Raw genomic sequence first — 144,179 nt, 5'->3', positions numbered from 1 at the left:
ACTGACATGCAAATGTGCTCTTCAACATTGAAATGAACCCTCCGGTGGATTCTTAAAAAATGCCGAGCCATTTTGAAAAAGCGGCATTGGCTTTTGGCGGCTAAAACAAGCGACTGGTCCAGGGGTGCCGGTCAGTGTCAAGGTTGCTAGAAACCTCACCGTGGCTGACCTGACACCCCCCCCCCCCCGCAGCGGGAGAGATGCCCACACTCTCCCGCTGCACTAAAACCTTGTCACCACTAACCTGACCCCCTCCTGTAGCAGGAGAGATGCCCACTCTCTCCCGCTGGCAAGTAAACTCCCCTGCCGCCACCTCCCCCCTTACCCCAATGTTGAAGAGCAGGAGGGACAGGAACCCCCTCCTGCCAGCTGCCTGCATTGTTTAAGGTAATTTCTCTCCCCGGTGCATCTTGGGATGCACCGGGGAGGGGCCTGAGGCTCTGATTGGCTCAGGTTGTATAAGGACCTTCCCATGGGAGGGGCCTTAAACAACTTGGGCCAATCAGATCCTCAGGCCCCTCCCCAGATGCATTGTGAAGGGGCCTAAGGCTGTGATTGGCCTGGATGCCCCATAGGAGGGGCTTTAGGAATCCAGGCTAATCAGATCCTTAGGCCCCTTCACGATGCATCCAGGGAAAGGGGGTCGGGTTAGTGACGGCAAGGTTTTAGTGCAGCGGGAGAATGTTGGTATCTCTCCTGCTGCGGTATGTGTGTGTGTGGAAGGGGGAGGGGTTTTTGGTTCAGTCGTGGTGAGATTTTTGTATTACTGCGTTTTTGTTTTTTATGGCAGCATGACAGTATTTTTTTTGTGCGTGTGTCCATCAGCAATGAGCGCATGCAAATTAGGAAATCTTCACTGCAGTATGCCGACCTCAAATCCATGTGCGATTTTTTAAAGAATGTCTCGGATTTTGGGATTCAGTATCTAAATGGCTGCGTTAGCAGACTGTCACATTTTAACGTGGTTTTCTGAGAATTTGTTCTTCAGTAGTACAGCAATCTCTGTACTCAAGTGATCTGCTGCAGCATATCGATATAAAACCCAAGTCATCGCTCCTGATGCTATATGAAGCTGTCTAGCACATGTTCCCAGAAACTCTCTGTTATTTCAAGCATTAGGCACACACAGAATACACACCAGCAGGATCTCCAGACGTCTGTAAGACACATTAACCAGGTCTGACGCTGCCGCAGCGTCTCCAGCTTTCTGTATTTGTAACTGATAATGAATGAAAAAAACCCTCAGTGTTTACATTGAAATAATGCAGGGCATGATTAATTATGTTTGGGGGACTGTGAGTAATAATGAAAAATATTACATGCCTCAGCCATGTCAGAGCTGCTTTCTTTTCAGTTTTTTGTAATCTCACAAAAGCAAATATCTCAGGGCGTTGTCTCTGAAACCAGTTCTCACACAGTCAGAGCTCACGGAAGGCCACTTTACCACTTTCTCAGAATTAAGCAGCTCGACCTCTTTTTCACCAAAGTATGTGAGAAAATATAAGGTGTTAGATGGAAGCCCGGGTTCAACAACTATATCTTCCTTCACTCAAAAAGTCAAGCATCCTGTCGAGTTAAAATTAATTTTGTGTTATTTGGAAAGATAAAGCAAAAGTACAATAGTCCAATACCTCAGCTCTGCCTGTGGTGCCGCCAACGTACTTCAACCTGCAGCTGGCACTTGGCATGCAAATGGCTTTTCAGGGAAAGGTTGCTGAGAACAGCTGAGGAGCTCCTGACCTGTAAATGACTCACCTTAAGTTGCACAAAAAGGGCATTTGAAGGGCACCTATGTTGCACTTATTGTGTAAAGGCAACTGATGTACCTACATGCCTTTATGAAATAGTCTACCCAACAGGTTCTGCACAAGGTTTCCTTTGCTCCAAGGCAGGATTAACTTTGTGTACTGGTAGGAATCTGTGCTTAGGTGCATTTTCTAGATCAGGGCTGCTCAAGTCCGGTCCTTGAGATCTACTGGCAGGCCAGGTTTTCAGGATATCCACAATGAACATGCATGAGAGAGATTTGCATACCAAGAAGGCAGTGCAGGCAAATCTTTCACATGCATATTCATTGTGATATCCTGAAAACCTGGCCCGCCAGTAGATCTCGAGGACCGGACTTGGACAGCCCTGTTCTAGATGATTCCCATAATGCAACTCCTTGGACAAAGCAAAGAGCCAATAATGACTTACTTGTTCTTGTAACTATATAATTGAAACTATGACCTAATATATTCATAGTTATACTTTGCTACTTGTACTATTTATTTATTTATTTGTTTATTTATTTAATTAATTTGTTTTCTATCCCATCATTCCCAAAGAGCTCAGGATGGGTTACAGGCTAACATACATAACATAAAGTTAACAGGTTAAAATTATCACAGTTACAGTACAAGATTAAGCAATACAAGTTTTATCCTAACGTACATGTGTCAAACACAAGGCCTGCGGGGCCTATCCGGCCCACCTGGCCTATTTATGTGGCCCACGGCAATGCTCCCGAACTGCCCCTTCTCACAGCCCAGCGTTTCCTCCCTCCCGCTTCGGTCTGATGTCGCCGTCACGCCGGAAAGTCTGCTGGCTTCGGCAGCGATTCGGCAGTGTTGTCTGTGGCTCCCCCTCCTGTCTTCCATCTGCTGTGGTCTACCCAGGCGGAAACAGGAAGTTGCACATCATTGAAGACAGACACGGCAGGCGAAAAGCAGGAGGAGGAGCCACGAACAACACTGCCAAATCACTGAGTCTGGCAGACTCCTCGGCTTGGCGGCGTCATCAGACCGGTGCTGAAGGGAAAGACATGCCAAACTGTGAGGAGAGAGGGACTGGCGCTGGAGGGAAAGGCAAGCTGGACTGTAAGGATAGAGGGACCAGCGCTGGAGGGAAAAACATGCTGGGCTGTGAAGAGAGCGAGATGAAGGGAGAGAGGTTGGACCTGGGGTAGTGTGGAGAAAGAGGGAAAAAGATACTTGAAAGGAGAACCGTTCAGAAGAGAAAGGGAGAAATTGTGGACCTGGTGGGAGGGAGGGAGGCAGGCAGACAGGGGGGAGAGATGGGATGGGGGGCAGTTGAGAAGAGAAAGGGAGAGAAGTTAGATCTGGAGATGGAAAATTGATAGGTAGCTGAAAATTTAAAAAGGAGAAGGATGAGAAAGAGGGTGAGATTTGAGTGGACAGAGGCAGAAAAGAAAAAGGAGAAACGTTGAAAGGGAAAAATCAATATGTTGGAGACAGGGACTGGAGCAAGAGAGAAGAGGAGAAAAAAATGGACAGCAGACACTGGAAAGAGAATTAGAAGATAGACAAAATTAAAAAGAGAAACTGGGACATAGCAAAATGACCAGACAACAAAAGGTACAAAAATAATTTTATTTTCTATTTTGTGATTATAATATGTCAGAAATGTGTATCCTGCCAGAGCTGGTGTTAGACAGCAAGCGTGAACTAGGACCTAAAAGAGAGGAAAAGTCTTTTTTATTTATTTTGAAGCCGGCGTGGGGTTGGAGAGGTTGTATCCCTATACTTCTACTAAAACTAACCCCCTCCTTTGTTGGCGTGCAGCATGGGTTTTTGCGGCGGCGATTGATCTGACGCTCACAGAGGTCTTGTGAGCGTCGGAGCAGCCATCGCCGCCGGCGCTGGGGCCCTCGCTGTGCATCAGTAAAGGAGGGGGTAAGTATCAATAAAAAAATCCGGCCGGCGACTTTGCCTGTGTTTTAGATTTTGACTCCTTAAGTGATTTGAGTATGACACCCCTGTCCTATCGTCGTTAAAGCTGTGAAAACAGGTTTAGCGACGATCACTGTCTTTGGTGCATCTAGCCCTTAATCCTTAATGAACAAATTAGTGCATATTAACTGTTACCGCACAAGTGTGGCAAGTGATACCACATTGATTTAGGGAATATAGGAGAGCGAAAAGGGAATACGAAGAGAGGCTAGCCAGGGAGGCAAAAAACTTCAAATCGTTCTTCAGATATGTTAAAGGGAAGCAACCGGCGAGGGAGGAAGTAGGACCATTGGATGATGGAGACAGAAAGGGAGTGATAAAGGAGGAAAAAGAGGTAGCCGACAGGTTAAACAAATTCTTCTCGTCAGCCTTCACAAGCGAGGACACATCCAGTGTACCAGAACCCGACGTGATCTTCCATGGAGACCAAGAAGAAAAACTGTCAACAATAGAGGTGAGTCATGAGGATGTCCTCCAACAGATAGATAGATTGAAAAGCGACAAATCACCTGGCCCGGACGGAATCCACCCTAGGGTACTAAAAGAACTAAGAAATGAGATAGCGGGAATACTCCAACGAGTTTGCAACCTATCCTTGAAAACTGGCGAGATCCCGGAGGACTGGAAGATAGCAAATGTTACACCTATCTTTAAAAAGGGGTCAAGAGGAGACCCAGGAAACTACAGGCCGGTAAGTTTGACATCGGTTCCGGGCAAGATGGTAGAAGCACTGATAAAGGACAGCATCTGTGAGCACATCGAAAAAAATAGGCTGATGAAAGCGAGCCAACATGGCTTCTGCAAGGGAAGATCGTGCCAAACAAATTTACTGCACTTCTTTGAGGGGGTAAACAGCCAGTTGAACAAAGGGGAATCCGTAGACATCATTTACCTCGACTTCCAAAAGGCCTTTGACAAGGTACCCATGAGCGGCTACTTAGGAAGCTGTGGAACCACAGGGTGGAAGGGGACGTACACAGATGGGTCAAACACTGGATGGCAGGCAGAAGGCAGAGGGTTGGAGTGAAGGGTCACTACTCAGGCTGGAGGAGGGTCACGAGCGGAGTTCCGCAGGGGTCGGTGCTCGGACCGCTGCTGTTCAATGTATTTATTAATGACCTGGAAACGGGGATGAAGTGTGAAGTTATAAAATTTGTGGATGACACTAAACTCTGTAGAAGGGTTAGAACTGCGGAAGAGTGTGAGGACCTACAAAGGGACCTGAACAAACTGGAGGAGTGGGCGAATAAATGGCAGATGAGCTTCAATGTAGGGAAATGCAAGGTCATGCATATAGGGAAAAAGAACCTGATGTTCAGCTACCAAATGGGGGGATTAGTATTAGAGGGAAGTAACCTTGAAAGAGACTTGGGTGTACTGGTGGACACAACAATGAAGTCAACAGCACAATGCGCAGCAGCCGCAAAGAAGGCAAACAGAATGTTGGGTATTATTAAGAAGGGTATCACAACCAGAACGAAAGAAGTCATCTTGCTGTTGTATCGGGCAATGGTGCGCCCGCACCTGGAGTACTGTGTTCATTATTGGTCACCATACCTTAAGAAGGATATGGCAATGCTTGAGAGGGTCCAGAGGAGAGCGACACGAATGATTAAGTTCATGGAAAACCTTTCATACACTGAAAGATTGGAGAGACTGGGGTTCTTCTCCCTGGAAAAGCGGAGACTCAGAGGAGACATGATAGAGACCTACAAGATCATGAAGGGCATAGAGAGAGTAGAGAGGGACAGATTCTTCAAACTTTCATAACATAAAAGAACAAGAGGGCATTCGGAAAAGTTGAAAGGGGACAGATTCAAAATGAATGCTAGGAAGTTTGTCTTTACCTAGTGTGTGGTGGACACCTGGAATGCGCTTCCAGAAGGCGTAATAGGACAGAGTACAGTACTGGGGTTCAAGAAAGGATTGGACAATTTCCTGCTGGAAAAAGGGATAGAGGGGTATAGATAGAGGGCTACTGCACAGGTCCTGGACCTGTTGGGCCACTGCATGAGCGGACTGCTAGGCATGATGGACCTCAGGTCTGACCCAGTGGAGGCATTGCTTATGTTCTTATGTTAATTAGAATAACCTTATTCATGAATAAACAGCAATTTGGGCCTGATTCTATAAATGGTCCCTAAATCATAGGTGCCTAAGAGTATCGCACTTAGAGCATGTCAATCTTAAATTAGATGCCATTTATAGAATCACGTCTAGTGCCACCTAAAGTGGACTTAGGTGAACCCTATTTATGCTAGGATTTTCTTGAGCTAAAAACCAGCTTCTAAGTCCACTTTAGATGCCTAAATGCAAAGCATGCTCAAGATCTAACCACAATCCGTCTCCAACCACCTCTACATTATGTTAGGCAACTACCGAGTGAGATCCCTACCACCCAATTAATTTTAAGCCAATTATAAAATGCTAATTGCTTGTTATTAGTGCTAATTAAGCTTTTTAAATAATTTAGGGCTAGATTCACTAATCTGCCTGATCGAGACCGATCCGTGGCTGATCCGGGCAGGTCCGATGGATTCTTCAACCTGTAATATTCAAATGGGGGTGATCAGAGGAACGCCCCCATCTGCCGGCACGGATCACTAGTGTGCGATCCCAACGCATGCACAGACCATATGTAGATGGTTAAAACCACGGGCTTGCTGTGCGGGGAAGGGCAGGAGAGATTCAGGCGACAATTCAGAGGACATCAAGGTGGCAGGCAGGAGAGATTCGGGGCAGCAGAGAGCAGGGCTTCAATGGAGCTGGAGAGTCGGAAAGGACGTTTGCGACTGGTCCCCAGCAGTCGCTTTTTGGGTTGATCGGCCAGCCCAGTCGGATCGGGACATTTGTTTTGTGAATCGCATCCCTGCCTACTTTCCATGCCATTTCCCTCATTTGCACGTGGTAAGTGAATCGGACCGGAGTAAAATCGGGTCGCAAACCGATCAGTACACGATCGGTTTACTTAGTGCACCTAGATTGGCACCTTAGGCACCTAGATTGGCTAGCCACGCTGATCTAAGCTCCTAACTTTAGGCCTCTTTTATAGAATAAGGGCCTTTGTGTTCAGGGGTGGTAACTAGGTAGGATGTGGGTAGAGAATGGGTGTGGAGAGCCAGCTGAGGCAGCACTCGGTACATGCTTCACCCTAACTGGCACTTGTGCATTTAGCACGGGTCCATTTAATGCCTACTAAATAGTGAGCAGAGTACTGCAAGCTAATGGACGTTTTAATGTGGGATCTGCAAGTGAAATGCTGGGCACAACCCCAATAGATCTGCACTTAAGCCATGTTAGTTTCTTGTATTAAAATGTGTTAACTGCAAAACAATGCATTTTAGTATAAGGGCTACAAAGTGTTGTGTGGCAGAGATAAACTATCTGTAAGGTGGTGGACAGGATCAGAGTCAGAGAAAAGCACAGATGGTTCTGTGAAGGGGAAAGGACATTAATCGTGGGTGGATGGGATGGGTCTATGGTCTTTATCTACTAGCATGTTCTATGTTAGTTTCCATTTTTAAATTCACCTTTCTCCTAGGCAGTTTTTAAAGGGGAAGTACCTGCAGGGGACAGTGTGGGGAAGTCAAATTGGAGACTAAAATTAAACAAATACAAAACTAATAATAAAGAAGCGCACTAACTTTTACTAATTGGATCGCTGAACACCAACAGTAGAAATCTCTTTGAATTAGTCAACAATCTCTATGACATACAGGCCCTCTCATGTTCTACCCTAGATTCCCCACTTTCTGCAGATGATCTGGCTGAATTTTTCAACAACAAAATCATCAATTTGAGATCCAAACTAGCTGGCTCCTCAACCAACCATTTGAACTACCCGGTTGCCCAACACAAAGATGACCCTAGGGTAGATATGGCCTGGAATAATTTCACTACCCCATTCTGGCAACAATTCTCCAAATATTACACGAAATACGCCGTTTCCTACTGCAGATTAGACTGCTGTCCCCCAAACATTATGAAAGTTGCTCCAGTCTCATTTAAAGCCAAGTTATACAACTGGCTCTCATCTCTCTTACTAACCGGTACTTTCCCTGAGGATTTTGATCACCCCAATCTAGGGTAAAAAACCCTAGAGAATCTACCAAACTGACATCTAATTACAGACCAATTGCGAGCACTCCCTTATTCGTTAAGCTAATGGAAGGACTGGTCAACCAGGAACTAGTAATGTATTTGGACAAATTTAGCATACTGCAAGACAATCAGTCTGGTTTTCATTCTGGATTCAGCACTGAAACTGTCATGGCATCACTACTGGACTTCCTCCATACCTTATTCAGTCAGGGTACCAGTGCTCTTGTTCTGTAACTAGACCTAAGTAGTGCCTTTGATCTGGTTGACCATGCTATTCTGATCAACTGTCTGGAGTCAATTGGTCTTTCAGGTTAAAATGGGTTCGGGATTTTTTGAGCAAACGGTTATATCAGGTCTATAGTGACAATAAAAAATCCTTTAGTTGGGTAAACTCATGCGGAGTCCCGCAAGGCTCTCCTCTTTCCCCTACATTGTTCAACATCTACCTTGCCTCATTGGGGAACTTACTACAAAGCTTAAAAGTTAAATTTTATATCTATGCTGATGATATCACCATTGTTATTCCCCTTCCTACTCTGACCTCCAAGACTAAGATTCATCTATCATCCATTCTAAAGCAAATTGAACTATGGATGACCGAATTCAAATTGAAGCTCAACACTAACAAAAACTAAATTTTTCCTTGTGAGCCCTAACGACAAAATCAAAGACTCGTTGATCTCCTTGAATGGTCAGGACTTCCCTATTGACCACTCCATTAAAATCCTGGGAGTCACCCTGGACCGTCACCTCACTCTAAATGCTCACACAGATTTATTGGTTAAAAAATGCTTTTCGGTACTATGGAAACTCAGAACCATCAGAAAATACTTTGATGCAGCATCCTTCCGCTTAATGATTCTGTTTTTCAATTTTTTCTTCCAGTTTATAAATTATTTTAAATTTTATTACATTGTTTTTACCCCTATTGTTTTTATTTTATTAACTGAATGCTATTTAATGGTTCCTCTCTTCTATTCCTTTTTACATATTATTTTAATTCATTTAGATATCATTTACATAGAAGGTGCTCCTATCTGTAAAGTTAGGAATTTCTATGAAATCACCATTTACATGCTACTATTTAAATGTGAAGATACTTGTAAAATAAGGGCCTGTATGCAAAAAAAAAAATAAATTAAAATTAACAAACTACAGATATAAACAGAAACGAAACAATATAAACCATCTATAGCTTTAGCATAAGCTATAATGTACTTTCCGCATTTGATCACTTTTAATCAACAGAAATGTATGCACAGCTTAGGCAACGATTTCATAAGTTTAATTATTACTTAGCACTCCTCATTGACCCAATGTTATACATTTTATTTGTTTGTTTTATTCATATGCTTTATTTTTGCGCTTTATATATATGCTTTTCATCATATACTTTATTATTAAATATTATCAAAAATTCTCATTTTAATAGATTTATTTATTTTATTTCTTCCATTTGTGCATCACACATACTTATACAAGCTCTAGGCGACATTACAGAGGAAGGGGTAGGGAGGACTATGGCAGGGGTAGGAAGGACTATGGCAGGAAGGAGTGGAGAGGAGAGAAGTATGTAGAATATTTCATAGAAATTCCTAACTTTACAGATAGGAGCACCTTCTATGTAAATGATATCTAAATGAATTAAAGTAATATGTAAAAAGGAATAGAAGAGAGGAACCATTAAATAGCATTCAGTTAATAAAATAAAAACAATAGGGGTAAAAACAATGTAATAAAATTTAAAATAATTTATAAACTGGAAGAAAAAATTGAAAAACAGAATCAAATAAGTCTGGCAGAAGTCCAATTTCCTGAAGCAGCTCTGTTGCCTCAGCATATTTTAAATAATCCCAACGGCAAAAGTCCAGACTAGAGAGTTGCGCGGGGACAGAAATCCCACCCGTCCCCACCCGTCCCCGCCAAAGTCCCACCCGTCCCCACCCGTCCCCGTGAGGACTCCCACCCGTCCCCACCCGTCCCCGCGAGGAATCCCTCCGTCCCCACCCGTCCCCGCGAGGAATCCCTCCGTCCCCGCCCGTCCCCGCGAGGAATCCCCTACGTCCCCGCGAGGAATCCCCTACGTCCCCGCCCGTCCCTATAAACTACAGAAATAGTTATTTCATTTAATTATGCTACTGAATTAAAGGCTCTGGTAGAAACCCATTTAAAAATAAGCAAAAAGACTTTATTAATTTGGAAATATTAATTGGGAAGAATACATACTTTGTAAACGGGTTTCTACCAGAGCCTCTAATGTTTATAAATTTTTATCAACACAACTAATATACTACTTTATCCTTAAGCAAAAAAAAAAAAAAAAGAATTTTTTTCCTACCTTTGTTGCCTGGTTTCTGCTTTCTTCATATTCTCATTCAATTCCTTCCATCCACTGCCTCTCTTCTCTCTGTGTCTTCCATTTGCTCTGTTACTGTGCCTCTCCCTTTCTCCCAAATTGGTCTGGCACCCATCTTTTTCCTTCCACTCCCCCCATAGTCTGGCACCTCTGTCTTCTTCCCTGCCAAGGTCTTCTCCCCATTCCCTCTTCCCCATTTCCTTCCAGTGTCCTTCTCCCCCACCATCTTCCCCATGTCCTGTCAGGCAGCATCCTTCTCCCCCCTCTGCCTTCCCCATGTCCTTTCAGCGTCCTTCTCCCCCCTCTGTCTTCCCCATGTCCTTTCAGCGGCCTTCTCCCCCCTCTGTCTTCCCCATATCCTTTCATCGGCCTTCTCCCCCCCTGTTTTCCCCATTTCCTTTCAGTGGCCTTCTCCATCCCTGTTTTCCCCATGTCCTTTCAGTGGCCTTCTCCCCCCTCTGTCTTCCCCATATCCTTTCAGCGGCCTTCTCCCCCCCTGTTTTCCCCATTTCCTTTCAGTGGCATTCTCCACCCCTTTGTCTTCCCCAGTGCTTTCAGGGTCCTTCCCCCCCCTCTGCCTTCCCCATGTCCTTTCAGGGTCCTTCTCCCCCCTCTGTCTTCCCCATGTCCTTTCATCGGCCTTCTCCCCCCCCCCCCTGTTTTCCCCATTTCCTTTCAGTGGCCTTCTCCACCCCTGTTTTCCCCATGTCCTTTCAGTGGCATTCTCCACCCCTTTGTCTTCCCCAGTGCTTTCAGGGTCCTTCACCCCCCTCTGTCTTCAACATGTGCTTTCAGCATCCTTCCCCCCCTCCTCCCGTTTACCCCATGTCCTTTCAGCGTCCTTCTCCACTCCTTTGTCTTCCCCAGTGCTTTCAGCGGCCTTCTCCCCCCTTAAGCGTCTTTTCTTCTCCACTCCACCTTTCCTCCCTCCCTGCCCCTTACCTTTGTGGCGTTTCCGCACCCGACCGACAACAGAACAGGCCCGGTCGGACAAATCTCCCTGTCTTGTAGCCGCGAATCTAAATTACCTTCTTACAGCAGCTGGAGTATTGAAGCTGCTGTAAGAGGTAATTTAGATTCGCGGCTACAGGGCAGGGAGGTTTGTCGGCCGGGCCTGTTGTCGGTCGATCGGGGGACCTGACCGGCTGTGCACATTCTTCGGGCGGACCGCCCCCCTCCCCCCTCTTTCGTTCGCCATTGCCTTCTTCCTACCTGCCCTGCCGCTCACAGCCGACCGGAAGTCTTCCTGATGTCAGCGCTGACGTCGGAGGAAGGGAGGGCTTTGCTTAAGCCCTCCCTCCGACGTCAGCGCTGACATCGGGAAGACTTCCGTTCGGCTGTGTGCTGCGACAGTGCAGGTAATGAGGAGGAGACTACCCTCGCGGCTCAAATGCAGTGTACTGCGATCCAACCCCGCAGGAACCCCGCGACCCTCGGAGGCGTCCCCACGGGATCCCCGCGACCCTAGGGGGCGTCCCCATGGGATCCCCGCGACCCTAGGGGGCGTCCCCACGGGATCCCCGTGACCCAAAGGGGGAACCCGCGGGATCCCCGCGGGTCCCGCGGGATTCCCGTCATCCCCGTTCCCGTGCAGCTCTCTAGTCCAGACGGGACAGATATCAGCTCGGGCTTTCCAGCTGCTGCAGCTCTGACTTATCGCTTCCAGGCAGAAGATGCACAGAGATAGAACAATCCAGAGCCGGGCCGCACTGCTCTCGTTGGGTGGAAGATGCTCTTGGGCAGTTCCTGAAGAATACAGCACTCTGCCTCCATCGGACAACCTGGAAGAGGAGTCCTTGGCAAGGTCCCACTCCACAGATCCGGAGACACCATCAGCTCCTCTCCAATGAGAGAGCAGATGCCGCCCCATCCTAGGCAACAACCAGCAGCGATCAACCATGCCTCCAGCAACGATCTCCCCGCAGCGATCTTCAGTCACCACACGCAGGTAGGAAGAGCCTCTGCTGAAAATTAACCATTCCAGGCCTTTAGGTTAGTAGACAGTTAGGCTGTGATTCTATAACTGTCAAACTCCTCCTATCCAAGATATTTTCTGACTCGCCCAAGTGAAAATTAAAAGAAAGAAGTACAGAACCCTGTAAAACTATGAATAAGGTAGATGAAAGGAACAAAATAAAGTAGAAACCAACAAAATAAAACTAAATAGAACTAAAAACTAGATGCACTATCAAAGCACTTATCTTGTGTACTCTGGTCTAAAATGTCTGCTGGGGACTATTTTCTTCTGACATGTTTCGCCCAGTGGTTTTTTCAAGGTTGACCTGTTGATTAAAAGTGATCAAATGAGGAAAGCACATCTGACGACCTATTAAAAGGACTTATGCTAAAGCTATAGATGGTTTATATTGTCTCACTTCTATTTCTGTCTGTAGTTTGTTGACACTGATAAGTGAGAAAGTTATTAATACTATTTAAGAGCTGAATATTGAAAAATATATGTTAAACTCATCTTTCACAGATCTAGTCAGCAGATTGGGAAATCTGACTGGTATTAGGAAGTGACCTTTTTTAGTTTGACATAATACATAATTGTTATATAGCCTCCTTCTAAACTCAGTTGGCGAGCCTTTGCCCAGTGGAATCAAGAATTTTGCCTCCCTCATCTGAATATAGTCAACCCTGCCTACTAAGAAATAATCTGATTAATTATTTTGGATGGAGCTTGGATAGCGGTCAACCTCCACAGTGGAATTCTTCTGGATCGTGTTCCTAAAGAGACTTCTCATATAATCCACTTAGGGGATGTGTGGCTTTGCTGATGAACACATGGACGTCTCCAGCTTCACCCAAAAGCTACAAGCAGTCTTCGACATCTGAGTTACATGAAATGCCAAAAACAACAGCAGTAATAGCGCCAATGGCAATGAATCTCCTTTCGATTTAGTACCATTCCCTATTTATAACTTGCCTGTTTACCAAACAGATAAATGACACGGGCCAGTTCCTGTCTGTAATATATTTTTAGTTACCATTGTGTACTCTACAATGTTCTTTTTAGCATACCTATTACTTTGTCTCTAGTCAACAAGTAAATCTTCAGATGCAGCAAACTTGGAATTAACTTAGGGAGTCCTAATTCTGGTACTGGAAATCATCCTTCCTCTTCCTTGGAGGGTTTTTCTCCCCCCCCCCCCATTAGAGTATAGAAACATAGTAAATCAAGGCCTGTTATAGTTCCAACAACACCCAAGATATCAAATTTGTCAGGATTTGTCAAATTTATCTGAATAGAAGAAACAGAAGAAAGAAAAACTGTGGAACAAGGTTCTGGATAAATCAGTTTAAAACAATTTAATAAAAATCCTAAGAAAGCTAAAAATAGTGACAATACAATGTAGTTCACAATAGACTTGATGAATACAACAATAAAAATCATAAAAATTCAAAGAAAGCTATACAACAAGCTTTAGAACCATAGAACTCTGGAATAACCTCACATCCCCGCTCAGAGTTTCAAGTTCCCTCCAATCCTTCCGCAAACACCTGAAAACTTTGCTCTTTTCAAAAATCTAACACTTCCCTCTTTTTGGTTCCCTGTCCCTCTTTATCTTCCTAGCTCCTTTCCTATAACCCTTCATTGTAGTTCCTTTTCAATCTAACCCTGTAAACCGTGCCGAGCTCTACGCTTGTGGAGATGGTGCGGTATACAAACCTAAGGTTTAGTTTAGTTTAGTTTAGTTTAGTTTAACAAAGACCTTCTTCTGTTTTATACATATATATATATATATATTTTTTTTTTTTTATATATATATATTTTTTGAGATGCTTCATCTAAAATTATACACAATATTTGAGATGCAGTTGCACCATGGAGTGATACAAATACATTATAATGAGATGATGGGAAATAGTTTATTTATACTTGTTATACCGCCCAAACTAAGTAGCACACTAGAGCAGTTTACAATCCAACAAAATTTAAAATATAGGAAGAAAGGAACTGCAATAAATGATAGGATAGATTAGATTATAATCCCATAAACACTAAATCAGCATTTAGAATCAGGCTAATAAGGTGGACAGGGGATTAAAGGACAGTGGGTTCAGAGTCAAGATGTAATAATTTATGGGGGGGAGGAGACAAAGAAGAGGATCATTGAGCGAAGAGAAAGAAGGTAATTGCACCATCACTTTCGTGGATACTTTGCATGGAGCTTAGCTTTTGTCTACTCTCTTTTTACACTCTTTCCACTAACCCAAGATCAGATCCATAGTAACATAGTCAATGACAGCAGATAAAGACCCCGAGTGGTCCATCCAGTCTGCCAAACCATACATGCTCCATAAATTAATCATTTTAATTTAAATGGTCCTTTTCTTAGATATTTCTGGGCCAGAAACCCAGAGTCCTGCCCAGTAGTGTGCTTAGGTTCTATCTACTGGAGTCTCACTCCAGCCCATCTTAACCATCCCAATTATCGAAGCCCCCCCCTAGCCCATCATCAACTGAATGTCCATATACAGGACACAGACTGTGCAAGTCTGCCCAGTACTGGCCTTAGTTCCTTCAATATATACCCATTATTTTCTGATTAGAAATCCTCTGTGTTCATCCCACACTTGTTTGAACTCATGTCAGCATTTTCTTCTCCACCACCTCCCTCGGGAGCGCATTTAAGTTTCCATTGTATAGAAAATGTAAAGTCATTATTGGATAAATAAGATAATCAGATAAACTGTTACCATGAAGTGCAATAAGGACAAACAACAAAAATATGTGAAGTTTTAGAACTCGTCTTTCTCCTTATCCGAGAACTCCTTCTAGCTTCTAGTCCAGAATTCTTCCTCTTTCTACTGCCAGGAATCCTCTTCTCTATTCCAAGCGCTTCTGAACTGCAATACACTCAAAGCTTTTTTGCCATCTCACACCCAGAGATGTGCAAATCCAGCCTGCAACACACCTCACTGAACCTCGACACTCTTAGGGTTCCTTCAACCAAAGTGGAAACTCCCATCTTCTTCCAGTCACATCACTCTAAGCTCCTTGAACCGAGATTAAATGGGTTATTACCCCAAATTGTGACTTGTTAATTTAGTTTCTTCAGTGCTACTGAATTCGTGTCCGCCTTCATACTGCTCTAGTGGTCTAGCCACTAGAGCCCCGAGCAGACAGATTTTCAGAACTATTAAGCTCTCCTTCCAAGTCCTGGATCTTTGTCCCTGCTTTGAATAAAGGAATAGCTTTCTCCTTCCAGTCTAGAGTGTCTTTCCTCTTTGACCCCTAGACTGGAATGGTACTTCAGAGCCTAGTCCCTCAAGGTCTGGAGTTCAGTGTTCATAGAGTTCATTATAAGAGACCTGAGAGCTCAGTATAGAAAGCCTAATTATCAGGTACGTGTGCAAATTCCCTAAATTGGGATTCTGTAAATTGTGTGTGCAAAATCCATTATGTGTACAGTAATTGCAAGGGGGTGTGGACCTGAGAGGGGCAAAACTAGCCCTTATATGCTTGGTTACTAGAATTCTAGCAATTATGTACCTAATTGTCCACATTTAGACACAAGCATTTACTTCACCCTTTCAGCTAGCATTAGTGGTCACCCATAATGTTAAACATGCAACTATATACTTATGCTAATATTCTATAATGGCAAATGTGCTTGCATCACCCTGGCACTCAACTTTAGGTGAGCTATAGGGAATTACACCTTACAGAGGATGGCAATTTCCAGACAATTTACTCTGCTCAATGCCTTTTCAAATTTCCTTCTAAAATGTCTCGTCATACACTGAATGTCCCCGACTTCTCCTGAAGTGGCTGTAATCTCATTAAGTGCTTTCTTTCTAAAGGATCTTGACCTAGGAAAACATTAACGTTTTGTTTCTACCCATTCAGGAAATGCTTTTGTTGGAAAAGGCTAAAATGTTTGTGCTGGGTTATATTAAATCTTTCAGCAGTAAATCCTGTAGGAAGACGAATATCTGAAGGAGTTCTCTCACTCTACAGCGTCTTTGGGGCAGACTCCTGTACTCTCAGAGGAAGACGCCTATTCATCATGCTGGACAAGTGCGGTCTAATGGAAGCTGACGTCAAAGCAGCAATGCTACTAGGAGTAAATATTCTGTTTATTTCTAGAAGCAAAAGAAGAGGAGAATATTTGAGAAGCCCCTAATTTACTACTGTAGACCCACTGTAAGATGGGCTGCTAGTCTCTCCTTGCCACAACCACAGAATGAAAGCAGCATGACCAGCAAACAGGGAAAAAGGGGTGAAAATTATATGAAAAAATTATGTGAAAAAAATAAAGGACAGCTAATGATGCAGTGAGATCAGAGACTGGGATTCAGAGCAAGCATTTACACAGGGAGGTGGAATACTTGCTGTACCAATTCTGTTACTTATCATGAAGATTCACAGTTCTGGTACTGCTTCAAGCCCAAGATTGGATAGAGAAGCTTGAGGCAGGGAGGTTCAATGCATGGGTACAAATCACTGCTGGGATTTCACATGGAGTATCGTATTTGGCTTACATAGTAGTTATAAAGCAAGAAATATATTAAGCGAAGATCATCTAAATACAATGTAGTTGGCTGTTTTCTCTATTCATTGTAACAGCCTGTCTTGATAGACAGAGCAGTGGATTAATATACAATCTATTAGTGCTAGATAGGGCATACAGGGGAGGGTCAGCTTTGTGAGAGTAAAGGAGGGCCATGTGATAAGTGGTTAAGTAATGTGGAATCTTCATTGTTGTTATGTCTAATGTTATTTGTCATATGGAGTATATTTCCTCAAAGAGATGAGTTTTTAGTTTCCTCCGAAGTCAGAGGTACCGTAGTTGGGTTCGGTCTTGATGGTTGTTGGAAGTCCATTCCAGGTTTTTGTGTCGTGAGTGAGTAGTGTGCAATAACATAAACTGGGCAATATAATCTATATACTTCAAACTTTGCCTACCCTTCACCCAAAGTCTGCCTCTGTACACACAGACTGCCAAAGTACATACCATCATGTCATGGTACATGCTATAATGCTAGTCTGTATTTCATAAGAGGCTATTGTATACATGTGACCTGGTTAAAAAATTATATAGGTGTCTTTAGAATGTTTAAATATTAATTTATTTTTGTGTATGTACTGTAGATGATACAAAGAACATTTCCAAAAGCTATTACATTTGTGGGTGGAATTTTTTAATTTGTAATTGGGGTAACTTCATAGAACTATTAGATCCTACAACCTGGCTGCCCTGGGTAGGCCCACTCTTACAACTGGAAGCTAAGCACAGTCAGGTCTGAATGGGAGACCATCTGGGAATACCAGGTGCTGTAGGCTGAGTATGTTGGGTAGCAGCAACATAGTGGAACCACACACTGCATGGGAGAAGGCAATGGCAAAACCACTCCCGCACTCTTGCCATGAAACATCACAGGGTGGATTCCTCACTGTGTGTTGCCAGGGGCCAGTAGCCAACTCAGTGGCATAATCCATTCATCCATCATGACCTACTGCTCTGACTGCACAGCTGTTTTCCACCCTGCCTCTCCACCCAGGAGCTGCCAATCTAGGTGACAGCCTAGTCTGCTCAACATATTTAAAACTAGCTGTTCTAAGTGTGCAATTATTTATAATAATTATATAAAGACAGTTTATCTCCAGGTCTGTGCATAGGGTTTAGCCCTTATCAATTAAAACTGATGTCTTGCAAAGAAAGATATTTACAGTTTCAAATATTGAACAAACCACAAATGATATTAAGTCAGACAACAGGAAGAAAACCACCTCAGAACTTAATCCAAGGGGCCCGCAGGCACCACAACCTCTGTAGCTTCGTCCTAGGTTTGTCATTGACTCAGGCTGGCAAACACACCTGTGGTTTCTTGTCTTCCTGCTTGTCTGTGTGCATAAAACTCTGCCTGTGCTGTTCTCTACTGTATCTCTAAACTCCTAATACTGCCACACCTCGTGGTCCACCTTCTTCTGTGGAAATTCCCTCTTCTGAAGATTCTAAAGCGCCATTAATCAAATTGAAAAGATCTGAAGGTCAGGAGAAGCTCTAGGATTAGAGTGTAAAATATAGACTGTATTTTCTGGACAGGTAATAGAGAAGTGAAAGGTTATGCGACTCCATTAATAAGTCTAAAGCCCATGACAATGTCATTCTTACTGGTGTATTGCTGGGATGTGGCTATTGAACAACAGCTTTCTTGTATGGAAAAAAGTGAAACATTGCTCTTCCACCTCCAAGCAGTTTTATGGCAGTCATTTGAAAGATTATCCTCTAAATTTACAGGGAAGACAGATCAATAAACAGGTGGTAAGTGATATATATATATATATATACTGTGTGTGTGTATATATATATATATATATATATACTGTATATAGATAGATATATAATTTTTTTTTACTGGATTAGCTTGATAAAGTTGTGATGAAGTGTTTGAGAGCTCTGTTCCCTTCCTCATGTGAGTGCAAAGCTAGTCACAGGCCAAAGTTCCCTTGGTTCTCCATCTTTTACTTGCCACAGTTTTTTGCTCTGGTGTTTACCTAGCATCAGATTTCTGCCAAGGCTCACCCCTGTGGCATTTGAGACCTGCGCAGGTGAGGAAGTTGTGACATGTTTGTGCACAGTTTTGCACAAGTACCTAAAACGCAGTCATCATAGGGAGGTATGTTTGTAGTTGGGCCTGGGGAGGGCAAAGATAAATATATACTTGGACTATTTTTTTCTACTTGCTGTAAGCTTCTTACCGTTATAAGCTTCTACGACATTAGAGTTGCACTTGAGCTAGAACTGAACAAACTAGAAAAGACTTTTATTTATTTATTTAGCCTGTCCTTCCAAAAGAGCCCAGAATGGGTTACAGGAATACACACACAATATAGGCAAGACAAATATGGACAAGACGTATTTGGAAAGCGAGTGGTACAATGACCGAGTTATGGTAAATAGAGAACATCTGAGATACACTAGGTAACTATACATGCTATAGTAGAAATAAACAGCCAAGATACATTAATTAACTATACATGATTTGGTGAGGAACTTAACGTTATGGCCTAGTTCAGGGGTAGGCAATTCTGGTCCTCGAGAGCCGGAGCCAGGTCAGGTTTTCAGGATATCCACTGTATGAGATGGATTTGCATGCACTGCCTCCTTGAGATGCAAATCTATTTCATGCATATTTATTGTGGATATCCTGAAAACCTGACCTGGCTCCGGCTCTCGAGGACCGGAAATGCCTACCCCTGGCCTAGTTGATGAGTTTATCTGAGATCATTTAGGCATGGACTTTTTCATAGAGCTGGATTTGTGAAGATGCCAGACAGACTTCTCCAGTCTGTGTCCTACCAGAGGCATAGCCAGACCTCAAATTATGGGTGGGTCACTGGGCAAACTGGGTGGATACATGTGGTCTCCACCTCCCCTACCCCTTCCAGATGAACTCAAACCATTAACAATACCTGAGATGATGGGGATCCCCCAAGCCCCACCAGTTGCAAGGGTCCTCTAGAGGTAAGAACTTCTGTTTTTCTCACTTGCTCCAGTCAGCAGCTTTGTCCATGCCACAGCCGCTGCCCCCCCTCCCTGCACATACTCAGTTTGTACACATGCATGAAACTGAGTGTGTACAGTAGAGGGGAAGCCAGTGCAATGCCAGTGCTTGGACAGTGCCACAGGCTGGAGCAAATGTGAGAGGAAGAAGTTTTTGCTACAGGATGCAGCTGGTGAGTCTTGAAAATCACCACCAGCCATAATAAGGGGGCAAAAATTGGAGGGGGGGGGCTGAGCCTAAAGGGGGTAGGAGTGGTCCCATGCCCATCCCTGGCTATGCCACTATGTCTTGCAAATGGCAAAAGACAGGTGAACCTTCAGCAACTCTAGTGTTGTAGATTGGAGTTTCTCAACTTCTTCAAGCCAAGTACCCCCTAAGTCTAACAAATATCAACCGAGTACCCCCGTGGAAGCTCCGCCCCAGAACTGCCCAAGCTCAACCCCTGACCCCATTCCCATAATAATAGTACTAATTGTTATGCAATTTCTTCCATACATTTTTTATATACACATAATATAATCTTATTAATACATAATGGTAACCACAAAATTTTTTTTAAAAACACAAAGCAAACTATATGCAGATAAAATATTAATTGTCATTTATATTCATTTTTTCCCCCAAGAGGACAAGGCAGATGACTTTGAAATATGCAATGTCACCTCAGTGACAACTATAGAAAAAATAGAAAAATATAGTGCAAAATATAGACAGCAAATATAAAGTCTCAAAACCGACACATTTCGATCACTAAATTGAAAATAAAATAATTTTTCCTACCTTTGTTGTCAGGTGATTTCATGAGTCTCTGGTTGCTCTTCCTTCTGACTGTGCATCCTATATTTCTTTCTTTCTGCCTCCGGCATGCTTCTTCTCCTCCAGACCTCATTCCCTTCACCCAACCAACATCTCTCTCTGTCCCTCCATGAGTTCAACTTTTCTTCCTCTCTCCTCTACCCCCATTAGCAACATGTCTCTCATGGTCCTTCTCTCATTCCCTCCCTTGCTGTAAATGGAGTAGGAAGAGAGAGAGAGAGAGAGAGAGAGAGAGATCCAGGGTTCATGTCTCCCACTCCCTCTACTATTACATCCAACATTTCTCCCTCTCTCATCTTCCGGATCGTGAAGCATTTTTCACCACTTCCCATCAGCCCCATGCCCATTTCTCCTTCTATCACCCCTCTCCAACACATGCCACATCTCTCCCTCCATCACTAAGTCCAACATTCCTCCCCTAGCATCCCCTTCAATCTGTCTCTCTATTGCCTCTCCACCACCATATCCAACATTTCTCCCTCTCATCCTTCTATTCCCCATGCATCTCTACCTCACTCATCTCTCTCTATGCCCAATTTTCCTCTTTCTTCCTTTCCCCATGTGCACCATCTCTTTCCCTCTCACTCACACACTCATGCCTAACAATTCTCCCTTTCTATTCACTCCCTCCTATGTCCCATGTTAGTTCCCCCATTCCTCCCTTCTGTGTCTTAAGTTCATGCCCCCCTTCCTTTTGTGTCCCAAGTTCATGCCCCCCTACATGCTTCAAACTTTGTCCCAAAATCGTGCCCTCCCATGTCCCAATGCACTCCTTCCCCCTTTCTCCTTTTGTCCCAGATCATGTCCCTTCTCTACCTTACTTGCTCGCTCCAGGGCCACACTCACTTCCTTCAGGGACGTCCAGTTGAGCTGCTCCTTCTGCCTTCAGCGGCACTTGATGCAGGGATGCGTGGGCAGTGGTTCACACGGTACACATGGCTGACTCACAAGCCTTCTTTCTGATGTCAGCTCTGACGTCGGAGAGAAGGTTTCCGGATCAGTCATGTGAAGCGTGAAAGAGCCGCTGATGTGTCCTTGCACCAAGTGCCGCTGAAAGCAGAAAGTAACTGTCTACTTGGAAGGAGATAACTGTGTCCCCCTGCTGACCTGGAAGGCTTTCCTCTGATATCAGCTCTGACATCGAAGGGAAGCCTTCTGGGTCGGCTTCGGTGGAGGGTGGGTGGGCATGAAGGAGGGCATGAGATTCCTAGTGGCAGCAACAGCTTAGGCGGGCAGGCAATAAGGAGGGCATGGGATACTTAGCAGTGGCGGCCAAAGGAGGAAGGGGGCAGAGTGCTGCATACCTCCAATAAGCGGCTCGCATACCCCTAAGGACATGCGTACTGCGTGTTGAGAAACACTGTTGTAGATCACTTGCTGCAAGTGAAGCTCAGGTGGGGAGAAGACATCTTGCCTGGTAAGTTGAATACCATCAGCAGTACTTGGTTTGATATCTAGTTTTAATCAAGACTCCATCATATTTGGCCCTATATGTAGTTGGCATGGTGGAAACTTGCCAACCAATATTTAAGCTTGGGTGGCTGTGACCTACACAGAGTGGCTGGTGTGGCTACTGTGCACCAGGAAAGAACTAGGGAAGATTCAGGTGGTGTGGAGGGTGGGATTCCAGGTCTTATCAGCCACCACATTTAACCCTTTTCAGCTTCTTCAAGTAAGGTGTTAAGGGGTCAATTCAATGCAGATCTATAGCAAACAAATCAGGAATCCTGAAGACTCCACCCCTAACTTCAAACAGCTTCAGGTAACCTCTATTGTTTCACTGTATTTAAAAAAAACCCCAAAAAACCAACAACCAAAACAAATCTTATTTGCCCTTGTCACTAAAAAATATTGAGCAACGTATAACAGTTCCAAGGTTAGGCTACAGAGACATGTTGGATAAGGTATGGGGAATGTGTAGCTAGTGGGGTTTGGGGATCTCTACCAACTACCTTATTGATTTGCTGCCACTGGTCCTGGCCTCCTATGGTTATTCCACTGGTGTTGAGTCCTGTTTTAGATTTTAGGTGAGCTGTTTTATTAATAAAAGAGTCCTGGATAGTTGCACCTCGTCAACTGTTTTTATTTGGTCATTTCTGTTCTTGCATTGTGGTGTGGTATGGAGGTTGGTCTTACCCCCCCCCCCCCCCCCACACACACACCTTTTATTAAAAACGTGTTCTATCTATTTATGCCATAGTCATATTTCAAGGTCTTTCCCATATCTCTCCTCTCTCAGTTTTCTTTCAAAGCATACATATTTAGATCTTTAAGATAGAAAAGCACCAAAATCCCCAAATAATAGGATACAAGTTAGGGCAACGAATGTGTGACTAAGAAGAATGTAGTGTCAGTATTGTGCTAGCTGAAGAAGTTGAGGAAGGAATTCCAACACTAGGACCCCAACTGAGAAACCTTTTATGTGAGCAGAAAGATTTTTAGGATCAAAATGGCAGTGAAGAGGTGAGTTTTTAGGTTGCACTTAAACATGAGCAAAGAGGGACCTAGCACACGTGTTTCGAAAGGCTATTTCAAGCATTCAGTGTAGAAAGCAGATAACAGGGAACCCAGATTTTGTAATGGGGAAAGGGGCACAGGTAAGCTATGGATTGGACACCCAAATAGGCGAGTATAAGAAGTCTGAATTTTATGCAATAATGGACAGGGATATCACTTTTTGGTGGGCCACTGTGATAATGATACACAAATATGAATGTAAAGTAAATTCTTTTACTAACAAAAGTCTCAAATCAAAAAAGTATGGTCTTCTTTAATGAATATCACTTCTCATCCCTAGTCGTTCCAACTACCTAGGTATTATTGTATCCTTCATTTATGCGCTATAATAAAACTCTTAGTGCGCATGTGCAGTTGAAACTTCGTGTGACCGTGATCCCTGATCCGTGGCTCCGTGTCACTGCATGCGCAGTAGGAGCCTTCGGCGGTTTGCGACATGTGCAGCGGTTTCCCCAGCAATGTTCCTGCCCCGATCTCCGACGCTGGCTGACTTCTGACGACACCTCTCCTTCTTACCCCTGGACCAGTAGCAGCAGCAGCCCACTTCGATAATGTGAAGTGGGCCGGCCTAGCAAAAGCCCCGAGGCTGCCCGGCCTAGCGGATGCTGGACAGTGAGCAGGTAACGGAGAAGGGGTACTACTGGACAGGAGGGAGGTAAAAGGAACGGAAAAGGGCTACTGCTGGACAGGGGGAGCAGGGAAGGGGTGATGTTGGACATGGGGGAGGTAAAAGTAAGAGAGAAGGGAAGACAGATGGGGCAGAGAGAAAGAAAGAAAAAAACCCAAAAAAACCAGACAGACAGACAGACAGGGGGCAGAAAGAAAGAAAGAAATGCCTAAGTCTAGTACCCGTTAATGTAACAGGCTAAAAAACTAGTCTCAATATATTATCTTAATTGATTATAATAAGTTCTGGTTGATGAGTCTCTTTGGGTATTTACTATTATTGCTATTATACTTACTCTTATGGCTTCATATAATTATTTTCTGCCTTGTATACATAGGTGCTGGTTGCTTCCGTGCTGCACCTATGGCTTTGTTTGTATCATATGTACCATACCATGTTCTTATGCTTTTATTGTGAAAAATTCTCAATTAAAAAGATTTTTAAAATGAAAATGACAGGGAGTTAATATACTTTTTGAGAAGAGGGGTTACACAGTTTGTAGATAAGTTGTGCTGAATTTTGGACAGAGGGTTGTGGTAAAAGATCCTATGGGAAACAAATGGAACTATAAGTGTTCCACGTACATTTTTAGGCAGGTGGGGGGGAGGGGTGGAATTAGGAGGGATTGAGAAATAACATGTGTGCTTTGCATTTTCAAATGTCTGCCTTCCAGTTCCCAGCCAAGCTGAGTCTGCATACAAAGCAGGTGCAAAGTGCCTGCCCGGCTGTGTTTGTGGATAATTTTCAAAGGAAAAATGCACCTGGACTTTGCACTTGCAAGGCCTGTTTTGTTAATTGCTTCCATGAAATTATTTTCTATTAAATCTTTACTATTTCAGTGATCTTTAGAATTACGGGCAAAGCAACTTTAATTTGGAATTTGAAACATCACCTGGTCTGACCATTGCCTAAGACTGAAAGGATCCCGAGAACAGACTTGGTCCCACGTTCTATTTTTCACAAACAAGCGTAAAACTGCTTGATTCTGAAGTAATTTTATTGTACCATTAATATGACCATAAACAAGAAAAACATGTTTATGGGGTTCTGGAGCTTCACTGCTGACAATGTGCAAAATCGCTGTCATCGGGAGAAAGGGCAGAATGAAATACTCTGCTCTTGTCGTGTTGTAAAATCATCTGGGGAGCGTCGACCTTTGAACCAGAGCAATTTATTGCATAGGAACAGCTGTATAATAGAAACGGGAACAGTTTCAAAGGCTGAAGTGTACACAGTAGCACAAACATTATGGATTAGGTTATGGCAAAATTGTCTTGGTCGATAAAACTCTATAAAGCCTGGATATGGCACCAACAGGGAAACGAGTGAAGAAGAGGGAAATTTACCACCAGAGGTGTGCAGATTATGACAAATACATAGCTTTGGGTGAATCTCTTCATATATGTACTTAATAAATCTTAATAAAGAAGTACATTTCATTGCGGTGTTTTGTTTCTTTTTGGTTGCTGCTTTTGCATGGAGGAGCAGCCTAGTGATTAGAGCAGCTGCCTCAGCATCCTAAGGTTGTGAGTTCAATTCCGACTGCAGCTTCTTGCGACTCTGTGCAAGTCACTTAAAACTTCATTGCCCTGGATACAACATAAGGACCTGTCTAAAATACGAGTGCAAGCCACTTTGATTGTAGCCACGCAGAAAAAGTGGTACAGTACTCCCCTGTAAATTTGCGGTTCAGAATTTGCTCCCCCAGTCATTCGCGGGTTTTATTTCTTCTTCGTCCTGCTGCTTTCGAGAAGGGCCGGCGCTCAGGTGAACACGGAGGACATGGTTCCCAGCGCCCGGTTCTGATGCTCACCTGCTTTCCCTACCACCACCCCACGCGCCATGGAATCTTGCCTGCCAGCTGCTGCAGCGGCACCTACTATTTCTGGTGCCTGCGTGGCCGCTGCAAGGGAGATTGGGGGCGGGAGAGAGAGGAGATCGGTGGCAGTTGTAGTGGTAGAGCGTACACGCGCGATGGAGCCTTCCAGCTGACGGCGACCAATGGCAACTGCCATAAATGGAGTGGGGAGGGTATTTTTGTACCACAAACATTTTTCACGGTTTTTCACTTTTCGCAGTCACTCCGAGAACATAACCCCCGTGAATTTCAAGGAAGTACTGTATATCTAGTCCCATCCCCCTTTACCTTTACTGCATTATAAGGGCTTAATGATACAAAGGGCATTTTTATGCAAACATGCCAATATGTGAGTGTACAATTGCCCCAGGTGACAATAATGCACGTACAGTCGACTCCACCTAGTGCACGTCGATTAAGCGCATGCTTCAGTTATTCGCAGCCTACCACCATGGTCCCGTTATTTTTACATTAAAGTCAATGGACGTAAACTCCAGATATTTGCAATTCGGATAAGCACACAATCTGCTTATGCGCACTGATGTCATAGGTCCAACCTCTATTCTTTCATGTTACGTTCACTCCGGTTAAATGCAATCACGTTCTGACTGGGAATGGCTAGGCTTCACACAGCAGCTTAAGCGCTGGGACAGCTGGGAAAGTGAGTGCTCCGCTTCCACTCAAGCTGTAGGGCATAGCTTTCCTGTACTTTAGGTTCCAGCGGCCCACACACCATATTTAAACTGAGCTGGATTGACTACAGCCTCCCCTCCCCCCCTTCCTACTAAACGCACACTCCGTTTAAGCGCGCTTGGAGACCCGGTCCGAAGGGCATGCACTTAAGCGGAGTCGACTGTACATGTAAGTGACTCATGGTAAATGTGTTCTGGGCAAGATTTGGGAAAAATGTAGACAGAGTTGTAATTTTCTTGTACACAAAATGCATGTATTTGATAAAATATACTTTACATATGAGCATTTATAATAATAATAGCTTTATTTATATCCAGTCATACCTTTTCATTTCAAAACGGTAAAGTAGAAATACAGTGTGGATACCACCATACAAGTGAAGAGAACAGGCAGATTACAGCATAGGATTAGATATAGAGGGGGAAGGGGAGAGAGTGGGTTGCACAGGTGGGAGGGGATGTGTGTTGGGATTGTAGGTAGGCTGGATGGGTTCCGTAGGATCAGATAAACTTGTCAAATAAGTGGGTTTTCAGAGATTTTCTGAAGGATTGGTATGATGGGGAGTTCAGGAGGAGTGCGCTTAGGGTGTTGTTCCAGATACCTGCCTGAAAGGATAGTGTCCTATCAAGAAATATTTTGTATCCCTTGGGAGTGGGGAATGCAAAGTGTTCTGCGGGAGGGGCGGGGGTAGTCCTGTAGTACGAAGTGTTTCATGAGGTAGGTGTGCGAGGTTCTGAATAGCGTCTTGTAACAAAGGCAGCCAAATTTGAAGATGATTCTGGCTTCGAGTGGTAGCCAGTGCAGTTTTTTGAAGTATGGGGAGATGTGGTCGGATTTTTTCAGGCCGAAGATTAGTCTTACTGCCATGTTTTGTACCGCTCTTAGTCTCCTAATGTTTTTTTTGTGTGACCCTAAGTAGATTATGTTGCAGTAGTCCAATGAGCTTAGAATTAGAGATTGAACTAGCAGCCTAAACGCGGCAAAGTCAAAGTAAGGTTTTAGCGTGCGTAATTTCCATAATAGGCAAAAGCATTTGTTGATCAGGATGTTGGTATCAAGGGTGAGTTGTTGGTCAATGGTAACCCCTAAGATTTTTATGGTAGGGTTAATTGGGAAGATGCTTTCGTATAGATTGATTGAAGAGTCGATGGTTTTGTTTGATGGGGTTTAGTTTAAGTTTGAAGTTTTTTGTCCATTGTGATTCCTGGTTGATGACTGACGAGATGAAGAATCTGGTTTCGGTCGAAAGGGTGGAGATGGGGATGATGATTGTGATGTCATCTGTGTATATGTAAGATTTGATGTTTAGTTTAGAATAGATAATGTTGGACCTAGGGAGGACATGTATATGTTGAAAAGGGTGGGAGAGAGAGGGGAACCTTGTGAAACGCCACAGGGGTTGACCCAGATGTAAGAGTAGGATTGTTCACTGATGACTTGATAATATCAGTTTTTCAGGAAGCCCTTGTACCAGTTTAAGACTTTGCCCGTGATTCCAATGGCATCTAGACAGTTAAGTAGAATTTTGTGGTCCACCAAGTCGAAGGCACTGCTCAGGTCAAATTGGAGTATTAGTGCTTGGTTTCCTGCACTAAGTGTGTGAGAAATGTGATTCATGATGGAGGCTAGCTGTGGTGTTTGCGGAATCCCGATTGGAATTCATGAAGTATAAAAAATTTATCCAGATAGTTTGATAGGGCAGTGTTGATCAGTCCTTCCATCAGTTTGGTGAAGAATGGGATGTTGGCTACTGGTCTGTAATTGGAGGTTGAAGAAATAGGTTCCTTAAGATACTTTAAGATGCGGGTGATGAGGATGTGGCCGAGATCAGTTGGGAATTCGCCGTTGGTCATCCTTTGTGAGATCCAGTTGTAGAGTAGTGCTTTGAAGAGCGTGGGAGCCGATTTCATAATGATGAGTGGGCAATTGTTGAGGTAGTTGGCGTATTTGTTGTAGAGTTGGAGAAATTGGAACCAGTTGGGTTTTTCAAAGTGATCCCAGTACATGTCGGCTTGGACGGAGTCTGAATGGGGGTTAGTGGTGGGGAAGGGGAGGTTGGGGGGGAGTTTTGGAAGTGGGAGCTTAGTATGAGGATTTTTGTCTTGAAGTGAGATGCAAGGGACTCAGCAGATGGTAGTTGGGTGAAGGTGGATCTTTTATGGTGATTAAATTCGAACAGCGAGTTGATTAGTTTGAAGAGTTCCTTACTGTTGGCTGTGGGGGAGCCTATTTTGGTCGAATAATATGCGCGTCGTTTTTCTTTTGAAGTTCTTTTGTATTCGTGTATCTTGGATCTTTCTCATTTTTTGTTTTGGTCCAGATTCTTTCCAGTTGTCGTGCCTTTCATTTTAGTGTTGTTAGTTCCATGTCGTACCATCCGTCAATTATGTATTGTCTTTTTTTCCCTTTCTTTAGTGGTACAATTTTATCAAGGATCATGGTACTGGCGCTTTTCTAGTATCGGTGAAGTCATTATTAGTGTCAAGCGTGGGTAGTAGTGGGAAGTGGGAACAGAATTTGATGGGGTTGAGGGAGGGTTTGAAGGTTGTGGTTGGGGCATCCTTTCTGTGGTTGACTGTTGGGTTAGACTTTGTGTTGGTCCAAAGTAGTTGGAAGTTGGCAAGAAGGTAGTCAGTCCAGGTTTTGTTTGAAAGGGAGATGGGGGAGGAGAAGGAGAAGAAGATTTAATCTAGGTAGTGGCTTTTCTGGTGGGTGGCGGTAGGGGAGGAAATGGAGAATCCTAGGGAGGTTTCTTCATCGTTAGCTTCGGTTTGCCAAGGTGGATGATAGTACAGGCCCATCTTTATCTCAGGCCCTTTTCTTCCCAGTATTTTAAGCCATAGTGATTCCAATTTGTTGGTCAGCGCTACTGTGTCCACTCTGGTCGAGTGTATGCTTTCTTTTATGTATAGGGCTATTCCTCCTCCTTTCTGACCTGACCTGTCTTCGCGATAGAGTTTGTACCCCGGCAGTGCTATGTCCCATTTGTTTTCTTCATTCCACCATGTTTCAGAGATCCCAATGATGTCTAGGTTCTCATTTTTGGCCATTTTGTTCCTTAGGCTCCTTGCATTGGTATACATGCAATTTAAGTCCTGGTATTTTTTTGTCTTCATTTCCTTTCCCTGTGCTACGATCTTTATTTTCTTCTTCTGTGCTATGATCTTTTTATCCTCCTCTTCTGGATCCGTCAACTCTTGTGTTTTGCCCGTTGTGTCTTCCCAGCATTTTTCCCACTCAGTATCCTCACGGGATACCTTCTTCCGAATCGTTAACACTTGGTCGACTGTCGGCTTTCCCCTTCTTCTTAGTTTAAAGCCTGCTCTATTCCTCTCTTGACATTGTTTGCTAGAAGTCTAGTTCCCGCCGCGCTCAGGTGAAGTCCATCTCTCCTGAAGAGCTTGCTCTTGCCCAAAAACGTTGTCCAGTTCCTCACAAAGTGGAACCCCTCTTCCTTACACCATCTCCTCATCCATGCATTTATTGATTGTAGTTCCGGCTGCCTCTTCACATCTGTCGTCAGTACTGGTAGGATCTCTGAAAACACTATCTTCTGAGTCCTCATCTTCAACTTTCTTCCCAGAATCTTGAACTGTTCTATCAGTGCATTTCTGCTTTAGTCTCTCCTGCTGACATCATTTCTTCCGATGTGGATCATCACTGCAGTCTCTTCCATCTCTGCTCCTTCTAGGATCTTTTCAATTTTGTCGACGATGTCTTTTGTTCTCGCTCCTGGGAGGCAGGTCACTAGTCGATCCTCTCTCCCACCTGCTATGTGGCTATCTACTTGCCTTAGGATTGAGTCTCCCACTAGGATCGCAGACTTTCCCTTCTTCAGTTTTCGCTCTGGTCGCAGGTCTATGTCCTCGGTGTACTTCGCTGCTTCTTCTTCTATGTCCTCGGTGTGCTTCGCTGCTTCTTCTTCTGGGCATCGGTAAGACCTTTCTTCTCCTTCCTGCGGGATTCCTCTGTGGGTTTCTTCCTTGGAGTCATCTTCCACTTGTTCTCCATTCCATGTTGGTATATCTTCATCTTTCCACTGATATTCGTGTTCTTCCACCCTTCTACTGTAGGCCTCCTCAATGAACTCCTCGAGCTCCCTGACTTCTTCCGCAATGTGTCTCTCTTTCACAAAGTCTTCAGCTGTCCTGATTGGATCTGCGATGTAAAGCCCTTCCAGTTCCTATATCCTGTCCTTCAGCTGCCTAACTTCCTTCTTCAAGCTTTTCAGCTCTCGACACCGTCCGCATACATATGACTGCCTCCCCGAGGGGAGGTAGTCATACATATGACAGACTGTGCAGAACACTGGAAAGCTCATCTTCTGGATTCCCTCCGATTCCATTGCTGTCCGTCTTTCTGGAGTACTCTCTTTTATTTCCCTGATACATTTTGGCTTGTGTGAGTGTGTGCTCTCTTTTGGGGTACTCTCTTTTTATTTCACTGGTACCTTTTTGCTTGTGTGAGTGTGTGTTCTCTTATGTGCCTGCTGCTTGCTACTTTCCTATTCTCTAGTTATATGTTTTTCACTGTATGCAATCCTAATGTGCCGCGTTTGTCTAGTGTTGACTAGTGTTGCGGTGTTCTGTGTTGGTGTTCCTAACTTTAAGTTAGCAGTTTGCGTGCGTCCTGCTGTTGTTTCGTATGTATGTGCCCTCTGTGTCTGCTGTGTTTTTGCTTTTATGTACTTGTTTGGCTGGCATTGTTCCATTTGTTAGGGGGAATGTAGAACAGTGTGGTGGTCAGTTGATTCAAGAGGTCATGATTTGAGAGGGTGCAGGTGATGATTTCAAGGTTTTCAGTGGATTTGGAATCAATCATCTGGAAGTTGAAGTGATCTTTTAGGATGATGGCGATTCCACCCCCTCTTTTGGAGCTTCAGGAGATGGGGATGATTTTGTAGCCATTGGGTTGTATGTCATTGATGATTATGTCATTCTCTGAGATGAGCCACCTCTCGGTTAGGAATACTAAGTCTATATTGGAGGTAGTTAGCCAGTCTTTCACGAGTTGAGCTTTGTTTCTGATGGAGCGAATGTTGAGGTAGGCACTGGAGAAGGTGCAGGAGGTAGGGGTGAAGTGGGATTATTGAGGGTGATGTTCCTAAGTTCTCGTTGTTTTTTGGGATGGGATTTAGTATGGCGGTGAGTGGTATGAAGTACTTGGATTTGGAAAGTACCTGGTCCTGTTCAGTCGGGGTAGGTGAGGGATGAGAGGTGGTCGTAGATGAGTCAAGATTGTTTGTAGGCAGGGTAGGTAGAGGGAGGGACTACTTCAAAGGAGGCAGCCATATGGGACCAGAATCTGAGGCAGATAAGGTATAAGATAGCGTAGGGGAGGAGGATATTTTTCGTTGGTTTCATGATTCCTTTGGAGAGAAGATTGTAAGGGATGTCGGGGGGGGGGGGGGGAGGAGGGAATTGAAGGTGATTAGACGATGCTGACAAGAATAGGAACAATAACTTACAGGTCATTAAATAGTAATTTCAAAATTAGGAACTTTAACTTAAAGTAAGTTTGTTAGACAGTGAGACGTTGCTTGTTGTGACAGTGATGTGATAACTCAGAGCAAGCAAGGGTGGAGGTAATGACCGTAAATCAAATAGATTTCAATGGCATAGAGTAGCGACAATGTTTCGGTTAGCCAGTTGTGTCTTAATGACTAAGATTAAGCAGCTGGCCGATGGAAGTGGCACGATTGTTTGGCCCTAGCAGGGTAAAAGTTGTGCCTTATGATGGTAACAGCAGAAGTGAGAGAGATTTGTGGGGTCACTTCTCAGTCGCTTCGCAAAGGCGTGAGCTAAGGGGTGCACCTTTGACGTGTGCCTTAGACGGTGCACCGAACAGCTACATTTTCAATATAACAGCGCACATAATTGGCTAGTAAATGTGGGTGCCCAGGTACAGAACTGCCCTTTACTGGTGCTGTCATGCCACCTTCTTTCGCTTCCCCTATTAACTTCCAGTTTTCTATATGCCCCCTTCCCTCATATACTGGCAGACCTATAATTATTCCAAACTGACCCAACCTCAGCTCCTTGGGCAGCCATGTGGAAATCAAAACGTGGAGATCCGCAGCATTGAGAGACTCTGGCATGCCAATAAGCCGAACATTATTCCTTCGGCTGCGGTTTTCCAGGTCGATCTTCCAGGTGACGGCATGAAGCCTCAGAGACTGGATCCCCGCTTCCAGAGCCACCGTGCGGTCCTCCTGCATGGACACCCGGTCCTCCACATGCTGGATGCATGTAGCCTGCCGCTCAACCGTGTCTTTTATCCCATCCACCGTTGTCTGCAGCCGGGTGAGCTTATCATCTAGAAATGCGGTAAGATGCTTTTTTAGTTCCTCAATCACATTCGCCTGCAGCTTAACCGTCGGGCTAGTTGCTCCTGAGCAGGTGATGGTGCCGCCGCCATTTTTACTGGAGTGAAGGGGCCGTGCAGAGCTTTGGTAGCCTTTGAGGCTCTTGCCGGCATAACTCAAGACCCCTAAAAATTTAGTACCAGTGGACAGCCTGGAGCGAGTCCCGACCAATAGGATGAATTTTGAGCCGGCTGAATCAAAAATATGCAGTATAGAACCGATGAAACACTGCCAGGGTTGGGAGAGAGGTATAGAGACGTCCGTTCAGGTTGAGTGTATCACGTGACCCCCCAATAGTACTGCATTATAACCAGTCAAGTCAAGTTAAAAATTTATCAAACAAATAGGTCTTTACTAATTTCCTGAAAGAACAGTAAGATAAGGCTTGAGAGAATTTCACCTAACCCAGTTTGCAATTTGCCTGCCTGAAACGCAAGTAATAATAATAATAACTTAATTTTTCTATACCGCCAACACCCAAAAGAGTTCTAGGCAGTTTACAGATAAGAAGAACTGGACAATCAGTGATAAAAAATACAGTGAGCATAAGACAAATATAATTGAATAGTTCTTAAACAGATAAAAATTTCTTAAGCAAGTCTTTACTAGTTTTCTGAAAGAACCGTATGATTTAGTTTGATGAATCAAATTACCTAACCAAGATAGAGCTTTACCCGCTTGAAAGGCAAATTTGAACAGAACTCTTGCCTCAACCGATAAGTGATAGCAAAGCCACTAAGCACTATTCTGTAAGAGAACATATAAATTGCATAGTACAAGGGGATGGTCACATAGGTAGAGCATGGGGGGAACAGATGGTGCTACCACCTATGTGTACAATTTACAGAATACTCTACGTGATTTATTTATTGTACTCAGTTTTCTATACTGTTCTCCCAAGGGAGCTCAGAACAGTTTACATCAGGGACCTCAAAGTCCCTCCTTGAGGGCCACAATCCAGTCGGGTTTTCAGGATTTCCCCAATGAATATGCATTGAAAGCAGAGCATGCACATAGATCTCATGCATATTCATTGGGGAAATCTTGAAAACCCGACTGGATTGCGGCCCTCAAGGAGGGACTTTGAGACCCCTGGTTTACATGAATTTATTCAGGTACTCAAAACATTTTTTCCCTGTCTGTTCCACTGGGCTCACAATCTATCTATCGGTCCTGATACCTGGAATAAAATTCCATTATATATTAGACAACAGAGTGATTTGAATACTTAAAAAATATATATATATATCATTAAAGCGATATCTGTTTTGTAAAATAAAATATGAGTGTTGGGCACTTATAGTTTTTAGTTTGGCACTGGATGAGGTGCATAAGGACAGGGTTTTGCAATTGTTTGTTACTCTATGGATGTTTGTAACTAATATTATGTGTGTACTTTTGTGACCCACTTTGATAAGTACATAAACTATAAACTATCTAATGTACCTGGGGCATTAAGTGACTTGCTCAGGGTCACAAGGAGCAGTGTAGGTTTGAACCCACAACCTCAGGCTGTAGCTTTAACCACTGTGTCACACTGTTAGGTACCCACTGTTATGTCTGGTCTATGGCTGATGTAAGCTCGGACTAAAAAATGCCGAGCACACCAATACTAGGTTACATTTGTATTCTATACAGAATCCGGGGGTCCAAATGCCATTATAGAATAGATTCTCATTGCATGGCACTGGACTGCTTAAAAGGAGATAAACCAGCTGTAGAATTGCCCTCAAAGTGCCCATCAATGGCCATTTTGTGGAGGAGTAGCCTAATGCCTAGCCATGAAAGACCAGGTGGACTCTCTGGTTAAAAAAGGTTTCTTCACTCTCTGGAAGCTTTGGTCCATCAGAGCATACTTTGATGCTTCATCATTCAGAATTCTAGTTCAATCCCTTATATTGAGTCATCTTGACTACTGTAACATCGCCTATCTAGCAATTTCCCAGAAGAACTTGCAACGATTACAACTGGTGCAAAATGCAGCAGTCAGACTGATTTTTGGGTTGAAGAAGTTTGACCATGTATCTCCTTCTTACCGACTCCTGCATTGATTGCCGATGGAGGCACGTGTGAAGTTTAAGTTTGGATGTTTCTGCTTTAAGGCTTAGCCCCTAAATATATAGCTGACCTTTTCTCCTTCCCAACCAACAAACATAAGAGAAGCTAATACTTGAATTTTGAATCTCCACCAGTTAAAGGATGTAAATTCAAAAATCACCACCAGCATCTTCTCTCATATCAATCAGCATTATGGGGTAAGGACCTGGAACAATTACTTATGCTAGCTAATACTTACAGGGAATTTAGGAAACACCTAAAAACATATCTGTTCCTGAACTACTTCACAACTGATTTGTACAATCTTTCCCACTTAACTGATTCCTAGAGCCACGATTCACTAGTATTAACTTGTCAATTCCACTCAATTTGTACTATTTTTAATCATTGTAAACCGCATAGAACTTCACGGTCTTGCGGTATATAAACTGTTATTATTATTAGTAGTACAGTGGCCTCAGAATCAGGTTCAATTCCCACCCCAGCTCCTTGTGACTCAGAGCAAGTCATGTAATAGAGAATGACACAGTGAAAGAATTTGTCACTGTCCCCGTGGATAACTGCGGGAAACTATCCCCATGTCATTCTTTAAGGAGAGAGGGAAGAATCAGAGTATGAATGGCCACAGCCTTGCATTGAAGAATGCTGGTGTAGAAGGACTGAGGTTGAGACAGACACTAAAGAATGACTTGGGATGGTTTCCCCCAGTTATCTACGGGGACGGTGACAAATTCTGTAACCACAGAAAGCTGTATATCAAATCCCATCCCCATTTCAGTCTAAGCATCCTGGTAACTTCAAGGATTTTGCTTTCTTCACTGTGGATTCTGTAAGGCATTGAATGTATCCTGTTGTTTCTAATAATGTGTAAGTGGAGTTTCTTCCCTGACAAGGGGAAGAGTCACTGCAGGAAATCCTCTGCCAGCTGAATGCTAAATTAAGGCCCATCTCTGAAAGACTTCCTGCCCATAAATAGCTATTCCAAATGCAATAATTCTTATTGAGAAACACAACATTTATTTAAAGCTAGTTATTTTCTTGGCGTGTGTGTGTGTGTGAGGAGGGGAGGGGGGACGGGACAATATGACCACAGAGATTACCCTGATCCTCCATATTACAGGGAGACTCAAGTTTGCCTAGAACAGAAGGAGATACAGTTTCTCTCAGATTTTTGGCCTGGGCCTAATCATGCCTAATGCCTCAGATTTTATCTCAGATTTCTGATGTGTTGAAAGATATGAAGAAAGTAGAGTTCAGCCCATAATTTACAGGGATCTAGTTGGTTTGTTTAGACTCAGTTCCAGCTTTTCCAAAACAACTATGGAATAAATTAGTGTAGCTGCAATCTCTCTCTAGAGAGTTCTTGGGACACACCCACTCAGATTTTCAAGATATTCACAATGAATATGCATGAGATAAATTTACATGCACTGCCTCCAGTGTATGCAAATTATCTCATGTATATTCCTTGTGGTATCCTGAAAAACCTGATTGGCTGGGTGTGTTCTAAGGAACAGATTGAGAACCACTCTAGAGCAGGGATGCAGGGATTCAGGTCTTGAGTGCCACAAACAGGCCAGGTTTTCAGGATATCCCTAATGAATGTATACAATAATATTTTAGAAAAAGAAATATATTTTAAAATATGATGTGCTCAGAGCCATAACCAAAATGCCACAGGATAGGCAAGGAATACCATGGGAGTCCTTGAGTCTGTGTGTTGCATGTTAATTAGGGTGTTCGGTCCAGATTCTGTATAGGACGCCCGGTCTCAGAAGCCGCCTAAGCAGCTTTTGAGAATCACAGATGGGCATCATATATAGGGGGTAGCCTAAGGAAGCTTACCATTTGGAATCTTAGGCCACTCCCAGTGCATCCCAGAATGCACTGAGAGAGAGGCCTAAGATTCCAATTGGCCCTAACTTTTCTACACCTATTTCATGTCAAGTCCCGTGGTCCGATCATTCTTTTATTTCTACTTCTTGTCATCTCAACCCTGTCTTTAATTCACCCACGCCGAAAACCATGCCATTTAGAGATTTTAATAATCTCAATGACACCATCATAGCCTCTACATTCAAATTAGACTCATAGTAGCCCCTCCTAGTGACCAAATTCACATATAGGATGAAGCCTGTCGTTCCCTTCTTGATAAAATTGCCCCAATCAAGTTCCATACTATTTTGTCAAAAAAAACCCACAAAGGAACCCTTGGTTCAATTACGAATTAATGCTTCTAAAACTCTAGCTGTGCTCCTTAGAACGTAAATGGTGTTCAAACCCAAGTAAGATCAACTTAGACAAATACAATGAACAGTCCCATTTATATAAAGCTACTTTAAACTCTACAAAAAAGAAGTATTACACAAGGTGTATTAACAAGGCTAAGAATTCAGCAGCTTTAGTCAATATTCTTAAAAAGCTCACTCAATTCAAACATATCCAAACTACTAGCCATAATAACTCTCCTACGGCCCAAAGCCTTGCAGATTTTTTCCAAATCAAAATCAATATTATTCGTAACGATCTCTTGCAGCAAAATCCTTCAGTAGTCAAGACAGACAAATTAAGGAGCTCTTCCCTCTGTTCCACCTGTGCACGTTTCACTCTTCCTTCCCAGAAAGATATTTAGCATATTATGCAATCCCTCAATTCCAAAGGAGCCAAATCTGAAACCATTCCGCCTTTTATACTTAACAGGTTCTTTTCTACTTTTGGTCCATTCATTCATAAGCTCATCTGTAGTAGCTCATCTGTTGTCCCTAATTCTTGGAAACACTCCACTATCTTCCCAATTGTAAAAGATCATAAAAGGAACAGTTCAGAATGTTCAAACTATAGACCAATGGCTAATTTACCATTTCTAGTTAAATTAACTGAAAAAATTGTATTCAATCCACTTTCAGATTTTGTAACTAAAACAAAAATCTTAAATCCTAATCAAACAGGTTTTCGTCAATGCCATTCTACTGAACACTCTCTGATTGGCTTAACTACTTCTATTCATTATTTCATGGATCAACACAAATCAGTTATTCTCATTTCACTGGATCTCGTGGCTGCCATTGATACCATCGACCACCATCTCCTGCTTAAAAGACTCATATTACTGATCACACATTGGAATGGTTCTGTTCTTAATTTACTGATCACTCTTCCACGGTCATCTTTAACAACACCTCATCTAAAACCTATTCAACTAAATTTGGAATACCTCAAGGCTCAAGGCAAAGGACTGGCCCCTCCTTCACCTAGTGTTTGGGACTTAGGTTGTTTTTTATAAGTATAGACGTAGTGGTAGTCTGAGCATTTAAACAGCTGAACGTAGAGGTAGACCATTCTTTAAAAAAACCCTCATTTTGGACATTTGCTTCTGCTTTCAGCATTTAGGGTCTTAGGCCAAAAAGGGACTTAAGGCTTTTTTAAAACTATTATGCCCCTCCACGCATTTTACAACAATAAAATTTAGGGAATAGACATATTAAAATTCACAAAATGAAAACAAGGACAATAAGACATATAGAGAAACGTGATGGAAAAAGGGAAGAACTACAATATAAAACAGGAACGAGAACAAAAATGGAAGCAACAATGGAGAGGGATAGCAAAGAAATTTGTTTTTATTTATTTATTTATTTTTCTTTTATAAAAGAGAAATTTATTGGTCGAAAGCATCTGTAAATAAGAAGCACTTAAGAGATCCCTTGAATTTATCTAAATTTTGTTCTACTCGAAGATGTGTTGGTAAGGCATTCCATATTGAAGGTGCTGTTACTGAAAATATTTTATCAAGCTGCGGTAGGGGTTTAACACGTGTAATAATGCGCGTTAAACCACCTGCTGTGCTAGCCGCTAACGCCTGCATTGAGCAGGCATTAGTTTTTTAGCCGGCCATGGGGGTTAGCGCGTGATGAAATGTCCGACGCGCTAACCCCGCTAGCGCAGCTTGATAAAAGGACCCCATAATTTTTAAAGAGGGGACCTAAAGCAGATTTTGACTAGAGGATCTAAGGGATATGGTAGCTTCATATGGAATTAGAATTTTATCTATAAAAGCCGGTTCCTTGGTTCTAAGGGTTTTAAAAATTAGGTGGGCCTTTTTAAGAAGGGGAGTAACGTGTTCAAATTTCTTTGAGTTCGTAATAACCTTGATGGCAGTATTTTGTATCAACTGAAGATGCCTAATATCTTTCTGGTATATACCCTTTTATAAGGAGTTACAATAATCTATTTTTGATATAATAAGGGAATGAATCAAGATATTCAGTAAAGATGGTTCCAGCTCTTTAGCCAAAGATCTTATCATTCTAAGCCTGTAAAAACAACTCCTTACAACTGATCCTATTTGTGGACGAAAATTAAGCCGACTGTCAATGATTATGCCTAAGATTTTAACCTTATCGACAACATTAATTGGAATACCGTTGATACAAATTGGAGATGAAAGTTGAATCTTATCCTTTCAAGGGAAAAGAGGCTACTGGTCTTGGAAATGCTAAGGGATAGCATATTTACTTTTAACCAATCGTTAATTTGGTCAAGCTATGGCAGAAAGGTCAATGTTAGCAGATGAGTCAATGGGGTAAATTATTTGAAAGTCGTCCACGTATGCCTATGCTGTAAATCTAATAGATTGGCAAAGAGTTAGAAGGGGAGCCATATAAATGTTGAACAGCAGCGGAGAGTGTATGGAGCCTTGAGGTATTCCAAATTCTGTAACCGGCATCTGTAAAAACAACACCAGTTACAGAATCCACCCCCACCCCCGCAACGATCACAGCAGGAGAGATGGCTCATCTCCCATGCCGCGATCATTGCGGTGGGGGGTGGGCAGGTTGCCAGGGCCGCTGAGCTGATCATGGCAGCCACGATCAGCTCAGTGGCCCCTTTTTGGAACTTATACCAGTTTTGACTTGATCTAAGTCAAAACATATAAGTTCCGACTAGGTAACCTGTTCAAGGTTTTGATTATATTTGCTGTAAGACTAGGTCTAAGTCGGCCCACCTCCCATCCTTTCCCCTTCTCTAAAAACGCCTCTTTTCGCTCTAGGCGTTTAGAGGTAGGGGAAAGGCCTAAGCTGGTTTTAGATACGTAGTTGGACGATCTGGCTTTTTGATCATCCAACTACTGATGTAGGCCCTTTTTTGTACGGGTTTGTTTTTTTTATTATGAGCCCCATAGTATTTGATAGGCGTTTTTATCAAATCACTAATACACTTGGAAACTTGGTGATAAAAATATTGCAAAAATGTGATGAGGCAAGGGCGGATGGGACATTGATGTGGTTATGATGGTCTCGTGGTAACCCTTGCCTATCCTGTGGCATTTTGGTTATAGGTCTGAGCACATCATATTTAAAAACAATTTTTTTTAAATTAGTTTTTCTAAAATATTATTTTAGTTCAAAGTGGATTTGTGCTTTTGGTGGAAAGTTTTTACACTCAGTGATGTTCAAGTGTATTCCTAGTGTGAATGGCAATGAATATGCAAGAGATAGATTGGTATACAATGAAGGTAGTATTCATACAGATTTATCTCATGCATATTCATTAGGTATATCCTGAAAATCTGGCCTGAACTCTTGTATCTCTGCTGTAGACCTCCCCAGCATGCTCCAAAACCTATTTTTATACTGAGTTGAACTTTCTTCAGGATCTACTGGAGGTATTCAACCACAAATCTCCCCTTATTAAATGTAATTAAAGATGAAATAAAAATAAATTTTGTACAACTATAAATATGTAACAACTAAAAATAACTCAGAGTATGGTAGTGAAGTAGACAGGACACCTTGAAACTGTGGAACCGTGTGCATTTAATACTAAGCTGCGATAGCGGTTTTAGCGCATGCAGAATTGCCACGTGCACGCTAGACGCTAACGCCAGCATTGAGCTGGCGTTAGTTCGAGCCGTGTAGCGCGGGTTTATCACGCGCTAAAATTCTGTGTGCGCTAAAAACACTATCGTAGCTTAGTAAAAGGAGCCCTAAGTATTTCACCAGGGGTTTACAGTTAATTATGTATGGTTTCCAAATCCAAGTTTAAGGGGAGTCATAATCATGTGCATAAGTTATTTCCTGCCCTGGGGGTGGGGGAGGGGGTTTACAATCTACTGTTACCTGAAACAATAAAGGGTAAAGTGACTTGCCCAAGCTCTCAAGGATCATGAGTGGGAGAAGTGGGATGTGAACATGGGTGTCCATAGTGCTTGGTTCACTGCTCTAAGCATTGGCCACTCCTCCTCTATCTCTGTACCTTCTCTGCTCCATACACATGTAGTGTCAGACGTGCATTTGTCATCTCAGGGTGCATGCACCACCATTATATTCAAATTCACTGCCAGATATGTTTACAAGGACTGCCAGATTCCTCTACTCTTATGTGCTTTGAAGACTTTTTCATCCAATCACTAGTTGCACCTTCAAAAAGATATAAAAAGGATGGAGTCAGTTCAGAAGGCTACTTAAATGGTGTGTGGTCTTCGTCATAAGGCATATGGGACAGACTGAAAGATCTCAATCTGTATACTTTGGAGGAAAGGCGGGAGAGGGGAGATATGATAGAGACGTTTAAATACCTACGTGATGTATATGCGCACGAGTCGAGTCTCTTTCATTTGAAAGGAAGCTCTGGAATGTGTGGGCATAGAATGAAGTTAAGCAGTGATAGGCTCAGGAGTAATCTAAGGAAATACTTTTTTACAGAAAGGGTGATAGATGCGTGAAACAGTTTCCCGGAAGAGGTGGTGGAGGCAGAGACTGTGTCTGAATTCAAGAGGGCCTGGGATAGGCACATGCAATCTCTTAGAGAGAGGAAGAGATAATGGTTACTGTAGACTGGATGGGCCATTTGGCCTTTATCTGTCATATGTTTCTATACTCTAGTGGTTAGAATAGAGTTCAGTATCACTGAAAATGGATGAGTCACTTCACCCTCTACTGCCTCTGCTACCACACAGATTTTAAGCTATCTAGTGCAGGAAATAACTGAATATGGAACTTTTCATTGAACCAAGTTTTGGAAAGGGAAAGTAATTACAGTAGATCTAAAATGTAAAATCTCAATCCAAAACTTCTAGAAGTCAATTTAATCCTGAGGAGATAGGGCTGTTTTAATGTGAGATGACCTTCAGATATGGAACGCAGGCAGCTCTACACAAAAGAGCAGCTAAAGCACAACAAAACACAAACGTCTGGAAAAATTTTTTAAAAAAAATTTTATGCAAACAGTTTTGGCCATTTTGTCATCCGTCCTTCTTTTGAATGATGAGTCCTTGGCTTACATCAAACAGGGAATGTAAGATCAGTTCATTTGTGACTTCAGTCTGTTCAGTGTCAGAAGTTACAACTCTATGGCATGGCTTGCTTTCAGTTAAGATGAAAATAGTTGAAAAGTTTAACATAGTAATATTTTCTGTGAGAACCAATGAACATATCAACAAAGACACTCTTTACATTTTAATAAAATTACATTAGGCACGTCACAGAGTCATGTGTATTGGAGATGGAAATAAACCACTTTCAAAGAAGTTATAAGAAGAAATTAATGTCACCAAACAGAGACTCAGCAGACTGTTTTTTGTGGGGTTTTTTTAAATTCAGAGGATGGAAAGAGGTAAAAGTATTTCTAGAACCATCTGCTGGTTATGAACTGTACTCCCAATTATGAGCAACATCGGGAGATCATCTGAGCCTTAAATGTCATGAATGTGTTTTGAAACTAGTATCAACCATTCCTAATCAGAACTTGAAAGTTGCACTGTTAAACTTTACAAGATATTTGCAAACCTAGATGAACTCACAGCCTTAGGCCTGATTAATAAATGATCTCCTGTCTTCTGTGGAGATGAAAGGCTCTTATAAATCAAGACTTTTGTGAGCCTGTTTATGTCAATTGACATTGAAAACACCATTCCTCCCACCCCTCTCTCAACCTTCATTCTCCCCAGATACTCATATTTCTTTTCTGCCCCCAAACTTTATTCTGTGATTTTTATTTTATTGTAATCTGCCTGCCTTCAGATTTAAAAATCTTCCTCCCCTGAAGTCTTTAGCTATTGGCTCTATATTCAGAACTTGGTTGGGGGGGGGGGGCACCATAAACATCTGATAAGAGCCAAAAACACACCAATTGACTCAGATTCTAAGGCTTCTAATACATTCTGATCAGAAAGCAGTAAGATAAAAACTTGAGTTAATTGTTTTGTTTGTCATAATTGTCAGTTGAATTGAATTAGTAAATGGGCCACATTCATTTGGGAGTTCACACTCATCCATACATACCATCTGTTGTCCCTTCCTGGGAATCTAGTTCTATGGCTTCAGTAGAGTCTCTGTTTGAGTGAAAAGTCTCACAACTATTAAATGTAAAATGTGTCTTCCAAATGTTTCATATCTTTCTGATATTGTTAGAGAAATATGTCACATTTAAAGATCCTTGAAATGGGGGCAGCCATCTTTGTTTCCAGGAAGCCCTCACTCTGGGAAAAAGCTTTAGAGGAGTGTCAGGTACAGGAAGAACTCATTGTTTGGGTGCAGGAAGGAAGAACTGAAAATATCTTGTAAGAAGGGGAATGGTTGACTAGGCTGATGAAAACCGCAATGATGGCAGGTCGCAAAGTAGTTGATGTTATAGTCAGGGCTAGCTCAAGGGACTATGCTGCCCTGAGCCAACTTTTGGTACAGTGCTCTTCCTCTATTAGCACATATACCCCTCTCTCTCTCCCAGACCACCTTCCCCCCCCCCCCTTTACCTTTAAATGCGGATGTCCATTCCTGAGCACAGGCAATGCTTCACCTTTACTACATGTATCAGCTCTGGCATCTTCTTTCTGCTCCACCCTACCCCATTTTGATATAACTTCCTATTTCTACAGAAGCACAGCAGAGATAAGACATCGGAGCTGGTGCAGGTAGTTTTAGGTGAAATACTGCTGGTGCTCGGGAGGGTACAATTGCATTTAAAGGTAGACTGGGGAGGGAGAAGGGTGGCATGAGAGGGAAGTTGCCAGAACCATGGATGGGGGTTTTGCCACTATAGGGAAGCAGGTGAGGCAGGCTGTGGTCCATGCTTGAGCCAGCCCTGATTATAGTGAAGGAAAACTGCTGTAATTAACTACCATTCTCCCACTCCAGCCTTCATTGCTAATCTAAAGCCATAACCCTTCATGAACCCCTACCATCATCCTTCTCTGTCACCTTTTTGCATCTCTGGCCTCTTTATTTATGGTGGTGAGATTGCACAATCAGGGTGTGCATGGGAAGAATATTTGTTTCATTTTTTGTTTTGTTCATGATTTTTGTTTTATTTCAGTGTTGTAACATGCACTAAATGGTTTTAGCGTGCATTTAGTGCATATTAAGTTGCAAATCCAAACTAAAGCAAGACTCTTTCTGTCATTGTAGGTTATATAATGAATTGATAAATATGACTAATGCTTTCAATGCCATATTAAATGACTGCATGTCCTTGTGCACTATTAACTCTCCACTTGAGCTGCCCATGTGCAAAAGATTCATCAGTACTGATGAATAAATTATTCTCTCTACAGAAGTCCCGGGGACACACCTAGCCAAATCAGGTTTTTAGGATACCCACAATGAATATGCATGAGAGAGGTTTGCATACCAGGATGTAGTACATACAGATTTACCTTATGATATTCATTGTGATTATCCTGAAAATCTGACCGACTAGGTCCCAAGAGCTCGGTTGAGAACCCCTGCTCTAAACCGAAAGAATATGTCTTCTAACGGCTACTCATGATAAAGCTAAACAGACACTTTGTGAGAGCTTCCCCTTACTTAGGGAACAATAAGTGGGTTAACCAATGCAGAAACCCACCGACATAATAACCACGCTTTACTCAGATCTCTTTTGAAAGGAAATTTGATTATACACATTGACTTTAGCAGCCACAATTTCTAGGCTTTCATCCCTCTCTTCCAGACATTTGACTATACAAAAACAATGGGTTAAAATGTAGGTTAGGACAGCATTTGAACAAAGAATTCTTGACTCTGTGGAGGCAATTCTATAAAGAGAGCGCCAAAATGTAGGTTCCACAAATGTGTATAATGGACTAGATTAGAATGCAGACATATATGTATATGTAAATGTTAATATTCCAGCTATACGCTGTTCGATAAAATGGCACTTAAATGTGATGATGGGTAGTTGGAAAGTGGGTGAACCCATGTGCAACATCTGGGAGAAATGAAAGTAAGACACACACTTTTCAAGGCTGTATTGTTGGTTCCCCTGATGAGCCAAACATTGTTGGGAAGATTGGAGAAGATGTGACAGCGTTGGATCCCAAGTCGTCTTTTGTCAGCTAAGTCCTTGAACATGCCTCCGGGTGACTTTGTCCTTTTCTAAACCTGAGTCACTGTTCTGTGAGGGAGTTGTTTTGCCATTGAAAAAATCAAAAGCAGTTTTGATTTGTACCTTTTGGTTCTATACAGCTACATTAGTCTGAGGCTTTTTCTCCCTCTTTTTGGGTGTATGCTGGGTTTGAAGAGGAGAGTACCTTGGCGCCACGATCACACATTTTGACTCATTATATGAACATTTTATATGTTGTGCGTCCTCGTATAATTTATAGAATACTATAATCAGTGGTGTAGTAAAATGGTGGGGGTGGGGTGGACCACCCCGGGTGCCATCTTAGTAGGGGCATCGGCACCTTCCTCCTCTCCACCCCCTGCTTCTTCCCACTCCTCTCCCGCCGTGCCTTCCCACTCCCCCCACCCCTCTAGCTCTTTCATGGCACGAGCAGCATCGCGCCAACCTGCTGCTCATGCTGGACTCAGCGCTCCCCTCTGATGTTACTTCCAGGTCCCGCGACTAGGAAGTGATGTCAGAGGGATAGCCAATGCCGGTGCGAGCAGCAAGTTGGAGATGCTGCTTGCGCCGGAGAAATTAAACAGGTACGGGGGAAGGGACAGGGGACTGGAGAAGAGGTAAAAAAATACGATCATGTTTCCCCCTTTCTATTCAAGGCACATTGGTTACATAGAATCAGCTATAAAATTTTCTTACTAACATCTAAAACCCGTCTAAATAACCAGCCAAAATTTATCGACAGACTCCTTATCCCTTATAGTCCATCTAAAGCTCTTCGCTCCATGACTCAGAATCTCCTCACCATTCCATCCTTAATGTATTAACACAATGAGATCTAATATTTTCGCTGTTACCGTACCCTCCCTCTGGAATTCTATACCCAATTACTCACGTGAAGAAGCATCTTTAAATCAATTAAAAACAAAACTAACAAACCTTTCTGTTCCATGATGCTTTTGGACCGTAACTGTCCTTGTAAGTCAGTTCAGCGGATGGCCACTAGGAATATCTCGGGGCTCAAGGGTCTCTCGTACGAAGAGAGACTGAACAAACTGCAGCTCTACACTCTGGAGGAACACAGGGAGAGGGGAGACATGATTGAAACGTTTAAATACATCACGGGTCGTGTCGAGGTAGAAGATGACATTTTCCTACTCAGGGGACCCTCGGCCACAAGAGGACATCCGCTCAAACTCAGAGGAGGGAAATTTAGGGGTGACATTAGGAAGTATTTCTTCATGGAAAGAGTGGTGAAGCACTGGAATAAGCTTCCGGAGCAGGTGGCCAAAGCCAACAGCGTGCTTGACTTTAAGAATAAATGGGACATCTACGTGGGATCCCTACAGAGGCCTAATAAGACACTCAGTCTTGATAGGGAGGGTCAGTAGAGTGGGCAGACTTGGTGGGCTATAGCCCTTTTCTGCCGTCATCTTTCTATGTTTCTAATTACCTCGCTTCCATTTTAGTCCTCCCTTTCGTCTATGTTCATCCTTGGATTAAGTTACTTGTTGTACTAACAGTCCCTAGTGATGTCTCGTATTGTTAATTTTAGCCTTGTTTTACTGCATTTGTACTTTGTATAAACATTTATTATTGTACACCACTTAGAAGTTCGATTAGGTGGTATAAAAATTTTTAAATAAACTTGAAACTTGAACTTGGCAAGAGGGGGCGTGGCCACCTCCCTGGCACCTCCCATCCTCCCTAAGCCAGTGACTATAATCTATGTGCATTTTTCAGCATTTGAGGGGCAAGAATTTTCACCAGCTCTATGGCTTGTGCGCATCTGAGAAGCTGAAAGCTGTGCCTTGGTAGTTTCATTACCAGCAGGGGCTCCCACGGCAGACGGGTTTCAGTTGAGATGTCAGACTAATGATGTACCACCCGTCTGGGGAGCAGCAGATGGGCAGTGTTGGAGGTGGAGGATCACGTTTGATGCGACAACGGCAACAATATCGAATTTATACTGCGCAGAAGAAAGGCTTGGCACTCTACTTCTGTATTCTGCCACAAAAACTTGATGATGTTCATTACGTTGCTAGGACTCAAGCACGAGTCGATGGCACTTAACATACTAGTATTCCATAAAAGAGAGTAGACATCTACTTTCCGTTATAAAATAAGTTTCAAATAGGTGCCTAAGAATAAGTTTTTCTTTATAGAACTGCCCTCCACATGAGTAAGTCTGGCATTTCACTCCATTCCCCTTTATGTCAAATGACGGATAACCACACAGCATCAAATATTGCACCAGTCTATCTCCTCTTTCTTCCACACTTCCATGTCAAGCTAATCAGTAATTTATAATGGATTCCTTTCCCAAAGCAATGCTAGTAACTCCCAAGCAAAGCTACTTCATAGCCCCTTTAAGAGGGTGCTTCCTCCACTGCTCTTCTGGAAGGTTAAATCTTGCAGAACCCTGTACCACAGAAGAGTCAATAATAATAATAATAAAATTAATAATAATGGATTTGTTTGTACTCCGTCCAATGTCTTCCAAGCATTCATACGTTGTCCCGGAGAACTCTGGTTTGGGAAGTCTCAGATTTCATTGGCAAGCTGATATGTCTGCCAGCACTGGGCTTATCCATGGTCATGAAATGAAAGGTAAACAGTTGCTTGAAAGATGTTTCTGGAAAGCTCATCTCTAGGCTAACGCCAATGCACACCAGGAGTCCTGCCTTAGAGGGACACTGAGTCCTGACTGTTGGCTCATAGCAGCTGAAGAAAACGTATAATCTTCTGGCATAAATTTGAGATCAGAATGGCTGGTCCCCAGGTCATCTGTGTGTCCTGGAGCCTAGGAATAATCCAAAGACACAAAATGATCAGGTATATGATCCTCTGATTCACACGTGAGAGGAAAGAGAATATCAGACTTATACAAAACACTCTCTGGTCATACACAATAATTAAAGTTTGAAAGAAACAGAAATTGGTGTGAAAAAATGAGCAAATTAGCTCAAATGAAGAATATGAAAGGAACACCCTTAAATGCCCTCTGTCAGTTAGAAACAAGGAAATATTATAAATGGAGAGAGAGAAAATCTGATGTGAAATGTATATTTACAAAATTTAAAAGTATGCTCTGAGTTGTATGAGGTTAGATACAGCTTGCAGGGCCAGGGGAACTTTGTTTTCATGTACAGTCAAACCTCGGCTTGCGAATAACGCGGTTTGCGAATGTTTTGCAAGACGAGCAAAACACTTGAGCAAACTTTAACTCGCAAAATGAGCATTGACTCGATTAGCGAGTGAGTCCACCCCAAGAACCGGCTTCTCTTCCCTCGTGGGCCACCTACAAACCCTTACCTCCAGCAGACACCGGCACCGGATGAGAGGAGCAGGAGGCTGACGGCAGAGAGCAGTAGCACCCGGAACAGGAAGTACTCCTGCATGGTCGGGTCACGAATGTTTAAGGACCATAGGGTGGAGCTGGGGGGGGGAGGCAGGGGAGTAAAGGGCACCTCCATGCTATCGGCCTCAGTTGGCAGCAGGGCCACGGGGCTGCTCTCCGAGTCCTTCAGCTGCAGCATGCCGGCTGTGATTCCGAGCTCCCCTCCCACCACACTGCAACTGATTACAACCATCTCTTCCGGCCTCTTTCCCATTGGCCCACGTCATGGACGTGGCTTGGTGCGTCGGGCTGGCTTCTCCGCACAACGCGTTAGCTGGACGTTGGAGACAAGCATGGTAGCTTCCCCTGCTGCCAGATTGGAGCGTTTCTTCTGACGTCGCCCCGGTAATTTTGGTAAGGTAAGGCTGGAATGTTGGCAGCACGGTGATGGTAGCCTGATGATGAGAATGCTTAAATGTGGAGGGGAGAAACCATCCGCCCATCGCACGAGCACAGGCAGCTGCCGGGGGTAAGTGTGCGACTGACATTCTTTCCAGAGTTGTGGGACAGCTTGGCACCAGAGCCAGGGAGGTGGGTTTGGCAGCGAGGGGCTGGTTTGTGCTTAGAGATGGGAAAGAAAGAGGCGGGCTGGAGGTAGAGAGGAAGGCTTTCTTGAGCAATAATGCACAGGGGGAGGAGGGAAAGTTGTTCGGAGGCCAGCGGCTGATGCTGTGTTCTCCGGTACGGTTGGATTAGATGTAGAAATCCGAGGTATTGGGGTGGGGAATACTACAGTAGATACTGAAAGTTTGCAGGGCAGGGTGAGATTTTATTTGCAACATAGGTCTGTTTTGGGGATGTGGAACGAATTGTCTGAGTTTCCGTTACTTGCTATGGGGAAAGTTGCTTTGATATACGAGCACTTTGGATTACGAGCATGCTCCTGGAACGGATTATGCTCGTAAACCTCTGCAAATTACTGTCACAGGGAGAGTGTCCCTGTGAAATTTCCCTTTGAAAATTCAGGGTTGGAGGGGGTGGAGGAAGAGAAAAGACTGGGTGTATGAAACGTTCCATCTTCTTTGAAAAGGGACTGTAGGGGGAGTGGGGAGGGAGAAAAAATGGAGATGCTGGACTGTTGGTTCATAAGGAGGAAGATGCTGGATTGTTGGGGGTAGAGAGGAAAAAGGTCATGATGAAGAAAAAAATAATATTACAATTAGAGGTGAGAGCTAGGGGCAAAGCTTGCCTCCACCAACCAAGGAGGTGTTCAACTGGCTCTTTACAAATTAATTTCTGGCAATTAGCTGCTACTGCCTCAGCTCATCTGGAAAGTGGTCCTCAATTGGGAATTCAACTGGGGGCCTTCTGCATGGGGGTATGTGGTACCTACTATCTGAGCCACTAGGCTGACTTTGTTTTGGGCTAATTTCATTAATAAATATGTAAGCACACCTTTCAGTCCCTTGAGGTATTTTTGATTATTTATAAATAAATAAAAATCTTTTATAACTTTAATTACATGTTTTCCCTCATGCTGGTGTAATTTAGATGACACCTTTCATCATTTCTTTCCAAGCAGCTGAAACAAAAATCATTACAAATCTGTTAACAGATTCTGCAGAATACACTCAGAGTACATTGTTTCCTTACCTGGGAGACTGACATTATACTTTGCCCCGAATACTGGGGAGTTGAATTAGATTCTGTTTTTAAGATGGTGGAGCTGTCGGAGGTTGTGATAGAAGCCGGGGAGTTGGTTGCACATGTTGTAGAACCTAAGAATGAAAATGAAGCCCCAATATGATACGTCATAGTTATGTACAGTTCTAAATATCCTCCAAAATAAAAATAGTAGTGCAAGTTCTACCTTGATACTGGTAAGGAATAAGGCATAGGTGCCCATTTATGACTCATAACTCTTTGGGGACAACGGGATAGAAAATGAAATAAATAAATAAATCTTCAATCAGTTCACTCAGACTAGAACAATACCTGTGTACAGTAAGTTCTGCCCTTTCACCACTCGTAAATTTGGGAGAAACTATCCCTCTCAATGAGGCTGAACGTCTTCCCTTTTGTGTGTGTGTGCATCAGAATTAAGCCAATTAACGGAGGGACACGTGAATTGGCATTTTCGATAGAACGTCTAAGTCCGACTTTGGATGTTTCCCACAAGATGCCCAAAGTCGGAGGCGGAGAAACAGCCATTTTCAAAACTGGCAAAATTGCTAGACGTTCCACTTTTTTTTTAAGTCGCCTACTTAGACGTTTCAGCTATCAGAACGTCCAACCTTAGGATGTCCAACTTTGTTTGCCATTTTCAACCACAAAAATGTCCAAGTTCAAAACATCCAAATCCAGACCGTTTGGATGTGGGAGGAGCCAGCATTGTAATGAAATGGCCAATAGAGCAATGGGGCACCTTAGAGGGCACTGCTGTAAACTTCACATAATGGGTACCAGAAGTACATCTCACCGCATTATAATGTATGGTGAGCCCTCCAAAACTCCCCAAAAACCTACTATACCTACCTGTCTACCACCCCCAATAGTCCTTATGGCTTCAGGTGGCACCTATATGGCAGAACAGTAGGAATTTGTTGGGTTTTAGTGGCCTCACACTTTCTACCATAAATATAGTGGTTAGAGTAGCTTATGAACCTGGGTCCTCCTCTCTATGCCTCACTAGCCCACTTACTAAACTACTTAAGACACCTGCATATTGCTCTACTAGGATTTCCCATACCACTGTAGTTGCTGCTGTTCTAAAGACAAATTCTGTCTCAATTAGATTTTGGGGGGTGGGAGAGGTCATTGAACACTGGGGGAGTGTGTGTGTGTGTGTGGGGGGGGAGGTCATAATCTAATATTTCTGGTGGTCATCTTGTCAGTTTGGGCACCTTTGAGCATGGCTCCAACAACCCCCCTTTAGTCTTGGACACACCGCGAGTAGAACGCCTCGCAAGACGTCCAGAAAGACAATTTTAAAAATCAGCAAGTGTCAATTTATACCATTTTTTGGACGTCTTAATTTTCTGAAAATGCCCCTAATGATGAGTCATGACAAGATTTGGTGCAATGCCTTATCCAATAGGTTACATGAACTGCAATATTATACTTTTCTCTCCATCTTCAAACTTTCTAGACATCATACAGACTGGTTAGTGTAATGAATGTGCCTGGATAGGGGAAAGAGCCTGAGATGATGGCATCATTCCAATGTCCATGTCGACAGGAGTTATCTACATTGAATATAGCAATAGACACTGGTGATGTGCTTTCATTTTAAACAAAATAGAAAATCCCAACACATTTTTCCAATTTCATCTCTTTATGTTTTGAAAATGAATGAAAATCTAGTGGTTTTTAAAATTTCACTTTGAAAAAGTCAGGCTCCTGCCCCCTATAATCCCCATATGCTCTGCCAAAATTTCTAGATAACCCAGCTGGGGCAATTTTGAAAATGACCAGCAGGACAGGGTACCTGGTGATCACTCCTGCCATCTTTAAAGCACCCATGTTGCAGGTAAGCTGTAGCGGAATTTCGGAAGGAGGTACTGTTTGAAGAGAGAGCCAGGGAGCTTTTTGGAAATTGTGTATCGCAGGAAAAATAACTTATAACAAAATGGAAACTCACTGGACTAAGGCCTCCTTTTGCTACATAGAGCTGGCGTTAGTGTTTTTCGCGTAGTGCGGGGGTTAGCGCGCGCTAATCTTCAGCGCTAAAAACGCTAGCACAGCTTAGTAAAAGGAGCCCTAAGTATATAGACCTTGATGGAAACTATGGGCTCCTTTTACAAAGGTGCACTAGCGGTTTTAGCACACGCTACAATGCAGTAATTTTTCAGCTGGCGCACGCTAATCCTGTACGTGCGCTAAAAACGCTAGCGCACCTTTGTAAAAGGAGCCCTATGTTGTTTAACTTGCTTTTTCTTTTTTTTTTTACCAAACTTTTCAAACCTCCCTCATATGTTTTAAGTGATTGCTTTGAAGACCAGGAATTTGGGCATGAGAATGTCTCTCACAAATCTCTTCCTAATATAACAAAGGATCCAAAATATTGGAATTATATTTGCGAGATACGTATTTTTGCTAATTACTTTCAACTGATCATGTTCTTTATTACAACAGAAATAATTTCCTTGCTAATATAATAGCAGGATAACCTTCAATAATGTGGCTAACTATATAGTGTGATGAGGAAGATAGGGCACCTATGGAGGGAGTAAAGGAAATCCCCTCCCATTTGAAGGAGACTCTTCTTGAGATCCCATAGTTGCAAGAAGGGAAGTGTAGGAGATCGGAGAATGCTAGAAGAGTCCTGTTTCCTGGTATGAAAGCCCCTCAGTGAGAATTCCAGTCAGTAAGAAAGGTACCCCTTAAGGCCATTTGGTTGAGGATGGGCTGGGGAGGGCTTCGATGGCTGGGATGGTTAAGATGGGCTGGAGTGAGATTTGACGGAGACTTCAGTAGATAGAACCTAATCACAGTATTGGGCAAAGCTTTGGGTATCTGGCCCAGAAATAGCTAGGAAAAAAAAATATAATTTAAATTAAATCAGTAATTTAAAGAGCTGGTAGGCTGGGCAAGCTAGATGGACTATTTGAGTATTTATCTGCCATTGTTTATTATGTATAAGCCTATAAGTAAGGAAATGTCAGGCGGGAAGGGAGCCATCCCAGGAGATGATATGGGAGTCCCCTGGTGAGGAGAGTGAGGACCCAGGGAGAAATATGGAGATAGACCTGTAACCTCAAATTTCTTCAGTAAGCAATAGAGGAGAAAAATTGAGGGAAGAGAACCATGTGATTATTCTTGTGGGTGGTAAACTTCTTCCTTACTCATAAGTGCTCCATCAGTGAAAGAGAACTCCAACTTTTGAAATAGTGTTTTACCGTTCTGATTAAAAGGGTATGTTCTAGTTTTCTAATCCTGTTTGACTTGGAGTGATTTGGAGCTATAATTTGTATAATGGACAATTTGAACATTTCTTCAGCTGGAGGAATGGATATAGTGGAGTTATCACGTATTTTCTAAACTACAGACAATGTTTTCTTAATCCTTATCTTGAACTTATGGATTTGTTTGAAGTTGAGATGGATCTGACTGTTTTAAGATTTTCTCACCCTGATCGACAAAGTAGGTAAAAATTGGGACCTTGCATTCTGAAAGAAAGCAAGGTGGGTGACTTTTGGGGAGAAAGGATGATGCCTTACCTAACATCTGGTAAGACCATTGCCTAATGGACTCAAAAAGGAATTATCTACTTCAGTAGAAAAGTTGCAAATAACTTGCTACTACAGCGACCTAGAAATCTACATGATGACAATAGCTAAACATACCTTACACAATGTTAACTGTCAAATGTATTTATTTTTACTTAATTGTAATTTTCTTATAAATATATTTCCTGGATGTTTTCCCAGGCTCTTCAGAATTTTCTGTAATTTATAATGACTAGACAATGGTACCTGAAGAATTCTTGGCTTTCGTGATGCTTTTGGGTTTTCGTTTCCTTGTCTGAATGCTCTCTTTCTTCATTGCCAGGGGTCGTGGAACCTTAACAGTACCAGAAGTTAGAATCATTATTATTTTTTTTTTTTTTTATTTATTTATTTATAAAATTTTTACAATATTTCCAAGCATATACATCTTGTACAGTAAAGTGAGCTCAAAAGAAGAAATAAAATTACAAAATTAATATTAACTTCAAGGAAACACTAATCTAACTGATCTCACACTAGTCCTCAATATTATTGGATCCATAATTAAGAGTAGAACATATATAATTCAAATTAATTAAATAAGAAAAATCCTTATCTGACTAAAGTGCAGGAAACTAACTTTCCATGGACGTTGTTATTCCTTTTTCTAGACGTTTCATTGAGAGAAAGCTAATCAGTTGAGATGGCTCTGTAAATATATACTTCAATGATAGATATCTAACTACACATTTACATGGATATCTCAAAAAGAAAATACCCCCTATTTGTGTCACTCCAGGTTTTAGAATTAAAAATTCTTTCCTTCTTTTTTGAGTCTCTCTAGAGACATCAGGGAAAATCTGAATATGCTGTCCCAGGAAGTCTTTGGATCTATTTTTAAAGAAAAGTTTTAATATCCAATCCCTGTCTGGAGCCAAAGCAACAGACAACAAGAGAGTAGCTGGAACAGCCAATTCTCTATCTGATTGTTCCAGTATAGCCGAAATGTCCAATGACCTCTCCCGGGGTTCCTCAATTTTTTCTCCTTCTTTGAATTGGGGCTTAGCAGGTAGGTAATACACTCTTGTGAGAGGAGGTAAGGAGTTTTCAGGAATTTCCAAAATTTCCATAAAATATCTTTTCACCATTTCTCTAGGAGAAGTTGACAGGATTCTTGGAAAATTTATAAATCTCAAATTATTTATTCGACCATTATTCTCCTGCACTTCCAACTTCTTCCTGAGTAATATATTATCTTTAACCAGCATATCTTGATTTTGTTTCAGTAGCATTAACTCCTTATTTGTATTTTGTGTCTCTGTTTTAAATTGTAACATATCCTGCTTTACAACTTTTATTTCTTCCTTTTGTTCTTTTAATTCTTTATCCAAACTTTTTATTTGAGGATTTAAGGAATTCCCCAGATTCACTACCAAGTCCCATAATGCTTCGAGTGTGACTGTAGGAGGTTTTGTAGGTGAGAAAAGTTGTAATGGTGTAGTATCTGAATGTTCTGAAATTAGCTTTACCTCAGTGACGTCTTGTATTCCTCCAACCTCTGTTGTCCCGGTCGCAAGTCCCGATGTCATATTCAGCGAGCCCTCCATACTAGCCTCTGTGGACAAAGAAGAAACCACCTCCTCAGGTGGATTCTGGTCCCGTGGAGAGCTGGCAGCTTGCGGCGTCGGTTGGAGGGGTGGTGTCCTAACGTCGGGGCTAAGAGTGACATCATGCTCAGGGGAACCCACCGCACTACTCTCCGGCGGTATCCCCAACGAGCTAGCGCCCGACCCTTCTTGTTCCCGTTGTAGGCGTCGGAGAAAATCATCAATAGTGACCACTGGGGTTAAGGGTCGCCGGGAGGCTCCTCCGGTGTTCCTTCCTCGTCTTTTCGGCATTATTAAGAAAGAAAAACTTCAACGACGTCCTCACTTCAGTAGACATGGAATAAACATCTTAGATCCAATAATAGGGAGCAGGATCCGATCCGGGTCTATGTACCCCAAATGAAATTGCCACTGCCGGCTCCCGGGCTCCACGAGGCTCCTAAGGGGCACCCAAGGGGCCTTGCGTGCCCCTTAGGGCACGCCCCTTCGGCCACGCCCTTCGGCCGCGCGGCTGCGGCCGCAACCGCAGCAGCGGGTGCTTTTAAGTTGTCGGAGACGGACCCAGTGACGTCAGGGGTCCGTCTCTGTTAGTGCCTGTCAGCGCCGCCGACCAGGAAAAGGAAGCCGCCGCTGTGCACCCGGGACCAGCAACGGGACACCTCTCAGCTCTCCTCCAGTCCGGTAAACTGCTCCAGTGTGGCTACAGCAGCGGGTGCTTTTAAGTTGTCGGAGACGGACCCAGTGACGTCAGGGGTCCGTCTCTGTTAGTGCCTGTCAGCGCCGCCGACCAGGAAAAGGAAGCCGCCGCTGTGCACCCGGGACCAGCAACGGGACACCTCTCAGCTCTCCTCCAGTCCGGTAAACTGCTCCAGTGTGGCTACAGCAGCGGGTGCTTTTAAGTTGTCGGAGATGGACCCAGTGACGTCAGGGGTCCGTCTCTGTTAGTGCCTGTCAGCGCCGCCGACCAGGAAAAGGAAGCCGCCGCTGTGCACCCGGGACCAGCAACGGGACACCTCTCAGCTCTCCTCCAGTCCGGTAAACTGCTCCAGTGTGGCTACAGCAGCGGGTGCTTTTAAGTTGTCGGAGACGGACCCAGTGACGTCAGGGGTCCGTCTCTGTTAGTGCCTGTCAGCGCCGCCGACTAGGAAAAGGAAGCCGCCGCTGTGCACCCGGGACCAGCAACGGGACACCTCTCAGCTCTCCTCCAGTCCGGTAAACTGCTCCCAAGTTAGAATCATTATTACAATTCACTGCTTAGATGTTGCATACAGGCCTCTTGTGTTTACACAAACTGGGTAGTGCTTTCCAAGTGTCTGTCCTTCACTTTTTTTCCATTTTTCTCCACTATCTCCTTGGTGGAAGTCAGAAAGCTAGGCTGTTTCACTTCTCAAGGTAATTCTAAGCAAAATGTTTCTGACTTCCCTTTACACAATCTGCTGAGATATAGCTGATGTTAACAGCGCAGTTGGATCAAATGTACACCATGTTCAAATACAAAAATATTCCCTAAATAATCTGCTAGGTTTAGGATAAAATATAACTCTTGTTTCCTATGACACACTTCATCTGTCTAACCAATAATGTCAACGGTTGTAACTTGGTACAATGGAAGAATGAATGAAAGAGCTGGGGATCATCACTTCATTTATTTTCAAAATGATAGGGATATCAGAAGTTTCCAAGTTTATTGTAAATTTGATTGAACGCTTATCAGATACTAAGCGTTTTACAATAGTAAAATAAGGGTAAAAACAAATTTAAAACATCAACGATAAACAATCAAATTTCTTCACAGACAAGCACAAAACACAAAATAAAATGTACTAAGAAAGAGCAGGAGAGGAGGGAGAACTACAATAAGTACAGGAAAGAGAACATATATGGGAGAAAACCAAAAGGACTGAGGGGGTCAATGAGAAAAGAATAACTGGTTCAATAGTCAAAAGCATCAATGAATAGGAAGCTTTTTAAAGCTCCTTTAAATTTGTCTAAATAACATTTGCTGTGTCACTTTGTGTTGATTTCCTCAAAAAGGGTAAAACAACATTTTAAAAAATTTTACCTGTCAATACTCAAAGCAATTAAGCGGGTGGGAACCTCTCCTGTCTGCTTAAATTGCTTACCACTGCCTAAGTGGTGATATTCTGCAGCATTTACTGGACAATGCTGCTGAATATCGCCACAGACCACCGAAAAAAAGGGTGAGCGGTTCAGAGGTGGCACTGGGGGCGGCGTTAGGAAGGAGACGGGGGTTAAGTGAGTGCTGGTATTATTCAGTGCCGAGATCCACTAGGCTAAGTGGGTTAATTTAGGACAGCTCATAAGATATCCTAAATTAACCCGCATAGCTATTTTCTAACTTGAAAGCCCCCCTATCGCCATCCCAGCCTCAAAAAATTACCCCCCCTCACTCCTCCTCTCTCCCCCAACCTACAAGAATCAAAGATCCTCCCCTCTCCTCCTGGAATGAGCCCCAATCCCAACTCCCCTGAGCTCTAGGTAGGCCCTCGGACCTGCATGATGTCCATGGTGGTCTATGGAGGGTCGTTGGGGATAGAAGCAAAAGCCACTCACTCCTGCCCCTTATGTTTCACCTTAGAAAATGATGCAGTATTACATAAAGTAGAACAAGCTACCATAGCAGCCATTTGCAGAGGCCAGCCAGAAGAGGCAGGAGCAAGGGGGCTTTGCATCTGCCCCCTGTGACCTTCACGACCTAGCTCTGCCCCAGCCCCGCCCTCCCGCTACCTGCTCTCATCGGGCACGAGGGCATCCGCACATGTGTGGATGCAATGGCTTCACGTGCGTGTGATGTCATCACGTGGCATCTGCACATGCGGGGATGTCCTCCGGCCCAATGTGACTTCAAGGAAGCTTTTCAAAACCTGGACAAAGTGCCGGGTTTTGAAAAGCTGTCCGGACCCTTGAATATGTCCAAGGAAATCAGGACGTCCGGTAACCCTATGCTGGCTGAATATCAGGGGGAATATATTTTAGCACGCCTAAAACTTATCTAATGTGTGCAAAATGATTTAGGATAAACAAAGGAGCAGAGAAGACCAGGCCTTCAAATTAAAATCTTTAATGACAGAAATGAGAAGTGGAACAAGAAAACACACCCGACCCAGACTATGTTTCGACTACTGAGCTTGCATCAGGAGTCCTTAAGTTGTCCACCCAACAAAAAGACAAAGTAAATGAGTTTATGTAGCAATCTAATTCAGCAAAAACTGGCATCCAAAACCAGTTTGGTCTTCTCCTTTTTGTTTTCCTTTGCAAAATGATTTAGTGCATAGTCGAAAACAGACATGATGAAAGAGACAAATTGAAAAAAATGATGAGAAACAAAATCCATCAATCGGAGCAGAAAGATGTGAGAAGTGAACAAAGTTTAGTGGTTTCAGCCTGAAGTCTAAATAAAATAAAGTAAGCCCTTGTTCACACAGCACAGTACCACTTTTAAATGACTGAGAAAGTTAGCCATTATCCTTTAATAGCTGTGAATATACAGCCAATACAATAGAAAGACATTAGTAGAATCATTGCAAGGAAAATAAAAATATAGGGGGGAGGGGCTTAGGCTGATGTAATTTGTTGTGAAAAAATCTGATATTTTTCTGGCATCTGCCATGTTTGAGTTATTTGGTCCAGAATGTGGGACCTACCCCATGCAGTTTCATGTACAAGCCACAGGCATTACAAACTGGTTCTCCTTCTGCGTTCCTTCTCCAGAGAGTGGTGGTAGTGGTATGGCAATTGGTGCAGCAAAGACCAGCCCGCCTGGATGAGGACTGAAACAATGAAAAAGAGGTCACTTGAGAATAAACACTTGATTTACTCAGTTTTAGGCGCAGCCTTCCTAAATCAGGCTCCCAGTATCTTAGAAAGCTCTTATTTTGGGTGAATACTCAGTCTAATGCAGGGGTCTCAAAGTCCCTCCTTGAGGGCCGCAATCCAGTCGGGTTTTCGGGATTTCCTCAATGAATACGCATGAGATCTATGTGCATGCACTGCTTTCAATGCATATTCATTGGGGAAATCCTGAAAACCCGACTGGATTCCAGCCCTCGAGGACCGGAGTTGCCCACCCCTGATACAGAGGCTACAAGCTCAGTACATAGAACCTCTTCATGTATAGTTTCTCATTAGATAAGTTATTTTTAGGTAAAAGCTACATTGGGTAAAACTTCTGTAGATCAGACATTTTACTGGGTATACGAAAAGAGTAATGGCCTTATTCTGTCTAGGCAGTGGCATAGCGAGGGTGAGAGGCACACGGGGCCCCTCTTCTCCAGTCCCCTACTCCTTCCCCGCCCCCCTGCCAAGCGTGCGCGACCCTTCCCCGTACCTCTTTAACTTTCCCGATGTGAGCAGCATTGTCTGCTGCCTGTGTTGGCTGCTTCTCTGATGTCACTTCCTAGGTGAGGGACCCAGAAGTGACATCAGAGGGAAAGCCGACGCTGATGCAGGCAGCAGGTTGGAGTTGTTTCTCGTGCTGGCAAAGAGCTAGAGGTGCGGTGGGGTGCTTGCGCTGCAGGGGGAGGAGTGGGAAGATGCGGGGGGGGGGGGCAGAGAGGAGGATGGGTGCTGGCACCAAGGGTGGACCGCACCCCCCCCTTAATACATCACTGTGTATAGGATGCCTACATTAGGCTCTTCTAGGTGCCCTAATTAGGGATGCTTAACATTAATTGGCTTAATTGGCACGGTATTTGACCGCGCCAGTTTTCATCCAGTCAGAAAGAATTTAAATTAACAATTTAGAGTTTGGTGCCGAACTCATAGGATGCCTAAGTCAAAGCACCCTGCTATGCTTAACATACCTACCTGAAAAGTAGACACAATTAAAGGCAGTGAATAGGCATGGTTGATTTATTTAATTAAATTTTATTTTTAAAATTTATTTCCTGTCTAACACCTAAGCAGGTAACTAATCAACATACATAATTTGTTAACAGACAAAACCATAAAATCAGTACCATCCTCTAACCCTCTCTCTTATTATCACTAAGGGCTAGATTCACTAACCCGACTCTCCATGGCCGATCCGTGCAGGCCCAACCAATTCATGAAACAAAAAAATTTAAATGAGGACGATCGGAGGAACGCCCCCTCCCCCCCCCCGACCGCACGGATCGCTAGTGTGCGATCCTAACACATGCACAGGAAGTCATCATGCCGCTGTATCGCGTGATGGTGTGCCCGCATCTGGAGTACTGTGTCCAATTTTGGTCACCATACCTCAAGAAGGACATGGCAATGCTTGAGAGGGTTCAGAGGAGAGCGACGAAAATGGTAAAAGGGATGGAGAATCTTTCTTACGCAGACAGGTTAGAAAGGCTGGGGCTCTTCTAAGAACATAAGAACATAAGAAGCGCCATCTCCGGATCAGACCTTCGGTCCATCAAGTCCGGCGATCCGCACACGCGGAGGCCCTGCCAGGTATACACCTGGTTTATTTTATAGCCAACCATACTTTATATGCCTCTCTCAAGGAGATATGCATCTAGTTTGCTTTTGAAGCCTAGGACTGTCGATTCTGCAATAATCTCCCCTGGGAGAGTATTCCAGATGCCAACCACTCTCTGTGTGAAGCAGAACTTTCTGACATTAGTCCTGAACTTGTCCCCCCTTAGCTTCATTTCATGTCCTCTTGTCCGTGTCAAATTGGACAATGTAAATAATCTTCTCTGCTCTATTTTGTCGATTCCTTTCAGTATTTTGAAGGTCTCGATCATATCCCCACGCAGTCTCCTTTTCTCAAGGGAGAACAATCCCAGTGTTTTAAGTCGATCCTCATATACCAGTTTCTCCATACCCTTCACTAGTTTGGTTGCTCGTCTCTGCACCCTCTCCAGCAGTTTTATATCCTTCTTTAGGTAGGGAGACCAATGTTGGACGCAGTATTCCAAGTGGGGTCTGACCATTGCCCTGGAGACATGATAGAGACTTTCAAGATCATGAAAGATATAGAGAAGGTAGAAAGGGACAGATTCTTCAGCCTATTTGGAACCACAAGAACAAGGGGGCACTCGGAGAAATTGAAAGGGACAGGTTTAGAACCAATGCCAGGAAATTCTTTTTCACTCAAAGGGTGGTGGACACCTGGAATGCGCTTCCAGAGGTTGTAATAGGACAAAGTACTCTACCGGGCTTCAAGGAAGGATTGGATAAATTCCTGAAGGACACGGGGGTTGAGGAGTACAGATAGAGGTAGAGATAAGTTATGAAAGGGCTTATAGAGAAGGATAAGGGGATTAAAAGGGCTTAGACACCGGTCACCTTACAGGTCATGGACCTGATCGGCCACTGCGGAAGTGGACTGCTGGGCGCTATGGACCTCTGGTCTGACCCAGCGGAGGCAACTTCTTATGTTCTTATGGTTGTTTTTGGTTGTTTTTTCACTGGCCTCGACTCTCCTGCTCTCCCAGGGAAGGGCGATCCCCAGCGGCAGCAGCCTCTTCCCCTTACCTTATCTTACTTTATAGCAGGGGATTTTTAAAAGCAGGCAATTATTGACTCTCCTGCTCTCTGCCGCCCTTCCCCGCAGTGCAGCCCCGCTTTAAAACCACGGGCTCGCACTGCAGGGAAGGGCGGCAGAGAGCAGGAGAATCGGAATGGCAAGAGCAGGGCTCGGCTGGAAGGGGCAGAGAGCAGAGCGGCAGAGATGGGCTGCAGGGCTGGGATTTCAGGCCCGAGGACAGTCGGAAAGGACGTTTGCAACCGGACCCCAGCAGTTGCTTCTTGTGTCGATCGGCCAGCCCAGTCGGTTTCCGAGATTTCTTTAGTAAATCGCATCCCTGCCTACTTTGCAAGCGGTTCTCCTCATTTGCATACGTGGATCGTCATCAGATCGGCACAGAGGTAAGTGAATCAGGCCAGAGTAAAATCGGGTCGCAAAGGGGTCACAAACCGATCGGTACATGATTGGTTTGCTTAGTGAATCTAGCCCTAAATCAGCAGTGGAACTCATGCACATACAAATGGGCTTTAAGCAACCACCTAAATTGCTCAGTGTTCATACATAAGCACAACCTACCCAGCAATGAATTCCACAAGCCTGAAAGTCCTATTGAAAAGGCAACTTGGCTTGTTGTCGCATAATGTACTGTATCTACCATCAATCTCATTGCTGTTTCTGACCTTAATGATCTACTGGGCATATAATGTATATCAGGGGTGTCCAACCTGCAGCCCAAGGGGCGCATGTGGCCCCGTGAAGAATTTTGTGAGGCCCCGGTTGAGGGCAATGCAATGTTTTCCTCTGCTGCCCCTGGGTATTTACCATCTTGCCGGCTCCCTCCTCTGTCTTTCTGCAGTGTTTGTGCATTTGTGCGGCCCCAGAAACATTTTTTTCGGCTAGTGCGGCCCAGAGAACCAAAAGGTTGGACACCCTTGCTGTATATGGTGCTCGTCCATACTTTTGATGAATTATCAATAGAGAATGACATGGTGGCAGTTACCCGCGGGTAGCCGCAAGTAATCTGCCGAAACGGTGGGGGGGGAAAAAGTGCTCACTGTGGGCACGGGGACAAGGTCATCCACCGCCCTGTGGAGTGGTGAATGGCCTTGTCCCTGCAGTTTCGCCACAAAGAGAAGGTAAGGGAAAGGGAGGGAGGGAGGGAGATGCACGGCCAGCTGGCATGAGAGGGGGGCTTCTGGACCGCGCGCTCGTTCACTGCGCATGCTCACCATTCAAGGCGATGAATGGCCTTGTCCCCGATCTCGCAGTGACCTTTTTTTTTTTTTGTTACCGTTTTGGCGGGTAACAACCACCATGTCATTCTCTAATCAGTAAGTTTAAAAGTGGTTTACAATAAAAAAAAAAAAGTCATTGCAAAACAATAAAAATTCAATATGATCACAATATCCATTAAAAAATACATCAATCAAATATATATAAAAAAAGAAAAAACAGCCACGTCAACAAGATTTTAACAAACTGAATAATAACGCGCAGCACAAAATAGTAAAATGAAAATATTCATAATGAAAATCAATATATATATTTCAATAAGATAAGGAAAAGAAAAAGAAAACAGAAAATTATATCAATCAAATATCAGAGAAAGTAGAAGAAAACAGCAATATTGTCAAAATGTTATGAAATATTGAAAAGGCAGACAGACCAGAAATAGCTGAAGGTAAATTTTTAAAGAGACCAACATCCCTTGTTAGTTTTGCCTTGGGGGAAAAGGGGGGGGGGAGGGGAGCATCAACCATTAAGTGCACTTTTCTAAAACTTACCCCCACTTCTATTAAACTGTGCTAGCAATTTTTAGCGCAGAGAGCCGTGCTGAATGGCCTGCGCTGCTCCCGATACTCATCGGAACTCTATGAGCGTCTGGAGCACCGCGGGCCATTCAGCACGGCTCCCTGTGCTAGAAACTGCTAGCACAGTTTAATAGAAGAGGCCCTTAGACTTCCCAGGTGGCAGGTGTAAATCCCAACAGATGTATTCTTCTAAACTGAGGAATACACTGACGCTAGTCCCGTCTAGAACATGCTCAAGTCCCATCCCTTAGCCATATAGATGTCTAAAACACAAATAGCCCTTCTAAAATAAGCACTCTCCCCCTATTTCTATACACATGTGGCCACAATTTGAAATTTAACACACAAAGCTGGGCATACAAATTATAGAAGTCTATCAGTTACACACATAACTTAATTAAATAATTAGCTGCTAATTGGCATTAGCAGCCAATTATTGGCTATAATTGGTGACAATCGGCACTAATTAGCAGTTATATGGATAACTGCCCTTAGCTGTGCATGCAAAATGCATTGAGGGGCATAATCGAAAGGGACGTCTAAGTCCGTTTGCGTCTAAGTCGCAAGTCGTCCAAAGTGAAAAATCCGTCCAAAATTTTTTTGTTTCGAAAATCTTCTAATTATATGTCCTGCCGATCTGATTGTCCAAGCCGCTAAATCGTTCATCTTTATAACACATTTCCGTCCAACTTTTCGTCCAAGTCAAAAACGCCTAGAAAAGCTCTGTTGGACTTGGGAGGGGTCTGCAAAGTGATGGACTGCACACCCAGACATGCCACCTAAATAGTGGGGTACCTTACAGGGCACTGCTGTGAACTTCACAAAAAGGGTGCCATGTCTTCTCCTCACTACAGCTCCCTTATAGGTCATGGTGAGCCCCTCAAACCACCTGCAGAATCCCCTAGAACACCCCAATAGCCCTTATGGCTGCAGGAGCCACTTATATGCCAGTACAAAAGGGTTTGGGGAGTGTATAGGGGAGTGCACATATTTCATTATCAATGCAGTGATTACAGGGGCTTATGGGCTTGGGTCCTCCTCTGCATGAGTCCCTAACCCATCCCCAAGATGGCTTAAGCCACCTCTGTGCTGGACGACTAGGCTTTCCTATGCCAGGCAGCCAGGTGATGATGGTCTGGAGGCTGAAATTTAAAGGTGTGATTAATATTTTTATGGGGGGGGGGGGTCGGTGATCACTGGGGTAGCATGGGGGGTCTGTTTTATGTGTTTGCAGTGCTTATCTGGTGACTTTAGGTGGGTTTTTGTGACTTAGACCATGTTTTACATGTTCTAAATAACAACGTCCAAGTTCCATCTAGGCTCTGTTGTAAAACTTTCTGTTATACATGCTGTATGACTAAGTCTAAGCCGGCCCATGTCCTGCCCAACTCCCGCCCTCGACACTCCTCCTGAAACGCCCCATTTAGCTTTAGTCGTTCAGTGGCAGTATGAAGGCCTAGGTCATTTTTAAATACGTCCAAAACCCGGTTTTATTATTGGCACTTGGACAATTTTGACTTATGATCATCCAAGTGCCGACTTAGGCCGGTTTTTGGATGTTTTTCTCTTTCGATTATGAGCCCTATAACATATAACTGCATGGAGGGGGAGGGGGTGTGTGGACCCGGGCAGCTCAGAGTGTGCCTATCTTATTTATTTAGTTTTTATTTATTGTATCTTTAATGCATCATTTTTGTAAACCGCTTAGAAACCTCACGGTTATTAGCGGTATATAAGAATTAAATTAAATCAAAAAAAATCTTACGCATGTAGTTTATAAAATGCTATCAGGTACACACTTGACAGCAGTTAGTCATGAGCATTTAGGCCAACTTTTGAGTTAGCATAAGTGCGTGTGCCAAAATGTAGGCGCATAACTTCAGACTTACATTAGTATTCTATAATGGTGATTACATGTGTGATTGCCAATGTAGAATTTGCTCTTAGCACATCATCCCTAGTGTCAAACTTTAGGAGATATTTTGAGAACTACCCCTAGAGCAGGGTGTCAGAGTCCCTCCTCGAGGGCCGCAATCCAATCGGGTTTTCAGGATTTCCCTAATGAATATGCATGAGATCTATTAGCATACAATGAAAGCAGTGCATGCGAATAGATCTCATGCATATTCATTGGGGAAATCCTGAAAACCCGACTGGATTGCAGCCCTCGAGGAGGGACTTTGACACCCTTGCCCTAGAGGCTCTCTCAACTTGTACCTAGACAATGCTTCTACTCAGGTTGGATAATTACATGGAAGGTGGCACATAATATATATAATATATTATGAATAAGCTGCTTATCTTTTTCTCTAGTAAAGTGTGAATATACCCTTAGTCCTAGGCCAGTGTAATGGGAATGTACCCTATTCATATGCCTTAGTCCGAGGGCAATACAATGTGAATGTACCTTATGGCAATGTAATGTGAACTCCTCTCGTATGAGGAAAGACTAAAACTGTTAGGGCTCTTCAGCTTGGAAAAGAGATGGCTGAGGGGAGAAATGATTGAAATGTACAAAATCCTGAGTGGAACAGAACAGGTACAAGTGGATCGATTTTTCACTCCGTCAAAAATTACAAAGACTAGGGGACACTTTGTGCCTCTCTCTGCCCGGTTATCCAGCTCTCCGCACCTAACCGAGTCCTCACTTCCCCAAAGCCGACCAACGTGCCACAGTGTTACATGCACAGATTCTTTCACCTTGCCCACTCATCACTCATTGGTTCGAAAGCAAGGGAAAAAAACCCCCCCAACCATCCTGCATTCATTGGCCGGCAGCACGCACTGCATTTTTTCTCCTCATAGGCCCACCCAGTAACCTTGTTGACTTGGAGGGAGGGACAAGTCACATGCGAGTCTGTAGGATTCGGTGAACCTAAGAGGCTGATGCTTAGAGAGCCAGGCCCAGAAGAGCAGTAACGCAAAAAAAAACCCCCCAAAACACCAAAATTATTTGCGGATATGTTTAGCGCACACCTCAACATCTGCGCACGGGATACAGTGTGAAAAGTCTCTGGCCAGAAGGTGTAGCCAGACAGCTGATCTAGTGCTGACCCAAATCCAAATTGAGTGAGTCCAAAAAATTTAATCTCATCTTGCTCCCTCCCAAAGTAAATACCTGTCCATCTTGTGCTGCTACTGCAGCATGAATCTGGCCTCCCTAAGGCAGCGCGGGACCTCTCAGCTGCAGCATGTTGATGTTTCTGTAGCGATCTGCCGTCAAAGGAAGTTGTTACTTCCTACTAAGGCACCAACTTACTCTAAGGGCAGGACCTAGAGCTGCTTACTGCCACGCACCAGACCACCAGATACACCTACATGTGGAGGAAGAAAAACCAGGCCAAAAAAAATTCTGAACCCAATTTTTTTTTCTTGGGTTTTCCTCCTCTACAGGTGGGGGTGCGTCTTAAGGTCCGAAAAATATGATATATCGAGTGTTGTTTGAGTAATTATGTAGATTCTCAAGTGAACGCTACTGTGTGATCTTCCATGACAGTACTCGGAGCCAAAAAAGTGACGGGTTTTCTGAATGTAAAACCCGTCACATTTTTGGCTCCGAGTACCATCACAAGATCACACAGTAGCGTTCACTTGAGACTCTCAAGACTCCATGTTGAGTCATTGAGTTATTGGATGAATAAAGTCATTTGAACCATTGGATGAGTAAAAGGACATATTTTTCATAATTTGTGGTCATCAATCTGATTAGGACAATTCCATTCCTTACTGTATGTGTTCTAGAATATCAAGCACAAATTCCAATGATTGCCAATTAACTGCACTAATTGATTAATTATTAACATCAATTTATTGCAAGTTAATGGCTTGTAGCTAATTAAATTGTGGGTGCATCTTTCATCAGTGTGAAAATTTTGGCCCCCATTTTTGGTGCTGTAGAATAGTGCACACTCTTTGTGAATAGTGCATTATATTCTATGGGTGCCTTAGCAGTTAGCGTGCACTAATCTTTATTGCACGCTAAATTGATTAGTGCGTGCTAAATCAGTTAACGCGCCTTAGTAAAAGGACCCCTATAAATGTTACACAAAGCAGCCTCAAAGACTCAACAAGCATAGTAGGCAGCCTTAGCTGAACAAATTATGCTATACTGGAGCACAGAATTATATCACTGGCTATTACCAGAAAACAAAATATCGTATTTTTCGGACCATATGACACACCGGATCATAAGACGCACCTACATATAGAGGAGGAAAAACCAAGAAAAAAATATTTGGTTCAGATTTTTTTTCTTCTTGGTTTTTCCTCTACACGTAGGTGCGTCTGGTGCTGGGAAGCCCGCAGCCCAAAGCTGCCCAAAGCCCACAGCCCGCAGTCGCTCGCAGCCTGAAGCCCCCAGAAGCTGCCCACAGCCACCCGTAGCCCAAAGCTGCTCACAACCCGAAGCTGCCCACAGCTCCCCCAGTACCTTTTTTAGTGGCGGTGGTCCAGCGCAGTCTCCTGCGTTGAGTGTCGCTCTTCTAAAACAAAGGCAGCTGTTTAGGAGACCGCATGGACCACCACCCCTAAAAAAGGTACGGGTGGGGAGGCGCACAGTGTATTTGGTCCATAAGACACATCCCTTTTCCACCCCCTTTTTGGGGGTGGAAAAAGTGCGTCTTATGGTCCAAAAATACAGTATTTCTATATTTTTCTGCTCGTTTTCATTTAACAGCAACAACAGTTCCTATGTCATTTCAATCAAATGCACACCCCTAGTGGAAGGAAATGCTTTCTTAAATTACACTTGAAATGATCAAGTCCGCCACATGCCTATGACAAGCTTCTGTCTTCCCTTCAAGCAGCCATGTTTTAAGGCTAAGATATTTTGTACCTGCATGGAAAGGGATCCTCCTTTACAGTCAGCTATGATGCCCATACCACAAGAGACAGAGGGGCAAACTATGAGGGGCCGCTGAAAAGTTCTCAGCCCAACCAAGAAGAGAGTGATGTGGAGTCGTGAAACTTCAGTTAATACAGAATCATGCAGCTAAGCTCATTTTTGGGAAACAAAAGTATGATTATGTTTCCCCTTTGTTTATAAAGCTTCACTGGCTCCCAGTTCGCTTTAGGATCCAGTTTAAATGTGCATGCATAATCTTCAAGCTTCTCTATGGAATATTTGATCCTTTTGTCTCCTTATGTTCGAATACCCTTAGACTTTGCCATTTGAGAAACACACAAATATATAAATTAGCCTTCCCTTCCAAGTTAAGGGAATTAAATCCGCTGGGAAGCTCAGTCGATCTTTTGTTTTCAAGTTTGTAGAGATATGGAATGAACTTTCTGATTCCATTAGGCTTTTAGGTCAGCTGCAATTATTTTGTAAATTCCTGAAAACTATGTTGTTCTCACAATTTTTAAATGGTTTAACTACAGCCTGAACGAAATGATAATATTATAGTTATTTTTCTTATGCTTTTCTTATGTACTTTAGTTTTTAATTAGTTCTTCCTTCTCCTATGTTTTCTGCTGTGCACTCTAGTCTTAATTATATGTGAACCGAGTCAAGCTTCACTGGGAGATGACCCGGTATATAAACCAAAAAATTAGATTAGATTAGATTCTTGACACTTTTCATTTAGTTTCATTTCATATCATATCATTGAAACAAAAAGTGTCAAGAAAAGTGTGGAATAACGTGTAAATTTTGTGGCTCCACATCATTCTCTTGGTTGGGCTGAGAACTTTTCAGCGGCCTCTGGTATTGTGATGTCATAATGCCTCATTCCACTAATGCCTAAGAGCCAACCTCACCGGTGATGTCACAATGGCTTGGTTTCCCTATACTTACAGCCCTGTGTACGCCTTTCAGCGCTATAGAAATAATAAATAGTAGTAGTAATAGAACTTGTGCCCATGTACTAGATGCATTTATTTGCCTCATTGAAACGAAATGTGTCAAGAAAAGAGTGGAATAACTTGTAAGTTTCGTGGCTCCACATCATTCTCTTGGTTGGGCTGAGAACTTTTCAGCAGCCCCTCACATTGTGCTCAGCTCTAGTTTCTAGAGGAGCAGGGGTTAAACTGTCCAGCTCAGAGTCTCACCATAATGTGTAGCAGCAAGAGAAAATGTACAGTATTTGAACAATTTTAATAGAAGCATTTTAAGTAGGTGTAAAGTATGGATTCCATGTTTCTGTATTTTGCAGTGCCCTGGTATGCAGTGGTCAGGTGTCTGAGAGTTATTTTTCAGCCTTGGGAAAGTTATTTGTGACCGTCAGCAACGGGGGAGCTGACAGGTCCACACTTTTACTGTTTGATTGAGCCCATTAAAGAATTTCACTCTTGTTTACTTTTCCAGTATTGCTTGATAGTACGACCGTGGCATTGTGATAAATGGGGTGGAAGGAGTTGGAATGAGAGAGGAAAAGTTTCACAAGGTTAAGCGTTGGGAACATAGGCACTTGCGATTGTTTCCCTTTGGTTGATGTACAAATATCGTATGTGCAAACTTCCCTCTTTCCCTCCCCCCCCCCCCCACCAATCTATGCCAGCAGGAACTGTGCACTTGAAGGTCCCGATGCAAAGGCTAATGTTTTGTGCCTGTGGAGGGTTGGGGGTGGAGGGGGTGGCTGGGGAGAGATGGAAACCCATTCAAGGCTACTCCAGAGGGACACCAACTGCAGTTTTTCATTCCTAATTTCAGAACCATTCCCTATTAGAAGAAAAGAGAGCAAGAGAACTCCTGCATTTCTCCTTCATGGCTTTCTGGTTTCTCTTTCGTGTACTGGGTCTGTTTACAAAATTCTTGTTGGATGTGAAGAGAATGTACTGCTCCCGCCCTAGAGCATGTAAATCTTAATTTCTGTTTCATTCTGTCTTAATCCATTTCATTTTACTGTAAACAGCTATGAATTTGTGCTGATGGGTGAAATCAAACTTGAAACTGAGAGACAGATAAATGAAAAAACTAAAGAGGTTAGGGCTCTTCAGCTTAGAAAAGAGACGGCTGAGGGGAGATATGATTGAAGTCTACATAATCCTGAGTGTTGTAGAATGGGTACAACTGGATCAATTTTTTTTTTTTTTTTTTTTTACTGCATCAAGATTTACAAAGACTAGGGAACACTTGATGAAGTTACAGAGTAATACTTTTAAAACCAATAGGAGGAAATATTTTGTCACTCAGAATAGTTAAGCGCTGGAATGCGATGCCAGAGGATGTGGTAAGAGCGGTTAATGCAGCTGGTTTTAACAAAAGGTCTGGACAAGTTCCTGGAGGAAAAGTCCATAGTCTGCTATTGAGGCACACATGGGAGAAGCCACTGCTTGTCCTAGATTGGTGACATGGAAATGCTGCTACTATTTGGGTTTTTGCCAGGTATTTGTGACTTGAATTGGCCTCCGTGAAGATGGGATACTAGGCTAGATGGACCATTGGTTCGTTATTCTTATGTTCTTAAAACAGTGATCAGATGAATACTTAGGGCTCCTTTGACTAAGCTGTGGTAGCGTTTTTAGCACGCGCTAACCCCTGCGCTACACAGAAAAACTAACGCCAGCTCAATGGAGGCGTTAGCATCTACCGCACGTGGCATTGTAAAGCGCTACAACAGCTAGCGCAGCTTAGTAAAAGGAGCCGTTAATGTGAAGACAGTATATAAATGCACTAGATAACACAGTTGCCATCCCAGAAGAGCTTACAAAATTACCTTTCTCTTTTCTCCTCATATGTAGGTAGCCTGTGTTTCTATTTATATCATACTCCAAGCGTGCATTTTTCAACTTATTACCTACTTCGTAGGGTGTCAGCGTATCCCACTATTGACCTCCTTGGCAGGTCATATTTGCTATATAAATATTTATTACTATGCATTTCGCTTAGCACCTAATTATTGTTGAGAAAGATTATGGCTTGTGCTTTCCAAAATGCTTTTCACGGACATAGATTAGAGAAAAGTATTTGTAAAATTGAATCCAAAGTACAAATTCTATTATATGTAATACAAATTGTGGATTGTAATAAAAAGGTTGAATACTTTAACCATGATACTAAAGAACATAAGAATTACCGCTGCTCGGGTCAGACCAGTGGTCCATCCTGCCCAGCAGTCCGCTCGTGCGACGGCCCCTAGGTCAAGACCAGTGCTCCAAAGGGGCCGTCGCGCGAGCGGACTGCTGGGCAGGATGGACCACTAGTCATTTGTAAAATTTGAAAAATTTAGACTGCAAATTAACATCACATCAGTTGGCAAAGACCTGTTCTTTCTTACAGATTAATACCTATGTTCCAGGGCACCCTAAAATAATCAGAAGTATGAAAAAGCTTAAGGAAAATTTAAAAAACCAACAAATAAACAAGTGGCCAAAAAAGCAAACAGGATGCTAGGAATTATTAAAAAAAGGGATGGTTATAATGCCCCTGTATCACTCCATGGTGCGACCTTTTCTGGAGTATTGCGTTCAATCCTGGTCTCCTTATCTCAAGAAAGATATAATGGTGCTAGAAAAGGTTCAAAGAAGAGCGACCAAGGGGATGGAACTCGTCTCGTATGAGGAAAGACTAAAACAGTTAGGGCTCTTCAGCTTGGAAAAGAGACGGCTGAGGGGAGATATGACTGAAGCCTACAAAATCCTGAGTGGAGTAGAACGGGTAAAAGTGGATCGATTTTTCACTCCGTCAAAAATTGCAAAGACTAGGGGACACTTGATGAAGTTACAGGGAAATACTTTTAAAACCAATCAGAGGAAATTTTTTTTCACTCAGAGATTAGTTAAGCTCTGGAATGCGTTGCCAGAGGTTGTGGCAAGAGCGGATAGCATAGCTCACTGTTCTTAAACCGCCGGTCCGCGGACCGGTGTCGGTCCGCAGGAAATTTCTGCCGGTCTGTGCACGGCCAGCAAGATTGCTGCTGCTGCTAAACCCGACAGGAAATCTTCTTTCCGATGTCAATTCTGATGTTGGAGAGGACGTTCTGGGCCAGCCAATCGCTGCCTGGCTGGCCCAGAACGTCCTCTCCGTCAGAATTGATGTTGGAAAGAAGACTTCCTGTCGGCTTTAGCAGCAACAGCAGGGCGGTAAGATAGCAGCCAACAGGGAAAGGAAGCAGGGAGGCTTTTTTTTTTTTTTGCACGGCAGGGAGGGAAGGAGGTAGACAGGCATGCAGGCTGGCTTCTGGGGTGGGGTGGGACAAAGTGTGGAAGGCAGTGAGAGGGACATAGGAAGGAGGCACTGGGGGCACTAAACACAGGAAGGAGCACTAAGGACATGGGAAGGAGGCACTGGGAGCACTAAAGATATGGAAAGGAGGCACTGGGGGCACTACAGACAGGAAGGGGCACTAAGGACATGGGAAGGAGGCACTGGGGGCACTAAGGACATAGGAAGGAAAGAGGGAGGGAATAGAAAGGGACAATTCTTGGGCCTGAATGCAGAAAGAAAGAAAAGAAGAAAGGAAAAAATTCAGAAGGAAACACAACCAGAGACTCATGAAATCACCAGACAGCAAAGGTAGGAAAAATGATTTTATTTTCAATTTAGTGATCAAAACGTGTCAGTTTTGAGAATTTATATCTGCTGTCTATTTTTCTATAGTTACTGAGGTGACCGAGCTCGTGGAAACGGGGTTTTTAAATTTTAGTCCTAGTAGTTTGCTGGTCTACAAACTAATTATTTTATTTCTGCCGGTCCACGGGTGTAAATAGGATGAAAAACACTGGCGTAGCTGGTTTTAAGAAAGGTTTGGATAATTTCCTGGAGGAAAAGTCCATAGACTGTTATTGAGAAAGACATGGGGGAAGCCACTGCTTGCCCTGGATCAGTAGCATGGAATATTGCTACTTCTTGGGATTTGGCAAGGTACTAGGGACCTGGATTGGCCACTGTGAGAGTGGGCTATTGGGCTTGATGGACTATAGGTCTGACCCAGTAAGGCTATTCTTATGAGTTTGAATTTAATTCCAATAAATCAGTCCTCAAGGCATACCTAGCCAGTGAGGCTTTCAGGTTAGCCGTGGTGAATATGCTTGAGATACATTTTCATACAACGGAAGTAGGCCATACATCTCATGCATATTCATTACAGATTTCCTAAAAATCTGACTGGCTAAACGTGTCCCAAAAGCGGGGCTGAGAATCCCCCTGTAATAAATGAAACCGTTGCCTGGAACAGGCTGAGAAGAGCCAAAGAAAAATGAAACATTTATTCTAACTTCCATAGTCCCCTGCAGTTTTTATCAAAATTGAATCTATTATTTAATACAGCTCTATCGCTTTCTTCACTCCCTCCCTCCACCCCTGCCATTCCACATTAGTAAAGCTTAATGCTATTCTGTTTGTGATTTAACTCTCTATCTCTCAATTTTATAAATGGTACCTAACTTACCCTCTCTTTTACTAATGCATAACACAGGTTTTAGCACCGGCGGCGGTGGCAACTGCTCTGACGCTTGTAGGAATTCTACCACGCTGCTGGCGCTAAAACTTGCGCTATGCATTAGCAAAATAGGGGAGTTAACTATTTAAAAATGAAAATTCTTTGGATGGTAGGCACCTAACTTGGTACATGCCTTCCGCTTTCAGATAAGTGCCTAATCCAAGGCACCTACTAGAAAGTAGGCATGATTAGGGGCAGATAATGGGCGGATCATGGGTGTGGGTGTCTAAAGTGGACTTAGGTGCCAGTAGTTAGGCCATGAAAATCCCCGCATAAATAGTGCACGCCTAGGTTCAGGCATCTACTGGGGCCTAATTCCACTTTAGGCATCATTCTATGAACAGCGTCTAACTTGAGACTGATATGCAGTGACGTGCCGCATTCCTAGGTGCCTATGATTTAGTGCCCTTTATAGAATTGATATGGTTACCATATTTATGAAGGGAAAAAACAGAGACCCCCGCCCATACTATACCTACAGTCCCACCCACAACCCTGCCCACACTCCATCCATTTCCTTGGTCCCCATTCCCATCCTCTCTGTACCTTTTTAGTGCTTCTATCTCTCTCTCCCTTCTTCTAACCCTCCTCCCCCAAAGATGCTTTTCTGTTTTTCTCATTCCAACTCCCTCTCCCATGGGTGTTTCTTTCTTTCTTTTTTTCTCTCTTACTCTCCTTCCAACCCCGAATCTCCCTACTGCAGGTGCTCCTTTCTCTCCTTCCAACCTCCTCTCCTGTTCTGTCTCTTTCCTTCCATCCAGCACTACTCTACTCCATACTCTTTTTTCTAGCACTCTTTCCTTTCCATAATGCTTCTCTAGCCCTCCCTACATGATGTTTCTCCAGCCCTCCCTCTTTTCATGCTGTTTCTCCATCTCCCTCCCTCCCTCTCTCTTTCCCTCCATCCATGCTGTTTCTCCAGCCCCCATCTCCTCTCTCCTCCGATGCTGCTCTCTAGCTCCCTACTCCTCCACCTACCTCTTCCCTGGGCCAGCTGCAGTTATTGAATCTTCGGGAAGCAGGCAGCAGTAGCAATGAGATAATCCTGCTGCTGCCAGCCTGCCTCGGAAGCCGCCTGTCTGCAAGTCCCGCCTATATGGGTACAGGAAGTTGCTGAAGAGAGGCGACTTCTGTGGCAGGCCAGCGAAAGCAGGCTTATCTCGCTGCTGCCGGCTGCCTGAAGATTAAATTACCAGATAAAGAAACCATACATTTAGAAACATATTGCCACAGATATTTATGCTTGAAGATTAAATTACAGCAGCCGGCCCAGAAAAGAGGTAGGTGGGGGAGTTGGGAAAGCCAGCTAAACCCTGATAGACTCCCCCATTAAAAAAAAAAACTGTCCTGGCACCCAGACAGCCCTCAAAAAAGAGGGTATGTCCGTGCTTTCCTGAAAGTCTAGAAACCCTAAGAATCGGGCTCTAAATACCAATAGTTGGAATTTACAAGCACCGATTGGTTCTAATTTGCAGTTGTACGCCTATGTTATAAACAGAGGGGGGTCAACATTTAACCAGTGGGAGGTAGCCCGCATAACTGCTCTCAGCGCTGACCCCCAAATATTCAATGTCGGACCATTTCCAGTGACCAGCATTGAATATCCGGGGGTGGGGGATGGGGGAGGGGGTTGGCCTAGTGTTTAGGACTGGTACCTCAGCACCCTGAGGCTGTGAGTTCCATCCCAGCCTGCTCCTTGTGACTCTGGGCAAGTTGCTTTACACTCTGTTGCCTCCAGGTACCACAGTGAGATTGGGATAATTTATTTAAGAGTACCTGATTGCTATCTAATGTACCGTAATGTACCGTAAACCACTTTGGGTGAAACTCTTCGTGAAAACAGCAATTGATAAAGCCAAATAAATAATAATGGGGTCCTTTTACTAAGGCGCACTAGCCTTTTTAGCGCAAGCTAATATTTAGCGCTAATATTGGGCAAAGGTAGGACTGCAATTTATTTGGCCCGAATTGCCCACTAAGTTGGTTATTCAATATTGCTGGTTATTGGGCAAGATAGCCGAATAACTTTTCGGCGCTGGCCATAAATATTCAGCAGAGCTAACGGGTTATCTCATACTCAGTATTCACAGTTAGATGCCAAAATGTTATTTAACTTGTCAGACGTCATTTGAAATTGGGAGGAGAGTGGCTCTTATGAGCAGATGCAAATGGTTGCTCCCGTAGGAAGGGTATGGGCGTGTCAGGGGTGTTCTGACTATTCTTGTGCACACTTTATAGAATAGTTGCATTTATGCACCATCATTTACGCCAGCCATAGTGTGACAGGGTGTGTGTCCCGTCACCAGAAACCCCCAAATTAAAGAAGAAGGCCTCAGTGAAAACACGCTATCCGAAAACAGCATGGGTTTAAAGCCTGGCACAGATAGCATTGATGAAACTCCTATGCATACAGATTTGCAAAAAGGTTACTATTAGAGAATGACATGGTGACAAAATTCATCACCATTCCCGTCCCCGTGGATAACTGCGGGAAACCATCTTCATGTCATTCTTTAAGGAGAGAGGGAAGAATCGGAGTATGAATGGCCACAACCACTGACCTGCAAGCTTTGCTTTGAAGAATGCTGGGGTAGAAGGACTGAGGTTGAAACAGACACTACAGAATGACAGTCTCTGGTATCCAGAGCAGATATTGTGATGTCATAATGCCTCATTCCAAAAGCGCCTAATAGCCAATCACATCAGTGATGTCACAATGGCTTCATTATCCTTGGCTCCCATAAGAATCAGAGTATGAATGGCCACAACCACTGACCCTCAAGCTTTGCTGGTGTAGAAGGACTGAGGCTGAAATAGACACTAAAAATGACATGGGATTATTTCCCACGGTTATCCGCGGGGACGGGAACGGTGATGAATTTTGTCACCGTGTCATTCTCTAGTTACTATAAAGATACCTGGGATCTCGCTACTCATCCCAAGGAAAAAAGGGGTTAGAAAACAAGACTCCCAGGGCTAGTAACCCGGAAAAGGACATCTTGTCAGGAGCTCTCAGGTGACCCTTGAGGAGGATGAATGCTGGCATTTGCCTAACTTTCAGTAAGTCAAAAGGATCTTGACATAGCCAGCATGTGGCCAAGGACTTTGCCCTATGGGAGCCAGACCAAGCCCAAGGGTACTCAGAGTGATCACAAGTGACCAGTGGTGACCAGAATGCCAAAGAGGCAGATTGTCACACATAGACATGGCATAAGTTTGGTTTATAAATGCAGACTTATGCTAGTATTGATTTGGGATGCACTTCTGCCATTATACTGGCTTAAGAGACAGATTTTTGGCACCTAAATCAGTAGACGCCTAGAACTTCCAGGTAGGTATCTACACCGAGATGCCTACCGATGCCTACATGGAAAGTAGAGAGTTTGGGTGTGAAATGACTTAGGTGCCTAATGGCGCTTTCCTTAGGTGCATCCTTTAGAACACGAAAACCCTGGCCTAAATGGAGGTCACCTGCATGATGATTTTAACGCCTAGTGCTGCTAGGTGCAATTTTATAAACAGTGCCTAGCATTCGATTGACGACCATGCAGAATGGCACCTTGAACTTAGATGTTGTGTATAGAATCTGGGCCTATTTGCCTCTGTACTCAATTTTAGTTAGGTGTTGCTGGGTATCCTCAATGTAGGCACCTAGCAAGGGTCTAGGAGGTTGGGACACATAGGGCTCCTTTTACTAAGCTGCGCTAGTGGTTTTAGCGTGCTCTAAGCGCGCGCTACATTGCCACGCGCGCTACACGCTAATGCCTCCATAGAGCTTGCGTTAGCATTTTTTGTGCAGCAGGGGAGGGTTAGTGCATGCTAATCTTTAGCGCGCGCTAAAAACGCTAGCGCAGCTTAGTAAAAGGAGCCTTTAGTGCTTTATAACACATAATGCTGGCCAGTTCATTGCCGCCGTTTCAGTGCAATGAACTGGCTGCGATGAATCAAGTCAAGGTCCGATTCAGCATCCCCCAAAATTGCACCCTCTCCCTCTCCTCCCTGTCTGTGAGGTTGCCACAGCTTTTATTTTTTTTTGTTTTTTACTTACAGGAAGGGACCATCCTCAATAATCGTCCCATTCTGCTCCTCTGATTCAGTTAGGGTTACCAGATTTTCCGTTTGGAAAATCCGGACCCCCTAGACCTGCCCCAGGCTACATGTAGAGGAGGAAAAAGCAAGAAAAAAAATTCTGAATCAATTTTTTTTTCTTGTTTTTTCCTCCTCTATAGGTGGATGCATTTTATGGTCAGGTTTGTCTTATGGTCCAAAAAATACGGTATTAAAGCAAGTATGTGGAGCAAACAGGTAAAAAGCCCAAACATTGTAGAAAAAAAAAATCCAAACTCAAAGTTAATGAAACATTTTTCACATTCCTCAGGAGTTTCTTTGTTTCACAGATGAAACAATTGTGAACTTCCAATAAATGAGTGTGGAAAATAAATTTTAAAAAAGTATTTCCAGCTTCCAGAAATAAAGAAAAAACTTTGACTCAGTTTGCAAATGGACCTCTTAATTTTTAAAACTAGAAACAATGAGCCAATCAGGTTTGTCTTATGGTCTGAAAAATACGGTATTAAAGCAAGTATGTGGAGCAAACAGATAAAAAGCCCAAACATTGTAGAAAAAAACCCAGACTCAAAGTTAGCTGAACATTTTTCACATTCCTCAGGAGTTTCTTTGTTTCAAAGATGAAACAATTGTGAACTTCCAATAAATGAGTATGGAAAATAAATTTTAAAAAATAGAAAAAGTGTTTCCAGCTTCCAGAAATAAAGGAAAAACTTTGACTCAATTTGCAAATGAACCTCTTGATTTTTTAAACTAGAAACAATGAGCCAATCAGGGCCTTAGGCTCCTCCCAGTATAATCACAGCTTCCTTAGCAGGGACAAACCTCTCCAAACAACGTCTTCATCAGGGATCCATGAGACAGTGGTAAAAGGTATATTCACAACAATTTTGCCTGATCAGCATGCTACGTTGTTTGGTGAGGTTTGTCACTGCTAAGGGAGCTGTGATTATAGTGCAATGTATTGCAAACCACTTTGGGTGAATCTCTTCATGAAAATCCCAACAAATAAGCTGGCAGATATTTAAAACCAGGACCTGTGTGGGCTTTGGCTTTGAATATCCAGTTATTTTTAAACTGGCTAACATATAGCCAGTTAAGTTGATATTCAGCTTTTAAGCAGCCATGGGCTAGCACATAAAAATAGGACAGGCTTTTATGTGATCCCATTTATGCATTAAACCTTAACTGGCCAAGTGCTGACTCTGGGCCCGGAAGGCCTCCAACAAAACCAGCTTTGAGTTAGCTGCTAGCCAGGAATTTCAGCAGCGCTTAGCTGGTTAAGTGCTGCTGAAAATTAGCAGCTAGCCTTGACCAAGTGATTTAACTGGTCTGCGACTGGCTAAATCACTGTAAATATGAACCCACAACTTGAATTTGTCAAAAAATATACTGACACAGTTAACTCATTGATTATCTTGGTGAAAAGGAGTTTTGGAAATCCAGTAGGATTCTTAATAAAGCAAGCACATACTTTATCCAAGCTATATGGATTCATTTTAATATGAAGTGCACCAGTGTGCTACATGTGGATTTGCACAAAATTATCTTCTTTGGAAAATACCTCTCTGCATTGTGCCCATAAAATTGCATATAGATGTTACATTAACCCTATGTCAACATACCTATAATCTTTCTGCTTAAGTCCTTATGCTTCCCCACTTGTGAATGGCCCCTGTACTGAAATGGCATTTAAAGATCTGGGTTTCTCCAATCATTCAAATGCTGCCATTTTGTACACATGGGAATTTTCTAAATAACCACCTTAATGGACTAAACCCACATGGCATCCTTTTATTTTGTTTTAAGAGGCATGCATTAATTAAGGCTCTGGTTCTAAAAATGTACATAGACCTAGAATGTGAAAGAATAATACTTTTTACTGTCAAAGAAACCTATCCTTGGAATGGAATGAATTGCAAAGCCCATGTTCATTGCTGGCCCTTTTCCTAAACAAGAACTCTGAATTGAAATGATCCATCTATTTTCCAACTTCTGTGGCCCCCTGTATTTCTTAGATAGTCTAACAGAGCAAGGCTTGGTGAAAAAATGACCGAGCCTACTCTCATCCAGCATTTTAATCACTGAACATACATGGAGAATACATTTGGAACATGAGGGAGCTGTAGTGACTCTTACCAGTCTTTTTTGGGGTTTGATCAGCGGTCTGTTAATGCCATTCATTTTGTGATAAAGGCCACAGGCGTTGCATAAATAATGCCCTGTCCCATCTCTTCTCCATAAGGGGGTGGACATGGCCCCACAATTCACACACTCTCTGCCTTCCCCAGGGAATTCTTCCAGAAATTCTGAAACAAAGATATGAAAATAGCATTTCATATACATCCTGCTTTATGACACATAATGCTGGGGATTGGGGGTTAGGGGGATTGTAATACCTTGATATTAAAGTCTTTATTGAACTTCAGTGAAAGAAACCAAACACGAGGATATTTCTAATCCAAGTAAATAGACATATTAACCATGACATTTGGATTATAAAGGAACTTATTTTCAAAGTACATAAGCCCTAAAATCTCTTAATATATACATATTTTGAATTTAGTTTTGATAAAGAAAGGAGTAGCACTTTGAAATATAAATTGCAAGCAAGGATAGTGCAATGTTGGGCTTAGAGCAACAGCCCCAGCACCATGCGGTTGTGGGTTCAAACCCTGTGCTTCTCCTTGTGACCCTGGACAAGTTACTTAATCCTCCACTGCTCCAGGTACATTAGTTAGATTGTGAGCCCACCAGGACAGATAGGGGAAATGCTTGACTACCTGATTTGTAACCCATTCTGAGCTCCTTTGGGAGGACAGGCTAAAAAATTGAATAAATAAATAAATATCCAGCACAATATAAATACAGTCAGAACTCATGTTGCTTGCTCCAGCTGATATAGGGCTCCTTTTACAAAGGCGCACTAGCGGTTTTAACGCATGCTTAGTGAGCGCTAAAATTCCCCGCGCGCTAGCCGCTACTGCCTCCTTTTAAGCAGGCGGTAATTTTTTGGCTAGCGCATGCTATAGCGCGTGCTGATCTTGTGCGTGCGCTAAAAACGTTAGCGCACCTTAGTAAAAGGAGCCCATAATGTTACTATACCACCGTATTTCTGAGCTTGAGTCTAAAGACACTTTTCCTTAGGGAGTGGGAGGGGAAGAGGGGAATTCATTCCTGATGGACTTTGCCATTTTCGCTTTAAGTCAAAATTTTCTACAGATTTTCCATCAAAGAGATCTTCTGATATCCACCCTTAAGATTCTTCAGTCATTCGTTAATTTGTTGCTTAAATGTGTGGATTAAAATCAGTTTTAGCAGTATTCAACTTTGCTATAATTAGCATCATTAAATCAAATGCACATTTATTTCCTATGGAATTCCAACATTGCCCATAATAATGTCTTCAGAAAACAATTGTAACCCCCACCCCATCCCCACCCCTTTTTACTAAGCTGCAGTAGAGGTTTCTACCGCATCCTGGGATGCTAAATGCAACGACGCTGCTCCAACCCTCCTAGAATTCCTATGAGCATTGGAGCAGCATTTTAGCATTTACCCTCTCTTCTACGAAACTGCGCTAGCTGCTTTTAACGCGGGGAACAACGCAGAATGGTCCGCGCTGCTCCCGACACTCATAGAGTTCCTATGAGCGTTGGGAGCAGCGCAGTTTCGTAGAAGAGAGGGTTAGTGTTTTGGGACCTCTACCAAGGCTCAGTGAAAAGGGGAGATAATTATTTAAAATCTCTAAGCCCTTTTGGTTTACATTCCTGTTTGCAATATTCAGTTATTGTTGAATCAAGGCCACTTTATAATTATCAATCTTTTTATAAAAAGACAAGGGCCCTGATTTTATAAAATGTGTCTGCCTTTAGGTGCCTAGATTAGCAGATCTAGGCACCTAACTAACCCCCCCACCCCACCCTTTTATGAAGCTTCATTAGATTTTTTATCGCGGGCCGCAGTGGTAAAAGCTCTGACACTCATAGGAATTCTATGAGCATTGGAGCTTTTACTGCCGTAGCCAGTGATAAAAACCCCTATTGTGGCTTCATAAAAAGGGGAGAGGGAGTACATTTTTTTTTTTTTCAAAACTTTATTGAATTTTATGATAATACAAACAGCAAAAAGCACAATGTAAATATACTTCAAGAAGCATAAAAATATTGAGAAAAAGAAAACAACACTCGCCTGGTATATCAAATCACAGAATAAAGAAAAGGTTGCGGGTCATATGAGGCAGAAGGGAGAGAGAGCAATACAGCATGCTGAAGGGTATGACGTAGAGCAGGGATCTCAAAGTCCCTCCTTGAGGGCCGCAATTGCGGCCCTCAAGGAGGGACTTTGAGACCCCTGATGTAGAGGGAGTGAACAGAATGAAGGAAGGTAGGAACAATGTTTAACCTAGGAAATATATCATAATATAAAACCTTATAGGAAAATAGGACAATTAATCAAACGATCAAGGAATCAATTAGTCAAAGGTCTGATTTACAAAAGTCCAGCAACAAGGACCATGTTTTAGTATAAGAGGATAACGAATTATGACATTCAGTAATATGTCGTTCATATTTAGCAAGTAAACATACAGAATTCCACCATTGGTTAAATTCAAGTTTTGTGGAGTCTTTCCAATGTTTGAGTATTATTTGGACAGCGGAAAATAACAATAGCGTTGGTTCAGTCGGTGATGTTAACAGTGTTATTAAAAAACAATTAAAAATTTTTTAAAATTTTCATTATCGAGTTGGCACCTAAGTTGATAGGCATCTACATTGAGACACCTACTGGCACCTACCTGTGCCTACCTGAAAAGTAGACATGGTTAGGGGTGGAATTTGGGCGTGAATTGAGCTAGGTGCTGGTATTTTAGGCCCCCCCAAAAATCCTGGCCTAAATAAAATACCGATGCCTAAGTTAGAGATGCCTAGCGGTGCTTAACTCAAGATAGGCGTTCCTAGGTGCTATTTTATAAATGGCGCCTAACTTTTAATGATATGTAGTAGGTGCCATATCCCTAGGGTTACCAGATTTTCTGTTCGGGTGCCCAGTTCCATCCATCCCCGCCCCCAATCCCACCCTAGCCCCACCCCATGCTGCCTGCTCTGGTAAGGGCAGGAGGGCATCCTTGCATGTGCGCATGTGACACGATGACATTAGATACACGTGCGAGCGCGTGACATCATCGCTTTGCCCTCCTGCCCGACGGCAATTTTGAGGGAGGCTTTTCAAAACCCGGACAAAGGAGGACATGTCCAGGGAAATCTGGATGGTTGGCAACCCTACATTCCCTCGGCGCCTACGAGTTAGGCGCCGTTTATAGAATCAGGCTGAAAATGTCAGTCCGTCAGGAATAAGCAGAGCTTTTAGATCAGTGGTTCTTAACCTTGTTGGAGGTACTGAACCCCACTAGTTTCATATGCGTGTTCACTGAACCCTTCTTTATTGGAAAAATAAAATATGATTTTTACAAATTCAAAACATAGGTATACAGTGAGGGAAAAAATAATATCAATTTTGAAAACAAAAAAGTTCTATATTTTGAATAATAATAACATAATAATGAAATTTACTGCAAATCAGTGTGACTTCTGCTGTTGCCTCTCAGAGACCAGTTCAGAAATGCGCGGCTTTACCTTGGCAAGTGCCACTCTCATGTCATTTTCGCAACAAAGTCTTTTCTTCGTTTTTATGTCCCGCATCCTCGAAAAGGATTGCTCGCAAAGATATGTTGTAACAAACGGTATGAAAATTTCCAGAGCTTTCTTAGCAATAACATGCAATTAGGACGCTGACTCCCATCACGTTCCTAAACTAAACTAAACTAAACCTTAGGTTTGTATACCGCGCCATCTCCGCAAGCGCAGAGCTCAGCACGGTTTACAGAGTTAAGAGGAAAGGAACTACAATAAGGGATAAAGGAGAGCGACTAAGAGGAAAGAGAGGGACAGAATACTGGAGAATGGGAGGTGATTAGATTTTTGCAAAGAGCCACGTTTTCAAGTGTTTGCGGAAGGATTGGAAGGAGCTTGAGTTTCTGAGTGGGGATGAGAGGTTGTTCCAGAGTTCTGTGGTTCTAAAGGGGAGAGATGTTCCAAGTTTTCCTGCGCGGGATATACCTTTTATAGAGGGGAATGATAGTTTCAGTTTTTGGGAGGGTCTGGTGGAGTGTGGTTTTGAGGAATTCCAAAAGAGTGGGATAACGGGAGGAAGGATGCCATGTAGGATCTTGAAGGCTAAGCAGGCACATTTAAAGAGGACTCTGGAGTATACTGGGAGCCAGTGAAGCTTGGAGAAGAGTGGGGAGACTTGATCGAACTTGCCTTTTGTGAAAATAAGCTTAGCCGCGGCGTTCTGAATTAGCTGAAGTCTATGGAGGTTTTTCTTAGTAAGGCTTATATAGATGGAATTGCAGTAATCCAGTCTAGAGAGGATAGTAGATTGAACGAGGACGGTAAAGTGAGAATGATGAAAGCTTCGTTCCGTTATACATGTGAATCCATATTGTACATATTCGTCCGACCACTTTCGTATTTTGCTCGACATAGTTAGTAAGGGATTAAAATATTAAGATAGGTATCACACGACGTACCATCACAACAGTTACAATTCGACTACTGTGCGCATCAAAAAATCCCCTACAGCACAGATAGGCCAAGCGATGTTGCGTGATCACTTACAGCCAATTATGGACGAATCATAAGCGCTTCGGTCACGTTCAATCATCTATCAGTTAAATCACAAATTTTGATCAGGAATTGATTGATGTATATAAGGCGTTAGTTACAGATTGATAGATCAAGAAACCGAGTACACGATCAGTCTTGATCAAAATCACTGAATAACTGATAGATGATTGAACGTGACCGAAGTGCTATATGAGTCGGAGGTGTGTTTTGACCTCCGCCGAACCCGCGAGACTGACTCACCGAACCCCTGGGGTTCGGTCGAACCCAGGTTAAGAACCACTGTGTTAGATGAATCAGACCAAAATAAAGAAGCCTAAAAGATTTGAAACATTCTTAAGAACAGCTGAAAGCAGCCCATCATGACGAGGCCCCATACAATCTCAATCAATTGGTATCTCAGCTCAAATATCCAGGAGGTACTGGAGATCAAATATCTAAAAAAAAAAAGAGTATTTATTTAAATACCCCAAACTTCTTTTCACGAGCAAAAATAAAACAATGAGAACTCTTTTCTACAAACTTTTGGAATTCAGACAGTGCAGTTTACTAAGCAAACACTTTAATGTTTAATAAACTATTGAGGTGGTATTTATTCTATAATGGAACGTTATGGACGAGATTGGGACGTTGCTGTTTTAAGTTGTTAGGGTGGAGAAAATTTAAGTAATATTGTGTATTTGTGTTGATTTTATTGCGCATGCTTTGTAAAAAGCGGACTAGAAGCAAATAAACTAAGCTTATACACTAATTATTATTACCAATAAATCTACAGCACCATCGTACTTCAACAAATATAAAGTACACCATTAGCTTTATAAACAGCTCAGATTTAAGCTTTAATTACATTATAGATGAACATTTTCCAACATTTATTATAGGGCCCCAGCCCTTACTTTGTTTCCCAGAAGAAGGGCTTTTAAATACTTTTAGAAAGTTTTGTGGGCTTGAAAAGGAATTTTGTGTTATATGTATATGAATGTCAAATTTTGTGTAAGAATCCTTTTTCTTTGATATCATTTGATATTAAAAGTGTAAAAATTTTGCATAAATAAAAAAAAAAAAAAGAAAGCTGATAGAAACCATCACACTCATTTATAAGTGCTTAACCTTGGTGCTAGACAATGGCCTGGATTTACAACCCAATACTTGCATTATTGAATCTGGGAATAGAATCTAATGAACAGATTACCATGCATGACCTAATGGTACCAGATTGGTACACTATTACTATTGATGATCATTTCTAAAGTGCTACCAGGCATACACAGTGCTGCGCAGAAACTTATACAAGACAGAAGCGCACCATTCATTCGGTTCATAGTCTAAAGCGCGTGAGGACAAAGGCGCGCCGACAATTGGATCTGATTGAAAAAGGTCTATTCTTTTTAGACATGGTTGTTTCTTCCCATTCGAAAATCCTTGTTGGACATCCTACTTTTGGCCCCCCGTAGTCCCACCCAAAACACATTCACAACATGCTTCCTCACTAGTTGGACAAACTGCATATGGAGGGTTTCTAAATATATTTTTAAGCCGTCCATCTGCTTTGAAAATGAGCACCTTAGCATCTTGGACAAGTACTATATCGCACACCCAGTTACATATCAGCGCTAAACAACAGAGCTCAGTATGTCCTAGTGGTTTGATATTGTGGTGTCAGTTACTATATAACACTGTCCTTTTCCACCACAGATCTGAAAAAACAAAACAATAATTCTGAGCTCAGAAAATCTTACAAGAATAATCAGCCAGAAGAAGGTGAAAAGGTGAAGAAGTGATGCACTTCATATTAATAACAACCACCCCCAAACCCTTTTATTCTCTAGTCCAAAAATAAGTATAAATTGCAAACAAGCACTTAAGCCACACATTCTTAAAATTGTTTGAAGCCATTTTTCATCTGGTTGAAGGGAATCCTACACATCTAGAATTAAATTATAGGTTAATGCTTTTTAAATTTATCCTTTCACAATAAACAATTCATTTCACAATAAATAAATCATTAACCCCCCCCCCCCCCCATTTCGTTTCATCTCAAGAACAATCCCCTAGTCCATTTATGCATAAAAGTTCCCTTATTAAATGCATTACTCTTACCCTTATAAATTACCCCTTTAAAGGGCTCCTGAGGGAATTGTTTTCTACAGCCCCCTAGCTGACAACTTTCTTTACACCGATTAGGACAGATATTTTTTTTATTTATTCAATTTTCTATATCGTTCTCCCAGGGGAGCTCAGAATGGTTTATATGCATTTATTCATGTACTCAAGCAGTTTTCCGTCTCTGTCCCGGCGTACTCACAATCTAACGTACCTGAAGGAGGATCCAAAATTGAGGGGGGATCCCCACTTATCATTGGTCCCCCTAAGTTCATCAGCTTGTCATTCCCAGAACCTGTGAACTATTTTCCTCTGGAATTTGTCATGAGTTTGCCCAATACAATTCTGCACTGTGTTGAGGCACTCTTGATTCATTCATGCTACGTGTTAGGGATGAACTGGCATTTGCAACAACATGGGTAATGCCGACAAGATACCTCACGTCCGTAACAAATGAAAATGATAAAGAAAAACATTTATTATGTATTTATTATGCATTTAATAAAGTTTGGAGCCCATTGACTAAATTTGTAAAGTTATAATAATGCATATATATCTTATCTTTCCCATTCATTTACCTTTACACATCCATGGGGGTGGGGGGGTTGGAGGGAGGGGAATAAATATTGATGGGGACATTTGGGTAACTTTATTCTTTATTTATACTATATATTATGTTATATTATATTATTATTATATGTAGGATAACTGAAAATCTTGAATGATACATATGTTACCTATAAAGATATTAGTGTAATTTATGTAATACCTACTGTTTGTTCATTTGTATGACGCTGTTTTAGATTAAAAATCAATAAAGAATTAAAAAAAAAACAAAAAACCAAAACACATTTATTTTGGGCCATAGCCCAGAGCGCTAAATGCATCAACGCTCATAGAATTCCTATGGCCGCCAATGGATTTCTCATTTATTTAATATCCCACCATAATTTGTTTTACTGCATTCACTGCAGTGGTTATACAAGGACGGTTTGAAAAGTTTGGTAAAAAAGCAAGTGAAGGGGTCCTTTTATTAAGGTGCACTAACTGATTTAGCGTGCGCTAAATGCATCCATAGGAATATAATGGATGTCATAGCATTTAGCGCGCACTAATCTTTAGTGCGCGCTAAATCGGTTAGCGCGCCTTAATTAAAGGACCCTTAAATAACATAGGCCCTCTTTTACTAAGGTATGCTTACCGATTAGCGCGTGCTAATCGCTAACACGTGCATGTTAGTCTATGGACGCGTTAGCGTTTAGCATGCGCTAATTCGATTAGCACGCTAATCGGTTAGCGCACTTTAGTAAAAGAGGGGGATAGTCTCCATCGAGGGCTATACACACAGTGGTCAAGTGAGTATCCAGTTTTTTCACATCGTAGGTAAAATAGCTTACGAAAAACTGGAAACTCGCTGGACTATTATGTGTATAACCCTCAATGTTTAACTTGTTTTTTTTACCCAAACTTTTCAAACTGCCCTCATACTTGGCTGAGGGCCAAATATTTGATATCCTTCCAGAATTCTGCAGTTGAGGGCCAAATGTTTCCCCAGACTTTAATTTTATTTATAAAATGTGTTTCTCTCATCATCAAATTATGATCAAGGCAGGGCGTAAAATGTGATGACTAGAACTCTTAAAAATACATAAATTCTTAAAAAGATATGCCATACTAGATTAGACCAAAAGTCTATTAGTCCCAGCATCCTGTCTCTGAGAGTGGCTAATTCAAATCGCAAGTACCTTGCAGGATCCTAAAAAGCCAAACCATTCTTTGCTACAAGGGGCCGCTGAAAAATTCTCAGCCTAACCAACAAAATTGGGGCAGTCTCCATCGAGGGCTATACTCTTAGTCCAGCGATTTTCCTTTTTTTTTTTGTTCCATATTTTTCTGAAGGAATGAAAAAAGTAGAAAATCACTGGACTAAGGGCTAGATTCACTAAGCAAACCGATTGTGTACCGATCGGTTTGCGAGCCCTTAACGACCAGATTTCCCTCCTGCAAGTATTCACTAACCTGTGTAGCGATCCGCTTCTGGTGTGCGCATGCAAATGAGGGGAACTGCTTGCAAAGTAGGCAGGGATGCGATTCACTAAACTTTTTTTTCGATCGGACTGGGCTTGCAAAAAGCTGAAGCCCTTTGCTACTGACCTGCCTTCTGCCGCCCTGCTTTCTAACCTCCCTGCCCTGAACCCGAACCCCCTGCCTGCCTGCCCCGATCTCTCCTGCCTGCTCGCCCCACTCTCCTGCTCTCTGCCGCCCTTCCCTGCAGTGCAAGTCCGTGGTTTTAAAGCGGGGCTGCATGCCGCAGTGCAGCGCCAGCTTTAAAACCTGCGGGTTCGCACTAAAAGAAAGGAAGGAAGGAGCAGGAGAGTCGGACCCCGAAGTTTAAAAAAAAAAGTTGCGGCTAGGATGGGTCTGCGCATGCGCAATCCATGCAGGCAGATGGGGGCGTTCCTCCGTCGGACCCGCCTGCCTCATCGGACCTACCTGAATCGGAAACGGATTGTTCCGATTCCCGCAGGTTAGTGAATCTAGCCCTAAGTGTATAGCCCTCGATGGAGACTGCCCCAACTTTGTTGGTTGGGCTGAGAACTTTTCAACGGCCCCTCGAACTCTTCCAGAGCTAACGGGTGGCTTTCCCAAATCCATCTGACTTTTTTTCTATGAATTTGTCCAAACAGTTTCAAATGCTTTTTCACTAAATGCCTTGATAACATTCTTTGACAACAAATTCCACAGCTTCATTCGTGAGAAAGGTGTGCTTTGATTCAGTGGTGTAGCGAGGGTGAGAGGCGCCCGGGGCGGTGGTGCCCTTCCCTGCCCTCTTTTTCGCTCCCACTCGCTCCTTCCCCACCCCCTCCTGCCGTGCATGCGTGCCCCTTCCTTTCCCCTGTATCTCTTCAACGCTCACGGCGCAAGCAGCATTGCCAACTTGCTGCCAGCGTCAGCATCTGCTCGTCCTCTGAAGTCACTTCCTAGGCGCAGAACCAGGAAGTGACATCGAAGGAAGAGCCGATGCTGGTGCGAGCAGCAGGTTGGAGTTGCTGCTCACGCTGGTGTAAGGGAATAGGAGAAGCATGCAGTAGTAGGGTGGGGGTGGGGCGGGGAAGATGCGGAGGATGGGTGTTGGCGCCCCCACCAAGACGGAGCCCGGGGCAGACAGCACCCCTCCCCCCCCTTACTATGCCACTGCTTTGGTTTGTTCTAAATTTGCTACCTGTTAGTTTCATAGTGTTTCCTAGTCGTAGGATTATTTTAAGGGTAGATAATCCAGAGATGCCAAGGGTGAACCATCCCAAAGAGTGAGAATTACCATACCAAGGAGTGAAACTGAAGGCCAAAGAATGATATTTTTCAAATGGTACATCCAGGATATAAATCTAGAATGATTTAAGAGTAGTATTGCTTTGGGGTTTCTTTAGAACCTCTAAAAGAATATAGACATTAGGGGAAATTCTATAAGAGGCACCTAAATAAATAGGCACCTAAAGTTAAGTGCCTAACTTACCCCCCTTTATACTAAGGTTTCTACCTTAACCCAACAGCGGATAGAGTAGCTGGTTTTAAGAAAGGTTTGGACAAGTTCCTGGAGGAAAAGTCCATAGTCTGTTATTGAGAAAGATATGGGGAAAGCCACTGCTTGCCCTATATTGGTAGCATGGAATATTGCTACACCTTGGGTTTTGGCCAGGTACTACTGACCTGGATTGGCCACTGTGAGAACGGACTACTGGGCTTGATGGACCATTGGTCTGACCCAGTAAGGCTATTCTTATGTTCTTATGAATGCTCTGATGATCATAGGAATTCTATGAGCCTTGGAGCATTTAGCACTCTGGGGCTGGTGAGATAAGTGCTCCGACGCTCATCCTATTTATCATTTTCTCTGAAATGTGTCTATTTCTGCAAAATCTTTTTTTTTTTTTTTTTTTAGATGTAATGCTCAGGAGGAGTGCACAAAAAACAATGTTACTTACCGTAACAGTTGTTATCCAGGGGCAGCAGGCAGCTATTCTCACTAATGGGTGACGTGATCCAACGGAGCCCCGATGCAGACGCCTCACAAGCAATCTTGCTTGAAGAAACTCGAAGTTTCGAGTTGCCCGCACTGCAAATGCATGAGTGCCTTCCCGCCCCGTGCAGGGCACGTCTCCTCAGTTCAGATAGCTAGCAGAGAAGCCAACCCAGGGGAGGTGGGTGGGACGTGAGAATAGCTGCCTGCTGTCCCTGGATAACAACTGTTACGGTAAGTAACATTGCTTTATCCCAGGACAAGCAGGCAGATATTCTCACTAATGGGTGACCTCCAAGCTAACCATAATGGGATGGTGGGAGAGTTGGCAACTTAGGAGAATAGATTTTGTAACACTGTTTGGCCAAACTGTCCATCCCATCTGGAGAACGTATCCAGACAATAATGAGAAGTGAAGGTATGAACTGAAGACCAAGTGGCAGCCTTACAAATTTCCTCAATAGGTGTAGATCTGAGGAAAGCCACAGAAGCTGCCATTGCTCTGACCTTATGGGCTGTGACTTTACTGTGAAGGGGTAATCCAGCCTGGGCGTAGCAGAAAGAGATACAAGCCGCCATCCAGTTGGAGATGGTGCGCTTAGAGATAGGACGTCCCAACTTGTTCGGATCAAAGGAGATGAAAAGTTGAGGAGCAGTTCTGTGTGGTTTGGTGCGTTCCAGGTAGAAAGCCAAAGCACGCTTACAGTCCAGAGTATGAAGAGCTGATTCTCCAGGGTGAGAATGAGGCTTTGGAAATAACACTGGAAGAACAATGGATTGATTGAGATGAAATTCCGAGACAACTTTAGGAAGGAATTTTGGATGAGTGCGAAGGACCACCTTGTCGTGATGGAACACTGTAAAGGATGGATCAGCCACCAAGGCTTGGAGCTCACTGACTCGTCTAGCAGAAGTGAGGCCAATGAGGAAGACAGCTTTCCAAGTGAGATACTTTAGATGAGCTTTGTTGAGAGGTTCAAAGGGAGGTTTCATAAGCTGAGAGAGAGAACCACATTGAGGTCCCAAACCACTGGAGGCGGTTTGAGGGGAGGATTGACATGAAAAAGTCCTTCCATGAATCTGGAAACCACAGGATGAGCAGAGAGCAGTTTCCCTTGCAGAGGCTGATGGAAAGCAGCAATTGCACTAAGATGGACTCGTTTCGATGTAGATTTGAGGCTAGAATGAGAAAGGTGCAAAAGATAGTCCAAAACCGAAGACAAGGAGGAGTGTTGTGGTTCATGATGATGAGAGAAACACCAAGTAGAGAATCTGGTCCACTTTTGGTGGTAGCATTGTCGAGTGGTAGGCTTCCGTGAAACTTCCAAGATGTCTCGCACAGGTTGGGAAAACTGGAGAGGAGTTATGTTGAGAGGAACCAAGCTGTCAGGTGTAGAGACTGCAGGTTGGGATGAAGCAGATATCCCTGATGCTGTGTAAGTAGCGAGGGGAAAACAGGTAGAAGGTGCTGAGTTGAAGGAGAAGGGAGTACCAGGGTTGCCTGGGCCACCGTGGAGCAATCAGAATCATGGTGGCCCGGTCTGACTTCAGTTTGACTAGAGTCTTCTGAATGAGAGGGAATGGAGGAAACGCTTATAGGAAGAGATTCGTCCAGTCCAGAAGAAAAGCATCTGCCTCAAGGCGCTGAGGAGTGTAGATCCGGGAGCAGAACTGAGGCAGTTTGAAGTTTTGGGGGGCCGCGAAGAGGTCTATCTGAGGCGTTCCCCACTGAGTGAAGATCTGATGAAGGGGCGTGGAATGGAGAGTCCATTCGTGCGGTTGCAGAAGGCGACTCAAGTTGTCCACTAAGGCATTGTCCGCCCCCTGAATGTAGACAGCTTTGAGGAAGGTATTGTGGCGAATCGCCCAATCCCACACTTTCAGAGCTTCCTGGCAGAGGGGGGCCGATCCCGTCCCTCCCTGTTTGTTGATATAGTACATGGCGACTTGGTTGTCTGTGCGAATGAGGACAACCTGGTCGTGAATCAGATGTTGAAAGGCATTGAGAGCGTTGAAGATCGCCCTGAGTTCCAGGAGATTGATGTGGCACTGGCGGTCCGTGCTGGTCCAGTAACCCTGGGTGCGGAGGCCGTCCAGATGAGCCCCCCAAGCATAAGTCGACGAGTTGGTCGTGAGGACTTTCTGGTGATGGGGTGCGGTGAACAGTAAACCTCTGGATAGATTGGAGGATAGCACCCACCAACGAAGAGACTGTTGCAGAGCAGGAGTGACCTGTATGTGTCGAGACAGAGGGTCGGACACCTGCGTCCACTGAGTTGCCAGGTTCCACTGAGGAATCCTGAGGTGAAGTCTGGCAAAAGGAGTCACGTGAACTGTAGAGGCCATGTGGCCTAGAAGGATCATCATGTGTCTCACCGAGATGGACGGGCGAGAGGACACCGAGTGACAGAGGTGGAGGAGAGCTTCCCGGCGTGGAGGAGGGAGGAACGCTCTGAGTTGGGTAGTGTCCAGGACAGCTTCGATGAAGGGGAGAGTCTGGGAAGGCTGAAGATGGGATTTTGGGAAGTTTATCTCGAATCCCAGATGCTGCAGCAACCAAATCGTCTTCTGGATCGTGAGGACGACTCCCTGAGATGTTGAATCCTTGATGAGCCAGTTGTCCAGGTAGGGGAACACCTGGAGGCCATGGTTCCTGAGTGCTGCGGCCAATACTACCAGGCACTTGGTGAAGACTCTGGGTGACGAGGCCAGGCCGAAGGGGAGCACTCGGTATTGAAGATGAAGATGTCCCACCCTGAATCTGAGGTATTGACGGGAGGCCAGGTGAACGGGAATGTTAGTGTTGGCCTCCTTGAGATCCAGAGATTCAGTCGTTTTGCTCGATAAGGGGGTACAGGGATGCTAGGGTCAACATGTGAAATCTTTCTTTGACCAGAAATTTGTTGAGCACCCTGAGATCCAAAATGGGGCGCAGATCGCCCGTCTTCTTCGGAACAAGGAAGTACCGGGAGTAGAAACCCTTGTTCTGTTGTGACAAAGGAACCGGCTCGACAGCCCCGAGCTGCAACAAGGCCTGGGCTTCCTGAAGAAGAAGGGTGGTCTGGGTCAAGTTGGAAGGATACTCTCTTGGAAGGTGTTCCGGAGGAACTTGATGGAACTGAAGAGTATCCCTCCTTGACGATGGAGAGGACCCATAGGTCGATGGTGATAGTCGTCCATCAGTGGTAAAAGTGATGGAGACGACCTCCAATCAGTGGAGCAACTGAGAATGGCAGAATGACAGATGTTATGCCCTCTATGAGACAGTCAAAAGGGCTGAGGAGCCTTAGGGACCGTTGATGGTTGAGGCTTCTGATGCTGCTTTTGGGAATGCTGCCTCTTCACAGGCTGTCGGATGGGTGGAGCTTGTTTCGGAGGATAACGCCGCTGGTAAATCAACGGTGAGCGTGATAGACGAGGAGGAGCAGGCTTAGGCTTCGGATGCAGGATGGACTGAAAAGACTTCGTGGTCCGAGAGTTTCTTGGTTGCCGCTTCGATGGACTCGTCGAAGAGGTCGGTACCAGCGCATGGCACATTGGCAAGCCTGTCCTGGAGATTGGGGTCCATGTCGATGGTCCTGAGCCACACCAGCCGGCGCATGGCCACCGAGCATGCTGTAGCCCGAGCCGAAAGCTCAAAGGCATCGTAGGAGGACTGCATCAATTGAAGCCAGAGTTGGGACAACGAGGCCAGAACCTCCTGGTACTCAAACTGTGCTCTGGGGTCCAGATAGGGCATAAACTTCTGGAGTACAGACAGGAAGAATTCAAAATATGTGATGAAATGGAAGTTATAATTCAGAACTCTGGAAGTCATCATGGAGTTCTGATAAATTCTCCTGCCAAATCGGTCCATGGTCTTGCCCTCCCTACAAAGTGAAACGGTGGCGTAGAACTGGGAGGGGTGAGACCGCTTCAGTGAGGACTCCATCAAAAGGGATTGATGGGAGAGTTGGGAGCCATCAAACCCTTTGTGGTGAACCATGCGGTACCTGGCATCCAATTTTCCCGGCACGGCGGGGATGGAATAACGTGTTTCAAGGTACACACAAAGGTCTGGTCCAGCAGCTTGTGTAAGGGAAGCTTGAGGGATTCAGCCGGAGGTTGAGGAAGGTGCATAGTCTCCAGGTATTCCTTCGAAAATTTAGACCCCGTGTCCAGGTGTATGTCTAAATCAGTTGCCATCTGCCGGAGAAACGAGGAGAAGGACAGCTGGTCAGCCAATGCAGGACCTCGAGAAGGATTCAAGGATGTCGAGGCCTCTGGATCCAATGAGGATGGGGATCGTGGTGGTGATAAAGACCCCAGTGTGTCCTCGAGCTCCGGCATCGGAGGGGGTGAAGTAGCCAGTGGTGAATACTCGAGAAAAGGCTGCTTCCAATGAGGCGAGGCGTGCCTGGAAGAGTGCCTCGATGAATGCCTCGAACGATGATGTGAACTGTGCTTGGAAACTGGCCTCGATGGACGAGGCGAGTGGGTCTTCGCTGAGGCCCCCAGATAGTGGATGGGGCTGGAAGCGGTTGATCGAAGCAGAGGTGGTTGGCTGGGCTCGCCCCGAGGGACTCGTAGAGGCTTGAGCCCTTGTATCGGGTGAATCGGCTGCAATGGAGGCACTCGCAAAGACTCTGCTTCTTGCATCGAGTGAATCAGTTCCAACGGAGGCATGGGCAAAGGCTCTGCTCCTTGCGAAGCATGCATCGATACCAGACCAGATACTTGCAGAGACTCTGCTCCCTGTTGAGAGTGTGTGTATCGCTGAGGCACCGGAGGCGGCTCGACCTCGTGGGAGGCCTCCGTGTGCCCAGGCTGGATTTGGGAGAGAAGCTTAGGCCCCATGGTGGTGAAGAGCTCAATGAATTGCTTCTCTAGTAAGGTCTGGAACGAGGCCGGCAAGGATGGATCTGCATCAGCAATGGGACCACCTGCACGGGCCTCGCGCTCCTTAGAGGCAGTGTGAGTACTTGGGCTTGGAAGCCTTGGGCACTTTTAGCACTACCGGTGGAATGGGCTGCTGTGCTACCTGACCTGAAGAGACCGAGGAAGGCATCGCAGTGGGCGCTAGAGTCTGAGCCGGCATAAACGAAGCGGGCTTGAGGAGACTGGAGGCTGCAGAGGTGGGAAACTGGTGTGTGGATGATGTCGAAGGCGAGGGTCCCTTCGATGAGGATGGCTCCGCCGAGGACTCCATGAACTGCGACTCCCACAAGACGCAAGACGCTCGTGCGGTGAGTGTGGAGCAAGGCCGGCATGATTTTGGAAGGTGTTGAGGCCCGAGACACTGAAGACAGTGTTAGCGAAATCGCGCACTGGCACTTGGCACACTTTTTAAAACCGGTGATAGGCCAGGACATAGGCTGGAAATGCTCCGCCGCAAGATCGAAGCCGTGGGGCTGCGGCCACGTGGCCTGCCCGGTCGAACGGATGGAAGAAATTTTTTTTTTTTTTTTTAAACAATAAAGAACGATGAAAATCAGCGATTGAGAGAAAAAGAACCCAAAACCGCGGACTTTAGAAGGCACAAGTGAAAAAACGTCACACAGAGAGTCGAAGACGGACTTCTCGGCTCCGCGGAAAAGTATGAACGGAGGAGACGCGCCTTGCATGGGGCGGGAAGGCACTCGCGAATGTGCGGTGCGGGCGACTTGAAACTTCGAGTTTCTTCAAGCAAGACTGCTTGTGAGGCGTCCGCATCGGGGCTCCGTTGGATCACGTCGCCCATTAGCGAGAATACCTGTCTGCTTGTCCTGGGATAATGTGATGGATCAATATTTTCCCTTTTCTTCTAGATTCCTTTTCTTGCCTTCTAGAGGCTGTGAGTACCGCCTCTGAAACATCTTCAGTCCTGGCTGTCTCAGGAGTGGGCTCGTGGCTCAGGATCTGAAATCAGGTTTTTCACTTGTCTGGGTCTCTTTGCAGGCACCAAGAGTGGAGTTACGGCCTGAGAATCCAAGCCAGTTTTTTAGACTGTGGTGTATCCTAATGAATTTCTGGGCCTGCCCATACAAACACCTTTATACATAATATTTTTATTTTTATATAATGATTCAAGACCGCTCTTTATGCTTGTCCACAGCAAATTGGACAGAATAGCCAAGCTTCTTTGTTGCTTAATTTTCTTTAGTATGCATTTTTCTTGATTTTATAGTGGGGAAGAAAAGATAATGGATTTCGACTGGATTTTATCAGGTTCTGGATAGAGTTTTGCCTGGTAGTGCCCTCTAGACACCCTCTAGCCCATAGATATATGGAAGGAGAGGCATAGAGAGCAATTCGCTTGTAAAAATAAATGAGTGGGATTATGTTATTGTAGGATGATAAAAGGAAAGGGGGGGAGTATTGGAAGCCTTTCCTGATTTCAATCAGCCGTCCTGGGTTGCTGACTAGTGGCGACGAGAAGGCTGCAGAAGCAGTGCTGGAATGTCTATAGCCCAGGCAGTGCTCCCTAGTATCAATCACACCTCAAGCTCCCAGCTGACAAATGACAGACTTGCAGGGAGGAAAGGGTCAGCTTTCCAAGTCAATCCTAATGCTCTCCAATGCATCAATCTGACTTTGCGTAGAGACAATTCAGGGGCAGATGTGTGTGTGTATACATCCATACACACACACACGCATGCACCACATGGCATTCTCAAAGAGAGGATCCTCTCAGTCTCACACAGCCTGAGACACCTGAAGAGAGATCCGGGCACTCTGCAAATCTTGTGGGAGGGGGAAGTTGCACACTATCTCTTTGTATATACACGTTGGAGTAATTTGCAAACTTTTGAGGTTTGGTTCAACAGGTGTAGCGATGATGCACATTAAGCCCCTGATTCTATGTATGGAGCCCCAAATTAGGCGCCAATCTAAGATGTGCACCAACCTAAGGTGGCCACTAATCGGCACCACTTTGGGTTTGCGCGTAACTCTTGCTACATGCTAAGCCATGACAATGTGCAACCAAATCCCATGGCATGCAGCTCAAAAGGGGGTGTGGCCATGGGAGGTACATGGGCGGGATCAGGAGTGTTCAGAAAATTTACACACACTATTATAAAAATACCTGGGATCAGAGAAGGATTAATTCTTTGGTAAGCCCTAGGCCAACAAACTCAAAGGGCCCCCCTATCATAATATAAAGGCATTTCAACAGTTTCAGAACAGGGGAGAAATGCTGCTTGCCGACTCTTCTGCTGCCTGGAGAACGATGTCAACAGATAGGAAGAGTGCACTAGTCTGGCCTCCCCCCAGCCATCCTTTTTTTCTGCATGCAACTTTCTTCCCAGAGTCTAGGCAGCAATTGAGAGGGCCCCTCCTAAATATCTGGACCTTAGGTACTTTGCCTGTGTATTAATCCTGCACTGCCTGGGATGTACGCTCAAATTCGGTGCTTTCAGCAGGTGTAAGTTTGGGAGCCAAATTTGTGTTCCAAAATCAGCACTCAATGTTATTCTATAATGGGTGCTCATCATTGCTTTCTTTTCTAGTTGACTCTCATTGTGATATCATTCTCTGTCCTCAGGTCTGAATAGTTTGAAAACATCATGTCGTTCAATCCCTCCCTCTGTACACATGAAGTTAAAGACCAAGCATTCAACTTATGACCAAAGCCACCACAAGACCTTCATCTGTTAACCACATTCCAGAGATGGGATTTCTTCTAGTCCAAAAAAAAGTAAATAATTATGAAGAGCTTCAGATAAATCATTCATCATAACTCCTTCCTTCTGAAGATGACATTGGTTTAACATCTGTTTTTTCTCCGCATTTTCATAAGGGTTAGGATTAATGGTGGTGCCAAGAGTACCCTTGAAACATACCACTCCTTGTCAAAAAGTATTATGCTCACATTGTATTCTTTCTCTCTTATTTGAATTTCAGGGCTATTCTAAGTATTGAATAAGGACATCATGTTTGGGAAGACTGAACAAACAAGGTGAAGAGGGCGACCTACAACCAGATGGCTGGACATGTTAAAAACCACCATGGGGACGACCATGAGGAAGACCTTACCGAACTAGCACAAAACCAATTTCTTTTTAGATTTGTAATTCATCAAGTCGCTAGGACTCAATCATGAGTAAATGGCACCTAACTAAAAGTATTTTTTAAAACTGTTATTTGATAGTCCTGTTATTAGGTTTCAATTTGCCATTTCCAAGTTTACCTCATTTATTATATTTGGTCATTTTACTATTGTTATGCTTTAACAAAATGGTAAGTTTTATGTTAAACTGTATCTGCTGTAGAGTTTATTTTCTTGGGTGAACCTCTTCATAAAGGCAGTTAATACATTTCAAATTTCAATCAATAAAAAAAGAGATTGGGAAAACTTTTCTTTGTGTTGACCATAATTTGATTTTCTAGCTTCATTTATACCATAATTTGTTTTAATAAAAAGAAGCTTTTTAGCTAGACTCCTATATATATACATACAAATGCATACACACTGTATATTATTAAAAACTAACCTATTTAACAGATTTATAGCCTAACTCCCCTATGCCCATCCCCTTGTTCCCAAGAGCTCTTAGCCATATGGCCCCTATATTGTATTGTACCTGCATCCTGTTTCCTTTTAATTGCATCTCCATTCGCTGACTGTACCAATATCCGTTGACTGTCTAGTCCTTCTTATATTATATTATATGCGCTGATTGTCCAGCCCTCTCAACTGTATCTTCTCTCGCTGATTGTACCAATTTTCGCTATTTGTCCAGCCTTCTTTATTGTAAACCGCCTCGAACTTCTACGGCTTTGGCGGTATATAAGAAATAAATTATTATTATTATAAGAACAGACCTGGTATTCTAAAGCCATATTTCAACACTCTCAAATAATGTTGCAGGGTTGCCCTGCTTGTCCAAGTAAAACCAGCCCTAGCTGTAGCTAATTTCATACATTTGTGACCAGCTTTGCTCCTCTCAGGGTTAATAATGCTGTTTCTCTGAAATGCTACCTATTTTCATCTGCTATAAAGAAAATCAAAATAAAATCTGCCTTTAGTTCACACTTCTAGCAGAAGGGTTCACTTACAAGGAGTAAATGTGCTACTTTTTTTCTGATTAATATTGTATAATGTTTAATGTTAAGGACACATCAAACTTGACATACACTGTGGGATCCTTTTACGAAGCCGCGCAACTTTTAATCACGCGCTACCCCCGCGCTAGCCAAAAAACTACCGCCTTGTCAAGAGGAGACGGTAGCGACTAGCGTGTCTGGAGGTTTAGCGCACGCTATTACATGCGTTAAATCGCTAACGCGGCTTCATAAAAGGAGCCCTATGTTGATGAATGCAACTTGAGGTCGTAGAATGTGGGGTTGATTGGCTCTACACCTGGGTATGTTGAGTTTCAGTCCCTTTCACACAGAATGTCAACCTGCTATTTAGATAAAACTGAGGGATTCCTGGTTAGTTGTAAATGAAGCCTAGCAGAGTCTGGTTCTGAATGAGCTAGAAACCCAAGGGAGCAAGAAGACATTGCTGCATCGAAAAATTTGGAGTACTTTCCCCAGTAAGAGTTAGAAAAGGGAAAGAGCCACAGAAGAATTATTCAATGCTGAGAATTTACCACCATGTAGAACCAGGGACAAACTAGAAAACCTAAAGGATCATTTATTTAAGAAAAAAAAAAAAAAAAAAAGGGTTTGTAAGCAGTGGAAAATAACACAGCTAATTATAAGTAGAGACAAAGGGCTCTTTTTACTAAGCAGCGTAAGCGCATTTTACCGTAGACCGGTGAGGTATATGCTCCGACGCTCATTGAATTCCTAAGAACATTGGAGCACTTACCTCAGCGGCCCACAGTAAAATGCTTTTATGCTGCTCAGTAAAACCCAGTGTAAATTAATTACTTTCAGAGATACTGAAGTGTTAATTAACAAAATATGGGTACAATTCTGGCATTCAGCTCCATGGATTAGAGAACTTGTGTTTTCCAAGAGATTTCTAAAAAGATCAATAGTGGGTGATTTTTATTTTTCTTTTTAAAACCATTGTGACTAGATAGGAATGAAGGCACCTAAAATTAAAATGGTAAGAAAATGAACTGAGTGGAGAGGATAAATCTCATCCTCTTTGTCCTCCATTTACTAAGGTGCACTAAGGTTTTGCAAAATGCCAGTATTTTGGGAGGACTGCCATGCAGGTAATACAGAGAAAAGTTTAGGTATAAATAACTGCACCATCTCCAATGGAACAGTCTCCCAGAAGAGGTGGTGGAAAGAGACTGTGTCTGAATTCAAAAGGGCCTGGGACAGGCAAGTGGGACCTCTCAAAGAGAGAAAGAGATAATGGTTACTGCGGATGGGCAGACTAGATAAACAATTTGGCCTTTATCTGCCATCATGTTTCTATTTTTCTGTCTTATTGGCAGGTATAAACAACTGCACCATCTTATTGGTGAAAGCTAGAAGGATGCTAGGGTGCATAGGGAGAGGTATGATCAGTAGGAAAAATTGTTGCCCCTTTATAAGACACTGGTGAGACCTCATTTAGAATATTGTATACAATTCTGGAGATCGCACCTTCAAAAAGATATAAAAAGGATGGAGTCGGTCCAGAGGAAGGCTACTAAAATGGTGTGTGGTTTTCGTCATAAGGCGTATGGGGACAGACTTAAAGATCTCAATCTGTATACTTTGGAGGAAAGGCAGGAGAGGGGAGATATGATAGAGACATTTAAATACCTGTGTGATGTAAATGCACATGAGTCGAGTCTCTTTCATATGAAAGGAAGCTTTGGAATGAGAGGGCATAGGATGAAGTTAAGAGGTGATAGGCTCAGGAGTAATCTAAGGAAATATTTTTTTACAGAAAGGGTGGTAGATGCGTGGAACAGTCTCCCGGTAGAGATAGTGGAGACAGAGACTGTGTCTGAATTCAAGAAAGCCTGAGATAGGCACGTGGGATCTCTTGGAGAGAGAAAGAGATAATGGTTACTGCGGATGGGCAGACTGGGTGGGCCATTTGGCCTTTATCTGCTATCATATTTCTATGTTTCTGTTTTTATTAACACTTGGCTCAGTGAAGACCTCCTCATTACTGCTAAGGCTCAGCTCCAAAGTATAGATCCTGATTATTCCCCAGCTTTTTCTTACCTCAAACTGGCATTCTCTGCAATTAGCCCTTGCTAACATATAAAAAGTGCTATATTAACTGTTAACCTGGCACCACAGCAATTGTTAGCAAGCACATTAAACAGCTAATACAGCTTAGTAAACAAGGACATAGATCAGGGGTGGGCAACTCCAGTCCTCAAGGGCCGGAATCCAGTCGGGTTTTCAGGATTTCCCCAATGAATATGCATTGAAAGCAGTGCATGCAAATAGATCTCATGCATATTCATTGGGGAAATCCTGAAAACCCGACTGGATTCCGGCCCTCGAGGACCAGAGTTGCCCACCCCTGACATAGATGTTCAAAAGCTCGGGAAAATTTGGTCAGACTGGTTTTAATAAATTGGGCCTTGATTCTGACTAGAAATTAGGCTTGCTTTTCTGAAGTAGGCTGTGAAAACTGTAAGGCTATTGACAGATATTCTGCATGCTGTTTTGGATTCTTTAATTTGTAACTTTTCAGTTTGCATTTTGTATTTCTTATCTTTTCATTGCTTATTTTTCTTAAATATTTTTAGGGTTATATTTTGATTAAACTTTTAAATGTGATATTAAATATGCTTATTTATTTCTCACCACAGCTAATTGTGACTCTGGGCAATTAAGGAGGGAGGGGTAAGTAATTTGTCCAGCGCTACAAGGAGCTGCAGTGAGGAAAAATAACATACATTTAATCATGTAATTTATCACGATTAAAATTTTAATTGAAATGCAAACCATTCCTTCACAGATTTTAACCTGCAGGGCTGTGGCTGCAATGTTGCTATGACTAATTATAGTCCCAGCTTTCTTTAAATAATACAGCAATTATGCATTATACCATTAATCTGTCACTAACCCCGTCTTCTGCGAAACCGCACTAGCGTTTTTTAGTGCAGTGAGCCACACTGAATGGCTTGCGTTGCTCCCGCCGCTCATTGAGTTCCTGTGCGCATCGGGAGCAGTACGGGCCATTTACCAGAGCTCTCTGTACTAAAAACCGCTAGCGCGGTTTCATAGAAGAAGGGGTAAATTTAGCTGAGTGTAATTGTTACAGCATGTTTAAAATGACATTGTAGCATAGAATTTTGACATTAGAAATGCAACGCAATCAAACTCACGCATGGCACACTCTGGTCTTGGCAATGTAGAAATATACGACAAACCCACAGAGGAGATAACCGGAAAGAAGGGGAGGTAAAAAGCAAAACTAGCTTTTCACAATACAGGTGCACTGGTATTTTTTTTTTAAGTCCTAACACAAAAAACATATTTATTAATAACACTCAAAGGAAAAGAGAACCAGAAATAAGAACGAAGGAGTAGAAATAAACAAAGAACTCGCTACCCTTTTTACAAAAGCGTAACCCAGTTTTTAGAAACATAGAAACATAGAAATTGACGGCAGAAAAGGGCCATAGCCCATCGAGTCTGCCCATACCAATGACCCACTCCCTGATTCTTACTCTCCTAGAGATCCCACATGAATATCCCATTTTCTCTTGAAATCTAGCACGCTGCTGGCCTCAATCACCCGCTGAGGCAGCTCGTTCCAATGATCGACCACCCTTTCGGTGAAGAAGTACTTCCTAGCATCACCCTGAAATTTCCCTCCCCTGATTTTCAGCGAGTGTCCTCTGGTTACCGAGGGCCCTGTAAGACTGAAGATATCATCTTTCACCTCTATACGTCCAGTAATATACTTAAAGGTCTCAATCATGTCCCCTCTCTCTCTTCGCTCATCCAGTGAGTACATCCGCAGTTTTTTTAACCTTTCTTCATACGTGAGATCCCTGAGCCCCAAGACCATCCTGGTAGCCATTCGCTGAACCGACTCAATTCTCAATACATCTTTTTGGTAGTGTGGTCTCCAGAATTGAACACAATACTCGAGATGAGGTCTCACCATGGATCTGTACAGCGGCATTATGACTTCAGGTTTTCTGCTAACAAAGCCCCTACGGATACAGCCTATCATTTGTCTTGCCTTGGACGAAGCCTTCTCTACTTGATTGGCAGCCTTCATGTCGTCGCTAATGATCACTCCTAAATCACGTTCCACCGTGGTCCTGGACAAGGTTTCACCATTTAGTGTGTAAGTTCTGTGTGGATTTTTTTTGCCTAGGTGCATTACTTTACATTTTTTAGCATTGAAGCCTAGCTGCCAAGTTGATGACCACTGTTCAAGCTGTTTAAGGTCCTGCGTCATAAAGTCAGGTACTCTGCTTTTGCCAACTATGTTGCATAGTTTGGCATCGTCGGCAAACAGTGATACTTTTCCTCTAAGTCCTAGGGTCAAATCTCCTATGAATAAATTGAATAGAATCGGCCCTAAGACGGAGCCCTGAGGTACTCCACTCATCACTGCTGACATTTTGGAGGGGGTACCGTTTACCATCACCCTTTGAAGCCTACCATCTAGCCAATCCCTTACCCATGTAGTGAATGTATCCCCTAATCCCATCGATTTTAGTTTGTTCAACAGCCTGCGGTGTGGGACGCTATCAAAAGCTTTGCTGAAATCCAAATATATCACGTCAAGGGACTCTCCGGCATCCAAATGACTGGTCACCCAATCAAAGAAGTCAATCAGATTAGATTGGCAGGACCTTCCCCTGGTAAATCCGTGTTGATGTGGATCACGTAAATTTTCTTCGTCTAGAATTTTGTCAAGTTCCTGTTTGATCAGTGTTTCCATGAGTTTGCACACTATGGATGTAAGACTCACCGGTCTATAATTTCCTGTCTCTGTTCCGCAGCCCTTTTTGTGGAGTGGAATTACGTTTAGTGCCAGCCATGGCGGTAACAGCTCCTACGCTCATAGGAATTCTATGAGCGTCGGAGCTGTTACTGCCACGGCCAGCGCTAAAAATGCTAGCGCGGCTTTTTAACAGAGGGGTTTGATATTTCCTTCTAGCAAAGCTACACAAACTATTGTAGGACATCCTAGATTTTTTTTCAGGCAAGTGAACCAATCTAGAATATTTTACAACTGGCTGCACCATTCAGCTAATAATGTACTAAACAAGTTAACAGTAATGCAAGTATGAATGCATATTAATGACATTGGAACCTTTTTACTAAAGCCACGTCAAGAGTGGCCTTAGCACACCCTTAGCGCGGGTCTTTGCTGCACACCAAAGGCCACTTTCTCCATGGCCAGAAAAAGGCTTGTTATCCCATTTTCTTAATTAATGGCTACGTGCTATGTTTGGGGCCCCTTTTACAAAGCCATGGAAGCAATACTGCAGTGGTAAATGCACCGAAGCACATTCAATTCCTAAGGGCTTCAGTGCATTTACTGCGGCAGCATTGCTAACACGGCTTTGTAAAAGGAGCCCTTTGTCACTAGCGTGTGCCCATTAAAAAAAGCATTACTGCATGAGCCTCTACCGCCACCTATTGTGTAGGCAGTAAGGGCCCTTGCACTAACCCCATGCTAATCAATTAGCACATGGCAATGCCTCATTCACTGACTGATATGTGCTGTCATGCCTCCACCCTTAACACATCCTCTTCCCAGAAAATTAAAAATATTTTTTTAGTGTACAGTGTGCGCACACAGCTTGACCATTTTACCATGGGATGCCAGTGCATGTTCCATAGTAAGCTTTTTAATGCGTGCTAAGGGCCATATTCTATAAATGGTGCCTTAACTTAGGCCCCCAGCCGTCCTTCTTAATCATGGCCCCAGTTCTGAAAACCAACAAAATAGAACTGGAGTCCTATTCCGTTATTCCTAGCTGAACACTCTAATATTTTCAAAGTAAATGCTTCGGACCCCCGGGACACTCAGTCAAGAGCATCGAGGAGGTGCCGAGAGGCAGGGGCTGGAACATGCAGTAGCTCGCCTCGCCATGGACCGCCAGCTTTTTTAGTAGACATAGTTTTTAGTAGACAAAGTTTAACTTAGGCACCATAGACACCCTACCAGCACCTAAGTTAAGAGGGAAATGCCTCTGGAGATGCCTACCAATACCTAACACTACTATAGGCGTGGCTAATGCTGGAAGAGGCATTAGGCCCCAGTAAGCGCCTCCATGGCCATGATTCATGTCAAAGGTAGGCCCTGGAAATGTAGGCTTGAAAATCCTGGCCTACATTTCTGGCGCCTACCGTTGCGTGATTGACATGTGACTGGCGGCCACTTTTATGGCAGCTACCGACAACGGCGTCATTTAGAGAATCTGGGCCTAAGTGCGCATCCATGCATACTACAGTTTAGTAAAAAGGACCCCATTGTTAATACATGTAAACGTGCAGATGTTTGTGTTAAGGCAAAAATCTATGCTGATGAGGTAACGAGATGCAAAAGTATGCAAAATATCTCATGACCTGTTAGAGTGGTGAAAAAGTGCTTGCAAAGTACAAAGCAGATGCAGTAATGCAAACCTGAACATCTCTTAGGGGTGCAGCTATGTTTTTCCATCACCTAACACATTAACGAGTCTGTGGTAATTCATCTCATTTGCATCTCATGAACCTTAGTCATCCAAACATCAAACACCATGTTTTTGTCCACTAACAGATTATATCATTGGCCCTTTCACTGATATCAGAGGTCAGTTTTCATGTTTTCTCTAATACTTCTGCAAGAGTACCTCTTGAAGGAGTGCATCATTAAGGTGATGTATTACATTTGAATCATTAACCAATGGTAACCATACTCTTTGGGGCGGTTCATAGACAACCCCGCGAAAGACAAAGGTGCGCGCCGACAACTGAGCACAAAACGGAGGCGCGCACCGAAGAAAATTACAGTTTTTAGGGGCTCCGACGGGGGTTTTTGTTGGGGAGCCCACCCAGTTTACTTAATAGAGATCGCGCCGGCATTGTGGGGGGTTTGGGGGGTTGTAACCCTCCACATTTTACTGTAAACTTAACTTTTTCCCTAAAAACAGGGAAAAAGTTAAGTTTTCAGTAAAATGTGAGGGGTTAAAACCCCCCAAACCCCCCACAACGCGGCGCGATCTCTATTAAATAAAGTGTGGAGGGGGTTCCCCCCCCCCGTCGGAGCCCTAAAAACAGTAATTTTGTGCGGCGCACGCCTCCGCGCTGCGCTCAATTGTCTGCGCGCGCTTTTGACCTGACACCCTTTGGGGCAGGTGACCTTCAAGAAAAGAGCTGAAATGTATTCACTTGGAGATCATTCTAAACTAAAACTAAACTAAAACTAAACTAAAACTTAGCTTTATATTCCAGGTCTTCAGCCAGAAAGGAGCTCGACTCGGTTAACAGTAACTAAAAAAATCCTTAAAAAAATAACAATCAGAAAATATTAACATGACTAGTTTCCAAGTGTTTGGCAAATAAAATAATTTTTAAAGATTTACAAAAAAGTTGAAAAGGACCAGGACCCCTTAAAATAAGAGGAAGTTCATTCCATAGTTGAGAAAATGTGAAAACCAAGGATTGACTGAAATTCTTGACTCCTTTGATTCCTTTCACTGAAGAAAGTAAAGGTTAGGTGCATCAAAAGGTTGCTTTTTGTGTTGGGAGATATTTGCCTTGACCTACAGTTCAGGCTTTAAAGGAAACCAAACCTTTCTTCTCACATTAGGACAGGGGTGTCCAATGTCGGTCCTCGAGGGCCACAGTCCAGTCGGATTTTCAGGATTTCCCCAATGAATATACATGAGGTCTATTTGCATGCACTGCTTTCATTGTATGCTAATAGATCTCATGCATATTCATTGGGGAAATCCTGAAAACCCGACTGGATTGCGGCCCTCGAGGACCGACATTGGACACCCCTGCATTAGGAGAAACCCATGCTCTACAAAACAGACATGTTTTTGATTTCCAATAGCAAATGCTTTGCAAAAGACCTATGATTTGATCTAAATACTTTCTAGGCACAGATGAAGCCCAAGTCTGTTCAGATTGTCCGGGAAGGAAAAAGAACATCCAGGTCAGGACATTCATAGTTTGCAGTGTGTTGTACAAATGGTTCATTGAATGCAGAGGCTGCAGGGGGGGGAAAATTGAGGGGCAGCATGTACGGCAGAAAATAAAAGTGGCATCACTCGAGGCTTCCACATATAAACGCCAGCACAGGTGTTTCAAGTTTCAAGTTTATTATGGTATTTGATATAATCGCAGTATCCAAATCCAATGCGATTTAAGAAATTAAAAGTAGGTAAAATTAAAATTTTTTTTCAACAAACAGGGGATAAAAGACAATTATGACATAAAAACACTAAAGAAAATGAGGGAAGAAAGAAAAAAAAAAAGGATTAAATACAATATAAAAATAAATGAAAGGGTGGGTAAGTATAAGAGTACCATCTTAATCTCTACTTAAACAGTGTTCCTGGTCCAGATAAGTTCAAAGAAAGAAGTAATGTAATTAAGAAAGATCAATTAAAGGCATCCCTGAACAGCCAGCTTTTTAATAAGCCTTTGAATTTAGTAAGTAATTTTTCTTCTCTTATATTGAGAGGAAGAGAGTTCCAAATTTGGGGAGCTGTGACTGAAAAGTAAATGATTTTTAGTGAGGGAGTTACCAGCAAGGATTTTTCTTCTGATCTGAGAGATTTTACGGGCGTGTATGGTATTAAAAATCTTTCTAAAAATACTGGAGCTTTATTTACTAATATCTTATGTGTCAGTAAAGCTATTTTATAAGTAATTCTGTGGTTTACCGGTAGCCAATGATTTTCCTTCAACAGTGGGGTTACATGGTCAAATTTTTTCCTGTTCGTGATCATTTTTATTGTGGTGTTTTGGAGAATTTGTAATCTACGCGTTTCTTTTAAGTTAATCCCTTTGTAAAGAGTGTTACAGTAGTCGATTTTAGAGATGACCAAAGAATGTATTAATATATTTAATGACGGTTTATCGAGGAATGCAGAAAGAGATCTAATTAATCTTAGCCTGTAGAAATATGTTCTTACCAAGGTGGCAAAGTCTGCAACCTGCATGTGTAATGCAGGCAGTTACTCATTTAAGTAGTAGATTCTTGTGGTGAACTGGTTCTAGAATAGGGAAAGGAGTGGAATGGGGAGGGGGGGTTGTGGAGGGTTGGATAGGGGAATTCGATAGGAGGGGTGTTTTATATTAAAAAACGGAGGCAGCTGATTCAAGGAACTTGAGGGTGGCATTGTGCTGGCTTGTATTCCATGCCCTTCCTAGCGGACAATGAAGAGTAGATCCGCTGAGTGAGGGGTAGGGACAGATGGTTTTGGCCAAGTCTTGCAAAGTCCTTTAAGGCCCCTCTTACAAAAGTGCAGTAACACGTCCCGGCATGGCAAATGTGACGCAGCCCATCAGAATTCAATGGGCTTCATCAAATTTGCTTCATGGGACTCACTACTCTTTGTAAAAGGGTTGCTCGGTTTTTTAATATGTTTCTTAGATGAATCATTGTGTTTTTGCACTTGTTTTGACTGTTTCCGACTTTAATTAAAAAAAATTTTCAAGCAGACAAAAAAAGTAGTGGATTTTACAAAACTATGTGCTCAATCTCCAAACATTTTTGGATTTTTTGGCTGATTTTAAATACCAGAAATGTAAGCACAATTATGCCCCCCCCTCCTGCCCCCAAACCATTCCTGATCCAAGGAGGCAATTAAGATTTAATGCTAAAAAATGCAAGGCCGTGCACTTGGGTTGCAAAAATCCAGGAGAATGGTATAGTATAGGAAATGAAGTATTTCTGTGTACGGAAGAAGAGCGGGATTTGGGGCGATTATGTCTGATGATATCAGGGTGACAAAACAGGTAGAAAAGGCAAGGAAGATGCGTGGGTGCATAAGGAGAAGAATGGCCAGCAGGAAAAGGGAGGTGATAATACCGTTGTATAAGTCTCTGGTGAGGCCCCATTTAGAATACTGTGTACAATTTTAGAGACCTCACCTTCAAAAAGATATAAATAGGATAGAGTTGGTCCAGAGGGCTGCTACAAAATTAATTAGTAATCTTTGTCATAAATCGTATGTGGACAGACTTAGAGACCTTAATATGTGCATTCGGAAAGAAAGACGGGAGAGAGGTCATATGATAGAGGCGTTTAAATATCTCTGTGGCGTTAATGTACAGGAGGTGAGTGTTTTTCAAAGGAAGGAAAACTCGGGAAGGAGAGGACATAGGATGATGTTAAGATGAGACAGGCTCAAGAATAATTGAAGGAAATACTTCTTTACCGAAAGGGTGGTAGATGCTTGGAATAATCTCCAGGTAGAGGTGGTGGAGACGAAGACTATATCTAAATTTAAGATAGCGTGGGATAAGCATGTGGGATCTCTTAGGGAGAAGAGGAGATAGTGGATGCTGTGGATAGGCAGACAGGATGGTCCATTCGGCCTCTATTTGCCGTCATGTTTCTATGCTTCTTACACTAATTTAATGGGCATATTATGTATATAAATGTTTACAATACGAGCATAAATGCATGTAAATATGCACTTACACATTTATGTTAGCATGCTGCCTGAGCATATTCTGTACTAAAGAGCGTAACTTTCATAGTGCATAAACACAAGAGGGTGAACTATGGGTGTGATCTAAACTTTTTGAATACTTGGGGCTACCAGATTTGGGTCGGATAAAACCCGGACATGTGGCCTGCCCTGTTCCATCCCAGTCCTGCCCCATTATACCCGTCATGCCCCATTACGCTCCTCCCAAACTTCTCCTCTTTCCTCCTGCTTGGGGCTGTGCCCGGAGGGCCTCCAAGCATACACAGATGTGATGCAGTGACATCACATGCATGCATCACACCCGCAATGCTCAGAGCCCCTCCAGACGTGGCCCCGAGCTTGAAAACCTAGACGAACGGCTGATTTTCAAGAATTCGTCCGGACAGCCAGACAGTCCTCTGAAAAGAGGACGTGCTCGGGTAAATCCGAATGTCTGGTAACCCTATGAATACTGTAAGTTACACATATTTATTTATTGAAAACATTTAAATCCTGCATATCCAACAATCTATGCGGGTTACAAAAAACACACATAAGCGTAACATTTTTTTTTGAAAACCCTGACATCCAAAACTGACATGTCACACTTAAGCATCTTCAAAAACAATCAACTTATATAACCCGAAGAAGAAAATAAACCAACTAATCTACAATATATACAAAATCATTCTTCAAATAATAAAAATAAAATATAACAATCGTTGCTATTCCCATCACAAAGTTTGGAATGCCTTCTGGAAAAGGTAAGCCTTCACATACTTACGAAAAAGTAAGAAAGAAGAAATCTGATGAACAGCATCGGGGAGCGCGCTCCACAATTGAGGGTCTGCCACTTAGGCACTAACACATCAGCCGGTGGAAGCGATTGTGCTTAAATGTTAGATGTATTAACACCCTATTAACACTGGTATTTTATAAAAGAATGTAGACACCTATGTTCCAATCAGGGGTCCTCAAATCCAGTCCTCAAGGTCAACGTCCCAGCCTGGTTTTCAGGATTTCCACAATAAATATGTATGAGATCTATTTGCATGCGATAGAATCAATATTTTTTTTTATTTTATTTATTCAATTTTTCTATACCATTCTCCCAGGGGAGTTCAGAACGGTTTACATGAATTTATTCAGGTACTCAAGCATTTTTCCCTGTCTGTCCCGGCGGGCTCACAATCTACCTAATGTACCTGGGGCAATGGGGGGATTAAGTGACTTGCCCAGGGTCACAAGGAGCAGCGTGGGTTTGAACCCACAATCCCAGGGTACTGAGGCTGTAGCTTTAACCACTGTGCCACACACTCCCCTGACAAATAGATATCATACATATTCATTGTAGAATTTCTGAAAACCAGGCTGGGTTGTGGACATCAAACACTGGATTTGAGGATCCCTTTATAGATTCTGACTGCCTAAGTGCAGGTGTACTGTTATAGAGCTGCCCTCCACATGAGCAGTTGGATAACACTTGTGTGTGTCTGGAAGCAGCAAATACTAGGGCTGTGTATCGATTTACATTTTTATTCTCATGATTAATTGTGATTAACCACATAAAGCATCCCCTCACATTTCCTCCTATATAGTACAATATATACATAACACATAAATTCTCAAAAATGACACAATTCAATTCAATTATCCTATAGAAAGGTGGCATATCAAATAATATTACCCCCGTTACTAATCTAAAAATAAAATCTTACCTTTGTTGTCTGGTGATTTTATCTTTCTAACCATCTCATTCTGCATCTCTGGTTCTGCTTTCCTGTGCTCTATCTATTCACTCTTTCTTTTTTCTTTTTTTTCTCCTCTTTACTTATATCTATCTTTCATGATCAATTTTTCTTCCTCCTTTTCAAATGTGTCTAGTTTCCATCCCTTTTTTTCCTCTTCCCTGCCATCCATAGGCACCGTCACTCCCTGCCCTTCCTTTCATTTCTCCTCTATGGGTACCCCTCTCTTCCCTTCCCTCTCTCTCCCTACCACTGTGCTCACCATTTCTCTCCTTCCCTCCTCTATCCCCAAACCCCTTGGTTTTTTGATCCATGTTTTCAGAATCTAGCCCTCTCAAACGTCACCCTACTCCCTCTGGCTGCACCTCTTTCTTGCAGAAAATCTTCCTGTGATCCTGCACTCTTCCTCCCTCCCTCCCTCTCTGCCCCAGTAGTCAGGTTATCTCTTTCTCTCCTCCCTCCATGGTCGGGTCATCTCTTTCTTTTCTTCCTTTCTCCCTTCCTGCCCTGTGGTCGGGTCATCTCTTTTTCTCCTCCCTCCATTCCTGGCCCCATGGTTGGGTCATCTCTTTCTCTCCTCCCTGCCCCCGTGGTCGGGTCATCTCTTCCCTGCCCTTGTGGTTGGGCCATAAGAACATAAGAATTGCCGCTGCTGGGTCAGACCAGTGGTCCATCGTGCCCAGCAGTCTGCTCATGCGGTGGCCCTTAGGTAAAAGACCAGTGCCCTAACTGAGACTAGCCTTTCTCTCCTCCCTTCCTCCCTGCTCCTGTGGTCAGGTCATCTCTTTCTCTCCTCCCTCCCTCTAACATTTCATAGCCTGCTGGCAGTGTTAGCAATTAAAGTAGAGCACTACCAGCAGGCTAGCTGGCTCCTCAGCCTCTCACAGTCTCTTCAGTCCCTGCTACACCGGAACAGGAAGTTACATCATCTGTTCAGGTGTAGCAATGACTGAAGAGACTGAGAAACTGGAACCAGCTAGCCTGCTGTCAATGCTCTCTGCTTTAATCACTAACACTGCCAGCAGGCTATGAAAGGTTAGAGGGAGGGGACTGTGGTGGGCAGCAACAGTGGCAGTGGCAACTCTCAAATGGGAGGAAGCAGCATAGCAGCATCCGTGACAGCTCTTACAGGGAAGAGCAGTCAGTAGTGACAGCTCTCCAGGAAAGTAGCAACTTTACAGGAGTGGGCAGCGGCATCAGTGGCATTTTCTGGCAGCGGTGACGATGATGAGAAACAATGGTGGCAAATGGCTGAACCTCCTCAAACGTTCCAACCAAGTCCTCCGATATCATTTCCATTGGACGCACACTGGAAATAATATGAAAGGAAGGCAGGCCACGACTATCCATTGAGAATCCTAGGCACTAAGGTAGTCCAGACCGTGTTGGACTGTGTTAATGCATCAAAATTTTTAACACTTGTTAAACAATTAATGCATTAGTCACATTATTAGCATGTTAATTGTTCAGCCCTAACAAATACACATATACTTTTCAGGTCTAGAACCAGCTCCCTTAAAAATCTATGCATACTAAGGGGTATATTTACTAAGGCCTAGATTCACTAAGCTCACGGATCCGATCCATAAGCGATCCGATCTGATCCGTGGCCGGGGGGCTGATTCACAAAGTGTCCTCATGCAAATTATTGCAATCAGAGGCACGCCCCAAATCAACCACATGGATCGCTGAAGAGCCATTCTGACGCATGCAAAGACCATCTTCTTTGTCTGTAGATGGTCTGCGCATGTGTTTTCTCTCTGGGCTTTTTTTTTTTCTGCCATCTAGCTTGTTTAGTGCAATTTTTTAAAAACTTTTTTTACTTGCTGTGGTTTTAACCCGCGGGTTTAAAGCAGGGCTGCACTGCAGCGTGTTCTGGAACCTAACAGAACATGCCATAGTGTAGCCATGCTTTAACCCGTGGGTTAAAACCACAGAGCTGGGGCGGCAAGAGGAGAGTCGGGGCAGAGATCAGGGCGGCAAGAGCCGGAGAGTCGGGGCAGAGAGCAGGGTTGCAAGAGTTGGAGAGTTGGGGCAGAGAGCAGGGTTTTTGCACAAGCCACTGGTCCTCAGTAGTCGCTTGTTTTTGGATTAGCCAACCCAGTCGTTGTGCCTGAAAATGTTTAGTGAATCGCTGCCGGCTACATTTGCTTGACATTTCCTCTCATTTGCATGCACGGATTGGATCGAATTAGAGGTTGATTGGCACTAAGGTTAGTGAATTGGGTCGGAAGAAAATCGGGTTGGTATATGATCGCAAACACGATCAGTGGGCTTAGTGAATCTAGCCCTAAGGGTGTTAAGCCCTAATGCACACTTAGGCCCAGAGTCTATAAACGGCGCCTGGAGTTAGGCACCTAGATTGGTGTGCCTAGTTGATCTAGGCACCTAACTTAATGAATCAATTTAGCTTAATTGGCACCATTAATTGAACAATGTCATTAAAAAACAATTTTAAAAATTTACAAAAAATAATTAGCTGGTAGGCGCCTGACTTGGTAGGTGTCTACCACTTTGAAGTAGGCGTCTAGTCCAAAGCGGATTGTGGGAGAATTTGGGGTGCGGTTTGACTTAAGCACTCTCATGTAAACCAAGAAAACTATGGCGTATAGTGGAGTACGCCTAAGGTTTCAATGCCTACTTGTGTATAAGACTGCTTAGTGGAAGATTGACAGTTGCGCTCAACGGTGCCTAGAAGTTAGGCATCATTTATAGAATCAAGGCCTTGGTGCACATGAAAACACTGACCACAAAATGTATATCCCGCTTAGGAAAACTAGGAACATCCCTCCCCTTTAGAACCACAGAACTCTGGAACAACCTCACATCCCCGCTCAGAATTTCAAGCTCCCTCCAATCCTTCCACAAACACCTGAAAACTTGGCTCTTTTCAAAAATCTAACACCTCCCGCTCTCTGGTACCCTGTCCCTTTTTATCTTCCTAGCTTCTTTCCTATAACCCTTCATTGTAGCTCCTTTTCAACCTAACCCTGTAAACCGTGCCGAGCTCTACGCTTGTGGAGATGGTGCGGTATACAAACCTAAGGTTTAGTTTAGTTTAGTTTAGGGGTGGAGAATGGGTGTGGATGCACTATCAAGCCAGTGTGTTCTAATTACTAGCACGCTAAAAGGTTTGCGTGTCTATCCCCCGTCAATCTTTTTCAGGTTACATGCATTAAGGCCAACATTAACACACAACCTGAAATACTGAAATGCCCTATTTCTTATATGTACTAGAAATGAACTTAGTACGCGGGGAAAGTCCAGCATTAGCACATGCTAAGTCCATTTATTAGCGCACTACTATAGACATATCCCTACATATGAACGGTGTCTAAACCTTAATCGACCCATCTATATGTTATGTTTCTGAAAAAGTACAGAATGGGTTCTGTGATCCATTTCCCCTTTGTTAAATCTGACATATGTTCAGTAGCACAGGAAAAGTGTCAGAAACCTTTCATGAACAAGAGTCAAATAGTTTCCCATCTTTTTATGTCTAAATTTGACTTCTAAGCTGCAGATAACTGTGTAGGAACTACTTATCCTAAACAGAAGAAACATTTTCTCAACCATTAATGCCAGCTTTTACAGAGGTTTTTATCATGGGACGGCGAGGTGAAAGCTCCAACGTTCATAGAATTCCTAAGAGTGTCAGAGCATTTACCTCACTGGCCCGTGGTAGAAACCTCTACCATGACTTTGTAAAAGGATCCCTAAATGAGCTCCACTTCTAAAATTAACTTTCTCACTTGTAATAGACACAGAGAGAATTTTAGACATCTTCCACTTTGGTGAACAATCAGAGATGTTACCATTTCTTTTACCTGAAAGCAATGACACCATTGTTTCAGGGTCAAAATAAAGACAAGCACGTCATTTGCCTGTAAGAAGCCTTTATATTCCCAAATGTGATGTCATCATCTTTTTTTCTCCATAGATGGATGCAGCTAATGTACCCCAACCAATCAGCAGGTTAAATAGGAATGGTCACAGACACCAGGCAGCCTCTACTGGCACCTCTTTCAAAAAAAGAGTAGATAAAGGGTTATATTATCTGCCATAACTTGTGGATTTCAATTTAAGGGCCCCTTTTACGAAGACATAGGAACTGAATGGGCTGCTTCGCACAAGAATCACTTCTGTGGCTTTGTAAAAGGGGCCCTAAGTATTGACTAGACATATGAAAAATATAAATGACCAAAACTGACCTCTTGTAAAACATATGATATGTGGCATTAATACACCTTATCCAAAACTTTTTCTTCAGGTACAATGGAGGGTGCTTTATGTTGCTTTGGGCACATGCACTCCAGTGAGACAGTCTAGAAGTTCCTTAGAATCTAACAAATAGATATATGCTTCATTTTTATTATGCTTTAATTCCATTAAATTAAACAGCAAACCTATATCACTACTGCTCATGAGTCTTATTTCATCTGAATAAATCAAAGAATGAGCAATTATACTTTTTGGTGAATTCAGTATGCCATATTTATAAAATGGAAAGGGTGCTTGCTATACAACAAGGTAATTATAATAAGTTTAAAAAGATTTGGGGGCCATTGATTATTCTAACGATCAGACATCTTAAACACCTCAGTATTGGAAAAGATAGAGGGAGGGTGGGAGTATGAATGATAAGAATTGATAATTGTTAATTATTAGTATATGGGAGGGAGGGGTGGGATTCTTTTATATTTATGTATTGGAAGATTACAAATAAGATTGTCAAGTGATTAATTAATATATTTCTGATGGATTATTATACACGTTGTAATTTTTGAAAATGAATAAAGATTTAAAAAAAATAAAAGAATGAGCAAGTTTTTGATTTTTTTTTTTTAGATTATCTTCTAAAGCAGTGGTCTCAAATTCGCAGCCCGCCAGGTACTATTTTGAGGCCCTCGGTATGTTTATCATAATCACAAAAGTAAAATAAAACAGTTTCTTGATCATATGTCTCTTTAGCTATAAAGTACAATATTATTATTAAAACTTAGCCAAAAGGAAAGATTTATAAACTATAAAGAGTTTTTTTTTTACCTCATGCAAAACTGTCATTTCTTTAATAAGACATGAACTATTTTTTCTGAGGCTCTCCAAGTACCTACAAATCCAAAATGTGGCCCTGCAAAGGATTTGAGTTTGAGAGCACTGTTCTAAAGGAACAGAAAGCTTACGAGATTGTTACACCCATGTCTGTGTCTGTGTGTGACTGAATGAATGTGTGTTTATGTTTCCCCAATAATTTTTCTGTTTAAGACTTTAATCACACCCAAATTTCAGGATATTTTAGAGGTATATGAGGATTCTGGCAAAGGTGAACTTATTTTTCAAATCCATACATATACACAATCCGTGGATGCATACACATGCCATTTTTGGAGGGCTTGGGGGGACAGTGGTTCAGGGGTGCCTGACGTGGGGAAGGGGGGAGCGATTTTTTTCTTATGCCGCATTTGGCAGGGGTCATCGGGGAGGGCCATCATAGGTGATGTGGGACTTTTTTTCATTTTTCTTTTAAATGGGACAGATATTTTGCATGTGTAACACCTGCAAAATATCTGTGCCACTGGAAGAAAAACAGGCAGACCAGTCAGTTTTTCCGATCGCTAACCCCTGCCCCCCCTTTTTTTGGGAGGAATAGACAAGTGATGTTAGTGTATCAATCACTCGGCTACTTTGCATGGGGTTTTAGCTAATTTGCATGGCCGGATTGGAAAATGGGTGATCAAGGGGGAAAATGCACGGTGAGCTGTTTTGTGCATCGGGTCGGTAAAAGCGATCGTCGCTAAAGATGTGAAAACAGGTTTAGCGAAAATCGCTGACTTTAGTGCATCTAGTAGTTAGTCCTAAAAAGTGGCATCTTTAGCTCCAATTGAAATGGATTGCCTTACTCTAGGAACAAATAGCTTTATAAACATCATCTAGGTAACATGACATCATTTGTACAAAATTCAAATCTGTCCTCTGAAGACTTGGGGCTCCTTTTACAAAGCTGCGCTAGGGCCTTAATGCGCGGAATAGCGTTCTCCTTTTGAGCAGGTGGTAGATTTCCGGCTAGCACGCGCTAATCCGGTGCGATCGTTAAAACCGCTAGCGTGGCTTTGTAAAAGGAGCCCTTGCTGTTTCGTTTTTACAGTTTTCTGTCATAATTTACCTTGAAAAAGGGATTCTAAATAATGTACATGACATCATCTGATCCTCTGTTATCAGCTTCTAAAGATCTGATTTTGTGAATCTGGCAGATTACAACAAAAAAAAGGCTCACCTTTATTACAAAGCTCCTTTTATTGAATCCACCAAGATCCTATGTTTCAAATGCTGAGTTACCATAAGCAATCTGCATTTTGTTTATTTTCCAAGCTTGTATTATTTCTCATTTAGTCTCTGTATGCTCATTTCCAGAATATTGATTTAATCTAAACAAGGCAAATTCCATATCAGAGAAACAAAATATATTTACTTCCTTTGTTTTGGACAAAATTTGTAAGTGATGGGTTAGCTGAATATTTTAGATCTAAATTTTTAGCATCACTTTCAGATGGCATTAATTGCCCCACATTTATGTTCTGTTTCCTAGGGGCAAAAAAAAAAAAAGAAAAAATTATTTAATCTCCACTCTGAACTTGACATATTTCCCAAATAAACTACTATTTCATATAAATGTTTGTATTCAGTTTTAAACATGATTATATTTACTTGGGTCCTGTATCTCTAGCGGACTAGGTCCTTTTAGGCTCTTATGTGGATGATTTACTTTTATGTGGATGGAATTATTTTATGTGGATGATTTTAGTGTACCTTTGGAACTTTGATACTTTCAAATAAAGTCCATTTGGGAACATCGTCACTCCACAGAGTTTTTTTGTTTTTTTTTTTGTTTTCTCTGGATTTTCTTCTTTGTGGATATTTTGGGGTCAATTCCTTTTGTTTTTTTGTATATTTACTTTCTCTGCAATTGTATAAATTCCTTATCCTTAATAGAAAATATCTAAATATCTAGCTTCATAGATGGGAGACTAAGAAAATTATGCCGCATGGTTTGTTGAATGTTCCTAAATTAGAACAGAAATTTCTGAAGTATTATGGAACACCAGAAAAAAAAATTCTGTACTTGGTTATGGCCTCTCTGCATTCTGGCAAAGAATATGCAGATTTCTAAAATGGATTTCTAGTATCAGAGCATTCAGAATCATTACTGTTGTGTCTGTTCTACTGGTTAATGGGTCTGCAAGATTATTTCAAATTTGTCTTGTCTGATTTCATATTTGATTAAAGCTTACCCCAACTATGAACTCTTCTCTCCGCAATCTCTACAATCACATCATTTATTTTCTGAACTGAATTTAGAACAAGTTAGAGGAATTTGAATTCGTTGCGGAAGGAAATCTACCCTCTGGGTCACTCCATGTGTCAAATTCTGAGGATAATGACAACTCTAGCTTTGGAATGACAAGGAACTGACTAGTCCGTTCTTTTTGTGTAATGTCCGTGTGTCTTTCTCAGTTCAGTATAGGCATCTTCCAGCTGTTTATCCTATCTTGTAGTAGATTTCCAACAGAAATCAATACGATTATTCAAAAAAATGAATAAACAAAAATGCTTTGCTACTTATGAAGGTCCTTTTACGGGGTCCTTTTACGAAGGCGTGCTAACCGATTTAGTGCACGCTAACTGATTTACTGCGTGCTAATCAATTTAGCACGTGCTCAATGCCAAGTCACCCATTATATTCCGTGGGCGCCGTAGCATTTAGGGCTCCTTTTATCAAGGCGCGCTACGGGGGTTGGTGCGTCAGACATTTCATCGATGGGCTAACCCCCGCGGCAAGCCTAAAAACGAACGCCTTGTCAATGGAGGTTTAGCGACTAGCGCGGCAGGCGGTTGAACGCGCGGTTTTCCTCGCGTTAACCGCCTACCGCACCTTGATAAAAGGAGCCCTTAATGTACACTAAATTGGTTAGCGCCTCAGTAAAAGAACCCTTTAGTGTACAACAGGGGGATCAATTAGCCTTTGAGTTATACTTTTGAATTGCCATCCATGTGTTTTATCAGCGGCTGCCCTGCAATCCAAAGTTTCTTATCTTTTCAGAGAGTTCTGCTGCGGTATTAGGTTTGGAAATACAGATCGAAGAAGCCCAAAATATAAGATGCCACCTTTTCATTAGACAAACTTAATACATTTTTTAACCAGCTTTCAGGAGCTAACATTTTATAATTTTTTTGTTTTTTTCCATCTCTTGGCCTTTAAGTGGACTAACATGGCAACCAGATGACTGAATTTCAAGAATTAACCTTCAGGGTGCTGAGTTATTTTCCTTGACTCTTTCCTTCCTTCTCCCCCTAACCTTCTTCAGTTTTAAATATTTATCGGTTCGTTGGAATGTATTCACCGCCTTTTTGAAGGAATTCACTCAAGGCGGAATAAATAAAAAAAGCAAAGTAGACAATTACAGCAGTAAAAATAATTACAATACAAAGTATGTCATAGGGCTCCTTTTATCAAGGCGCGCTACGGGGGTTAGCGCGTCAGACATTTCATCACGCGCTAACCCCCGCGGCAAGCCAAAAAACTAACGCCTCGTCAATGGAGGCGTTAGCGACTAGCGCGGCAGGCGGTTGAACGCGCGGTATTCCGCGCGTTAAACCCCTACCGCAGCTTGATAAAGGGAGCCCATAGTGTGCTCCATTACAAAATCAACTCGATATGTGATAAAACATTTCAATAGACAACACAGGATGTAAGCAAAAATGGAACATATCGATAGATAATGCAGAGTAACAGGAGTAATAAAATAAGGCGACTGATTTAAAGAAAGGCACATGAGGTCAACAAAGTGCTCGAAAATGATCTCAGCTACTCAATATACCCCTTGGGAATTCATCAGATACACAAGTTGGGCAATGAGTCAATACACATTTCCAATCACATTTACACCTTTGGATTTTGTAATGCTAAGGTCGTTCTTTAAAGTATTAACAGTTTGTAATAGGAAGGGGGGCCGCTGAAAAGTTCTCAACCCGACCAAGAGAATGATGTGGAGCCCTGAAACTTGCAAGTTGTTCCACACTTTCCTTGACCTTTTTCGGTTCCCAGGAAATGAAACAAAAGGCGTCAAGAAAAGTGTGGAACAGCCCGTAAGTTTCAGGGCTCCACATCATTCTGTTCTTGGCTGGGCTGAGAACTTTTCAGCGGCTCCGCGTAGCCTTCAGAAGAATTTTTAGGAGGGATAAAAATAACCCAAGGCTTCAAGAGAGCAGTTCCTCCAGTGGGTTCTCAAACATTCAGCTGACCAGAGTTAATATATTTTGCCAGTACATTTCAGCTTCAACCACATAGGAAAACTCCTAGGATGCGCAAAACGTTTTCTTTGAGCTTTGCTTTGCTTCAAAAGGGTAAAACACGGATCCTCATGATTTCCTCTTGTGCTGAAGTCTCAGAACAATAGGATTTGAAAGTTATTTTTCCCTGGCAATAGTCGATTTTTTCCCCCCTTGCCTTATGCAGACTCTTTTGTGTAGCAATATACAACTCTCCCCCCCCAAAAAAAAAAAACCAAACCTTGCTATGGAAAATTTAGCCTTTTGCTATTTCTTCTAGGCCCTGGTATAAGCCTAAGAATGGTTAAAAGTGTTATTTGTCTGCTCTTCTCAGCTTTTCAGCAAAACTGATTATCACCAGCTTCTATCATCTGTCACTGTGTCTTTAGTCAATTATTCCAATCTACAAGCTACCTTGTCTAGTAATTGTAGAGTGCAGAAATCCACATTTTAGCTGCAGGAGTTGTACCACTTCCTCTGTTTATTTGTTCATTGGTACTCATCTCTACATTTGGATGTGACATTTTATCTAAATTGGACTTCTTCAGTTTAAAAAAAAAAAAGTCAAGACCGTTTTGCTGTCCGGGTATTATTTTTCTATATCCTATATTTCCTAAAATAAATCCCGGTTTTATAACACTGCCCTTCTGGTTAGTGGGAGAGGCCATCTGCTTTCATTTTTAAACTTGCATATTTATTTAAATTCGACATGCTGCTTATATTGACATGTTTACAATCTCAATATGAACTTTTCTGCACTTTCGTCTGTGCGATATATTTCTTTAATTGGAAGTAGTTTCTTTTAAGGAAATGTTATTGAGTGGCATGGGAGGGAGAACGGAGCTTTACTTTATGTGACCATCTATCTTCCTATATGAAGACACGGGACACCACATATACATGTTTAAAAAAAAACAATAGCTAGACTGAAGAGCACCACAGCAGAAGTGACATCTTTCTTGCAGAACTTCATAAACCTTATTTTGGATTAAGGACCCTGGATATTGGTTTCGACTTGATTTTACTGTCTCTACAAAGATAATTTGACTCCCTGCAGTAAAGATCTCGATGCCACTGTCTTATTAGTCTACTTATACCAGTGGTCTCAAACTCGCGGCCCGGGGGCCACATGCGGCCCGCCAGGTACTATTTTGAGGCCCTCAGTATGTTTATCATAATCACAAAAGTAAAATAAAACAGTTTCTTGATCATATGTTTCTTTAGCTATAAATTACAATATTATTATTAAGACTTAGCTAAAAGGAAAGATTTATAAACTATAAAGAGTTTTACCTCATAAAAAATATTCATTTCTTTAAAAAGGCAGTAACTATTTTTTCTGAGGCCCTCCAAGTACCTACAAATCCAAAATGTGGCCCTGCAAATGGTTTGAGTTTGAGACCACTGACTTATACTGTATCAGGAGTCATTTCTCTAAACCCCACAGAAGAATTTATTGATTTTGTTTTTTCCCCCAGCTGAAAATTGTAACACTACAAACCTCAGGCTATATTTTTTTTAATCAACGGGGTCTGAAAGTTTTCTTTTGGAAAGATTTAAAGGCTTCTGAATTGTGCTATCTACTTCAGAAGGAATTGGTGTATGTTGGGGTGGGGGGGGGGGAAGTGGCCCAAATTTCATTGCTCTATGCCTGACTGAATTTCCCTGTCTCTTTAGAGTTAACAGATTGATGTTATTGGGGAATTGTTTGGGTGAAGCTGAATTAGGAGACCAAGAGTCTGTTTGAATATAAACTAATTTACTACAATAAATTACTTAAAAGGGACCAGGCCATAAATCTGACAGCCAACTTTAAACAAAGTGTGACTCTAGAGGCAACCTACAAAGTGATGCTTGCATAAAGCGGACTCTGAGGTGAAACAGTACCGACTTTTAACCTGTCACAGTTGTTGGGCGGTAAGCATTTTCAGCTCTGATGTTTTCCCCTTAGCCTTTTCTGGGTATAAATACACTTCCGAGCTCCATTAGAGTATTTGGGAGGAAAAAAACACCTCTTCTCTTCTCCCATGATGAATAAAACCCAAAGAGGTAGCCAACCAGCTCACTTTACACTAACAGCAAATAAAATATAAAACAGAAAGTCGAGGAAAAGATAAACCTACCTAAGCCGGGTCTCATGCCTGGAAGCATGGCCTGTCTGCTCTGTAGACTATGAAGAACGCTGCTTTCAAAGGGGCCAGTGCTCCAGGATGAGGGCAGCTCAGGGCTGACATAGGCAGAGTAAGGGCTGGAATAGGACCCGTTGACCGAACGCATTAACGCACTGCCGTACTGCTCTCTGCCAGTGCCACCGATCACCAGGGGACTCTGGTAAGCCGCGTCCCGAGCCGTGCTGCTCGCGATTGGAGGACTGTGAGAGTAGGAGAAACCAGAGGGTGTATGAGGACTGCTGGGATTGAACGCCGAGGCCTCGCTCCCCGTCTGTGCCCATCCCGGATGGCTCCCCAAATGGTGACTCTGATGGGCAGAGTCGCAGCCCTGGAGGTATGGTAAGGTTGGCAGCATGGAGGGCACCCTGCTGGTGGGAACATACACCGGCGAGTTTGCAGAAGAGTGCAGGAAATTCGTGGAGTCATGGGAGTAAGCGGATTGCCCGTGATTTGGGGCTAAGGTTATACTCTGATACATTGTGGTTTCGGCGTTTATAGTCTTCCTTGAGATACTGGAGTTCCCTGTGGTTTGAAGCTCTTTTCGGTTGCAAAGTGTACAGGGTTTGGCTCCAGTTCCGTTCTATGACTGCTGATTCCCTCCAGGGGTTAGAAATAAAGGAAATGATAAACACCTGAATTAAAAAAAAAAGAAAGGGAAACCTTGGAGTCATTAAAAGACCAATAAACTAATAGTTCTGTCTTCCACTAGTAACCCTGCACACATTATTAAAGTTTTACAGCGATTTGCTCAGTGATACCTTTACTGACATCAGCTCAGGTTCCATGCCACAACAGATTTTAACTTTGTAGCTGAATATTCACCCTCTATAACAGTGGTCTCAAACTCGTGGCCTGGGGGCCACATGCGGCCCGCCAGGTACTATTTTGAGGCCCTCAGTATGTTTATCATAATCACAAAAGCAAAATAAAACAGTTTCTTAATCATATGTCTCTTTAGCTATAAATTACAATATTATTATTAAGACTTAGCCAAAAGGAAAGATTTATAAACTATAAAGAGTTTTACCTCATGCAAAATTGTCATTTCTTTAATAAGACGTTAACCTGTTTTTTTCTGAGGCCCTCCAAGTACATACAAATCCAAACTGTGGCCCTGCAAAGGGTTTGAGTTTGAGACCACTGCTCTATATTAAGCATCGACTGGCTAAAGAGAGCCACAAAGATTTCCTCACTGTATATATCTTCCTGGGTGTCTGGAGTCCCTTTGGTTTTGTACTTGTGGACCAGCCATCACTTAATGTTATACCCCAGGGGCAAATTACACAAACTCTGCCTCCAAGTCAATGTTTCTGCCATAAGCAATAAATAGGCAATTAAGCCACTTTTCAGGGCAGTTCTGGTTATATCACAGAGGGTTAATGAAATGCTTGAATGAAATTAATCCCCAGACATCAGTTTCTGAAAGATGTCACTTTAGGCCCAACAATTTATCAAGTTTTCATAACAAAACATTATTATTGTTTTTTTAATCAAACAGTGGAGTCATAAAAAACGTAATTGTCCTTCAACATAAAGTTTTTTTGTTTGTTTTTAATTTCTAATGTGTTACATTACCTTTACATTTTTAAGTCTGGGCCCCAAATGGCACAAAATTAGTTGCAGAAATTTATTCTCGCACACACACACAAAAGTGTGCTTTAGTTGAAAAGCAGAAAATGGGACCTGAACATGGGGGTGTCGATATAATCGAAAAGAAAAATTGAAAATACATTTTTATAAAACCAATATTCTGTACTATAGGGTAAATAAAGAACAATGCGCCAAAGCCCCAGCAGGGGGAAAAAAAAAAAAAGACTCCTCACATATTTCGGGAAAAGATAGACCTGTAAAAACGCTAAAAGGGTATCAGAAAATGAATTATGCCTTCTGTTAGGCATTCGTAGTTTTGTGGTTCCGACCAGAGCTATTTCTGCCCTGAAGTAGCAGGAACAGATAACGTCCCTTTGGTTTATCAAGACAGCACGTAAATCACAGAGCACTATCAGACCCAGCAAAAGTCATATCGTTTTTATCCGAAAACCCAGAAACCCTCCCCGTGTGGGCATTATCTCAAAGATAAGGACAGCTGGCAGATAAGTTTGCAAGAGAAGTACTTACAGGTCTGCAGAGTAGAGGCAAAGCCCGGGAGTGAGGGGCGCTCGCAGAGAGAAAGGAGCTGAATCCTCAGAGAGCTTCAGCTCAACAACCCTCCTGTTCGCGGGATCCTTGGAGCAAAAAGGAGCTTTTTTTTAATGTAGGAGTGGCGGTGGGGGCTGGGGGCTTTTTCCTTAATGGAGTGGAAAGTTTGCGATAGGGCTGGATCCAACTGCTATCTGCCTGGCTTTTTTTTTTTTTGGTTGTTGTTGTTGTTCTTCCTTTCTCGCCTAATCTCTTCCTTGGAGTGGCTCCCTGCAGCCCTGCCTCCGGCTCTTTACAGCGAGGCGAGTGCCTGGTCGGGATCACGTGACCCGCGCCTAGGTAGGAAGCGGTGCGCCCTCGACCCACAGGGAAAACCACTTCACTCCACTGGCAATGAGAAGCGAGTGGACGTCCTAGAGCGGCTTTGCTGCAATATTAGAAAAAAAACGGGGGAGGGTGGATATATATTTTAAATGAATCTCTGATCTCTCCTGAGGGGAGGGGGAGGAGGGTATTTTGGGGGTTTTGATAGACCGTTTCTGAATGTCTAATAAATGCTTAATTTTATGGTTATGACGTTTGTTATAGCGCACTTTTTATAAGTTCTGGGAATTTAATAAAGAATTATAATGATAATTGTCGGGTAGGGTGGGGGGAGGGTAATTCATCTGTTTGTGTCTTGCAAGAATATTTGTGATGTTTAAAGTGTTAAAAAAATAATAATAAAAAAGTGATGTTTAAAGTGTAAAAAAATAAAAACAACAACAAAAAACCGGGAAGAGCCTGGATGTCAAGCATCTTTTGGAAAAAAAAACAACCCTCATTGTTTAAAAAGCAGGGAAAAGACGCATATTTTTTATTATTTGTGCAATATACTACGTATTGCAATTGTGCATATACTTCTGCGTATTTTTAAAGTATGAGATTGCTGTATAGCTGATGATAATAGAGGCAGAAACAAAAATCTTTTCATGACTGCTTCTCCATAGTCATAAATTCATTTCTCTAAACACGCTTGTAAAATTAATTTGTTGGTGATGAATTCCAGTGTTATGGTTATTTACCACTAGTTCTGAGTTCAAATGTGGATTTAATGGAGCCGTATCTTTATTGAGAACTTGCCTGCAATCCACCAATTCACCCTAACCAAGACGAAACTTTAAAATAAGAATTTCAACCACCACTGCAAACCTATTTTTGGCAATCATTTATAAATTAGTTTTATTTAAAGTATCACATGATAGATAAGGGGGGAGGGGGAATATAAGAGAATATCATATGTATCGTTGTTGATAATTAAGTGTTATATTTGTGGTTATTTGTTAGGATATATTATCACACTTATTATAAGTTTAAAAATGAATAAAGAATTATAAATAAATAAAGTATCACATGGAATAGATATTTTTCTCAAATTTAATGATATTTTATGATATAATGAATCTTTATTTTTGGGGGGAGTTGTGTAGACCTGAAATCACTTACAAATTCAGATGTGTAAAAATATTAAATAAAATTGTCTTTTGAGAACAGGAATTACCATACTTACAACAATCTTTCTGAGAAACGGAGTAAATACAGTACGTTTAAGGCACATGAAAGTTAGATATGCTAATAAATCATCAAGACTGACTAGTATACCTGTTCAAAGTTATATTTATTTGAAATGCAAAATTGTTGTTCCTGATTGCTGACGTAATCCTGTGGTTGAAGAAACATTAAAGGAGAAACCCAATCCTGACACCCTGAAGCTGAAGGTGAAGGGCGAGTTCGGAGATTCAGGGAACAGGCATTCTTATTTCTAGGAGAATGGTGTGGAATTTTCATGCGACAGATATAACTAAATGTGGGTGTATATGTAGACATTGAATCCTTACTAAGTTCAAGTTTATTAGGATTTTATATACCGCCTATCTAAGTTTTACAATCAGGTACTCAAGCATTTTCCCTATCTGTCCCGGTGGGCTCACAATCTATCTAACGTACCTTGGGGCTACGGAGGACTGAGTGACTTGCCCAGGGTCACAAGGAGCAGCGCGGGGTTTGAACCCACAACCCCAGGGTGTTGAGGCTGTAGATCCAACCGCTGCGCCACACACTCCTTCAATTGAAGTATTTTAAGTAAACAACCAGTTTGAAATTAGGTTTCTGCAAGTGCTCTATGCAGTATAAACCTATATTTATTCAGGTTTGATCGAAATGCAATAAATAATTGAAAACATGATTAATCAATATGCAATGTTCTAATATCTGAACTATATTTATCTAACTATATCATTTAAAGAATTTAATAATTCAGAACATTAATATGTTATACTTCTATACTTATTTTTCGCATTATCTATCAACTGTGAATAATAACTCTACATATATCATAGCAAATATGAAAGGACGTTTAGCAGCACTCGCTATCCAAAATTAGCTCAAATTAATTGTGTTGATCAATCCTCTTTGTTTTACACTTAACTCATCTTAGTCACAATAAGTAAACAAACAGTTGCACTGATAACTTTCTACCTACATAGGATTAATTATTCAACTTACAAATATAAATATGATTCATTCTTCAATTAAAAAATATAAATCGGAACCGTTTGCCGATTGTTATTTTTCTGGATCTTACATTCCTTAAATACATCACGGTTTTATAACACATGGCTTGTTTGCTTTTTTAATTTTGTCTTCAAGAAAACGATCCGTAAGGATGATGTCTTAACAATCCCAATAAATGTTAAATGTTTTGGCTGTAACATGCAAAGACGCCCAATTGCCCATAAGGAGTTGTCTCCCAAGGTCTGATTGTGTTGGAAATACTAGAGAAATGTCAGCTCCTGTCAAAAGCCAGGAATCTTTGCTAAAACAGAGGCGTTGTATAGTGTGCAGAACACATTAGCCCTAGTCTCTCAGGGAAAATGTTCATAATTAGCAGCGATTAACATCTCACTGGACACCTTTTCTTTTAAAATTAGCCTTGAATTAATGTTTATATTAATTTCATAACACATCAATTCCAAGTTTTTGCCAGTGGCTGGTATACCTGGGTTGGAGACCCTACTCTCTCGGGGACAGAGTTGGCGTTTGGTAAAACCATAAATTGAACTTTACATTTTATTATCAACTAAGGCTACATTTCCCAAACGTTTTTTTTTTCCTATTCCATGGACAAATTCTGCCAAAATTCTGAGGACTGTTCTAGTTACCTAAATTTCTGTATAAAATAAAGGGATACATAAAAATAAAAATGGAATTCTTCATTCAGCTGGGATAAATGGTAAATATTATTTTTAACCAACCAAGATTATTGATGAGACAAATGTAGCTCCTAGAGTCTAGACAGAGTAAGTTTCTGCTTCCTATATGTCATGCCTGTCCAAATTAGATTGTAAACTCTTCGGGGACCATCTATAAATGTCAAAATGTACAGTGCTGCGTATGCCTTTCACTATATAAGTGATAAGTAGTTCTTCCAACTATGTAAATACAATGGAACTATTACAATTGTGATAAATCTCTAAAATACAGAATGCAAAGCATATGTTGAAAATATTCCATATTTTAAGATATTCATCTTCTGGTGATATATTTCTTAACCCAGTGCTTGAATACAAACCCTAACTAATTACCGTACACCCATAGCCACTGGGACTTTTAGAATATCTACAATAAATATGCATGAGATAATTAACATAATATATGCAAATTTATCTCAGGCATGTCATTGTAGGTATACTGACGATCTGACTAGCTGCGAAGTCGCCAAGACAAGTTGGTTGGGAAGCCTTGTTGCATGCTCATCTACTCCTAGTGGCAAAGAACCAATGAAATAAAAACAAAGGAAGGGAATGATACAAGTGCAGTCCCAAGAAACAAGTAGGCAAACATCTGCTAGTCCCAAAAATATAGTAGTTTAGAAAGATAAAATATTTTTGGGAACAATCAAACATAAAAAATAAAGTCTGATAGGGCCATGTTTCACCTGGGGAGGGATATTACAAGGGATAGAGAACACCTCCCCCCCCCCAATGGAATTTTGAGGTCCTGAATTACTTTTTGTGAAGTGAATGACTCACAGCACAAGGCATTATCTATCCCCTGAAGCATCCCTGGTGGTGAAACACGGCCCTGTCTGGCTTGATTTTATATTTGATTCTTCAATAAATTATTATCTTTTTTTGACTAGTAGACGCTTGCTCACTTGTTTCCTGGGATAAGAACATAAGAACTGCCATCTCCGGATCAGACCTTCGGTCTATCAAGTCCGGTGATCCGCACACGCGGAGGCCCAGCCAGGTGTACACCTGGCGTAATTTTAGTCACCCATATCGCTCTATGCCTCTCGTAAGGACATGTGCATCTAGTTTGCTTTTAAATCCTAGAACGGTGGATTCCGCAATAACCTCCTCTGGGAGAATATTCCAGGTGTCCACCACTCGTTTTGTGAAGCAGAACTTCCTGATATTTGCACTTCTATCTTACACTTCCTGATTGAACAGGTAACAGTTATTCCATACAAGTGCTCAAGAGTCTGCAAACTTATCAGGTCAGATTTTTTTTAAAAAATCTGCCGTCATCTGCTATGCAAAAACATTATCTCTCTGCCTCTCCCTCCCCCATTTGTACAATTTGGTATAATAATATGCTGTACCCGTCTAATGAGTAAAAGCATCATTTCCACCTATAAAATGTCAAGGTAAATTATCGCATGAAAATACTAGGGTAAAACGGCCTCAAACTGTAATGATAATTTTGGAACTATGGGAAAGGTATGCTGGAGCCAGTAGGTTTGATGGTCATCTCGTGGTAGCGATAGTGGCGGGGAGGAGAGGGTTCTATTGCACAGGGGGATGGCTGGCAGGCAGGTTGGCTTCTGAGGGTGCGGGAGGGACAAAGTATGGAAGGCAGTGAGAGGGAGCAGGGAAGAGGTGCTGCTGGACTGGAGGAGCAAGGAAGAGGGACAGGGGGAGCAGGGAAGAGGTGCTGCTGGACAGGGGGAGCAGGGAAGAGGGACAGGGGGAGCAGGGAAGAGGTGCTGATGGACAGGGGGAGCAGGGAAGAGGGACCAGGGGAGCAGGGAACAGGTGCTGCTGGACTGGGGGAGCAGGGAAGACAGACAGGGGGAGCACGGAAGAGGTGCTGCTGCACAGGAAAGTGGGTTGGAGATATGTAACATTCATTCTTTCCTGAAAAGTTTTGTTTTATACCCTATGTTAAGCCACTTAAATACTTGACCTTAGTGTTGTATTATATGATATTTGTAATGAATGCGATTTGGGTATGGCTAATATAACACAAATCAAGCACATGCATGAGTGTGCAGTAGAGAAACTGGTACACCGGTAATTAGAAATTATTTAGTCGCAGCCAGACACCTTGAAGCTTTAGATGCTCTGCAAGGCTGTTTGTGGATTAGCTGAAAACACTTTGGACAGTCCAAGGCTGATTTATGAACTGTTGGATTGGTGGATGGTTTGAAAAGAAAGAGGAACTGAGTTCCATCGAGTTCCATCTCTGGGTAAGTGCTGGATCAAACTGCATTTAGAACTCTGCAGATAAGATAAGGCATTAGGGCTTCTAACATTGCAGATTTTCCCAAATATTTATTTGCTTTGTTGAGCAGTTTAACTTCCATTGGCAAAGAATTTTTGAAGGTTTGGCTAGAGAACTGAGTGCAGTGAAGAAAGAACTGTGGATAATGTAAATACTGTATGCGAATAATTCAATCTCCAAAACTTTTCCTTTTCTGATCATGCTTCCTACTAGAGACTGTTTAGAAACCTGTAGTTTTGTGGGGAGCCTAGCTATAGTTATCACCATGGACTAGTAGCGACTTGTCTTTTCAAGTACACCGATCACTTTCAAATTTTTTTTTTTCCTGGTCAGTTTAATCTTACAAGGGTTGCATACTAGTTTTTCCTCGGGCAAAATACATATTAGAGTTAAAGGTGTCAGTTGATGACAGCATTCCAGTAGAACTGAGGGAACCTTTTTAAGCTTTAACAGATGTGTCTAATTTTATTTACTGATTGAACTTATTAAACTGGGGTGCTCTAGATAAAGTAATCACTAATTAAATTGCTCCTTTTTGTGGAATCATTTTGTAGCAAGTAATGTGGTTTGGTGGTGTGGGTGTGGATGCATCTACTCTATGGGCTAGATTCACTAAGCAAACCGATCGTGTACCAATCGGTTTGCAACCCCCGACCCGATTCCCTAACCTCGTGGCCGATCCGATTCCGATCTGTACATGCAAATGAGGGTAAATGGCATGCAAAGTAGGAAGGGATGCTCACAACCTTTCCTGCTCTCTGCTGACCTCTCCTGCCCTTTTTCAGCCCAACTTCTCATCTGGCTGCCCTGCTCTCTGCCTCAACTCGCTGCCCTGCATCCCAAATCCCTGACTCACCGCCCCAACTCTCCTGCCCTTCCTCCGCAGTGTGAGTCTGTGGTTTTAACCTGCGGGTTTAAAGCGGGTTAAAACCAAGGGCTCGCGAAGTAGTAAAAAACCCAGAAAAAAAAGCAGCTTGCAGCTCCGTAAGCATGCGCAGACCATCTACAGATGGTGTGCGCATGCTTCAGGATCGCTCACTAGCAATCCGTGTGGTCGGTGGGGGGGGGGGGGGGGGGGGGGGGGGTGTTCCTCCAATCGCCTCCATTTGCATGCTGGCCTTTAGTGAATTTGTCGGTCTGCCTGCAATCGCCCACGGATCGGACACAGAAAGGAAGGTTAGTGAATCTAGGCCTATATTGCTTCCCTGTCATGTAATACTGGATCAAGTAAAACAATACTGTATCTTAAAACAATTATTATAATCACTTAAAAAGCTGGAATCTGTGAGTGATTCCCCCATTCTGTACCTGAATTAAAACACACACACACACACCCTCCTAAATTGGTGGAATCTGAGTTACTCCTCTCTCCAAAATAACATTTGCCACGGAAAGGAGTGTAGTAGAGTTTCTTTTATTTCTGTGAACCTCTCTCCTCTTTCATCACATCCACCCAGGAATCAATACAGGGGCTGCCGAAAAGTTCTCAGCCCAACCATCAAAGTTGGGGCAGTTTCTATTGAGGGGGATTTTCCACTTTTTTTCATTCTGTATTTTTCCCATGGAACAAAAAAAGTGGAAAATACTAAGTGTAAAGCCCTTGATGGAGACTACCCTAGCTTTGTTGGTTGGGCTGAGAACTTTTCAGTGGCCTCTCTATACTGTAGGTAAAATAATATGATTCACCCCCCCCACCCACCCAAAAAAGGTGATATCAATAGGAGTGTCCAACTAATTAACACGTTTCCACAGGAGAGCAACTAAGCCAAGGGATGAGGACAATCCTCCCTATTCGACTACTGGATACCGGGAGTTGGTTCATGTACTTTGGTCAAGTTAACTATGGAGCATCTCTGTATCCATCCCTGAAAACAGCAAGGTTACCAAGCACGGATATACATTTTTCAACTGTATGGAAAAATAGATAATGAAAAGTCTCAGAGGAGGAGAAAGAATATCAGAGGCTGAAAAACATTTCAAAAAACCAATTATATTTCTCTCTTTTCCGGACCACTTTATCCTCACCTCTGGTATTCCTCCAAAGTATGAACCCACTCTCTCTCTGAAGATCCTGAAAATATAGTGTATTATGATATTAGATTCCATGGATACCTCCATTGCATAACACTATACAAGTATTATCATGGTTCTTCTTAGATTAGTAACTACCAGTAATAAATGTGTTATGATATACTCTTGATATATCATAACATATTTCATTGAGGAGCAGTTATAAGGAGAGCCTCAGGGGCAGGAGAGTATAACTATTCCATCCCAGACACTAAGAAGAAAACTCAGAAAAGAGACCAGAAATAAGAGTCTTTGGAAAAGCAAATATACTTTACATAATTAGTTTTATCATACTAACATAGTAGATGACAGCAGATAAGGACCCAAATGGTCCATCCAGTCTGCCCAACCTGATTCAATTTAAATTTTTTAATATTTTTCTTAGCTATTTCTGGGCAAGAATCCAAAGCTCTACCAGTACTGTGCTTGGGTTCCAACTGCCGAAATCTCCGTTAAAACCTACTCCAGCCCATCTACACCCTCCCAGCCACTGAAGCCCTCCCCAGCCCATCCCCCACCAAACGGCCATACACAGACACAGACCTGCCCAGTACTGACCTTAGTTCAATTTTTAATATTATTTTCTGATTCTAGATCCTCTGTGTTCATACCACGCTTCTTTGAACTCAGTCTCAGTTTTGAGACACTTGGCTAAATTATATATAAGCTAACTAGAAAATTCAGTAGTGTGGTAGCTGAGGCAAAAGGCAAAATGGGGGAGTGTGTGGTGCAGTGTTTAGAGCTACAGCCTCAGCACCCTGAGGTTGTGGGCTGAAACCCACACTGCTCCTTGTGACCTTGGGCAAGTCACTTAATCCCCCATTGCTCCAGGTACATTAGTGTGAGCCCACCAGGACAGATAAGGCAATAAGTGGTATATAAATACTAAAATAAATAAATAAAATAAAATAAATTTTACTATTGTTATTCTGTTAACAAAATTGAAAGTTTTATGTTAAACTCTACTAGTTATCACTTATATAGCGCTGAACGGCATACACAGCACTGTACATTTTGAGATTTATAGACAGTCCCTACTCAGAAGAGCTTACAATCTATCTTAGATGGACAGACATGACATATAGATTTGGGGATGCAGAACCCAAGGTGAAAGGAGTTGAAAGCACTCTCGAAAAGGTGGGCTTTTAACTGGGCCTTGGGTCAATCTCATGAGGTGCCCCTAAAAAGTTTTCTTCCCAACCAACAAAGTTGTAGTCTCCATCAAGGACTATACACTTACCCCCTCTTCTATGAAACTGCAATAGCAGTTTTTAGCGTGGTGAGCCACGCTGAATGGCCCACGCTGCTCTTGATGCTCATTCCTATGAGCACTGGGAGCAGCAGGGGCCATTCAGCGCGGATCTCTGCGCTACAAACCGCTAGCGCAGTTTAATAGAAGAGGAGGTTAGTCCAGTGATTTTCCACTTTTTTTATTCCGTAGGAACAATACGGAATGAAAAAAGTGGAAAATTGCTGGACTATGGGCTCCTTTTACTAAGCTGCGCTAGTGTTTTTAGTGCGCGCTGCCGAATACCCTGCGCTGCCCCCCGCGCTACGTGGAAAAATGAACACCAGATCAATGGAGGCATTAGCTTCTAGCACGCGGGGCATTGCACCATGCGCTAAAACCGTTATCACAGCTTAGTAAAAGGAGCCTAAGTGTATAGCTTTGATGGAGACTATCCCAACTTTGTTGGTTGGGCTGAGAACTTTTCATTGGCCCCTCATTAAAGGTGGTTATTAAAACCCAATAGATAATTTTTTAAGGACTTTTATCTGCTAGAAAAAAACACTATATTCCTTACCTAAGGGCTGGGAATGTCAGTCAATTGCACTAGTATAAAGTTTTTGCTTTCTGGGTTTGTAATATATATTTCAAAAACTGAAGAAAATCCACCTCTAGAGAATTATTAGGCACTATAGAAGGCCATACTTCTGGAATAATCTGATGTATGATTGTTATTTATTTATAAAACAATTGTAGAGATCCAGAGTGGAATTGTTCCAATCAGAAAGGTGAGCACCAAAAAAGTGTCCTTCAACTCATCTGATAACCACAAATGCCTTTATTCATCCAAAGTCTCGTATATGCATCCAATGACTCAACGACCCGCCATGCATATGTTTTGGCCTAACCGGCCTGCCTCAGGAGTCTTATGAGTCTTCAACGGGTGTGTTGGAAACCCATATAGTGTACAAAGATACACACACCCTCTAAACGCGGCTATTAAAATTCAACGTCCGTTGTGAGAATCACTGGTTTACGTCTTTGAATTTTAATAGCCGTGTTTAGAGGGTGTGTGTATCTTTGTACACTATATGGGTTTCCAACACACCCGTTGAAGACTCATAAGACTCCTGAGGCAGGTCGGTTAGGCCGAACATGTGCATGTCGGGTCATTGAGTCATTGGATGCATATACGAGACTTTGGATGAATAAAGGCATTTGTAGTTATCAGATGTGTTGAAGGACACTTTTTTGGTGCTCACCTTTCTGATTGAAACAATTCCACTCTGGTTCTGTGCTTTTGAGTTTGTGGTTTTGTTTCCCCTGTTTCATTTTGCATTTAAAACAATTGTAGTCCATTAATCACAAAGATCTAAGTGGATTCCAACAATCATCCTCAAGCAGCAAACAGATAAGACAAAATGATTACAATATCAGCTATTAACTGTGTACACTTAGGACAGACAGGGTTTCTGAGTAGCTAGCTCTTCTATTGTTTAATCTATTAAAGATTATTGGTCTAATGTTTGGACAATTATTAAGAAAATATGTAATATTTCAGTGGATCTGCAGTTATTTTCATGAAATCATTATGGGCTCCTTTTATTAAGGTGCGCTACGGAAGTTAGCGCGTCGGACATTTCATCACGCGCCTCATCAATGGAGGTGTTAGCGACTAGCGCGGCAGGCGGTTTAACGTGCGGCATTTCACGCGTTAAACCCCTACCGTGCCTTGATAAAAGGACCCCTATGTTTTTAACCTAGGACTCCTTTTACTAAGGTGCGCTAGCGTTTTTAGCGCGCGTTGACGATTAGCGCGTGCAAACCCCACGCTACACGGAAAATACAAACGCAAGCTCTATGGAGGCATTAGCGTCTAGCACGCGCGGCATTGTAGCGTGCGCTTAGAGTGCGCTAAAACTGCTAGCGTACCTTAGTAAAAGGAGTCTTTAATCAAGTTGACTCTTGCAGATCTATTGCTGTCTTTAGCTTTTAAAGTTATAGTAATGTCTTGGAAAAATCTAAATTTAGTTAATTATAATAAATGAGCGTGGTAGAATATGGTTTGTATCACATATAGATACGAAAAATAGTTGAGAAGTCAAAGTTTAATTTTAAATCTTTGATAAAATGGAATGTTTTGAGAACATATTGAAATACTTCCTTATAGTTAACATAAGTTGTTTTTCTTTCTTGAATTCACTAGATTATATTTAAGTGTTGTTTGGATAACACAAGTATTTTATTCTTCTTCTTTGTTCACTTGTTTGTATATTTTATGTATTTTGTTAAAAAGTTGATTAATAAAAATACTTAGACTAAAAATAAATAGAATAAATGTATACGATTGCAGTCCCTTTCTGTCTTAAAGCAAACAATAGGGAGCTTGAGGCGAATAGAGGGGGGGGGGGGGAAAAGTTAAGCAAGGGGAGAAGTCATCTATTTTTCTTTCCTTCAGAATTTACTAGCGATTCTGTAAAGAATCTGGACTGATGTAAAAAAATCCATTACCACCCTTAAATACATTTGAATTTGTTTGTAAGTATCTAATACATCAAAATATGTACATTTTTAAATTCCTTTCCAGTTCTGAGAAGCAGATCTGCTTAGACTCAGCAATGGTCATTGCAGGGCTAAATTTAATGAAATATTTTTTTACTGATTTCTGTCTTTCCTTTTAAAAAATATTTGTAGACATTTTATTGTTTCCTTTTTGGTTGGGGTTTTTTTAAAAAAATTTTTTACTTCTACCTCTTTTTTGAGGGCTTGATGGGACAATAAATGGATTACTTTCTCCTTGTTCTGAAATAAATTACATTAGGAGGGGGCACTGAAAAGTTCTCAGCCCAACCCAGGAGAGAATGATGGGGAACCAAGAAACTTACAAATTATTCCACATTTTTCTTGACACTTATGAAAAGTGTTGAGTAACTTGTAAGTTTCATGGCTCCCCATCATTCTCTTCTAGGTTGGGCTGAGAAATTTTCAGCAGTCCCTCATAAATCAATGCCACACTAATACCACTAAATCTCTCACTCTACTCAAACCCTATACCAATACAATCTAAGAACTTCCATTCTTTTCTCGATTATCCAAACCATAATTCTGACCTCCTCAAACTAGTATTTTAATTCAGTACAGTACTCCTCCAAAATTCAAATATGGGTTTTCGCCTGTCAAAAGGCAGGAGAGGGCAGCCGGGGCACTTGCGGGTGCAGAAAATCACTTGCGGTATGCTCCGACTGCCACTTCCTGTTACTAAAGTCAGGCTACACCAATCAGGAGCTGTTTTGACACGCCAGGTAGAATGTCAAAGCAGCTCCTGATTGGTGTAACCATGACTTTAGAATAAGGAAGTGGTGGTCGGAAAATACAGCAAATTACTGAGTCTGTGATTCGCGAACCATGAATTCATGGGGGTTTACTGTAATTCAAAATACTGTAAGTCACCTTGAACCTGTTTAGGCATAGCCGCGACCTTTAAATACCAGATTAGATTATGGGCTCCTTTTACAAAGGTGTGCTAGCGGTTTTAGCTCGCACTACAATGCTGCACGCGCTAGACACTAGCACCTCCTTAGAGTTGGCATTAGTATTTTCCATGTTGCGCGGGGTTAGCGGGTGCAGCATTGTAGAACGCACTAAAAACGCGAGCGCACCTTCATCAAAGGTTTCTTGGACATAGTTGTTTCTCAATTTTAATAAAGAAATAATAATAAAACAAAATAAATGCTCCAGAACCGTTTGCAGGTGGCCAGATGGAGTCTCCAAAGACCCCCAAATACTACAATTGTGTTTAGTTTTGGGTTGAACATAAGAACATAAGAAGCGCCATCTCCGGATCAGACCTTCGGTCTATCAAGTCCGGCGATCCGCACACGCAGAGGCCCAGTCAGGTGTACACCTGGTGTAATTTTTAGTCACCCATATCTCTCTATGCCTCTCGTAAGGAGATGTGCATCTAGTTTGCTTTTAAATCCTAGGATGATCGATTCCGCTATAACCTCCTCTGGGAGAGCATTCCAGGTGTCAACCACTCTTTGTGTGAAGCAGAACTTCCTAATATTTGTCCTGGACTTGTCCCCCTTTAGCTTCATTCCGTGTCCTCTTGTTCGTGTCAAATTGGACATTGTAAATAATTTTTTTTCCTGCTCGATTTTGTCGATTCCTTTCAGTATTTTGAAAGTCTCGATCATATCCCCTCGCAGTCTCCTTTTCTCAAGGGAGAACAATCCCAGTCTCTTAAGTCGTTCCTCGTATTCCAAGTTCTCCATACCTTTTATTAGCTTCGTTGCTCATCTCTGCACCCTCTCCAGCAGCTTTATATCCTTCTTTAGGTTGGGAGACCAAAGTTGGACACAGTATTTCAAGTGGTTGGTTTCTTTCTTTCATTGCTTTGCCCCTTAACATATATTTCACACTGTTTCTTATGTAATAACATTTTCTAAGCCACACCACATGTGTTGTTGGTTTTTTTTGGTTTTTTTTTTTAATCACCTTATTGGTACTGCGTAAAATACTAGATTCTGAATAAAGAGAGAATGAATATTTATTGGTTATAAAAAAAATGACAAATGAAAGAATATTATTTTATGTCAGAAAGCTGCATATTATTTATTGGGATTTATTAACCATCTTTTCATGAAGAGATTCACCTAAATTGAAACCCCTATTGGAGGGTGGTTTGCTGTATCAGTAGCCCTCAATCCACTCTGCAGAGTAGTGTCATAGGGCCAGTACGCTTAGTTCCATGAATACATAAACCCGCCCCCCTCACTGCTTCATTCCATCTCTCCTGAAATAAAATAAAATAAATACAAAAATTTTGTAAGGAAAGAGCAGAACCAATACCATTCCCAGTGCATGTAGTTATCAGGAATACCAGGGGGTGCCGAAAAGCTCTCAGCCCAATCAACCAACTTCCTAAATTCTGAGCGTTATTTTGCCACTGTAGTGGAAAAGAGTATTATCTTATTTCGTTAAGTGCCAATTTGCAGAAACGAAATTCTATGGTGTTTTTTTTTTTTTACATTGTTTCAGATCATTGATTAAACCATATAGCCATGTCATTCTCTTCCAAGTTGGGCTGAGAACTTTTCAGCACCCTCCGCTAATGGTCATTTATTCTTTCAGGATTTGGAACATAATCCTTTAAATAAATTTTTTTTAAAAAACCCCAAACTTAACCTTTTATCGGAACATAAATTTACCAACTTTTATAGGTTAAGTTGTATGTACACGTTTTACATACGTGCAAAAATCTGTGTCATGCCTAATCATGGCTTAGCTACTACACATGACCAATTCTTGTTGCATTTTTAAAAATTATTTTTTACTTTTTTTTTTTTTGGGGGGGGAGAGAGAGAGAGGAGGTAGCAGTAGATAGTCGCTGTTTGTCAGTGAGAAAAAACTCTACCTAGCTCGAAGGTTTCCCTTATAAAAATTCACCTGGAGTTTGCAGAACAATTGCTGTGTAAGTGCTGTCTGTGTCCAGTCTGAATTTTGAGAAGCTGGATGTCACCTGCACTTTTACTGTAATCATGAAAAGTCCTTTCTTTGCGGCATCTGTATTTGCTAATAATTTCTGTGTCTGTCCGTATCCTTCATATTATACAGAAAGCAATCGACTGGGCGTGTTATAATAGAAAACAAGAACCCCATTTTGACGACGACTTCGATAAAACAGTATCGTACAGTAATTCAAAGTTCTACAATCAGAGGTTAGGCATGGCTATAAAATTCATTGCTATTATGCCTGAATAGTGAAAATGTGATGCAGAGGCCGAAATAAATATATTGTAACGTGTGAAAGATACGGCATTAAAGCATTACCGCCTACAGACTGTGTCCTGATAAAACTGTACGACGTTTTGACACTTTCCCTGGCAATAATCAGTTGTTTATCATCAGGCGGCTTCCTCGCTGTCCCCAATAGCAAGGGCGGTCTCGCCATTTGATTTTTTTTTTCCATTGATTTATGCCATTGAAAGTGGGTGGGAGGAATTACACCCAAACAGCGCGGAAAAAAAAAAAAAAAGTATTTCAAAGCAAACCTTTCTGGTCTCCTCTCGCGTGGTAAGGCTTTTCTCTGAGCATAAACCAGCGTAGGAATTTACACTTCTGTCTAGGCGCAAGAGAGGAGAATAAATTCTGGGGTATGAGGAAGCAGGTGAGGCTTTTCATGGATTTGGGACAGACAAAGTGGCGCCCCCCGGACCCCCTCCTCTAATCCCGTCCCCCAACCCCCCACCTTGTGATCTGTAAAACATTTTCAGAGCATAGACACAGGGGGCAAATGGGGGTCATGACGTTATAGAGAAAACCAGGTTAGAATGTCTGGGGTAGAGCTCAGGTTAAGATAATGGAAGTGTCTTTGCAAAATAAACGCTTGCTGTGAATTAGAGAAAAGAAAAAGTGAAAGGGAGCATACAGTTTTAAAAACATTGCAACATTTTAATTTTATTCCCAGTGAAACATTCTGCAAGCACCCCTCACCCCATCCAACTGCAGGATGTTTAATCTTTTGCAGATAAATCTTAATATTGAAAGAAAACAAAAATTCAGAACTTGAACCCAGGGACATGTATTACTCCCTAGGTCAGGGGTGTCCAATGTCGGTCCTCGAGGGCCGCAATCCAGTCGGGTTTTCAGGATTTCCCCAATGAATATGCATTGAAAGCAGTGCATGCAAATAGATCTCATGCATATTCATTGGGGAAATCCTGAAAACCCGACTGGACTGCGCCCTCGAGGACCGACATTGGACACCCCTGCCCTAGGTCAAACCATGATAGATTTTGTGCATTTCGATGTCTTTTTCAGTACTGGCTCAAGGCAAGTAAGTACGGGAGGTATCTCTCTGCTCCTGGAGGGCTTACATGCTACGTTTTGTACCTGAAATAATGAAAGGTGATGCCTGGCACTTGCAATTGTCACATATTTTTACATGACAACTCACCTTTTTTCTCAATGCCCATTTCCATGCAGTCCCCTGCATGATATCTTCCACGCAATTTCTATATAATATCTCTGTCTCTATAGCATTTCTAATAGTATGTAAGCCGCAAAGATTCCTAGCTGACATTTGCGGGATACAAGAGTTGTATGGTATGGTCAGGTACATTCCCTTTGATTTTACTGGTTATGCACAATGCCATATGCATCATCTACTAGAAATCTTATGTAGCTGACAGAGGCACAGAAGCCAATAACACACAAACACCACCATTGGCAGAGCTACTGGATATGATTCACTCCTGCTGTCCTGCATCATTGTCTTCCCAGAGGTCTTACCTCTCCAGCTTGGCTACTGGGCTGACTCATTCCTCTATCTTGTACCCTGCTTTCTAGAATCCTCCACCCCATTGCATCATGGAAAAGTAGCCTAATGGCTAGAGCAGGGGTGTCAAATGTCAGTCCTCAAGGACCGCAATCCAGTCGGGTTTTCAGGATTTCCCCAATGAAAATGCATGAGATCTATTTGCTTGCACTGCTTTCATTGTATGCTAATACATCTCATGCATATTCATTGGGGAAATTCTGAAAATCCGACTGGATTGCGGCCCTGAGGACTGATATTTGACACCCCTGGCTAGAGTATCAGGCTGACAACCAGGAGAGCCAACTTCAAATGTCTCTGCTAGTCCTTGTGATCTTGGGCTAAATCAGGTACAAGTAGGGAACACTTTCAGGTCGTGGACCTGGAGGGCCGCCGCGGGAGCGGACTGCCGGGCACGATGGACCCCTGGTCTGACCCAGCAGAGGCAATGCTTATGTTCTTACAGTAGATATTTTTCTGCTCCTGGAGGACTCACACTCTGAATTTGTGCCTGAGGCAATGCAGGGTTCTATAAATGATGCCCAAAGTTAGGCACTAAGCAACCTTCATAGAACAGCACTTAGCATGGGTTTGTGTTACCGTAACAATTGAGCGCAAGACAAAAGCGCTCTGATAAAGGCACACGGACAATTGCGTGCAAGACATATGCACACTGCCGGTCCCGCCACTTTAAAGCCTTACCATTAGCGCTGTGAGGGGGCATGGGGGGGAACCTCACAGTACATGTACAAGTCCTCGTGCCCCTGTTGGGCACTGAAAACTTCCATTGTCCTTTCAGTTTTCGGTATTCGGAAGTTTTTCACACCCCTCCCCCCAACGGGAGCACGAGGACTTGTACATGTAGTGTGTGTGGGGGGGGGGTTCTCCCTACACCCCCTCATAGCGGTAACGGTAAGGCTTTAAAGCAGTGGGATCGGTGGCGCACATACATCTTGCGCTTTTGATGGGTCACCGGGTTCTTACATCCATGGGCATCAGGACTTACGCCTGCTGAAACCTGGTGTAAATGCTGGCACACAACAATGGCAGTTGGGTGCATAAATAATCCAATAAAACTGTGCCGAAATTTTTGGAATGAGCCAGATTCACTCACGCCCCCCCCCCAGGACACACCCACTTCTGAGTAGCAGCATGAGACAATTTAGAATAGCGCATAGGCTGGTGCACATGTAAGTCCTAATTAGTGCCAATTAAAAGCAATAATTGATTGTCAACAGCTCATTAACTGGTTTGCATGCAGATCTGGGCTGTGCCCCCAAATCTGGGCGACCTTTATAGATTCTGGGGATAAGTGACTTGCTGACAACTCAGTAAAGTCTCGTGAAAATAGATGGTTTGTTTAAATGAGGGAAAGGGAACTCAGAAGCCATGGCCACAGACAATGCATTATTTACATCAGTTTGCTGCTGCAGTTCCATTGTTTTTTATTGGTTCCTAAAACCTCACAGTTTTTACGTTATGCAATAATATTTTCATAAAAAAAATTTTTTAGCTCAATAAATTTGTATGAATTGTTACAATAATTATCAAACACAAAGCAATTTTCAACAATCCTCTATAATAAAAGATACAAAACATATGTATTTTAAAAAAAATGTTTTCCAAACAACTATATAATATATATTTTTAAAACTATCATGTTTAGTGGGCTCTCAAAATTCTTCCCTACTGTTCGTATCTATCTGGTCTTTTGACTGGTTGTGTCTGCCACAGATTCAAATCCTACCCAAAGACCTAAGAATTGTACCAGCATTGTTGTAGAATATATATACCAGTAGTTAAAAATAAGGCTACATTTTGTTGTAAGGTTGTAGTCCTTCTAGGTTAAGCAGTTCTAAGTTATTTGTGATACTCTGTGGTATGGCTCCCATAACACCAATTATTATTGGTATTCTTCCAGTTTAAACCTGCATGCCAAAATCAGAGAACTTTCAGCTAAGCCACAGAGACCCCGAAAAAAAGAGCCGCAGCATGCCTAATGCTGCTCCTTTGTTCAAGCTTTTGCGGGCAACTAGGCTCCTCCCCCAGCACTGGGCCAGCTGCCAACCAGGACAGTGAAACATCTGCAACATCATCACGGCTGGGCTCTTCCCCCAAGCCAGAAGTCAGCACAAAGGTGTGGCACCTGGCCCAGGTGTGTGTGGGGTGGGGAAGAGGATTGTGCCCATGCCTTTTCACATGACCGCCACCGCTACTTCTGGCTGTGAACCAGGTGGTCCATGACCTTCTATTAAATCCCAGCACTTTGTGATATTTTCCAATCCTGTTCTCCAACTCAACTATCTCCTGGTATTGATACTTCATGAAATATTCCTGTTACACCTGGTGTATTGTACTATAACTGGATTCTAAAACCCCACAATATTTTGCATTTTCGTTTGCCTTAATTTCTTGTTCCCAATAGTCTTTAATCACACTGAATGCAT

At 42.7% G+C, this 144,179-nt stretch overlaps 1 protein-coding gene across 1 annotated transcript; it reads right to left on the bottom strand.

The window, feature by feature from the left end:
* Positions 1-46,254: 46,254 nt before the first annotated feature.
* GATA5 (GATA binding protein 5) lies at positions 46,255-125,798 on the bottom strand. The gene is made up of 7 exons (XM_033914982.1): positions 125,549-125,798; positions 123,383-124,062; positions 80,036-80,205; positions 58,841-58,966; positions 53,836-53,923; positions 50,015-50,139; positions 46,255-47,824 (listed from the first exon to the last, which is right to left on the bottom strand). Exons 2-7 carry the CDS (start codon positions 123,906-123,908, stop codon positions 47,672-47,674), a joined length of 1,188 nt encoding a protein of 395 aa, XP_033770873.1. The 5' UTR covers positions 123,909-124,062; positions 125,549-125,798; the 3' UTR covers positions 46,255-47,671.
* Positions 125,799-144,179: the final 18,381 nt, after the last annotated feature.

Source organism: Geotrypetes seraphini, chromosome 11 (genome assembly GCF_902459505.1).
Source record: "Geotrypetes seraphini chromosome 11, aGeoSer1.1, whole genome shotgun sequence".
Classification (NCBI taxonomy): Eukaryota; Metazoa; Chordata; class Amphibia; order Gymnophiona; family Dermophiidae; genus Geotrypetes; species Geotrypetes seraphini.
This window is presented reverse-complemented; position numbering and strand designations above follow the sequence as displayed.

Excerpts from the sequence above, each read along its gene's own strand:
- GATA5 (XM_033914982.1), bottom strand. The coding sequence starts at position 123,908 with ATGTATCAGAGTATAACCTTAGCCCCAAATCACGGGCAATCCGCTTAC. Across the intron at positions 80,206-123,382 it reads AGGCATGAGACCCGGCTTAG|AATTTCTGGAAGAATTCCCT; the intron begins GTAGGTTTATCT and ends TCTTTGTTTCAG. Across the intron at positions 47,825-50,014 it reads GTATAATGTCAGTCTCCCAG|GCTCCAGGACACACAGATGA; the intron begins GTAAGGAAACAA and ends GATTATTCCTAG.